This window comes from Rhinoderma darwinii (assembly GCF_050947455.1).
Source record: "Rhinoderma darwinii isolate aRhiDar2 chromosome 3 unlocalized genomic scaffold, aRhiDar2.hap1 SUPER_3_unloc_2, whole genome shotgun sequence".
NCBI classification, from domain to species: domain Eukaryota; kingdom Metazoa; phylum Chordata; class Amphibia; order Anura; family Rhinodermatidae; genus Rhinoderma; species Rhinoderma darwinii.
Window position 1 is genome coordinate 879,797 of NW_027461745.1, and position 144,179 is coordinate 1,023,975.

Consider the following 144,179-nt stretch of genomic DNA (forward strand, 5'->3'; position numbering starts at 1 on the left):
TCTGTCCAGACTTCTCCTCACCCCTCATATAATCATTATATACACAGCGACCTCTCTGTCCAGACTTCTCCTCACCCCTCATATATCATTATATACACAGCGACCTCTCTGTCCAGACTTCTCCTCACCCCTCATATATCATTATATACACAGCGACCTCTCTGTCCAGACTTCTCCTCACCCCTCATATAATCATTATATACACAGCGACCCCTCTGTCCAGACTTCTCCTCACCTCTCATATATCATTATATACACAGCGACCTCTCTGTCCAGACTTCTCCTCACCCCTCATATAATCATTATATACACAGCGACCCCTCTGTCCAGACTTCTCCTCACCCCTCATATAATCATTATATACACAGCGACCCCTCTGTCTAGGCTTCTCCTCACCTCTCATATAATCATTATATACACAGCGACCCCTCTGTCTAGCCTTCTCCTCACCTCTCATATAATCATTATATACACAGCGGCCCCTCTGTCTAGGCTTCCCTCACCCCTCATATAATCATTATATACACAGCGACCCCTCTGTCTAGACTTCTCCTCACATCTCATATAATCATTATATACACAGCAACCTCTCTGTCCAGACTTCTCCTCACCTCTCATATAATCATTATATACACAGCGACCTCTCTGTCCAGACTTCTCCTCACCTCTCATATAATCATTATATACACAGCGGCCCCTCTGTCTAGGCTTCCCTCACCCCTCATATAATCATTATATACACAGCGACCCCTCTGTCCAGACTTCTCCTCACCCCTCATATAAACATTATATACACGGCGACCCCTGTGTCCAAAACTTCTCCTCACCCCTCATATAATCATTATATACACAGCGACCTCTCTGTCCAGACTTCTCCTCACCCCTCATATAATCATTATATCCACAGCGGCACCTCTGTCCCGGCTTCTCACCCCTCATATAATCATTATATACACAGCGACCTCTCTGTCTAGGCTTCTGCTCACCTCTTCATATAATCACTGTATCCACAGTGGCCCCTCTGTCTAGGCTTCTGCTCACCTCTTCATAAAAACTGATCAGGTTAGTTTGACAACTTCTGTCCTTAGTAAAACCGTGCTGGCTGTCACTTATAATACTATTATCTGTCACATAATCCTGTATATAGTCCCTCAATAGCCCCTCAAACATTTTTCCCCACAATGGATGTTAAGCTTACTGGTCTATAATTACCCGGGGAAGACCTAGAGCCCTTTTTAAAAATAGGCACCACATTTGCCCCGCGCCAATCCCTTGGCACTATACCAGTCATGAGAGATATTATGAAGAGGGGGACAGAAATAACTGAACTAAGCTCCTTAAGAACTCTAGGGTGTAACCCATCTGGTCCCGGGGCCTTGTGCACATTTATTTTATTTAATTTAGCTTGGACCATATCTACATTCATCCAATTCAGTATATCAACGGATATATTAACAGCACTGGCACCGGCTACATCAGCTGCTCTTTCTTCAGTTGTATATACAGAGTGGAAGAACCCATTTAGTAACTCTGCCTTGTCTTGATCCCCTGTGACCAACTCCCCATTACCACTATCTAGGGGTCCTACATCTTCAGACATTGTTTTTTTTGCATTTATATACTTGAAGAATTTTTGGGGATTTGTTTTACTATCCTTGGCCACCTGCCTTTCATTTTGTATTTTTGCTGATTTTATTACCTTTTTACAGATTTTATTAAGCTCTTTATATTTTACAAAGGCTGCAGATGTACCCTCAGATTTGTATTTTTTAATTGCCCTTTTTTGTCATGTATTGCCCTTTTTACGGAAGGTGTAAGCCATGTGGGGTTTAATTTTAGTTGTTTATACTTGTTACCTATAGGAATAAATTTTGCACTATAATTACCCAAAGTAGATTTGAAAATCTCCCATTTATCATTTTTTCCGATTATTTGACATTAGTTCTTCCCAGTCCATCTCCTGAATTGCAGCCTCATCCTGGGGAAATTGGCCTTCTTAAAATTAAGTGTTTTTTCACTCCCGGCCTGTGTTTGTTTTTTACACTATATGTAAAATATAACTATATCGTGATCACTGTTACCAAGGTTTTCACGAACATTGACGTTCCCAACAAGCTCTGCATTATTAGAAATTACCAAATCCAACAGAGCTTCACCTCTAGTCGGGTCTTCCATAAACTGGCCCATAAAATTTTCCTGCAACAGGTTCAGGAAATGTCTCCCCTTTGCAGTTGAAGCCGAACCATGACACCAATTAATATCCCGGAAATTAAAGTCTCCCATTATCACTACAGTACCCGCCTGTGCAGCCCGCTCCATCTGTTTATATAGCTGAACTTCCATCTCCTCAGTTATATTGGGGGGTCTATAGATTACACCAAAAGTAATTTTTTCAGTGTTTACCTCCCTTTGTAATTCCACCAACAAGGTTTCAACCTCCTCACAATCTTCACCCTCTAATGTCTCATTCACACTCACCTTCATATCGCTTTTCACATACAGACATACACCACCGCCTTCATATCGCTTCTCACATACAGACATACACCACCGCCTTCATATCACTTCTTACATACAGACATACATCACCACCTTCATATCGCTTCTCACATACAGACATACACCACCTTCATATCACTTCTCACATACAGACATACACCACCACCTTCATATCACTTCTCACATACAGACATACACCACCACCTTCATATCACTTCTCACATACAGACATACACCACCTTTATATCACTTCTTACATACAGACATACATCACCACCTTCATATCGCTTCTCACATACAGACATACACCACCGCCTTCATATCACTTCTCACATACATACACCACCACCTTCATATCACTTCTCACATACAGACATACACCACCGCCTTCATATCACTTCTTACATACAGACATACACCACCACCTTTCCTATTTGTCCTGTCTTTCTGAAACAGTGTAAAACCCTGTAGATTTACAGCCCAGTCATGTGAAGAGTCCAGCCATGTTTCAGCAACACCAACTATATCTATATTTTCTTCCAGTATCAAGGCCTCCAGCTCCCCCATTTTGCTTGCTAGACTTCTGGCATTTGTGAACATACACTTTAACTTGCCTTTAAATGTTTCACTTTCAGTATCAGAAATGTGATTATTTGACATTTGGGCATTTTAATTTTCACTGCTGTTTTGTAACGAAAGGATCTCCATATATATATATATATATATATATATATATATATATATATATATATATATATATATATATGTGTGTGACACACACCCACACACACCCACCCACACCCACACCCACACCTTTTATTTACCTTTCTTCTGTCTACTCTAGATATCTGTCTCCTTCTCTCTGAAACACTGTGATGGAGGCTGGGAGGAGATGACGAGTGGGAAAAGTTTGTTTGCAAACAAACTTTTCAGAGATCACCATGATTGGTTAACCATGGTGTTCACATGCTTTGTAGCTGAACCAATCGGATTCACGTCCTTGCTGCCCGGGGTGTATGCGGCTAGGACATGAATCTACAGATTGTCAGCATGAAAGGGTTAATGGTGAGATTACTACGGAAGAACTAGAATTCCCGATTAAGAAGTTGAAATCAGGTCGGGGCCAGACGGGTTCACCGCTTTGTATTACCAAAACTTCTCTCAACCCTTCCTCACATACGATTTGATGACGGGCCGGCCCATGTCTACTGAATTCCTCTCTGCTATGATTACAGTTATACCAAAACCTAAGAAGGATCCGTAATGTTTTTACATAAGGGATCTGGTGGTCCGAATATGGCTAAATACTATAGAGTGGCCCAAGTGTTGCTTACCCACCTTCCACTGGAAAATGCACCGTTATGGGTCTCTCGAATTAGCCCATGTCTCGCCTAACGCCTCATGCACATGACTGTTGTGCCACTCGGGCCGTCTTTGGTGGCACCCGATAGTCTGCACCCATTCGAATCGGGTCCGTGAAAAATGATCCGAGTCTCCGATCCGAGGAAAGGTAGGACATGTTCGATCTTTCCTCGGATCGCTGACGGGACTCGGCCGGCGCACGCGGTCATGTGCATGAGGCGTTACTCTTGGGGAGCATTGATATGGATGACATCACCCCTAACCTCTTCCCTGAGGAAACCGATCTCCACGGTCACATCACTCGTTGCTCCTCCGACGTCTGGTTAGGTTCAAACAATGCCTTCAATCTCGTCGCTCCCCAGTAACTTCTGTATTTGGTAACCCACTTTTCCCACCAGGGTCGTCTAAGAAGCTTACAGAAGCTTTACTAAAAGTAAAAAAATACCCAGTTGGGCATTTAGAAAAAATTTGCATAAATCTAAAAATGTTCATAAATTTCTAAAAAATTTAAGTTTTTTCAAAAAAACAAAAACAGTGGTTATCTACATCATAGCAGCGATCAGATTAGGTAGGAGATAGGCAAGTTATAAATCGGTGACAGAGCCCCTTTAAGGAATGAGAGCTGATCGTGGTGTGATCATTAGGTAACATTTCAAGACCTATTCCCAATAACGCCAAATGCCGCAACGCCAATAACGCAACCCAGGTATCACCAACTCTGGGACGTCTAGAGGCTCTGAAAATAAGTCAGTGAAAATCTGGATGTTGTGAGATTGTCTTACACACATGAGATATTGCCTGAAGCGTCAAAAGACGAGAGAGGGAAGAAGAATTTGTTTCGAAAATGGAGAAGATATTTTGGTGATGTCGCAAGGCGTAATTATTTAAGAAATGGAGATTGATATCTGCCCGGAGCTTGTCTCTCACCCAGAGTGATCTCATCTGATCGCAGCTCTGTAATAGTGAAGAATAGATGGGGTGTTCTCGGTGAATCTTCTACATGGAGCGTATTCAGTTACACCACGCCTTCACACAATTTATCCCACGGACCCTGTCAGTTGCTTTAGGGTATGTTCACACGGGCTATTTTCAGCTGTTTTTTCGGGCCGTAAACGGCTGAAAAATCAGAAGCAGAAGGCCTATAAACATCTGCCCATTGATTTCAATGGGAAATACGGCATTCTCTTCCGACAGGACGTTTTTTACGCCTCATTTTAAAAAAACGTAGCGTAAAATGATGCCCCATAAAAAGAAGTGCATGTCGCTTCTTGAGCCTTTTTTGGAGCCGTTTTTCATTGATTCTATAGAAAAACAGCACCAAATACGTCCGTAAAAAAACGCAGCACGCGAGTTTTAGTCAGACTGTGAACATACCCTTAGAGGTTGTGCGTCTGATGGAACTATGTATCATACATGGTGGTCCTGTTCCCAAGTTACAGCTCTATGGAAAGATGTCGTTATCTTGATTTCTGACATATGTCAAAGTACCAAACCGCCCACCTGTATGTCTGTTGGGGGCCGCACCTCTACGAATGCCTAATTCTAGATTTAAAATTTCCCAATTAATATTACTAGCAACTTGCGTCTACATTGCCTCGAAGTGGCGTACCGCCGGCTTGAACCTGCTGCTGTTATGGCCAGTCAATCATGTGGCAATATACAAAATATTAGAGCTATTAGAGCTCTTTATCGTAAGGTCTTGGACCCATGGCTCTCCTCCTCCCATGGCTCCTCTCCTCCCATGGCTCCTCCGCTCCTCTCATGGCTCCTCTCCTCCTCCCATGGCTCCTCCCCTCCTCTCATGGCTCCTCTCCTCCTCCCATGGCTCCTCTCCTCTCATGGCTCCTCTCCTCCTCTCATGGCTCTCTTCCTCTTATGGCTCTCCTCCTCCTCTCATGGCTCCTCTCCTCCTCTCATGGCTCCTCTCCTCCTCTCATGGCTCTCCTCCCATGGTTCCCCTCCTCCCATGACTCTCCTCCTCCCATGCACCCGATATTCGTTATACCATTACTCTGTTCATTATGGTTTCATCTTTTGCTTCTGTATAAAACCTTCCCCTATTTTTGTATGATGATATTTTGTACTTTATCTGATTAAGTGACTGTATGTAGATTATTATTATTATTATTATCACGGCTCACTTTCTTTTTGTTATTTACTCTGTATTATTCTTCCCTATGTCCCTCCTCATCCCCGTTCCCATGTACCTTTACCCTTTTCATCGTTTCTTATTTTATCCCCCTAAGGGTATGTTCACACGGCTTAGTTTTGGCCGTTTTACGGGGTTACTGTTTTTCGATTTAACACCAAGTAGAGTCCTTTTTTTTTTTTGGTTGATCCTTTGGGTAGGATGTTGCGTTAGAGATTTCCAGTGAGGGTGGTGCCAAAGGTGTAAGGCCACTCTATAGTCTTCGACTACGTCAGAGGTGCAATTCTGGTGAAATTTATATCAATTGGAAAGGATCACTGTACGGTGGATTTCCCATGTAGTGTAGTAGGACCCAAGTCTATAAATTAAAAATGTCACCATAATGGTCTTCGAAACCAAGTGGAGAAGCCTTAAGGGGAAAACTTCAGGTGCACACTCGAATGTCTGATTGTTTGGTATTGTACAGTAGAATTGTCTACATGAGTCCGACAGCCATGAAAAGCTACCCATGTTTCATTCTACCGTCTGCTGTACATCTCACATTCCTTCACATTTATGAATGCCACAGACGGAGCTTGCTGAAAATTTTGGCCCACGTGATCAATAATGCGGTCTCTTGGATGGAAGTTAAAAAAACAAAACAAAAGCCGTTCTGCCGATTAGGTTCATAAAGAGACCCCTGCTGCAATCTTTGCTGATTTGGCTCATATTCTGTATTCACCAGAACTCTGTGGCTTGAGGGCAAATATAATCTGTACACTCTGTGGTTTGACGTTAAGTCCAGTAATATATTTGAGCCTATTGTTTAGTATAAAGTGATTAGAGCCAGGTGTACCTGCTATGGGCTCCAGAGACAGAAAGGCCTCCCCTGAATAACAATGCTCAGTGTCATGGAAAATATCATGGTGGGGAATTTCTCCTATCTATCAAGACCATGTGAGTTCTTTATACAATATACGGAAATATTATCTAGTTTGCTAAAACTATCTAAGCAACTCTTAACCCAGAGGTGAGGGACCATACCTGGCTTTGCTGTGGAGCTCGATTTGAATTCTGGAGGATGAGAAATAAAGGGCAGTCATGCTGGGGACTGAGAAGGAGAGAAGATCAAATGTTGGGGACTGAGAAGGAGAGAAGAGCAAGTGTTGGGGAAGGAGAGGAGCGCAAATGTTGGGTATATAGAAAAAGGCAGCCATGCTGGGGCCTCACGCTGGTAACTGAGAAGGAGAATAGAGCCATGATGGGACTTAAGATGCGGTCAACCACGCTGGGGAGTGAGGGGATGGAAGTCATGCTGCAGACTAAGGAAAGGAGATTTATGCTTGGGACTAAGAAAAGGGCAGCCATACTGGGGACTGAGAAGAGGGCGGTCATATGGAGAACTGAAAAACAGCACAGCACCAAGCTATGGACTAAGAAGAGAGTAACCATGTTGTTTAATCAGGAGGAGGGAGCCATGCTGGGAATTGAACTGTAGAGTGGAGCCGTGCTTGGGATTAACGTAGAGCAGGCAGGATGGAAACTGAAAAGGGCAGTGAGGCCATGCTGGAGACTAAGGAAATGTGATCCAATCTGGGAACTGAGCAGAAGAGTAGAGCCATGTTTGAGACTAAAAGGGGCAGCGATGCTGGGGAACTAAAAAGGAGAGAGGAGCCATGCTGAGGACTAAAAAGAGCACTGTCATATTGGGGACTGAATAGAAGGCAGCCGGGCTAGGGATTGATAAGAAGAAGTGAGCCATGCTGGGGACTGAGACGGAAAGGGAAGCCATGCTGGAGACAGAGAAGGAGAGCCATTCTTGAGACTAAGAAAAGGGCAGCCATTCCGGGAACTAAAAAGAAGAGTGGGGTAATGCTGGGGACCGAGGGGAGCTATGCTGGTACCTGAGAAGGATAGTGGAGCCATTCTGAGAACTAAGTAAATGCCAGCCATGCTAGGGAATGAGCAGGAGAGGTGAACTATGCTGGGGACCGAGATAGGAGAATTTTGTTGGGCACAAAGAAGTAGAGAGGAGTCATGCCGGGTACTGAGAAAGAGGAGACCGATACCAGGTAGTGAAAAGGAGAGGGAAGTAATGCTGGGGAATGAAAAGGAGGAAAGCCACTCTAGGGACTTATGAGAGTGGAGCCATGCTGGGAGTGGAGTAGAGAGCAGCCATGCTTGGGATTGAGGTGAGGGGAGTCATGCTTGAGACAAAGTCCCCAGCATGGCTGCACTTTTCTAAGAAAGAGATTGGATCCTTGCTGGGGACTGAGTAGAGGCAGTCACGCTGGGGACTGGGAGTGGAGCCATGCTCGAGACTAAGCAAAAGGGCATCCATGCTGGGGAATGAGAAGGAGTGGTGAGCAATGCTGGGGATTAAAGGAAAGAGCAGCCATGCAGGGGATTGAGGAGAGGGGAGTAATACCTTAGGACTAAGAAAAGGGCAGACATGCTGGAGGACTATGAAGGAAAGGTGAGCCATGCTAATGACTTTGAAAAAGGCAGAGTAACTAGGGACCGAAAAGAAGAGGGAAGCCATGCTGGAGACAAAGACAGAGATTGGGGCCATGATGGGGACAAAGAAGAGGGCAGCCATGCTGGGGACAGAAGGAGAAGGGAGTCATGCTGGGTACTAAGTAGGAGAGCGGACCCATGCTGGGGAGTAAGGGGAGGGTAGCCATGCTACAGATGGAGGGAAGGGAGTTATGCTTGGGACTAAGAAAAAGGTCAGCCGTGCTGGGGACGGAGCAGAGAAAAAAAAGTAATGCTGGTAACGGAGAAGAAGAGAGCAGAGCCAAGCTATGGAATAAGAAGAAAGTAAGCATGCTGTATAATGAGGAGAAGGGAGTCGTGTTGGGGACTGAGGATAATGCAGTCATGCTTGGAAGAGGGGAGCCATGCTGGGAACAGAGCAGAAGAGTGGAGCCATGCTTGGGACTAAGAAAAGGGCAGCGATGCTGGGGCCTAAAAAAAGAGAGGGGAGCTATGCTGGGGACTGAGAAGGACAAAAAGCCATGCTTGAGACTAAGAAAAGGGCAGCCATGCTAAGGACCGAGACGGAGAGGTGTGCCATATTGGAGGACTGAGAAAAAGAGAGGAGAATCATGTTGGGGTCTAAGAAGTAGAGGGGAGTCATGATAGCAACAGAAAAAAGGGCAGCCATGCTGGGGACTGAGAAGAAAAGTGGAGCCATGCTGGGAGCAGTATCTTGATGGCTTTGCTCTACTTTTCAGTTCCCAACATGGCTTTTTTTCCTTCTCAGTCCCCAGCATGGCTCCCCTCTCTCTTGCTCAGTCCCCAGCATGGCTCCCCTCTCTCTTGCTCAGTCCCCTGCTTGGCTCCCCTCTCTCTTGCTCAGTCCCCTGCTTGGCTCCCCTCTCTCTTGCTCAGTCCCCAGCTTGGCTCCCCTCTCTCTTGCTCTGTCCCCAGCTTGGCTCCCCTCTCTCTTGCTCTGTCCCCAGCTTGGCTCCCCTCTGCTTCTCAGTCCCCAGCTTGGCTCCCTACTCCTTAGTATCTTGATGGCTTTGCTCTTTTCAGAGGCGTAGGGAGCCATGCCGGGGACTGAGAAGGCGAGGGGAGCCATGCCGGGGACTGAGAAGGCGAGGGGAGCCATGCCGGGGACTGAGAAGGCGAGGGGAGCCATGCCGGGAAGTGAGAAGGCAGCAATACTGGGGACTGAGGAAAGGAAAGCCATGCTTGGTACAAAGAAAAGGACAACAATGGTGGGGACTGAGAAGGAGAGATGAGCCATGCTTTGGAGAGATAAGGATACTGATTGAGGAAAAAAAAAAACTGTACAGTACTGTATTCTCTACCGCTTTGTTCTTATACCTGTTGCTATCAAGCTGTTTTGAAGCTAAAACTCGCATCATGCATCTTGTCTGTTAGGCTAAACTGGGAATCGACCGTTTACATGTCTCATGTTGTGTGGGTAGATTTTTTTTTCTTCTCAAGGACCTTCCCTTGTCTATGTACAGTCTATATCGATCCTACATTTTTACTTGCCACCAATCGGTGACTACTCCAGGGGCCACAAACAGGAAATCCAACCTGGAAAGACCATAACCTTTTGCATTGACTCAAGGGCAAAGAACAAGGAGAAACTCAGAACCCCAGTTTAACACGTGTCAGACCAGTTGCGGTTTAAGTATCCACTTACTGGTGAGAACCTTAAGGCCCCATGCACACGACTGTAAAATCACCCATAATTACAGACCCAATCATTTCCAAATATATGGTCTATCTATGCGGGTGATGAGGAGAAGACAAACTGACTAAATGACAGTGGTTTAGGCTACTGACCCATGTCCTGGTTTTTCTCTCAGTCCCTCTGCTAAAATGATAACTCCTAAGGTCCATAAAATTTGTTATCCAACCCAATCCTTTAATTCCAAGATATTTACAGTAATCTTCCATTGTGAGTATTTTTAGCTTGACTTTTACAGGAAGTAATAATCTAGAAAATGAGTCAACATGGATTTTGACCAAATAATTTCCAATGCCGAGCTCCGACTAAAATTCTGAGCGACTACGTAAACTTCCAATTTGTTTACATCTTCTCAAAATAGCAGCACATCCTCCGAGTACAGGAAAATTTGGTCCTCTCTTCACCCTGCTCTGAAACCCACAATACCGGATTCTCCTCTGATTAGAACTGATCAAAGGAGAGTGAAGACCATGTTGTCTCAGAATCATTGTGAGCAGGGTCATATCTCAGGCTCTCTCATGTTCCTAACTACTAAATTCGTAAAGAATAGATGAACCCTCCTAGTAAGACCCCCATGCACACAGCTGTGCCTGTAATGGGAGCATAGCCCGTAAAAAGCAAGAGATAGGACATGTCCTATCCGTTTTGGTACACTTCCATGACCCAGACACGTAAATAAACGGGAAGGTGTCCGTGGACAATAGAAATAAATTGGTCCGTAACTGCGGTCCGCAATTACGGACGTTTTTTACAGTCATGTGCATGGGGCCTTAAAGGTGCTACCCATCCCAAACTTTACTACCAAGTCCCAAACTAATTCCTTTTCACCCTCCCAAACTACGTCACTGTGTCCAATGCCAGGGAGACTGACCTGCATCAACCTTCAGATAGCCAAGCAATTTCCGGAAGGACGATACACACCAGAGAGGGGTGGAGAACCCAGGAGAGGGAAGGACGATACACACCAGAGAGGGGTGGAGAACCCAGGAGAAACAGGGCACACCAGAGAGGGGTGGAGAACCCAGGAGAAACAGGGCACACCAGAGAGGGGTGGAGAACCCAGGAGAAGGAGGGCACTCCAGGAGGGGTGGAGAACCCAGCAGAAGGAGGACACTCCAGGAGGGGTGGAGAACCCAGCAGAAGGAGGACACTCCAGAGGAGGTGGAGAACCCAGCAGAAGGAGGACACTCCAGAGGAGGTGGAGGACACTCCAGAGGAGGTGGAGGACACTCCAGAGGAGGTGGAGGACACTCCAGAGGAGGTGGAGGACACTCCAGAGGAGATGGAGGACACTCCAGAGGAGATGGAGGACACTCCAGAGGAGATGGAGGACACTCCAGAGGAGATGGAGGACACTCCAGAGGAGATGGAGGACACTCCAGAGGAGATGGAGGACACTCCAGAGGAGATGGAGGACACTCCAGAGGAGATGGAGGACACTCCAGAGGAGATGGAGGACACACCAGAGGGGATGGAGGACACACCAGAGGGGATGGAGGACACACCAGAGGGGATGGAGGACACACCAGAGGGGATGGAGGACACACCAGAGGGGATGGAGGACACACCAGAGGGGATGGAGGACACACAATAAAGAGGACACACTAGAGAGGTGGAGAACATAGAAGAATGATTATATTTGAGAGTTCGATGTATGGATTTTAGAGCAATTAAAAAAAATATAGACTTTATTAATATATTGACACAAATGATCATGTTCTTCCGAAAGTCGCCATCAGTATAAATCACGTGAAGTCGTCACAACTGCTTGTACTTCATGTGGACCATTTATCATCTTTCAAAGTCCTTCATAGCCCGGCGTCCTCATCATCCATTAAGTCGTGGTTTGATTTGTATTCTCGCACGTGTGCTCATTCACCTCTCTCCATATCACTAGCAGTCTGTCGGGGCTTATTCCATGTACAACCATTGCCTCCTTGTACTTACACACCGAGTACTTCAGCCCGCTGACATAGAAACGAGAGTCATGTTTATAAGTCAAATTTGCTGCCAAAGCCAAGAAGCCAAAATACACATCGTCCAATGGGAAAACCGGGATTTTACAAGAGGCTTCAAATAAACTGGCCACAGAGAGTCCTGGGAAGATGAAGCCTCCTCCTGACACAAAGCCGGGATAGTTTGTCAATGGGTAGAGGGTCTTACTGATACTGTATTTGGTGTGGCGCATGACAGGTGGACGATGCTGGTGAAAACCATAAACCGTATCGGTAAAAGCGTACTCTTTAATGTTCTCCACCACCAGCTCTACGTTCACAAACTCATCGTCGTCACCTGCCGGGAAAACGCAAGACATTAGAAACGGGGACATCGTTGTAATAATGTCACATACAGAGGATTCCTAAAAGTTATAGGGTCATTGGGATAATATTACGGACTTCACCCTTCACTCACCCTTGTATATGTAATCCACTTCGGGGACATTGTAATGTAGCCACTCCAGAAAACATCGTTCCTTCAGAGATAAGTTGTGATGTCCTTCGATCATGTCCCACTGTAAAATGTCCTTATACACAGTGCTCTCCAAATTTACTATCTCCATTTCCCCCGACGACTCCGTCCTGCCCACCAGAAATAGTCGTCTCATCTTGAAGCCTTTAAGCTCTTGTTCCTTAGCCCAGGTATGTCGTAAGGCGGCTCTCCTGCTCCCCGCTCCTGGATGAGATTTGACGGCCATAATAAGGAGCGGTAAGTTGCTGTCATCATACGGGGCTATAGGCGGACTGTGAATCACTGAGCATAGGTACGTCTGCAGGTGCGGGAACTCAGACTCAAAACTTGTGAGGTTCAAGTAATAATCATATTTTCCATCATTAAGAGTCACTGATTGTCTCATTACTGGAATCATAGTAGTGATGATGGGTGTCTCCAGACGAATTCTAGACAGACGGGAGTCCGACTGTCCTATCCATTTAAATGTAATGAAAAGAGTGGCAGAAAACAGGCCAGAGCTGATCAAGAAGAAAGAGCGTTTCATTTCCTAAAAATAAAGTGCAAAAAGTGGGAGAATAAGCATGGAATGACCGAAAGCAAATCGCAACCTCAATGTTCTACATATTCCACCTGTATACTGTAATACTGCCCCCTATATAAAAGAATATAACTACTATAATACTGCCCCCTATATACAGGAATATAACTACTATAATACTGCTCCTATATACAAGAATATAACTACTATAATACTGCCCCTATATACAAGAATATAACTACTATAATACTGCTCCTATATACAAGAATATAACTAATATAATACTGCCCCTATATACAAGAATATAACTACTATAATACTGCCCCCTATATACAAGAATATAACTACTATAATACTGCCCCTATATACAAGAATATAACTACTATAATACTGCCCCTATATACAAGAATATAACTACTATAATACTGCCCCATATACAAGAATATAACTACTATAATACTGCCTCCTATATACAAGAATATAACGACTATAATACTGCCCCTATATACAAGAATATAACTACTATAATACTGCCCTATATACAAGAATATAACTACTATAATACTGCCCCCTATATACAAGAATATAACGACTATAATACTGCCCCCTATATACAAGAATATAACTATTATAATACTGCACACTATATACAAGAATATAACTACTATAATACTGCCCACTATATACAAGAATATAACTACTATAATACTGCCCCCTATATACAAGAATATAACTACTATAATACTGCCCCCTATATACAAGAATATAGCTACTATAATACTGCTCCCTATATACAAGAATATAACTACTATAATACTGCCCCTATATACAAGAATATAACTGCTATAATGCTGCCCTCTATATACAAGAATATAACTACTATAATACTGCTCCTATATACAAGAATATAACACTATAATACTGCCCACTATATACAAGAATATAACTACTATAATACTGCTCCCTATATACAAGAATATAACTACTATAATACTGCCCCTATATACAGAAATATAACTATTCGAATACTGCCTCCTATATACAAGAATATAACTACTATAATACTGCTCCCTATATACAAGAATATAACTACTATAATACTGCTCCCTATATACAAGAATATAACTACTATAATACTGTCTCCTATATACAAGAATATAACTACTATAATACTGCCTCCTATATACAAGAATATAACTACTATAATACTGCCCCTATATACAAGAATATAACTACTATAATACTGCCCCCTATATACAAGAATATATCTACTATAATACTGCCCCCTATATATACACAAGAATATAACTACTATAATACTGCTCCTATATACAAGAATATAACTACTATAATACTGCTCCTATATACAAGAATATAACTACTATAATACTGCCCCTATATACAAGAATATAACTACTATAATACTGCTCCTATATACAAGAATATAACTACTATAATACTGCCCCTATATACAGGAATATAACTACTATAATACTGCTCCTATATACAGGAATATAACTACTATAATGCTGCCCCCTATATACAAGAATATAACTACTATAATGCTGCCCCCTATATACAAGAATATAACTACTATAATACTGCCCCCTATATACAAGAATATAACTACTATAATACTGCCCCTATATACAAGAATATAACTACTATAATACTGCTCCTATATACAAGAATATAACTACTATAATACTGCTCCTATATACAGGAATATAACTACTATAATGCTGCCCCCTATATACAAGAATATAACTACTATAATGCTGCCCCCTATATACAAGAATATAACTACTATGATACTGCTCCTATATACAGGAATATAACTACTATAATACTGCCCCCTATATATACACACACAAGAATATAACTACTATAATACTGCTCCTATATACAAGAATATAACTACTATAACACTGCTCCTATATACAAGAATATAACTACTATAATACTGTTCCTATATACAAGAATATAACTACTATAACACTGCTCCTATATACAAGAATATAACTACTATAATACTGCTCCCTATATACAAGAATATAACTACTATAATACTGCTCCTATATACAAGAATATAACTACTATAATACTGCCCCTATATACAAGAATATAACTACTATAATACTGCCCCTATATACAAGAATATAACTACTATAATACTGCCCCCTATATACAAGAATATAACTACTATAATACTGCTTCTATATACAAGAATATAACTACTATAATACTTATAGCATCTTAGAAAGCGAAGTAAATCAGTCTGAATGACAGGATGAATCTCCTGGAAGAAACCTTAAAAGTTTAAAGCAAAGTCAGCTCAGTGCACAGAATGTGGGGTGTGGGATGTGGGGGGCACATGCAGCGGGTGTACAGCACGCCCCTCCAGCACAGACACAACATAAAGACTAACATTGCTGGAGAATCTGGAGTAGGGGGATGTGGTGAACAGCATTGAATCCTTTGGCCGCACACGATCTTGGAAAAGGAAAAATGCTGTAAAATCTCCGGCTGCGACACCCGAGAAATCTGCAGAAAATTCTCAAGGTGCTTTTTAAAACTTTCACTGGATCAAACCTGAGAATGTGACCCAAGGTCAGCAGGTGCAGCTGGTAACGAGTCTGGAGCAGGTGAGAAAACTGGAGGAGTCAACGGCAGTTTAAAGAGACAGCGCGTACACCTGAGCTGTGACTGGAGAAGAAATCCTACACTGGTCAGGAGATAAAACGAACATAAACTAATGCTGCAAATGTAAATTTACTTTATTTCTAAATCATAAAATGCAAATCCAAAAATTGTGCATCTGCTGGTGAAGAGAGGGGGAGCGAATATACAAAAACAGGAAAAAGTACAAAAACAGCCACAAAAATCTGCAGCTGTTCCTGAGCTGGAGCCTGGCACACAGGTACCACAAGTCCCAGGAGTCCTGGCATAACATCAGGACAGTGGACATATAGTCAGGTATTAGGGGGATGTGCTGACATAGCAGAACTATTAGGCTACGTTCACACAGGGTGGATACGCTGCTTAAAGGGACTCCGCGTTTCCTCCCATGCGGCCGCACGGCATTCCAGCCAAAAAAAAAACGAGTTAAATGGTGCGGTTTTTCGCCCGGAATATCCACTGCGGAAAACCTGCAGTGGAAAAAAATAATGCTCCTTTAGAGCAGACACCCTATAAATCAGGGCAGACACCCGCCTGGAGCTGCGGTTAGGGGGGTGCAAACTGGGCAAATGTCCAGGGATCCCATCCTCTTAGTGCCCTCTGCTGCTACGAGGCGCAAGGAAACCCTCGCCACCCAGGCTATAACATTTTTGCCGGGCGGCATGGGCCCCCACATGCTTGGTGGCATCACTAGCACCAGAGGGAGCCTCAGTGCTAGCACAGCCACATTCACTTGTATCTGCATCCTCAGGACAGCGTGATGACGTTACTGCATCAAGCTGGTCTGCGCATGCGTCCCGACCTGTGCCAATGCAGCTCCGTCCGTCGCGGGAACGGGAGTGCCATATAATTTTTTTTTTGGAGGGGGGCTGTGCAGCACTATATACAAGGCGGCTGTGTGGCACTATATACAAGGGAGGAGGGCTGTGTGTCACTATATACAAGGGGGTATGTGGCACTTAATACAAGGAGGGCTGTGTAGCACTATATACAAGGGTGGCTGTGTGGCACTATATACAAGGGGAGGGCTGTGTGGCACTATATACAAGGGGAGGGCTGTGTGGCACTATATACAAGGGGAGGGCTGTGTGGCACTATATACAAGGGGAGGGCTGTGTGGCACTATATACAAGGGGAGGGCTGTGTAGCACTATAGTCAAGGGGAAGGCTGTGTGGCACTATATACATGTGGGAGTATGTGGCACTATATACAAGGAGGGCTGTGTGGCACTATATACACAAGGAGGGCTGTGTGGCACTATATACAAGGGAGGCTGTGTGGCACTACATACAAGGGGGCTGTGTGGCACTATATACAAGGAGGGGTATGTGGCACTATATACAAGGAGAGGGCTGTGTGGCACTATATTCAAAGAGGGTCTATGTGGCACTATATACAAGGGGGGGGGGCTGTGTGGCAGTTTATACAAGGGGTCTGTGTGGCACTATTTACTATTTACTATTTTAGGGGGACTGTATGGCACTATTTACAAGGGGGAGGGCTGTGTGGAGAACTCCACAGGGGGGCTGTGCGGCACTGTATACGAGGGAGGGGTGCTGTGTGGCACTATATACAAGGGGGGATGTGTGCCACTATATACAAGGGAGGGGATATGTGGCACTATATACAAGGGAGGGGGATGTGTCGCACTTTATGCAAGACTGGGCTGTGTGGCACTATATACAAGGGGAGGGCTGTGTGGCACTATATACAAGGGGGCTGTGTGTCACTATATACACAAGGAGGCATATGTGGCACTACATACAAGGGGGCTGTGTGTCACTATATGCACAAGGAGGCATATGTGGCACTATATACAAGGGGGGCTGTGTGTCACTATATAAACAAGGGGGGTATGTGGCACTATATACAAGGAGGGCTGTGTAGCACTATATACAAGGGGGCTGTGTGACACTATATACAAGGGGGACTGTGTGTCACTATATACAAGGGGGCTTTGTGGCACTATATACAAAGAGGTCTGTGTCGCACTATATACAAGCGGGCTGTGCGGCACTATATACGAGGAGGGGTACGTGGCACTATATACAAGGGAAGGGCTGTGTCGCACTATATACAAGGGGAAGGCTGTGTGGCACTATATACAAGGAGGGGCTGTGTGGCACTATATACAAAGAGGGCTGTGTGGCACTATATACAAGGGGGGCTGTTGAAGGTGCTGGTCCAGCGTCGAAACGCATAGCCTATTTAACCCTTCAAAACCCAATAAATATTTTTATTACTAACTCCTTCTTTGTCTGGATTTACAATTGATGTTAGCAGCGCTGTATTTGATTCTTTTTTTCCTCTCATATATACTGTATCGTGCGGTCACCTTTGTGCCAACTATTACCTGTCTTCCTACCCTTGCACAACACCAATAGGTGAGGATAATCTGCACCACTGATCATCGTCCATAATCTCCCTTGTGACCTGCACCAAGTGGCACCGTGGTTTTTTCTCCATTTTCTTCTACTAGCTACAGGGGGGCTGTGCGCAGCACTATCTACAGGAGGCACGAAGGGGGCATTACTGCTGTGGGAGCAATAGGGGCACGGTTACTGATGGGGCACTTTTATATTGTCGAGCACTGAGGGATCATTATTACCATATGGGACACTGTAGATTACGAGTTTGTTTAGAGGATGGGGTATATGTGTGAAGGATGATGGAAAAGCGAGAAACCAACATGTCTGTGTGTCAAATTCTGCACAGACGAGTCGTGCCTGGAATAAGTCGTCAAAGTGGTCTGGACCGGATGGAGAAAAAAGGAAAAGTTAACGACTCTAAATCGGAGAAAACATCACCTGTGAGTCACTAGATATAAATGTGCTGTAATCACTTATATCGTCTGCAGAGCTTCTGTGTATAACTGGAATATTCCACAACATGATAACTATATGGGGGTCATATTGGTCTTCAGTAACAGTGTAAGGGTATTATTCAGTCACTGTGTGGTTATGGTGTGGCGGTATTATTCAGTAACAGTATGGGGGTATTATTCAGTCACTATGTGGTTATGGTATGGTGGTATTATTCAGTAACAGTATGGGGGTATTATTCAGTCACTGTGTGGTTATGGTGTGGCGGTATTATTCAGTAACAGTATGGCGGGTATTATTCAGTCACTATGTGGTTATGGGGTGGTGGTATTATTCAGTAACAGTATGGGGGTATTATTCAGTCACTGTGTGGTTATGGTGTGGCGGTATTATTCAGTAACAGTATGGCGGGTATTATTCAGTCACTATGTGGTTATGGGGTGGTGGTATTATTCAGTAACAGTATGGGGGTATTATTCAGTCACTATATGGTTATGGTGTGTTGGTATTATTCAGTAACAGTATGGGGGGTATTATTCAGTCACTGTGGTTATGGTTTAGAGATATTATTCAGTAACAGTATGGGGGTATTATTCAGTCACTATGTGGTTATGGTGTGACGGTATTATTCGGTTACAGTATAGGGGTATTATTCAGTCACTATGTGGTTATGGTGTGGAGGTATTATTCAGTAACAGTATGTGGGTATTATTCAGTTACTATGTGGTTATTGTGTGGTGGTATTATTCAGTAACAGTATGGGGGTATTATTCAGTCACTATGTGGTTATGGTGTGGTGGTATTATTTAGTAACAGTATGGGGGTATTGTTCAGTCACTATGTGGTTATGGTGTGGTGGTATTATTCAGTAACAGTATGGGGGTATTATTCATCACTATGTGGTTATGGTGTGGGGGTATTATTCAGTAATAGTATGGGGGTATTATTCAGTCACTATGTGGTTATGGTGTGGTGGTATTATTTAGTAACAGTATGGGGGTATTATTCAGTCACTATGTGGTTATGATGTGGTGGTATTATTTAGTAACAGTATGGGGGTATTATTCAGTCACTATGTGGTTATGATGTGGCAGGATAATTCAGTAACAGCATGAGGGTATTATTCAGTCACTATGTAGTTATGGTGTGGGGGTATTATTCAGTAACAGTATGGGGTTATTATTCAGTCACTATGTGGTTATGGTGTGGCAGTATTATTCAGTATCAGTATGGGGGTATTATTCAGTCACTATGTGGTTATGGTGTGGAGGTATTATTCAGTAACAGTATGGGGGTATTATTCAGTCACTATGTGGTTATGGTGTGGAGGTATTATTCAGTAACAGTATGAGGGTATTATTCAGTCACTATGTGGTTATGGTGTGGTGGTATTAGTCAGTAACAGTATGGAGGTATTATTCAGTCACTATGTGGTTATGGTGTGGTGGTATTATTCAGTAACAGTATGGGGGTATTATTCAGTCACTATGTGGTTATGGTGTGGAGGTATTATTCAGAAACAGTATGGGGGTATTACTCAGTCACTATGTGGTTATGGTGTGGTGGTATTATTCAGTAACAGTATGGGGTATTAGTCAGTCACTATGTGGTTATGGTGTGGCGGTATTATTCAGTAACAGTATGGGGGTATTATTCAGTCACTATGTGGTTATGGTGTGGTGGTATTATTCAGTAACAGTATGGGGGTATTATTCAGTCACTATGTGGTTATGGTGTGGTGGTATTATTCAGTAACAATATGGGGGTATTATTCAGTCACCATGTGGTTATGGTGTGGTGGTATTATTCAGTAACAGTATGGGGGTATTATTCAGTCACTATGTGGTTATGGTGTGGAGGTATTATTCAGTAATAGTATGGGTGTATTATTCAGTCACTATGTGGTTATGGTGTGGTGGTATTATTCAGTAACAGTATGGGGTATTATTCAGTCACTATGTGGTGTAATTCAGTTACAGTATGGGGGTATTATTCAGTCACTATGTGGTTATGGTGTGGAGGTATTATTCAGTAACAGTATGGGGGTATTATTCAGTCACTATGTGGTTATGGTGTGACGGTATTATTCAGTAATAGTATGGGGGTATTATTCAGTCACTATGTTGTTATGGTGTGGAGGTATTATTCAGTAACAGTATGGTGGTATTATTCAGTAATAGTATGGTGGTATTATTCAGTCACTATGTGGTTATGGTGTGTTGGTATTATTCAGTAATAGTATGGGGGTATTAATCAGTCACTATGTGGTTATGGTGTGGAGGTATTATTCAGTAACAGTATGGGTGTATTATTCAGTCACTATGTGGTTATGGTGTGGTGGTATTATTCAGTAACAGTATGGGGGTATTATTCAGTCACTATGTGGTGTAATTCAGTTACAGTATGGGGGTATTATTCAGTCACTATGTGGTTATGGTGTGGAGGTATTATTCAGTAACAGTATGGGGGTATTATTCAGTCACTATGTGGTTATGGTGTGACGGTATTATTCAGTAATAGTATGGGGGTATTATTCAGTCACTATGTTGTTATGGTGTGGAGGTATTATTCAGTAACAGTATGGGGGTATTATTCAGTCACTATGTGGTAATGGTGTGGCGGTATTATTCAGTAATAGTATGAGGGTATTATTCAGTCACTATGTGGTAATGGTGTGGCGGTATTATTCAGTAATAGTATGGGGGTATTATTCAGTCACTATGTGGTTATGGTGTGGTGGTATTATTCAGTAACAGTATGGGGGCATTATTCAGTCACTATGTGGTTATGGTGTGGTGGTATTATTCAGTAACATTATGGGGATATTATTCAGTCACTATGTGGTTATGGTGTGGTGGTACTATTCAGTAATTGTATGGGGGTATTATTCAGTCACTATGTGGTTATGGTGTGGGGGTATTATTCAGTAACAGTATGGGGGTATTATTCAGTCACTATGTGGTAATGGTGTGGCGGTATTATTCAGTAATAGTATGGGGGTATTATTCAGTCACTATGTGGTTATGGTGTGGTGATATTATTCAGTAATAGTATGGGGGTATTATTCAGTCACTATGTGGTTATGGTGTGGTGGTATTATTCAGTAACAGTATGGGGGTATTATTCAGTCACTATGTGGTTACGGTGTGGCGGTATTATTCAGTAACAGTATGGGGGTATTATTCATTCACTATGTGGTTATGGTGTGGCGGTATTATTCAGTAACAGTATGAGGGTATTATAAAGTCACTATGTGGTTATGGTGTGGGGGTATTATTCAGTAACAGTATGGGGGTATTATTCAGTCACTATGTAGTTATGGTGTGGTGATATTATTCAGTAACAGTATGGTGGTATTATTCAGTCACTATGTGGTTATGGTGTGGTGGTATTATTCGGTAACAGTATGGGGGTATTATTCAGTCACTATGTGGTTATGGTGTGGGGGTATTATTCAGTAACAGTATGGGGGTATTATTCAGTCACTATGTAGTTATGGTGTGGTGATATTATTTAGTAACAGTATGGTGGTATTATTCATTCACTATGTGGTTATGGTGTGGTGGTATTAGTCAGTAATAGTATGGAGGTATTATTCAGTCACTATGTGGTTATGGTGTGGTGGTATTATTCAGTAACAGTATGGGGGTATTATTCAGTCACTATGTGGTTATGGTGTGGTGATATTATTCAGTAACAGTATGGGGGTATTATTCAGTCACTATGTGGTTATGGTGTGGAGGTATTATTCAGAAACAGTATGGGGGTATTACTCAGTCACTATGTGGTTATGGTGTGGTGGTATTATTCAGTAACAGTATGGGGTATTAGTCAGTCACTATGTGGTTATGGTGTGGCGGTATTATTCAGTAACAGTATGGGGGTATTATTCAGTCACTATGTGGTTATGGTGTGGTGGTATTATTCAGTAACAGTATGGGGGTATTATTCAGTCACTATGTGGTTATGGTGTGGTGGTATTATTCAGTAACAATATGGGGGTATTATTCAGTCACCATGTGGTTATGGTGTGGTGGTATTATTCAGTAACAGTATGGGGGTATTATTCAGTCACTATGTGGTTATGGTGTGGAGGTATTATTCAGTAATAGTATGGGTGTATTATTCAGTCACTATGTGGTTATGGTGTGGTGGTATTATTCAGTAACAGTATGGGGGTATTATTCAGTCACTATGTGGTGTAATTCAGTTACAGTATGGGGGTATTATTCAGTCACTATGTGGTTATGGTGTGGAGGTATTATTCAGTAACAGTATGGGGGTATTATTCAGTCACTATGTGGTTATGGTGTGGTGGTATTATTCAGTAACAGTATGGGGGTATTATTCAGTCACTATGTGGTTATGGTGTGACGGTATTATTCAGTAATAGTATGGGGGTATTATTCAGTCACTATGTTGTTATGGTGTGGAGGTATTATTCAGTAACAGTATGGTGGTATTATTCAGTAATAGTATGGTGGTATTATTCAGTCACTATGTGGTTATGGTGTTTTTTATATTATTCAGTAATAGTATGGGGGTATTAATCAGTCACTATGTGGTTATGGTGTGGAGGTATTATTCAGTAACAGTATGGGGGTATTATTCAGTCACTATGTGGTAATGGTGTGGCGGTATTATTCAGTAATAGTATGAGGGTATTATTCAGTCACTATGTGGTAATGGTGTGGCGGTATTATTCAGTAATAGTATGGGGGTATTATTCAGTCACTATGTGGTTATGGTGTGGTGGTATTATTCAGTAACAGTATGGGGGCATTATTCAGTCACTATGTGGTTATGGTGTGGTGGTATTATTCAGTAACATTATGGGGATATTATTCAGTCACTATGTGGTTATGGTGTGGTGGTACTATTCAGTAATTGTATGGGGGTATTATTCAGTCACTATGTGGTTATGGTGTGGGGGTATTATTCAGTAACAGTATGGGGGTATTATTCAGTCACTATGTGGTAATGGTGTGGCGGTATTATTCAGTAATAGTATGGGGGTATTATTCAGTCACTATGTGGTTATGGTGTGGTGATATTATTCAGTAATAGTATGGGGGTATTATTCAGTCACTATGTGGTTATGGTGTGGTGGTATTATTCAGTAACAGTATGGGGGTATTATTCAGTCACTATGTGGTTATGGTGTGGCGGTATTATTCAGTAACAGTATGGGGGTATTATTCAGTCACTATGTGGTTACGGTGTGGCGGTGTTATTCAGTAACAGTATGAGGGTATTATTCAGTCACTATGTGGTTACGGTGTGGCGGTATTATTCAGTAACAGTATGGGGGTATTATTCATTCACTATGTGGTTATGGTGTGGCGGTATTATTCAGTAACAGTATGGGGGTATTATAATGTCACTATGTGGTTATGGTGTGGGGGTATTATTCAGTAACAGTATGAGGGTATTATAAAGTCACTATGTGGTTATGGTGTGGGGGTATTATTCAGTAACAGTATGGGGGTATTATTCAGTCACTATGTAGTTATGGTGTGGTGATATTATTCAGTAACAGTATGGGGGTATTATTCAGTCACTATGTGGTTATGGTGTGGAGGTATTATTCAGTAACAGTATGGTGGTATTATTCAGTCACTATGTGGTTATGGTGTGGTGGTATTATTCGGTAACAGTATGGGGGTATTATTCAGTCACTATGTGGTTATGGTGTGGGGGTATTATTCAGTAACAGTATGGGGGTATTATTCAGTCACTATGTAGTTATGGTGTGGTGATATTATTTAGTAACAGTATGGTGGTATTATTCATTCACTATGTGGTTATGGTGTGGAGGTATTATTCAGTAACAGTATGAGGGTATTATAAAGTCACTATGTGGTTATGGTGTGGGGGTATTATTCAGTAACAGTATGGGGGTATTATTCAGTCACTATGTAGTTATGGTGTGGTGATATTATTCAATAACAGTATGGGGGTATTATTCAGTAACAGTATGGGGTATTAGTCAGTCACTATGTGGTTATGGTGTGGCGGTATTATTCAGTAACAGTATGGGGGTATTATTCAGTCACTATGTGGTTATGGTGTGGTGGTATTATTCAGTAACAGTATGGGGGTATTATTCAGTCACTATGTGGTTATGGTGTGGTGGTATTATTCAGTAACAATATGGGGGTATTATTCAGTCACCATGTGGTTATGGTGTGGTGGTATTATTCAGTAACAGTATGGGGGTATTATTCAGTCACTATGTGGTTATGGTGTGGAGGTATTATTCAGTAATAGTATGGGTGTATTATTCAGTCACTATGTGGTTATGGTGTGGTGGTATTATTGAGTAACAGTATGGGGGTATTATTCAGTCACTATGTGGTGTAATTCAGTTACAGTATGGGGTATTATTCAGTCACTATGTGGTTATGGTGTGGAGGTATTATTCAGTAACAGTATGGGGGTATTATAAAGTCACTATGTGGTTATGGTGTGGGGGTATTATTCAGTAACAGTATGAGGGTATTATAAAGTCACTATGTGGTTATGGTGTGGGGGTATTATTCAGTAACAGTATGGGGGTATTATTCAGTCACTATGTGGTTATGGTGTGGCGGTATTATTCAGTAACAGTATGAGGGTATTATAAAGTCACTATGTGGTTATGGTGTGGGGGTATTATTCAGTAACAGTATGAGGGTATTATAAAGTCACTATGTGGTTATGGTGTGGGGGTATTATTCAGTAACAGTATGGGGGTATTATTCAGTCACTATGTGGTTATGGTGTGGGGGTATTATTCAGTAACAGTATGGGGGTATTATTCAGTCACTATGTAGTTATGGTGTGGTGATATTATTCAGTAACAGTATGGTGGTATTATTCAGTCACTATGTGGTTATGGTGTGGTGCTATTATTCGGTAACAGTATGGGGGTATTATTCAGTCACTATGTGGTTATGGTGTGGGGGTATTATTCAGTAACAGTATGGGGGTATTATTCAGTCACTATGTAGTTATGGTGTGGTGATATTATTTAGTAACAGTATGGTGGTATTATTCATTCACTATGTGGTTATGGTGTGGAGGTATTATTCAGTAACAGTATGGGGGTATTATTCAGTCACTATGTGGTCATGGTGTGGTGGTATTATTCAGTAACAGTATGGAGGTATTATTCAGTCACTATGTGGTTATGGTGTGGAGGTATTATTCAGTAACAGTATGGGGGTATTATTCAGTCACTATGTGGTTATGATGTGGTGGTATTATTCAGTAACAGTATGAGGGTATTATAAAGTCACTATGTGGTTATGGTGTGGGGGTATTAGTCAGTAATAGTATGGAGGTATTATTCAGTCACTATGTGGTTATGGTGTGGTGGTATTATTCAGTAACAGTATGGGGGTATTATTCAGTCACTATGTGGTTATGGTGTGGTGGTATTATTCAGTATCAGTATGAGGGTATTATTCAGTCACTATGTGGTTATGGTGTGGTGGTATTATTCAGTCACTATGTGGTTATTATGTGGAGGTGTTATTCAGTAATATTATGGTGGTATTATTCAGTCACTATGTGGTTATGGTGTGGAGGTATTATTCAGTATCAGTATGAGGGTATTATTCAGTCACTATGTGGTCATGGTGTGGTGGTATTATTCAGTAACAGTATGGGGGTATTATTCAGTCACTATGTGGTTATGGTGTGGTGGTATTATTCAGTATCAGTATGAGGGTATTATTCAGTCACTATGTGGTTATGGTGTAGCGGTATTATTCAGTAACAGTATGGGGGTATTATTCAGTCACTATGTGGTTATGGGGTGGTGGTATTATTCAGTAACAGTATGGGGGTATTATTCAGTCACTATGTGGTTATGGTGTGGTGGTATTATTCAGTAACAGTATGGGGGTATTATTCAGTCACTATGTGGTTATGGTGTGGAGGTATTATTCAGTAACAGTATGGGGGTATTATTCAGTCACTATGTGGTTATGGTGTGGAGGTATTATTCAGTAACAGTATGGGGGTATTATTCAGTCACTATGTGGTTATGATGTGGCAGGATAATTCAGTAACAGCATGAGGGTATTATTCAGTCACTATGTAGTTATGGTGTGGGGGTATTATTCAGTAACAGTATGGGGTTATTATTCAGTCACTATGTGGTTATGGTGTGGCAGTATTATTCAGTATCAGTATGGGGGTATTATTCAGTCACTATGTGGTTATGGTGTGGAGGTATTATTCAGTAACAGTATGGGGGTATTATTCAGTCACTATGTGGTTATGGTGTGGAGGTATTATTCAGTAACAGTATGAGGGTATTATTCAGTCACTATGTGGTTATGGTGTGGTGGTATTAGTCAGTAACAGTATGGAGGTATTATTCAGTCACTATGTGGTTATGGTGTGGTGGTATTATTCAGTAACAGTATGGGGGTATTATTCAGTCACTATGTGGTTATGGTGTGGAGGTATTATTCAGAAACAGTATGGGGGTATTACTCAGTCACTATGTGGTTATGGTGTGGTGGTATTATTCAGTAACAGTATGGGGTATTAGTCAGTCACTATGTGGTTATGGTGTGGCGGTATTATTCAGTAACAGTATGGGGGTATTATTCAGTCACTATGTGGTTATGGTGTGGTGGTATTATTCAGTAACAGTATGGGGGTATTATTCAGTCACTATGTGGTTATGGTGTGGTGGTATTATTCAGTAACAATATGGGGGTATTATTCAGTCACCATGTGGTTATGGTGTGGTGGTATTATTCAGTAACAGTATGGGGGTATTATTCAGTCACTATGTGGTTATGGTGTGGAGGTATTATTCAGTAATAGTATGGGTGTATTATTCAGTCACTATGTGGTTATGGTGTGGTGGTATTATTCAGTAACAGTATGGGGTATTATTCAGTCACTATGTGGTGTAATTCAGTTACAGTATGGGGGTATTATTCAGTCACTATGTGGTTATGGTGTGGAGGTATTATTCAGTAACAGTATGGGGGTATTATTCAGTCACTATGTGGTTATGGTGTGACGGTATTATTCAGTAATAGTATGGGGGTATTATTCAGTCACTATGTTGTTATGGTGTGGAGGTATTATTCAGTAACAGTATGGTGGTATTATTCAGTAATAGTATGGTGGTATTATTCAGTCACTATGTGGTTATGGTGTGTTGGTATTATTCAGTAATAGTATGGGGGTATTAATCAGTCACTATGTGGTTATGGTGTGGAGGTATTATTCAGTAACAGTATGGGTGTATTATTCAGTCACTATGTGGTTATGGTGTGGTGGTATTATTCAGTAACAGTATGGGGGTATTATTCAGTCACTATGTGGTGTAATTCAGTTACAGTATGGGGGTATTATTCAGTCACTATGTGGTTATGGTGTGGAGGTATTATTCAGTAACAGTATGGGGGTATTATTCAGTCACTATGTGGTTATGGTGTGACGGTATTATTCAGTAATAGTATGGGGGTATTATTCAGTCACTATGTTGTTATGGTGTGGAGGTATTATTCAGTAACAGTATGGGGGTATTATTCAGTCACTATGTGGTAATGGTGTGGCGGTATTATTCAGTAATAGTATGAGGGTATTATTCAGTCACTATGTGGTAATGGTGTGGCGGTATTATTCAGTAATAGTATGGGGGTATTATTCAGTCACTATGTGGTTATGGTGTGGTGGTATTATTCAGTAACAGTATGGGGGCATTATTCAGTCACTATGTGGTTATGGTGTGGTGGTATTATTCAGTAACATTATGGGGATATTATTCAGTCACTATGTGGTTATGGTGTGGTGGTACTATTCAGTAATTGTATGGGGGTATTATTCAGTCACTATGTGGTTATGGTGTGGGGGTATTATTCAGTAACAGTATGGGGGTATTATTCAGTCACTATGTGGTAATGGTGTGGCGGTATTATTCAGTAATAGTATGGGGGTATTATTCAGTCACTATGTGGTTATGGTGTGGTGATATTATTCAGTAATAGTATGGGGGTATTATTCAGTCACTATGTGGTTATGGTGTGGTGGTATTATTCAGTAACAGTATGGGGGTATTATTCAGTCACTATGTGGTTACGGTGTGGCGGTATTATTCAGTAACAGTATGGGGGTATTATTCATTCACTATGTGGTTATGGTGTGGCGGTATTATTCAGTATCAGTATGAGGGTATTATTCAGTCACTATGTGGTTATGGTGTGGTGGTATTATTCAGTCACTATGTGGTTATTATGTGGAGGTGTTATTCAGTAATATTATGGTGGTATTATTCAGTCACTATGTGGTTATGGTGTGGAGGTATTATTCAGTATCAGTATGAGGGTATTATTCAGTCACTATGTGGTCATGGTGTGGTGGTATTATTCAGTAACAGTATGGGGGTATTATTCAGTCACTATGTGGTTATGGTGTGGTGGTATTATTCAGTATCAGTATGAGGGTATTATTCAGTCACTATGTGGTTATGGTGTAGCGGTATTATTCAGTAACAGTATGGGGGTATTATTCAGTCACTATGTGGTTATGGGGTGGTGGTATTATTCAGTAACAGTATGGGGGTATTATTCAGTCACTATGTGGTTATGGTGTGGTGGTATTATTCAGTAACAGTATGGGGGTATTATTCAGTCACTATGTGGTTATGGTGTGGAGGTATTATTCAGTAACAGTATGGGGGTATTATTCAGTCACTATGTGGTTATGGTGTGGAGGTATTATTCAGTAACAGTATGGGGGTATTATTCAGTCACTATGTGGTTATGATGTGGCAGGATAATTCAGTAACAGCATGAGGGTATTATTCAGTCACTATGTAGTTATGGTGTGGGGGTATTATTCAGTAACAGTATGGGGTTATTATTCAGTCACTATGTGGTTATGGTGTGGCAGTATTATTCAGTATCAGTATGGGGGTATTATTCAGTCACTATGTGGTTATGGTGTGGAGGTATTATTCAGTAACAGTATGGGGGTATTATTCAGTCACTATGTGGTTATGGTGTGGAGGTATTATTCAGTAACAGTATGAGGGTATTATTCAGTCACTATGTGGTTATGGTGTGGTGGTATTAGTCAGTAACAGTATGGAGGTATTATTCAGTCACTATGTGGTTATGGTGTGGTGGTATTATTCAGTAACAGTATGGGGGTATTATTCAGTCACTATGTGGTTATGGTGTGGAGGTATTATTCAGAAACAGTATGGGGGTATTACTCAGTCACTATGTGGTTATGGTGTGGTGGTATTATTCAGTAACAGTATGGGGTATTAGTCAGTCACTATGTGGTTATGGTGTGGCGGTATTATTCAGTAACAGTATGGGGGTATTATTCAGTCACTATGTGGTTATGGTGTGGTGGTATTATTCAGTAACAGTATGGGGGTATTATTCAGTCACTATGTGGTTATGGTGTGGTGGTATTATTCAGTAACAATATGGGGGTATTATTCAGTCACCATGTGGTTATGGTGTGGTGGTATTATTCAGTAACAGTATGGGGGTATTATTCAGTCACTATGTGGTTATGGTGTGGAGGTATTATTCAGTAATAGTATGGGTGTATTATTCAGTCACTATGTGGTTATGGTGTGGTGGTATTATTCAGTAACAGTATGGGGTATTATTCAGTCACTATGTGGTGTAATTCAGTTACAGTATGGGGGTATTATTCAGTCACTATGTGGTTATGGTGTGGAGGTATTATTCAGTAACAGTATGGGGGTATTATTCAGTCACTATGTGGTCATGGTGTGGTGGTATTATTCAGTAACAGTATGGAGGTATTATTCAGTCACTATGTGGTTATGGTGTGGAGGTATTATTCAGTAACAGTATGGGGGTATTATTCAGTCACTATGTGGTTATGGTGTGGTGGTATTATTCAGTAACAGTATGGGGGTATTATTCAGTCACTATGTGGTTATGGTGTGGTGGTATTATTCAGTAACAATATGGGGGTATTATTCAGTCACCATGTGGTTATGGTGTGGTGGTATTATTCAGTAACAGTATGGGGGTATTATTCAGTCACTATGTGGTTATGGTGTGGAGGTATTATTCAGTAATAGTATGGGTGTATTATTCAGTCACTATGTGGTTATGGTGTGGTGGTATTATTCAGTAACAGTATGGGGTATTATTCAGTCACTATGTGGTGTAATTCAGTTACAGTATGGGGGTATTATTCAGTCACTATGTGGTTATGGTGTGGAGGTATTATTCAGTAACAGTATGGGGGTATTATTCAGTCACTATGTGGTTATGGTGTGACGGTATTATTCAGTAATAGTATGGGGGTATTATTCAGTCACTATGTTGTTATGGTGTGGAGGTATTATTCAGTAACAGTATGGTGGTATTATTCAGTAATAGTATGGTGGTATTATTCAGTCACTATGTGGTTATGGTGTGTTGGTATTATTCAGTAATAGTATGGGGGTATTAATCAGTCACTATGTGGTTATGGTGTGGAGGTATTATTCAGTAACAGTATGGGTGTATTATTCAGTCACTATGTGGTTATGGTGTGGTGGTATTATTCAGTAACAGTATGGGGGTATTATTCAGTCACTATGTGGTGTAATTCAGTTACAGTATGGGGGTATTATTCAGTCACTATGTGGTTATGGTGTGGAGGTATTATTCAGTAACAGTATGGGGGTATTATTCAGTCACTATGTGGTTATGGTGTGATGGTATTATTCAGTAATAGTATGGGGGTATTATTCAGTCACTATGTTGTTATGGTGTGGAGGTATTATTCAGTAACAGTATGGGGGTATTATTCAGTCACTATGTGGTAATGGTGTGGCGGTATTATTCAGTAATAGTATGAGGGTATTATTCAGTCACTATGTGGTAATGGTGTGGCGGTATTATTCAGTAATAGTATGGGGGTATTATTCAGTCACTATGTGGTTATGGTGTGGTGGTATTATTCAGTAACAGTATGGGGGTATTATTCAGTCACTATGTGGTTATGGTGTGGTGGTATTATTCAGTAACAATATGGGGGTATTATTCAGTCACCATGTGGTTATGGTGTGGTGGTATTATTCAGTAACAGTATGGGGGTATTATTCAGTCACTATGTGGTTATGGTGTGGAGGTATTATTCAGTAATAGTATGGGTGTATTATTCAGTCACTATGTGGTTATGGTGTGGTGGTATTATTCAGTAACAGTATGGGGGTATTATTCAGTCACTATGTGGTGTAATTCAGTTACAGTATGGGGGTATTATTCAGTCACTATGTGGTTATGGTGTGGAGGTATTATTCAGTAACAGTATGGGGGTATTATTCAGTCACTATGTGGTTATGGTGTGGTGGTATTATTCAGTAACAGTATGGGGGTATTATTCAGTCACTATGTGGTTATGGTGTGACGGTATTATTCAGTAATAGTATGGGGGTATTATTCAGTCACTATGTGGTTATGGTGTGGGGGTATTATTCAGTAACAGTATGGGGGTATTATTCAGTCACTATGTGGTAATGGTGTGGCGGTATTATTCAGTAATAGTATGGGGGTATTATTCAGTCACTATGTGGTTATGGTGTGGTGATATTATTCAGTAATAGTATGGGGGTATTATTCAGTCACTATGTGGTTATGGTGTGGTGGTATTATTCAGTAACAGTATGGGGGTATTATTCAGTCACTATGTGGTTATGGTGTGGCGGTATTATTCAGTAACAGTATGGGGGTATTATTCAGTCACTATGTGGTTACGGTGTGGCGGTGTTATTCAGTAACAGTATGGGGGTATTATTCAGTCACTATGTGGTTACGGTGTGGCGGTATTATTCAGTAACAGTATGGGGGTATTATTCATTCACTATGTGGTTATGGTGTGGCGGTATTATTCAGTAACAGTATGGGGGTATTATAAAGTCACTATGTGGTTATGGTGTGGGGGTATTATTCAGTAACAGTATGAGGGTATTATAAAGTCACTATGTGGTTATGGTGTGGGGGTATTATTCAGTAACAGTATGGGGGTATTATTCAGTCACTATGTAGTTATGGTGTGGTGATATTATTCAGTAACAGTATGGGGGTATTATTCAGTCACTATGTGGTTATGGTGTGGAGGTATTATTCAGTAACAGTATGGTGGTATTATTCAGTCACTATGTGGTTATCCTGTGGTGGTATTATTCGGTAACAGTATGGGGGTATTATTCAGTCACTATGTGGTTATGGTGTGGGGGTATTATTCAGTAACAGTATGGGGGTATTATTCAGTCACTATGTAGTTATGGTGTGGTGATATTATTTAGTAACAGTATGGTGGTATTATTCATTCACTATGTGGTTATGGTGTGGAGGTATTATTCAGTAACAGTATGAGGGTATTATAAAGTCACTATGTGGTTATGGTGTGGGGGTATTATTCAGTAACAGTATGGGGGTATTATTCAGTCACTATGTAGTTATGGTGTGGTGATATTATTCAATAACAGTATGGGGGTATTATTCAGTAACAGTATGGGGTATTAGTCAGTCACTATGTGGTTATGGTGTGGCGGTATTATTCAGTAACAGTATGGGGGTATTATTCAGTCACTATGTGGTTATGGTGTGGTGGTATTATTCAGTAACAGTATGGGGGTATTATTCAGTCACTATGTGGTTATGGTGTGGTGGTATTATTCAGTAACAATATGGGGGTATTATTCAGTCACCATGTGGTTATGGTGTGGTGGTATTATTCAGTAACAGTATGGGGGTATTATTCAGTCACTATGTGGTTATGGTGTGGAGGTATTATTCAGTAATAGTATGGGTGTATTATTCAGTCACTATGTGGTTATGGTGTGGTGGTATTATTCAGTAACAGTATGGGGGTATTATTCAGTCACTATGTGGTGTAATTCAGTTACAGTATGGGGTATTATTCAGTCACTATGTGGTTATGGTGTGGAGGTATTATTCAGTAACAGTATGGGGGTATTATAAAGTCACTATGTGGTTATGGTGTGGGGGTATTATTCAGTAACAGTATGGGGGTATTATTCAGTCACTATGTGGTTATGGTGTGGCGGTATTATTCAGTAACAGTATGAGGGTATTATAAAGTCACTATGTGGTTATGGTGTGGGGGTATTATTCAGTAACAGTATGAGGGTATTATAAAGTCACTATGTGGTTATGGTGTGGGGGTATTATTCAGTAACAGTATGGGGGTATTATTCAGTCACTATGTGGTTATGGTGTGGGGGTATTATTCAGTAACAGTATGGGGGTATTATTCAGTCACTATGTAGTTATGGTGTGGTGATATTATTCAGTAACAGTATGGTGGTATTATTCAGTCACTATGTGGTTATGGTGTGGTGCTATTATTCGGTAACAGTATGGGGGTATTATTCAGTCACTATGTGGTTATGGTGTGGGGGTATTATTCAGTAACAGTATGGGGGTATTATTCAGTCACTATGTAGTTATGGTGTGGTGATATTATTTAGTAACAGTATGGTGGTATTATTCATTCACTATGTGGTTATGGTGTGGAGGTATTATTCAGTAACAGTATGGGGGTATTATTCAGTCACTATGTGGTCATGGTGTGGTGGTATTATTCAGTAACAGTATGGAGGTATTATTCAGTCACTATGTGGTTATGGTGTGGAGGTATTATTCAGTAACAGTATGGGGGTATTATTCAGTCACTATGTGGTTATGATGTGGTGGTATTATTCAGTAACAGTATGAGGGTATTATAAAGTCACTATGTGGTTATGGTGTGGGGGTATTAGTCAGTAATAGTATGGAGGTATTATTCAGTCACTATGTGGTTATGGTGTGGTGGTATTATTCAGTAACAGTATGGGGGTATTATTCAGTCACTATGTGGTTATGGTGTGGTGGTATTATTCAGTATCAGTATGAGGGTATTATTCAGTCACTATGTGGTTATGGTGTGGTGGTATTATTCAGTCACTATGTGGTTATTATGTGGAGGTGTTATTCAGTAATATTATGGTGGTATTATTCAGTCACTATGTGGTTATGGTGTGGAGGTATTATTCAGTATCAGTATGAGGGTATTATTCAGTCACTATGTGGTCATGGTGTGGTGGTATTATTCAGTAACAGTATGGGGGTATTATTCAGTCACTATGTGGTTATGGTGTGGTGGTATTATTCAGTATCAGTATGAGGGTATTATTCAGTCACTATGTGGTTATGGTGTAGCGGTATTATTCAGTAACAGTATGGGGGTATTATTCAGTCACTATGTGGTTATGGTGTGGAGGTATTATTCAGTAACAGTATGGGGGTATTATTCAGTCACTATGTGGTTATGATGTGGCAGGATAATTCAGTAACAGCATGAGGGTATTATTCAGTCACTATGTAGTTATGGTGTGGGGGTATTATTCAGTAACAGTATGGGGTTATTATTCAGTCACTATGTGGTTATGGTGTGGCAGTATTATTCAGTATCAGTATGGGGGTATTATTCAGTCACTATGTGGTTATGGTGTGGAGGTATTATTCAGTAACAGTATGGGGGTATTATTCAGTCACTATGTGGTTATGGTGTGGAGGTATTATTCAGTAACAGTATGAGGGTATTATTCAGTCACTATGTGGTTATGGTGTGGTGGTATTAGTCAGTAACAGTATGGAGGTATTATTCAGTCACTATGTGGTTATGGTGTGGTGGTATTATTCAGTAACAGTATGGGGGTATTATTCAGTCACTATGTGGTTATGGTGTGGAGGTATTATTCAGAAACAGTATGGGGGTATTACTCAGTCACTATGTGGTTATGGTGTGGTGGTATTATTCAGTAACAGTATGGGGTATTAGTCAGTCACTATGTGGTTATGGTGTGGCGGTATTATTCAGTAACAGTATGGGGGTATTATTCAGTCACTATGTGGTTATGGTGTGGTGGTATTATTCAGTAACAGTATGGGGGTATTATTCAGTCACTATGTGGTTATGGTGTGGTGGTATTATTCAGTAACAATATGGGGGTATTATTCAGTCACCATGTGGTTATGGTGTGGTGGTATTATTCAGTAACAGTATGGGGGTATTATTCAGTCACTATGTGGTTATGGTGTGGAGGTATTATTCAGTAATAGTATGGGTGTATTATTCAGTCACTATGTGGTTATGGTGTGGTGGTATTATTCAGTAACAGTATGGGGTATTATTCAGTCACTATGTGGTGTAATTCAGTTACAGTATGGGGGTATTATTCAGTCACTATGTGGTTATGGTGTGGAGGTATTATTCAGTAACAGTATGGGGGTATTATTCAGTCACTATGTGGTTATGGTGTGACGGTATTATTCAGTAATAGTATGGGGGTATTATTCAGTCACTATGTTGTTATGGTGTGGAGGTATTATTCAGTAACAGTATGGTGGTATTATTCAGTAATAGTATGGTGGTATTATTCAGTCACTATGTGGTTATGGTGTGTTGGTATTATTCAGTAATAGTATGGGGGTATTAATCAGTCACTATGTGGTTATGGTGTGGAGGTATTATTCAGTAACAGTATGGGTGTATTATTCAGTCACTATGTGGTTATGGTGTGGTGGTATTATTCAGTAACAGTATGGGGGTATTATTCAGTCACTATGTGGTGTAATTCAGTTACAGTATGGGGGTATTATTCAGTCACTATGTGGTTATGGTGTGGAGGTATTATTCAGTAACAGTATGGGGGTATTATTCAGTCACTATGTGGTTATGGTGTGACGGTATTATTCAGTAATAGTATGGGGGTATTATTCAGTCACTATGTTGTTATGGTGTGGAGGTATTATTCAGTAACAGTATGGGGGTATTATTCAGTCACTATGTGGTAATGGTGTGGCGGTATTATTCAGTAATAGTATGAGGGTATTATTCAGTCACTATGTGGTAATGGTGTGGCGGTATTATTCAGTAATAGTATGGGGGTATTATTCAGTCACTATGTGGTTATGGTGTGGTGGTATTATTCAGTAACAGTATGGGGGCATTATTCAGTCACTATGTGGTTATGGTGTGGTGGTATTATTCAGTAACATTATGGGGATATTATTCAGTCACTATGTGGTTATGGTGTGGTGGTACTATTCAGTAATTGTATGGGGGTATTATTCAGTCACTATGTGGTTATGGTGTGGGGGTATTATTCAGTAACAGTATGGGGGTATTATTCAGTCACTATGTGGTAATGGTGTGGCGGTATTATTCAGTAATAGTATGGGGGTATTATTCAGTCACTATGTGGTTATGGTGTGGTGATATTATTCAGTAATAGTATGGGGGTATTATTCAGTCACTATGTGGTTATGGTGTGGTGGTATTATTCAGTAACAGTATGGGGGTATTATTCAGTCACTATGTGGTTACGGTGTGGCGGTATTATTCAGTAACAGTATGGGGGTATTATTCATTCACTATGTGGTTATGGTGTGGCGGTATTATTCAGTAACAGTATGAGGGTATTATAAAGTCACTATGTGGTTATGGTGTGGGGGTATTATTCAGTAACAGTATGGGGGTATTATTCAGTCACTATGTAGTTATGGTGTGGTGATATTATTCAGTAACAGTATGGTGGTATTATTCAGTCACTATGTGGTTATGGTGTGGTGGTATTATTCGGTAACAGTATGGGGGTATTATTCAGTCACTATGTGGTTATGGTGTGGGGGTATTATTCAGTAACAGTATGGGGGTATTATTCAGTCACTATGTAGTTATGGTGTGGTGATATTATTTAGTAACAGTATGGTGGTATTATTCATTCACTATGTGGTTATGGTGTGGTGGTATTAGTCAGTAATAGTATGGAGGTATTATTCAGTCACTATGTGGTTATGGTGTGGTGGTATTATTCAGTAACAGTATGGGGGTATTATTCAGTCACTATGTGGTTATGGTGTGGTGATATTATTCAGTAACAGTATGGGGGTATTATTCAGTCACTATGTGGTTATGGTGTGGAGGTATTATTCAGAAACAGTATGGGGGTATTACTCAGTCACTATGTGGTTATGGTGTGGTGGTATTATTCAGTAACAGTATGGGGTATTAGTCAGTCACTATGTGGTTATGGTGTGGCGGTATTATTCAGTAACAGTATGGGGTATTAGTCAGTCACTATGTGGTTATGGTGTGGCGGTATTATTCAGTAACAGTATGGGGGTATTATTCAGTCACTATGTGGTTATGGTGTGGTGGTATTATTCAGTAACAGTATGGGGGTATTATTCAGTCACTATGTGGTTATGGTGTGGTGGTATTATTCAGTAACAATATGGGGGTATTATTCAGTCACCATGTGGTTATGGTGTGGTGGTATTATTCAGTAACAGTATGGGGGTATTATTCAGTCACTATGTGGTTATGGTGTGGAGGTATTATTCAGTAATAGTATGGGTGTATTATTCAGTCACTATGTGGTTATGGTGTGGTGGTATTATTCAGTAACAGTATGGGGGTATTATTCAGTCACTATGTGGTGTAATTCAGTTACAGTATGGGGGTATTATTCAGTCACTATGTGGTTATGGTGTGGAGGTATTATTCAGTAACAGTATGGGGGTATTATTCAGTCACTATGTGGTTATGGTGTGGTGGTATTATTCAGTAACAGTATGGGGGTATTATTCAGTCACTATGTGGTTATGGTGTGACGGTATTATTCAGTAATAGTATGGGGGTATTATTCAGTCACTATGTTGTTATGGTGTGGAGGTATTATTCAGTAACAGTATGGTGGTATTATTCAGTAATAGTATGGTGGTATTATTCAGTCACTATGTGGTTATGGTGTTTTTTATATTATTCAGTAATAGTATGGGGGTATTAATCAGTCACTATGTGGTTATGGTGTGGAGGTATTATTCAGTAACAGTATGGGGGTATTATTCAGTCACTATGTGGTAATGGTGTGGCGGTATTATTCAGTAATAGTATGAGGGTATTATTCAGTCACTATGTGGTAATGGTGTGGCGGTATTATTCAGTAATAGTATGGGGGTATTATTCAGTCACTATGTGGTTATGGTGTGGTGGTATTATTCAGTAACAGTATGGGGGCATTATTCAGTCACTATGTGGTTATGGTGTGGTGGTATTATTCAGTAACATTATGGGGATATTATTCAGTCACTATGTGGTTATGGTGTGGTGGTACTATTCAGTAATTGTATGGGGGTATTATTCAGTCACTATGTGGTTATGGTGTGGGGGTATTATTCAGTAACAGTATGGGGGTATTATTCAGTCACTATGTGGTAATGGTGTGGCGGTATTATTCAGTAATAGTATGGGGGTATTATTCAGTCACTATGTGGTTATGGTGTGGTGATATTATTCAGTAATAGTATGGGGGTATTATTCAGTCACTATGTGGTTATGGTGTGGTGGTATTATTCAGTAACAGTATGGGGGTATTATTCAGTCACTATGTGGTTATGGTGTGGCGGTATTATTCAGTAACAGTATGGGGGTATTATTCAGTCACTATGTGGTTACGGTGTGGCGGTGTTATTCAGTAACAGTATGGGGGTATTATTCAGTCACTATGTGGTTACGGTGTGGCGGTATTATTCAGTAACAGTATGGGGGTATTATTCATTCACTATGTGGTTATGGTGTGGCGGTATTATTCAGTAACAGTATGGGGGTATTATAAAGTCACTATGTGGTTATGGTGTGGGGGTATTATTCAGTAACAGTATGAGGGTATTATAAAGTCACTATGTGGTTATGGTGTGGGGGTATTATTCAGTAACAGTATGGGGGTATTATTCAGTCACTATGTAGTTATGGTGTGGTGATATTATTCAGTAACAGTATGGGGGTATTATTCAGTCACTATGTGGTTATGGTGTGGAGGTATTATTCAGTAACAGTATGGTGGTATTATTCAGTCACTATGTGGTTATGGTGTGGTGGTATTATTCGGTAACAGTATGGGGGTATTATTCAGTCACTATGTGGTTATGGTGTGGGGGTATTATTCAGTAACAGTATGGGGGTATTATTCAGTCACTATGTAGTTATGGTGTGGTGATATTATTTAGTAACAGTATGGTGGTATTATTCATTCACTATGTGGTTATGGTGTGGAGGTATTATTCAGTAACAGTATGAGGGTATTATAAAGTCACTATGTGGTTATGGTGTGGGGGTATTATTCAGTAACAGTATGGGGGTATTATTCAGTAACAGTATGGGGTATTAGTCAGTCACTATGTGGTTATGGTGTGGCGGTATTATTCAGTAACAGTATGGGGGTATTATTCAGTCACTATGTGGTTATGGTGTGGTGGTATTATTCAGTAACAGTATGGGGGTATTATTCAGTCACTATGTGGTTATGGTGTGGTGGTATTATTCAGTAACAATATGGGGGTATTATTCAGTCACCATGTGGTTATGGTGTGGTGGTATTATTCAGTAACAGTATGGGGGTATTATTCAGTCACTATGTGGTTATGGTGTGGAGGTATTATTCAGTAATAGTATGGGTGTATTATTCAGTCACTATGTGGTTATGGTGTGGTGGTATTATTCAGTAACAGTATGGGGGTATTATTCAGTCACTATGTGGTGTAATTCAGTTACAGTATGGGGTATTATTCAGTCACTATGTGGTTATGGTGTGGAGGTATTATTCAGTAACAGTATGGGGGTATTATAAAGTCACTATGTGGTTATGGTGTGGGGGTATTATTCAGTAACAGTATGGGGGTATTATTCAGTCACTATGTGGTTATGGTGTGGCGGTATTATTCAGTAACAGTATGAGGGTATTATAAAGTCACTATGTGGTTATGGTGTGGGGGTATTATTCAGTAACAGTATGAGGGTATTATAAAGTCACTATGTGGTTATGGTGTGGGGGTATTATTCAGTAACAGTATGGGGGTATTATTCAGTCACTATGTGGTTATGGTGTGGGGGTATTATTCAGTAACAGTATGGGGGTATTATTCAGTCACTATGTAGTTATGGTGTGGTGATATTATTCAGTAACAGTATGGTGGTATTATTCAGTCACTATGTGGTTATGGTGTGGTGCTATTATTCGGTAACAGTATGGGGGTATTATTCAGTCACTATGTGGTCATGGTGTGGTGGTATTATTCAGTAACAGTATGGAGGTATTATTCAGTCACTATGTGGTTATGGTGTGGAGGTATTATTCAGTAACAGTATGGGGGTATTATTCAGTCACTATGTGGTTATGATGTGGTGGTATTATTCAGTAACAGTATGAGGGTATTATAAAGTCACTATGTGGTTATGGTGTGGGGGTATTAGTCAGTAATAGTATGGAGGTATTATTCAGTCACTATGTGGTTATGGTGTGGTGGTATTATTCAGTAACAGTATGGGGGTATTATTCAGTCACTATGTGGTTATGGTGTGGAGGTATTATTCAGTAATAGTATGACGGTATTATTCAGTCACTATGTGGTTATGGTGTGGTGGTATTATTCAGTATCAGTATGAGGGTATTATTCAGTCACTATGTGGTTATGGTGTGGTGGTATTATTCAGTCACTATGTGGTTATTATGTGGAGGTGTTATTCAGTAATATTATGGTGGTATTATTCAGTCACTATGTGGTTATGGTGTGGAGGTATTATTCAGTATCAGTATGAGGGTATTATTCAGTCACTATGTGGTCATGGTGTGGTGGTATTATTCAGTAACAGTATGGGGGTATTATTCAGTCACTATGTGGTTATGGTGTGGTGGTATTATTCAGTATCAGTATGAGGGTATTATTCAGTCACTATGTGGTTATGGTGTAGCGGTATTATTCAGTAACAGTATGGGGGTATTATTCAGTCACTATGTGGTTATGGGGTGGTGGTATTATTCAGTAACAGTATGGGGGTATTATTCAGTCACTATGTGGTTATGGTGTGGTGGTATTATTCAGTAACAGTATGGGGGTATTATTCAGTCACTATGTGGTTATGGTGTGGAGGTATTATTCAGTAACAGTATGGGGGTATTATTCAGTCACTATGTGGAGGTATTATTCAGTAACAGTATGGGGGTATTATTCAGTCACTATGTGGTTATGATGTGGCGGTATTATTCAGTAACAGTATGGGGGTATTATTCAGTCACTATGTGGTTATGGTGTGTAGGTATTATTCAGTAACAGTATGGGGGTATTATTCAGTCACTATGTGGCTATGGTGTGGAGGTATTATTCAGTAACAGTATGGGGGTATTATTCAGTCAATATGTGGTTATGGTGTGGCGGTATTATTCAGTAACAGTATGGGGGTATTATTCAGTCACTATGTGGTTATGGTGTGGGGGTATTATTTAGTAACAGTATGGGGGTATTAGTCAGTCACTATGTGGTTATGGTGTGGCAGTATTATTCAGTAACAGTATGGGGTATTATTCAGTCACTATGTGGTTATGGTGTGGTGGTATTATTCAGTAACAGTATGGGGGTATTATTCAGTCACTATGTGGTTATTATGTGGAGGTATTATTCAGTAACAGTATGGAGGTATTATTCAGTCACTATGTGGTTATAGTGTGGAGATATTATTCAGTAATATTATGGTGGTATTATTCAGTCACTATGTGGTTATGGTGTGGTGGTATTATTCAGTAACAGTATGGGGGTATTAGTCAGTCACTATGTGGTTATGGTGTGGTGGTATTATTCAGTATCAGTTTGAGGGTATTATTCAGTCACTATGTGGTTATGGTGTGGAGGTATTATTCAGTATCAGTATGGAGGTATTATTCAGTCACTATGTGGTTATTATGTGGCGGTATTATTCAGTAACAGTATGGAGGTATTATTCAGTCACTATGTGGTTATGGTGTCGTGGTATTATTCAGTAACAGTATGGTGGTATTATTTAGTTGACCGCGCTATTGTTTTCACCAACAAAAACAAAAACTTTACGGAATGGAGACAAACGGAAACCATTTGCAATGTTATCATTACCATTGAAATGAATGGTAATGCAATCGGAAAGCTAGGGTTTCAGTTTGGTATCCATTCATGGGTTCCCCTGACGGAAAGGTCTGACAGAAGTCATCAATGGAACCCCGACGCAGATGTGAACAGGCCGTAATTCAGCATTTGGGGCCCGACTCTTAACTTTTCCCAGGGCCACACTTTCTCTAAAACCGATCCTGCTCACAAGGATTGTCCCGATGCACAGCACAATGTTTGTAAGGATCTTCCTGCTGAGGACTTTGTGGCTGGGAGAGATGTTGTAGAGGTGGAGGCTCTGATATCTGGGTCAAGCTGAGAAGACATGAAGTCCAGCAAGAGTCGGGAAATGCAGCACAAAAACATCAGCAGTCAGAAAGTACAAGGAGGAACATGAAGGTTGTCCCAAAAGACCAGAAGCAGTCGGAGGCATCTTCTATCTCTGAGAAAAGTAAACCGAGAAGAATGAGGAAAAAAGATAAGACCTTTCACCAGACTGAGGAAGAGTATAAAAAGGGCCAAAGAGCAAGGGAAAAAGATAATACTGGAAAAGATGTCCTGGTGATACCAGATATAATGTGCTGAGTCCGATAGTGAATAGAGGACAAATGTAAAGGGGAACACCGCCTGACCGAAAGGAAACTGTGCAGTAGAAGCTCAGTTTTAATCATACATAAAAACAAGTGGTCTACAGAGGGACTCCGATTAGGACTAACAATGATGCAGTTTGTTTCTCTATAAAAATATAAAAACTCTAATACTTCCCCCTATGTATAAAAATATAACTACTTTAATACCTCCCCTATATACAAGACTATAACTACTATAATACTACCCCCTATATACAAGAATATAACTACTATAATACTGCTCCCCTATATACAAGAACATAACTACTATAATACTGCCCTCTATATACAAGAATATAACTACTATAATACTGCTCCTATATACAAGAATATAACTACTATAATACTGCTCCTATATACAAGAATATAACTACTATAATACTGCCCCTATATACAAGAATATAACTACTATAATACTGCTCCTATATACAAGAATATAACTACTATAATACTGCTCCTATATACAAGAATATAACTACTATAATACTGCTCCTATATACAAGAATATAACTACTATAATACTGCTCCTATATACAAGAATATAACTACTATAATACTGCCCCTATATACAAGAATATAACTACTATAATACTGCCCCCTATATACAAGAATATAACTACTATAATACTGCTCCTATATACAAGAATATAACTACTATAATACTGCTCCTATATACAAGAATATAACTACTATAATACTGCTCCTATATACAAGAATATAACTACTATAATACTGCTCCTATATACAAGAATATAACTACTATAATACTGCCCCTATATACAAGAATATAACTACTATAATACTGCCCCCTATATACAAGAATATAACTACTATAATACTGCCTCCTATATACAAGAATATAACTACTATAATACTGCTCCTATATACAAGAATATAACTACTATAATACTGCCTCCTATATACAAGAATATAACTACTATAATACTGCCCCCTATATAGAAGAATATAACTACTATAATACTGCCCCTATATACAAGAATATAACTACTATAATACTGTCCCCTATATACAAGAATATAACTACTATAATACTGCCCAATATATACAAGAATATAACTACTATAATACTGCTCCCTACATACAAGAAAATAACTACTATAATACTGCTCCTATATACAAGAATATAACTACTATAAGGCCTCATTTACACGAGCGTGTGCGTTTTGCGCGCGCAAAAAACGCTGCGTTTTGCGCGCGCAAAAGGCACTTGGCAGGTCCGTGTGTCATCCGTGTATGATGCGCGGCTGCGTGATTTTCGCGCAGCCGCCATCATAGAGATGAGGCTAGTCGACGCCCGTCACTGTCCAAGGTGCTGAAAGAGCTAACTGATCGGCAGTAACTCTTTCAGCACCCTCGACAGTGAATGCCGAACACAATATACACCAACCTGTGAATAAAAAAAGACTTTCATACTTACCATGAACTGCCTGCTTCCTCCAGTCCGGGCTCCCGGCCGTTGCCTTGGTGACGCGTCCCTCTCTTGTCATCCGGCCCCACCTCCCAGGATGACGCCGCAGTCCATGAGACCGCTGCAGCCTGTGATTGGCTGCAGCCTGTGCTTGGCCTGTGATTGGCTGCAGCTGTCACTTGGACTTTACTGTCATCCCGGGAGGTCGGACCGGAGTTATCGGTAAGTCAGAACGTCTTTTTTTTTTTACAGGTTCATGGATTTTCGGAGCGGAAGTCACTGTCCATGGTGCTGAACCAGTTTAACGCTTTCAGCACCGTGGACAGTGACTGTCTCCTGACGTCGCGTACCCGAACATTTTTTACCGGTTTCGGTCAAAACGAGTTTGGCCGAACCCGGTAAAGTTCGGTGCGCTCATCTCGAATTTGACACTCCGTTTGGATGTTTGTAAACAGAAAAGCACGTGGTGCTTTTCTGTTTACATTCAGGAGTTTGACAGCTCTTGCGCGAATCACGCAGTTCGCACGGAAGTGCTTCCGTGCGGCATGCGTGGTTTTCACGCACCCATTGACTTCAATGGGTGCGTGAGTGCGCGAAAAACGCACGATTATAGAACATGTCGTGAGTTTTTTTCTGCGCACACGCGCTGAGCGCAATTCACGCATCGTCTAAACTGCCCCATTGACTAATATAGGTGCGTACGACATGCGTGCAAAGCACGCGCGTCGCACGCGCGTATATTACGTTCGTGTAAATGAGGCCTAATACTGCTCCCTACATACAAGAAAATAACTACTATAATACTGTTCCTATATACAAGAATATAACTACTATAATACTGCCCACTATATACAAGAATATAACTACTATAATACTGCCCCCTATATACAAGAATATAACTACTATAATACTGCCCACTATATACAAGAATATAACTACTATAATACTGCCCCTATATACAAGAATATAACTACTATAATACTGCCCCCTATATACAAGAATATAACTACTATAATACTGCCTCCTATATACAAGAATATAACTACTATAATACTGCTCCTTATATACAAGAATATAACTACTATAATACTGCTCCTATATACAAGAATATAACTACTATAATACTGCTCCTATATACAAGAATATAAGTACTATAATACTGCCTCCTATATACAAGAATATAACTACTATAATACTGCTCCTATATACAAGAATATAACTACTATAATACTGCCCACTATATACAAGAATATAACTACTATAATACTGCCCCCTATATACAAGAATATAACTACTATAATACTGCCCACTATATACAAGAATATAACTACTATAATACTGCCCCTATATACAAGAATATAACTACTATAATACTGCCCCCTATATACAAGAATATAACTACTATAATACTGCCTCCTATATACAAGAATATAACTACTATAATACTGCTCCTTATATACAAGAATATAACTACTATAATACTGCCTCCTATATACAAGAATATATCTACTATAATACTGCCTCCTATATACAAGAATATAAGTACTATAATACTGCTCCCTATATACAAGAATATAACTGCTTTAATACTGCCCCTATATACAAGAATATAAGTACTACAATACTGCCCCTATATACAAGAATATAACTACTATAATACTGCCCCTATATACAAGAATATAACTACTATAATACTGCCCCCTATATACAAGAATATAACTACTATAATACTGCCTCTATATACAAGAATATAAGTACTATAATACTTCTCCTATATACAAGAATATAACTACTATAATACTGCCCCTATATACAAGAATATAACTACTATAATACTGCCTCCTATATACAAGAATATAACTACTATAATACTGCTCCTATATACAAGAATATAAGTACTATAATACTGCCCCTATATACAAGAATATAACTACTATAATACTGCTCCTATATACAAGAATATAACTAATATAATACTGCCCCCTATATACAAGAATATAACTACTATAATACTGCTCCTATATACAAGAATATAAGTACTATAATACTGCTCCCTATATACAAGAATATAACTACTATAATACTGCTCCTGTATACAAGAATATAACTACTATAATACTGCCCCTATATACAAGAATATAACTACTATAATACTGCTCCCTATATACAAGAATATAACTACTATAATACTGCTCGAATATACAAGAATATAACTACTATAATACTGCTCCTATATACAAGAATATAACTACTATAATACTGCCCCCTATATACAAGAATATAACCACTATAATACTGCCCCTATATACAAGAATATAACTACTATAATACTGCTCGAATATACAAGAATATAACTACTATAATACTGCTCCCTATATACAAGAATATAACGACTATAATACTGCCCCTATATACAAGAATATAACTACTATAACACTGCTCCCTATATACAAGAATATAACTACTATAATACTGCTCCTATATACAAGAATATAACTACTATAATACTGTGCCCCTATATACAAGAATATAACTACTATAATACTGCCCCCTATATACAAGAATATAACTACTATAATACTGCCCCCTATATACAAGAATATAACTACTATAATACTGCTCCTATATACAAGAATATAACTACTATAATACTGCCCCCTATATACAAGAATATAACTACTATAATACTGCCCCTATATACAAGAATATAACTACTATAATACTGCCCCCTATATACAAGAATATAACTACTATAATACTGCTCCTATATACAAGAATATAACTACTATAATACTGCTCCTATATACAAGAATATAACTACTATAATACTGCCCTCTATATACAAGAATATAACTACTATAATACTGCTCCTATATACAAGAATATAACTACTATAATACTGCTCCTATATACAAGAATATAACTACTATAATACTGCCCCCTATATACAAGAATATAACTACTATAATACTGCTCCTATATACAAGAATATAACTACTATAATACTGCCCCCTATATACAAGAATATAACTACTATAATACTGCCCCCTATATACAAGAATATAACTACTATAATACCACTCTTATATACAAGACTATAACTACTATAATACTGCCCCTATATACAAGAATATAACTACTATAATACTGCCCCCTATATACAAGAATATAACTACTATAATAGTTTTACTCCTCATCACACTTCCTAAGGAAGCGTCACTCCACAGAACACGCTGCTCCAGCGTCCAGTGGCGGCGGCTTTACCCCCTCCATCTGACGCTTGTCATTGTGCTTGGTGATGTTCGGCTGGCATGCAGCTGCCCGGCCCCTATGCCATGAAGCTCCCGGGAACAGTGTGCGGTTGTTAATACCAGAGGAGGTCTGTACTCTGCAGTTATGGAGTCAGCGGGGTGTTGGTGACTTTTCTCCACTTGCTCCTCAGCACTCGGCCCCCCGCTCTGTAACGTTACGTGGTCTGCACTTCGTGGCTGAGGTTCCTTCCACTTTACAATGATATCAGACACAGGTGATGGTGGAATATCAGGGAGGGAAGACATTTCCGGAACTGACCTGTTACACCGGTGACGTCCTATTACAGGACCGCGCTGGAGGTCACTGATCTCTTTCTAACGACCCGTCCTGTCACTAATGTCTCTAAAGTGACTGCAGGGCGCATGTCGGATGTTATACACCGGGGGGATGGAGGAAACACCGGAATACAATGATGAAGAGGGGGCACATACTTTTCTCCATATAGTGTACATTAACCTCTCGTTCCCCATACATGTAATCCTCAGAAGTCGCAGCTGAAGTCCTCATGGCCGGTGTTGTATCTTTGCAGGTGTAATAGCGCCCTCTACAGTCACTTTCTCCTTTTTTCATTTTTTTTTGTTGTTTCTTTAAACATTTCTCATTGAGATAATGGCAGCCGCCGTCCATAGGGCGATGATTGCGGGGGAGGGTTTCGGTACACGAGGTTTCAGGCACTTTGTCGCACTTTGTTCCTGAGATAATCCTATGGTGAGTGATTTGTGCAGGTTGCGGACGGCCCGGGTGCTCGGGTTTCACACTGGTCATACAGGTTATTAGCCGGGGCTGATATGATTGCGGGGTCAGGACATTCGTTACAATGTATTCTTCTTGCACCTTCTGATTTTTGGTCTTTTCTCAATGTGTTTTTTATTTTTTGCTACAATGTATCAAATCCCGAGCGGCTACAAAGATGTTACTTATCTTCAATATTCGCGGCACTCACCGTAATATGCAATTATTATCTTATTCCTCGATCATAGTCCATACGATGTGGAAATAGTCTCTCGAAGACAAAAATGTTAACACTCGGCAGTAAATTCCCATCCCCAGATCTTTACCGGTTCGGGTATATTCACACAGGGCTATTTTAAGCCGTAAACCTCCTTAAAAACGGCTGAAAAATCGGAAACAGAACGCCTCGAAACATCTGCACGTTGATTTCAATGGGAAAAACGGCGTTCGGTTCCGACGGCGCGGCCACGTTAAACAACGCCAGCGAAAAAGAAGCGCATGTCACTTCTTCAGCCATTTTTAGGAGCCTTAAATCATTGACTTTATAGAAAAACAGCTCCAAAAACGGCCGTAAAAGACGCAAGTTGCTTAAAAAAACGGATGAAAATCAGGAGCCGTTTTCCCTTCAGCGCCGTATTTTCAGTCGTATTTTCTTAAGCGTGTGAACAGAGCCTTAGAGAAATAGATTACACAATGTGATATAATAAAAATGGAAAGACGTCGAGTCGAACATGAGAATTACGGAAAATTTTTGGAAAATTTATTGCGTAAGTGGCATTCGCAAAACACGCGCCCCCAACCACGGCTGGTATCAAATATTTAATACCCCACATAAGAAATTCCCAGTAAAAAAACGAAATTACTAAAAATGTAATAAAAAATTCCAAGCAATGAAACGAATTTCGACTGATAAAAGGAAAAATACAAACAAAATCTTTTGCTTTGTGATACATTTTTGATATAAAAAGATTACTCAAAATTAAAAAAAATAATTCCAAGCAATGGTTGAAATTTCGACTGATATATAAAAGAAAAATATGAATGTTTTGTGATTCGTTTGATAAAAAAATTACTAAAAATTGAAAAAAAAAATTCAAGCAATGGATCAAATTTCGACTGATAGATAAAGGAAAAATATGAACACAATTTTTTGCTTTTTGATTAGTTTTTGATCATTTTTTTTTACAATAATAGATCATTTTTTTGGGGATCTTTTTGGCCGTAGACACACAAGGAATTCTGCCAGTAACATTGACGCAAGTGAAATTGTAATAATAAGTTCCAAAATACAAAATTCCACACCTGTCGCTTGTAAATGTCAATAAACTATATATTTATTACGATTTATAATCCCCAAATTGTTCGCAACGATGCATTCATAATGTAACACGGTATTATAAAAAATATAGCAAAAAAAAAAATTGAAATAAAAAATGTAAACACTGAATTTTATTTGATTATTTAACTTTTCAAATAAAATAAAAAATTGCTACTTAAAATTGTAAAGGCAATTTTGTCAAAAAAATTTGAATATTTTTTTTTTTAAATGAATGGACTGTACCTGCCGTGTCCTGCAGCCGCTGCTCTGTGTGAAGTTTCCCGGGATCCGTCGGGTTTTTATAAGCAGGAAGCGGCAGGGCGGCAGGAATGTGAGGTAAAATACCGGTGACGGTCCTGTCACAATATCGTTAACATTAACCTGCTTTACTGCACAACCTTCGCTGCCTTAACCCTCTCCCTGCCACACTTCCTGCTCAATGAGAACCTTTAGGGTCAGAGCTATTTTTAACTTTTTTGACTTTTCGTCTTTCATCGACCGAAACCTTTGTCATTTTTGTTCCAGTTTTATATTTTTTTTATTTCTTTTTTTTTTAATTAAAGAACAGGGTTTATTTTTTTATTTTTTAGCATGTGAACAAAAATGTCTCTACAAAAGTGAGGCCATATATTTTTGGGCGCGATTTTTGGCACGTTTTATTTTAGTTTTTTTTTTAAGCTACCTCCTTTTCGGGAATGTTCACACTGAGTTTTTTGAAGGCAGAAAATTCTGCCTCAAAATTCCGTTTGGAATTTTAAGGCAGATTTTGATCTGCCTGCACGCCGTTTGCCGCGTTTTTCGCCTGCGGCCATTGAGCACCGATGGGTAAAAACGCAGCGAAATAGGTTTTCTCTGCCTCCCATTGATGACAATGGGAGGTCAGAGACGTAAACGCCCGAAGACAGGGCGTGCCGCTTCTTTTTCTCGCAAGATGGTTTTTCCTCTTGTGGGAAAAAAACGCCTCCACTGCCCTTCGAAATCAATGGGAGGCATTTTCGGCTGTTGTTTGACGCGTTTTCCGACGCGGTTTCTGTGTAAATAAACTCAGTATAAACTGGGCCTTTAACGGACAGAGGGAACAACCGCGTGCATTTTTGCAGAAAAATGCGTAAAAATACACGTAAAAAAATTCATTTATGTCCGTCTCCCATTGATTTCAATAGGGTTTTGGAGGCGGAAAATGGCTCAAGAAAGGGCATGTCGCTACTTTTTCCCGCAAGCGTTTTTTTTGCTCACGGGAAAAAAACGCCTCCACCTCCCTTTGAAATCAATAGAAGTCGATTTCGACCGTTTTTTGCCGTATTTTTTTCCTGCGGTTTCCACAGCAAAAACCGCAGCAAAAAACTCTGTGTGAACAGGGCCTTACTGTTTTTGAATTTTTTTTTATATTTTTTTTACTATCTCTTTGTCGTCTATAAACCTCCTATATTTTTTTACTGAATTCCAAATATATTTAATCAAAGATGTCGGGGGAAAATATGTGTTATTGGGTTACTGCCCTAGGCCCCATGATCGTAGTTTTTATCCGTAATTATGGAAAATCTGCGGACCCATTTATTTCTATATTTCTGTATGTGTGTTCGGGACGGATGCACTACGGGCCATATTTGCGGACAGCGCGCCAGATATACGGATGACCTATCTGGACAGTAAATATACACTACGGTCGGGTACATGAGGCTTCCGTGATAGAAAACAGAGGGTTATTAACCCTTTCCCGCCGCATTGTCATTTTTTTTATTTTTGTTTTTTTCCTCCCCGTCTTCCAAAAGCCATAACCTTTTTGTTTTTTTTTCATCGACATAGCCGTACGGGGCTTTTTTTTTGCGGGACGAGTTGTAGTTTTTCATGTCACCGTGTAATGTAGTGGGAAACGGAAAAATAAAACTCTTTGTGAGGTCAAATGGGCAAAAAACAGCGATTGCGCCATTTTTTTTTAGTCCCCCTAGGGGACTTGAACCAGCGATCGTCAGATACTAATGTATTACAGTGTATAGTCATTTTTACAGGATTCTGCCAGGGCTTAGCAGAGGCAGACAGAAGGCAGTCATGGGGCTTTCATTAGACCCACAGGCTGCCATGACAATCATCGAGTGATGAGCGGTCAGACCCCATGTCTTTTTAAACCCCTTAGATGTTGCGGTTACGATTGACGCAGCATTTAAGGGGTTAATAGGCCAGGAACAGCGAATTACGGAGTGTATGGAGCGGTCGCAGTGCGTGAGCCCGCTGTATACATCACCCCTCGCTCTATGATGTACCTGGCACGTCTTTTTGCAGGAAAGGGTTAATGGTAAATCTTCAGAGTGGGTCACAATTACCACAGCGCTACAATTGCCCGTTTTCTTCCTATTGTTGGCATCAGATTACGGACGTTGCTCGCGGATCCGGTACCGGCAGCAGCGTGCGTCGTTTCAGCCTATTCACCTATCTGCAGAGCTGTGCCGGCGCAGCATATCCGGACCAGGTCCGCACTTCCATCCAAACCCAATAAGGTTCCATAATATGGAGCGCCATCTCTTTCCCTTTTAATCCACAGGGGGCAGTATTGGGCCCTCGTCTTTTTAATTTGATTATTAATGACCTTGTAGAGGGATTACAGAGTATCATTTCAGTATTTGCAGATGATACTAAGCTCTGTAAGGGTATGTTCACACGCAAACTCAAAAATGTCTGAAAATATGGAGCTGTTTTCAAGGAAAAACAGCTCCTGATTTTCAGTCGTTTTATTAAGCCGCTTGCGTTTTTCGCAGCGTTTTTCGCATCGTTTTTTTACGCCCATTTTTGGAGCTATTTTTCTATAGAGTCTATGAAAAACGGATCCAAAAACGGCTGAAGAAGTGACCTGCATTTCTTTTTCGCGGCTGTTTTTTTAAAAACGGCCACGTAAAAAAAATGGCCCGTCGGAACAGAATGCTGTTTTTCCCATTGAAATCAATGGGCAGATGCTTGGAGGCGTTCTGCTTCTGATTTTTCGGCCGTTTTCCGGGAGTTTACGGCCCGAAAAATTGCCGAAAATAAGCCGTGTGAACATACCCTAAGTAATCAACACAGAGGAGGAGAATATAATGCTAAAGAAGAGGAGGAGGAGGAGGAGAAGGAGAATATAATACTACAGAGGAGGAGAGTATAATACTACAGAGGGGGAGAATGTAATACTACAGAGGAGGATAATATAATACTACAGAGGAGAATAATGTAATACTACAGAGGAGGATAATATAATACTACAGAGGAGGAGGAGAATAATGTAATACTACAGAGGAGGATAATATAATACTACAGAGGAGGAGGAGAATAATGTAATACTACAGAGGAGGATAATATAATACTACAGAGGAGGAGGAGAATATAATACTACAGAGGAGGAGGAGAATATAACACTACAGAGGAGAAGAATATAATACTACAGAGGAGGAGGAGAATATAATACTACAGAGGAGGAGGAGAATATAATACTACAGAGGAGAAGAATATAATACTACAGAGGAGGAGGAGAATATAACACTACAGAGGAGAAGAATATAATACTACAGAGGAGGAGGAGAATATAATACTACAGAGGAGGAGGAGAATAATGTAATACTACAGAGGAGGATAATATAATACTACAGAGGAGGAGGAGAATATAACACTACAGAGGAGGATAATATAATACTACAGAGGAGGAGGAGAATATAATACTACAGAGGAGGATAATATAATACTACAGAGGAGGAGGAGAATAATGTAATACTACAGAGGAGGATAATATAATACTACAGAGGAGGAGGAGAATATAATATTACAGAGGAGGAGGAGAATATAACACTACAGAGGAGAAGAATATAATACTACAGAGGAGGAGGAGGAGAATATAATACTACAGAGGAGGAGGAGAATATAATACTACAGAGGAGGAGGAGAATATAATACTACAGAGGAGAAGAATATAATACTACAGAGGAGGAGGAGATGAAGGAGAATATAATACTACAGAGGAGGAGAATATAATACTACAGAGGAGGAGGAGATGAAGGAGAATATAATACTACAGAGGAGGAGAATATAATACTACAGAGGAGGAAAATATAATACTACAGAGAGGAGGATATAATACTACAGAGGAGGAAAATATAACACTACAGAGAGGAGGAGGAGAATATAATACTACAGAGAAGGAGGAGAATATAATATTACAGAGGAGGATAATATAATACTACAGAGGAGGAGAATATAATACTACAGAAGAGGAGAATATAATACTACAGAGGAGGAGGAGGAGGAGAATATAATACTACAGAGGAGGAGAATATAATACTACAGAGGAGGAGGAGGAGGAGAATATAATACTACAGAGAGGAGGAGGAGAATATAATATTACAGAGAGGAGGAGGAGAATATAATACTACAGACGAGGAGAATATAATACTACAGAGGAGGAGGAGGAGAAGGAGAATATAATACTACAGAGAAGGAGGAGAATATAATACTACAGAAGAGGAGGAGGAGGAGGAGAAGGAGAATATAATACTACAGAGGAGGAAAATATAATACTACAGAGGAGGAGAATAATGTAATACTACAGAGGAGGATAATATAATACTACTGAGAGGAGGAGGAGAATATAATATTACAGAGGAGGAGGAGGATATAATACTACAGAGGAGAAGAATATAATACTACAGAGGAGGAGGATATAATACTACAGAGGAGGAGGATATAATACTACAGAGGAGGAGGATATAATACTACAGAGGAGGAGGAGGAGAAGGAGAATATAATACTACAGAGGAGGAGAATATACTACTACAGAGGAGGAAAATATAATACTACAGAGAGGAGGAGGAGAATATAATACTACAGAGAAGGAGGAGAATATAATATTACAGAGGAGGATAATATAATACTACAGAGGAGGAGAATATAATACTACAGAGGAGGAGGAGGAGAAGGAGAATATAATACTACAGAGGAGGAGGAGAATATAATACTACAGAAGAGGAGGAGGAGGAGGAGGAGGAGAAGGAGAATATAATACTACAGAGGAGGAAAATATAATACTACAGAAGAGGAGGAAGAGGAGGAGGAGGAGGAGAAGGAGAAGATAATACTACAGAGGAGGAAAATATAATACTACAGAGAGGAGGAGGAGAATATAATACTACAGAGGAGGAAAATATAATACTACAGAGGAGGAGAGTATAATACTACAGAGGAGGAAAATATAATACTACTACAGAGAGGAAGAGGAGGAGAATATAATACTATAGAAGAGGAGGAGGAGGAGGAGGAGGAGAAGGTGAATATAATACTACAGAGGAGGAGGATATAATACTACAGAGGAGGAGAGTATAAGGGCATGGCCACACGTGGCGGATTTCCTCCGCAACTGTCCGCATCAATGCCGCACCTAATCCGGGTTGCGGATTACGGCTGCGGATCTGCCCAAAATGTGCAGAAAATTGATGCGGACTAGCTGCTGCGGACTGCGGGAAAAGTGCTTCCCTTCTCCCTATCAGTGCAGGATAGAGAGAAGGGACAGCACTTTCCCTGGTGAAAGTAAACGAATTTCATACTTACCGGCCGTTGTCTTGGTGACGCGTCCCTCTTTCGGCATCCAGCCCGACCTCCCTGGATGACGCGCCAGTCCATGTGACCGCTGCAGCCTGTGCTTGGCCTGTGATTGGCTGCAGCCGTCACTTAGACTGAAACGTCATCCTGGGAGGCCGGACTGGAGACAGAAGCAGGGAGTTCTCGGTAAGTATGAACTTATATTTTTTTCCAGGTTGCTGTATATTGGGATCGGTAGTCACTGTCCCGGGTGCAGAAACAGTTACTGCCGATCGCTTAACTCTTTCAGCACCCTGGACAGTGACTATTTACAGACGTCTCCTAGCAACGCTCCCGTCATTACGGGAGCCCCATTGACTTCCTCAGTCTGGCTGTAGACCTAGAAATACATAGGTCCAGCCAGAATGAAGAAATGTCAAGTTAAAAAAGCAAGACGCATCCGCAGCACACATAACATGTGCATGACAGCTGCGGACTTCATTGCGGAAATTAGAATCTCCATTGAAGTCAATGGAGAAATTCCGCCATGAGTCCGCCACTGCTCCGCAACAGACAGAGCATGCTGCGGACACCAAATTCCGCTCCGCAGCCTATGCTCCGCAGCGGAATTTTACGCATCGTCTAAACGAACACTGCTAAATTAAAGTGGAAGTCAATGGACAAACGGCTCCGCTGCGGATTAATTTAAGTGAAATTCCGCCACGTGTGAACCCAGCCTAATACTACAGAGGAGGAGGAGAATATAATACTACAGAGGAGGAGGATGTAATACTACAGAGGAGGAGGATATAATACTACAGAGGAGGAGAGTATAATACTACAGAGGACGAAAATATATTACTACAGAGGAAGAGGAGGAGAATATAATACTACAGAAGAGGAGGAGAATATAATACTACAGAAGAGGAGGAGAATGTAATACTACAGAGGAGGAGAATATAATACTACAGAGGAGGAGGAGAATGTAATACTACAGAGGAGTAAAATATAATACTACAGAGAGGAGGATATAATACTACAGAGAGGAGGAGAATATAATACTACAGAAGAGGAGGAGGAGGAGAAAGAGAATATAATACTACAGAGGAGGAGAATATAATACTACAGAGGAGGAAAATATAATACTACAGAGAGGAGGAGGAGAATATAATACTACAGAAGAGGAGGAGAATATAATACTACAGAGGAGGAGGAGGAGGAGGAGGAGGAGGAGGAGAAGGAGAATATAATACTACAGAGGAGGAAAATATAATACTACAGAAGAGGAGGAGGAGGAGGAGGAGAAGAAGGAGAATATAATACTACAGAGGAAGAGGAGGAGAAGGAGAATATAATACTACAGAGGAAGAGGAGGAGAAGGAGAATATAATACTACAGAGAAGGAGGAGAATATACTACTACAGAGGAGGATAATATAATACTACAGAGAGGAGGAGAATATAATACTACAGAGGAGGAAAATATAATACTACAGAAGAGGAGGAGGAGGAGGAGGAGGAGGAGAAGGATAATATAATACTACAGAGGAGGAAAATATAATACTACAGAAAGGAGGAGGAGAATATAATACTACAGAGGAGGAAAATATAATACTACAGAGAGGAGGAGGAGAATATAATACTACAGAGAGGAGGAGGAGAATATAATATCACAGAGGAGGAGGAGAATATAATACTACAGAGGAGGAAAATATAATACTACAGAGGAGGAGAATATAATACTACAGAGGAGGAGGAGAATATAATACTACAGAGGAGGAGAATATAATACTACAGAGGAGGAGGAGGAGAATATAATACTACAGAGGAGGAGAATATAATACTACAGAGAGGAGGAGGAGAGTATAATACTACAGAGGAGGAGGAGGAAAATATAATACTACAGAGAGGAGGAGGAGAATATAATACTACAGAGAGGAGGAGGAGAATATAATACTACAGAGAGGAGGAGGAGAATATAATACTACAGAGGAGGAGGAGGAGGAGGATATAATACTGCAGGGGAGGAGGAGAATAATATAATACTACAGAGGAGGAGGAGGAGAATATAATACTACAGAGAGGAGGAGGAGAATATAATACTACAGAGGAGGAGAATATAATACTACAGAGGAGGAGAATATAATACTACAGAGGAGGAAAATATAATACTACAGAGAGGAGGAGGAGAATATAATACTACAGAGAGGAGGAGGAGAATATAATACTACAGAGGAGGAGAATATAATACTACAGAGGAGGAGAATATAATACTACAGAGGAGGAGGAGGAGGAGGAGGAGAATATAATACTACAGAGGAGGAAAATATAATACTACAGAGAGGAGGAGGAGAATATAATACTACAGAGGAGGAGGAGGAAAATATAATACTACAGAGAGGAGGAGGAAAATATAATACTACAGAGGAGGAGAATATAATACTACAGAGGAGGAGGATATAATACTACAGAGGAGGAGAGTATAATACTACAGAGGAGGAAAATATAATACTACAGAGGAGGAGGATATAATACTACAGAGGAGGAGAGTATAATACTACAGAGGAGGAGGAGGAAAATATAATACTACAGAGAGGAGGAGGAAAATATAATACTACAGAGGAGGAGAATATAATACTACAGAGGAGGAGGATATAATACTACAGAGGAGGGGAGTATAATACTACAGAGGAGGAAAATATAAAACTACAGAGAGGAGGAGGAGAGTATAATACTACAGAGGAGGTGGAGGAAAATATAATACTACAGAGAGGAGGAGGAGAATATAATACTACAGAGAGGAGGAGGAGAATATAATACTACAGAGAGGAGGAGGAGAATATAATACTACAGAGGAGGAGGAGGAGGAGGATATAATACTGCAGAGGAGGAGGAGGAGAATAATATAATACTACAGAGGAGGAGGAGAATATAATACTACAGAGGAGGAAAATATAATACTACAGAGAGGAGGAGGAGAATATAATACTACAGAGAGGAGGAGGAGAATATAATACTACAGAGGAGGAGGAGAATATAATACTACAGAGGAGGAAAATATAATACTACAGAGAGGAGGAGGAGAATATAATATTACAGAGAGGAGGAGAATATAATACTACAGAGGAGGAGAATATAATACTACAGAGGAGGAGGAAAATATAATACTACAGAGGAGGAGAATATAATACTACAGAGGAGGAGGATGAGAATATAATACTACAGAGAGGAGGAAGAGAATATAATACTACAGAGAGGAGGAGGAGGAGAATATAATACTACAGAGGAGGAGAATATAATACTCAAACAGAAAAAATGGGACATAAATATCAAAACCACAAAAAAGGCCATACTCACTAGGTAGGTGGGTGGGTGAAAACCCGTTCCCATCAGGACGCAGACGGGTCAAAGAATGCTGCAGAAGGAGTGTGCATTAAATAGTGATAGCCCCTCCCACTAGTCTTGAGGGGAGTGGCGGACTAAGTGCTCAAAGGTGTGCGATAAATGTGTGTCAGTGTAGTGCTAGGGTGTGAATGGATGGTAAAAAATAAATATGTATGTATGAAAGTGTCAGAACTGTGTAATAATGTAATAAAAATAAATAAAATAAATGTGATGAATAGGGGTCAGTGCTGTGAATAGTACATGGGGTGTTAGTACTATGTGTAATACGTGGAGGGATAATGTGCTGGTCGTCAGGCATGGCGTATCTTGCCGAATAACAGCCTATTAACAACTAATACCCCATGTTTCATGGATATTTCTTACTACGTATACTACACTTTTTTTCAGGACGCAGCCGGGTCTTATATGCTGGGAGGGCATGATGTGCTGGCGTTTGGTTTGGAATGCAGAGCAGCCCGCTTTAGCTAACACTAGCGGCGTTACAAATAGGCTGTTATTCGGCAAGATACGCCATGCCTGACGACCAGCACATTATCCCTCCACGTATTACACATAGTACTAACACTCCATGTACTATTCACAGCACTGACCCCTATTCATCACATTTATTTTATTTATTTTTATTACATTATTACACAGTTCTGACACTTTCATACATACATATTTATTTTTTACCATCCATTCACACCTTAGCACCACACTGACACACATTTATCGCACACCTTTGAGCACTTAGTCCGCCACTCCCCTCAAGACTAGTGGGAGGGGCTATCACTATTTAATGCACACTCCTTCTGCAGCATTCTTTGACCCGTCTGCGTCCTGATGGGAACGGGTTTTCACCCACCCACCTACCTAGTGAGTATGGCCTTTTTTGTGGTTGAGAATATAATACTACAGAGGAGGAGGAGGAGAAGAAGGAGAAGTAGAATATAATACTACAGAGGAAGAGGAGAATATAATACTACAGAGGAGGAGGAGAATATAATACTACAGAGGAGGATATTATAATACTACAGAGGAGGAGGAGAATATAATACTCTAGAGGAGGAGGATATAATACTACAGAGGAGGAGGAGAATATAATACTACAGAGGAGGAGAATATAATACTACAGAGGAGGAGGAGAATATAATACTACAGAGAGGAGGAGGAGAATATAATACTACAGAGGAGGAGGAGGAGGATATAATACTACAGAGGAAGAGGAAGAGGAGAATATAATACTACAGAGGAGGAGGAGAATATAATACTACAGAGGAGGAGGAGAATATAATACTACAGACGAGGAGAATATAATACTACAGAGGAGGAGAATGTAATACTACAGAAGAGGAGAATATAATACTACAGAGGAGGAGGAGGAGAATATAATACTACAGAGGAGGAGGAGAATATAATACTACAGAGGAGGAGGAGAATATAATACTACAGAGGAGAATAATGTAATACTACAGAGGAGGAGACTATAATACTACAGAGGAGGAGAATATAATACTACAGAGGAGGATAATATAATACTACAGAGGAGGAGGAGAATATAATACTACAGAGGAGGAGAATATAATACTACAGAGGAGGAGGAGAATGTAATAGCACAGAGGAGGAGAAGAAGAATATAATACTACAGAGGAAGAGGAGAATATAATACTACAGAGGAGGATATTATAATACTACAGAGGAGGAGGAGAATATAATACTATAGAGGAGGAGGATATAATACTACAGAGGAGGAGGAGAATATAATACTACAGAGGAGGAGAATATAATACTACAGAGGAGGAGGAGAATATAATACTACAGAGAGGAGGAGGAGAATATAATACTACAGAGGAGGAGGAGGAGAATATAATACTACAGAGAGGAGGAGGAGAATATAATACTACAGAGAGGAGGAGGAGAATATAATACTACAGAGGAGGAGGAGAATATATTACTACAGAGGAGGAGGAGAATATAATACTACAGAGGAGGAGAATATAATACTACAGAGGAGGAGGAGGAGAATATAATACTACAGAAGAGGAGAATATAATACTACAGAGGAGGAGGAGGAGGAGGAGAATATAATACTACAGAGGAGGAGGAGAATATAATACTACAGAGGAGGAGGAGAATATAATACTACAGAGGAGAATAATGTAATACTACAGAGGAGGAGACTATAATACTACAGAGGAGGATAATATAATACTACAGAGGAGGATAATATAATACTACAGAGGAGGATAATATAATACTATAGAGGAGGATAATGTAATACTACAGAGGAGGAGAATATAATACTACAGAGGAGGAGACTATAATACTACAGAGGAGGATAATATAATACTACAGAGGAGGAGAATATAATACTACAGAGGAGGAGACTATAATACTACAGAGGAGGAGACTATAATACTACAGAGGAGGATAATAAAATACTACTGAGGGGGAGAATATAATACTACAGAGGAGGATATAATACTACAGAGGAGGAGAATATAATACTACAGAGGAGGAGGAGAATATAATACTACAGAGGAGGAAAATATAATACTACAGAGAGGAGGAGGAGAATATAATACTACAGAGAGGAGGAAGAGAATATAATACTACAGAGGAGGAGGAGAATATAATACTACAGAGGAGGAAAATATAATACTACAGAGAGGAGGAGGAGAATATAATATTACAGAGAGGAGGAGAATATAATACTACAGAGGAGGAAAATATAATACTACAGAGGAGGAGAATATAATACTACAGAGGAGGAGGAGGAGGAGGAGAAGAAGGAGAAGTAGAATATAATACTACAGAGGAAGAGGAGAATATAATACTACAGAGGAGGAGGAGAATATAATACTACAGAGGAGGATATTATAATACTACAGAGGAGGAGGAGAATATAATACTCTAGAGGAGGAGGATATAATACTACAGAGGAGGAGGAGAATATAATACTACAGAGGAGGAGAATATAATACTACAGAGGAGGAGGAGAATATAATACTACAGAGAGGAGGAGGAGAATATAATACTACAGAGGAGGAGGAGGAGGATATAATACTACAGAGGAAGAGGAAGAGGAGAATATAATACTACAGAGGAGGAGGAGAATATAATACTACAGAGGAGGAGAATATAATACTACAGAGGAGGAGAATGTAATACTACAGAAGAGGAGAATATAATACTACAGAGGAGGAGGAGGAGAATATAATACTACAGAGGAGGAGGAGAATATAATACTACAGAGGAGAATAATGTAATACTACAGAGGAGGAGACTATAATACTACAGAGGAGGAGAATATAATACTACAGAGGAGGATAATATAATACTACAGAGGAGGAGGAGAATATAATACTACAGAGGAGGAGAATATAATACTACAGAGGAGGAGGAGAATGTAATAGCACAGAGGAGGAGAAGAAGAATATAATACTACAGAGGAAGAGGAGAATATAATACTACAGAGGAGGATATTATAATACTACAGAGGAGGAGGAGAATATAATACTATAGAGGAGGAGGATATAATACTAAAGAGGAGGAGGAGAATATAATACTACAGAGGAGGAGAATATAATACTACAGAGGAGGAGGAGAATATAATACTACAGAGAGGAGGAGGAGAATATAATACTACAGAGGAGGAGGAGGAGAATATAATACTACAGAGAGGAGGAGGAGAATATAATACTACAGAGAGGAGGAGGAGAATATAATACTACAGAGGAGGAGGAGAATATATTACTACAGAGGAGGAGGAGAATATAATACTACAGAGGAGGAGAATATAATACTACAGAGGAGGAGGAGGAGAATATAATACTACAGAAGAGGAGAATATAATACTACAGAGGAGGAGGAGGAGGAGGAGAATATAATACTACAGAGGAGGAGGAGAATATAATACTACAGAGGAGGAGGAGAATATAATACTACAGAGGAGAATAATGTAATACTACAGAGGAGGAGACTATAATACTACAGAGGAGGATAATATAATACTACAGAGGAGGATAATATAATACTACAGAGGAGGAGAATATAATACTACAGAGGAGGAGACTATAATACTACAGAGGAGGATAATATAATACTACAGAGGAGGAGAATATAATACTACAGAGGAGGAGACTATAATACTACAGAGGAGGAGACTATAATACTACAGAGGAGGATAATAAAATACTACTGAGGGGGAGAATATAATACTACAGAGGAGGATATAATACTACAGAGGAGGAGAATATAATACTACAGAGGAGGAGGAGAATATAATACTACAGAGGAGGAAAATATAATACTACAGAGAGGAGGAGGAGAATATAATACTACAGAGGAGGAGGATATAATACTACAGAGGAGGAGGATATAATACTACAGAGGAGGAGAGTATAATACTACAGAGGAGGAAAATATAATACTACAGAGGAAGAGGAGGAGAATATAATACTACAGAAGAGGAGGAGAATATAATACTACAGAAGAGGAGGAGAATGTAATACTACAGAGGAGGAGAATATAATACTACAGAGGAGGAGAGTATAATACTACAGAGGAGTAAAATATAATACTACAGAGAGGAGGATATAATACTACAGAGAGGAGGAGAATATAATACTACAGAAGAGGAGGAGGAGGAGAAAGAGAATATAATACTACAGAGGAGGAGAATATAATACTACAGAGGAGGAAAATATAATACTACAGAGAGGAGGAGGAGAATATAATACTACAGAAGAGGAGGAGAATATAATACTACAGAGGAGGAGGAGGAGGAGGAGGAGGAGAAGGAGAATATAATACTACAGAGGAGGAAAATATAATACTACAGAAGAGGAGGAGGAGGAGGAGGAGGAGGAGAAGAAGGAGAATATAATACTACAGAGGAAGAGGAGGAGAAGGAGAATATAATACTACAGAGAAGGAGGAGAATATACTACTACAGAGGAGGATAATATAATACTACAGAGAGGAGGAGAATATAATACTACAGAGGAGGAAAATATAATACTACAGAAGAGGAGGAGGAGGAGGAGGAGGAGGAGAAGGAGAATATAATACTACAGAGGAGGAAAATATAATACTACAGAAAGGGGGAGGAGAATATAATACTACAGAGGAGGAAAATATAATACTACAGAGAGGAGGAGGAGAATATAATACTACAGAGAGGAGGAGGAGAATATAATATCACAGAGGAGGAGGAGAATATAATACTACAGAGGAGGAAAATATACTACTACAGAGAGGAGGAGGAGAATATAATATTACAGAGAGGAGGAGAATATAATACTACAGAGGAGGAAAATATAATACTACAGAGGAGGAGAATATAATACTACAGAGGAGGAGGAGAATATAATACTACAGAGGAGGAGAATATAATACTACAGAGGAGGAGGAGGAGGAGAATATAATACTACAGAGGAGGAGAATATAATACTACAGAGAGGAGGAGGAGAGTATAATACTACAGAGGAGGAGGAGGAAAATATAATACTACAGAGAGGAGGAGGAGAATATAATACTACAGAGAGGAGGAGGAGAATATAATACTACAGAGAGGAGGAGGAGAATATAATACTACAGAGGAGGAGGAGGAGGATATAATACTGCAGGGGAGGAGGAGAATAATATAATACTACAGAGGAGGAGGAGAATATAATACTACAGAGGAGGAAAATATAATACTACAGAGAGGAGGAGGAGAATATAATACTACAGAGGAGGAGGAGGAAAATATAATACTACAGAGAGGAGGAGGAAAATATAATACTACAGAGGAGGAGAATATAATACTACAGAGGAGGAGGATATAATACTACAGAGGATGAGAGTATAATACTACAGAGGAGGAAAATATAATACTACAGAGGAGGAGGATATAATACTACAGAGGAGGAGAGTATAATACTACAGAGGAGGAAAATATAATACTACAGAGGAGGAGGATATAATACTACAGAGGAGGAGAGTATAATACTACAGAGGAGGAAAATATAAAACTACAGAGAGGAGGAGGAGAGTATAATACTACAGAGGAGGTGGAGGAAAATATAATACTACAGAGAGGAGGAGGAGAATATAATACTACAGAGAGGAGGAGGAGAATATAATACTACAGAGAGGAGGAGGAGAATATAATACTACAGAGGAGGAGGAGGAGGAGGATATAATACTGCAGAGGAGGAGGAGGAGAATAATATAATACTACAGAGGAGGAGGAGAATATAATACTACAGAGGAGGAAAATATAATACTACAGAGAGGAGGAGGAGAATATAATACTACAGAGAGGAGGAGGAGAATATAATACTACAGAGGAGGAGGAGAATATAATACTACAGAGGAGGAGAATATAATACTACAGAGGAGGAGGATATAATACTACAGAGGAGGAGAGTATAATACTACAGAGGAGGAAAATATAAAACTACAGAGAGGAGGAGGAGAGTATAATACTACAGAGGAGGTGGAGGAAAATATAATACTACAGAGAGGAGGAGGAGAATATAATACTACAGAGAGGAGGAGGAGAATATAATACTACAGAGAGGAGGAGGAGAATATAATACTACAGAGGAGGAGAATATAATACTACAGAGGAGGAGGATATAATACTACAGAGGAGGAGAGTATAATACTACAGAGGAGGAAAATATAAAACTACAGAGAGGAGGAGGAGAGTATAATACTACAGAGGAGGTGGAGGAAAATATAATACTACAGAGAGGAGGAGGAGAATATAATACTACAGAGAGGAGGAGGAGAATATAATACTACAGAGAGGAGGAGGAGAATATAATACTACAGAGGAGGAGGAGGAGGAGGAGGATATAATACTGCAGAGGAGGAGGAGGAGAATAATATAATACTACAGAGGAGGAGGAGAATATAATACTACAGAGGAGGAAAATATAATACTACAGAGAGGAGGAGGAGAATATAATATTACAGAGAGGAGGAGAATATAATACTACAGAGGAGGAAAATATAATACTACAGAGGAGGAGAATATAATACTACAGAGGATGAGGATGAGAATATAATACTACAGAGAGGAGGAAGAGAATATAATACTACAGAGAGGAGGAGGAGGAGAATATAATACTACAGAGGAGGAGAATATAATACTACAGAGGAGGAGGAGGAGGAGGAGAAGAAGGAGAAGTAGAATATAATACTACAGAGGAAGAGGAGAATATAATACTACAGAGGAGGAGGAGGAATATAATACTACAGAGGAGGATATTATAATACTACAGAGGAGGAGGAGAATATAATACTCTAGAGGAGGAGGATATAATACTACAGAGGAGGAGGAGAATATAATACTACAGAGGAGGAGAATATAATACTACAGAGGAGGAGGAGAATATAATACTACAGAGAGGAGGAGGAGAATATAATACTACAGAGGAGGAGGAGGAGGATATAATACTACAGAGGAAGAGGAAGAGGAGAATATAATACTACAGAGGAGGAGGAGAATATAATACTACAGAGGAGGAGGAGAATATAATACTACAGAGGAGGAGAATATAATACTACAGAGGAGGAGAATGTAATACTACAGAAGAGGAGAATATAATACTACAGAGGAGGAGGAGGAGAATATAATACTACAGAGGAGGAGGAGAATATAATACTACAGAGGAGGAGGAGAATATAATACTACAGAGGAGAATAATGTAATACTACAGAGGAGGAGACTATAATACTACAGAGGAGGAGAATATAATACTACAGAGGAGGATAATATAATACTACAGAGGAGGAGGAGAATATAATACTACAGAGGAGGAGAATATAATACTACAGAGGAGGAGGAGAATGTAATAGCACAGAGGAGGAGAAGAAGAATATAATACTACAGAGGAAGAGGAGAATATAATACTACAGAGGAGGATATTATAATACTACAGAGGAGGAGGAGAATATAATACTATAGAGGAGGAGGATATAATACTACAGAGGAGGAGGAGAATATAATACTACAGAGGAGGAGAATATAATACTACAGAGGAGGAGGAGAATATAATACTACAGAGAGGAGGAGGAGAATATAATACTACAGAGGAGGAGGAGGAGAATATAATACTACAGAGAGGAGGAGGAGAATATAATACTACAGAGAGGAGGAGGAGAATATAATACTACAGAGGAGGAGGAGAATATAATACTACAGAGGAGGAGGAGAATATAATACTACAGAGGAGGAGAATATAATACTACAGAGGAGGAGGAGGAGAATATAATACTACAGAAGAGGAGAATATAATACTACAGAGGAGGAGGAGGAGGAGAATATAATACTACAGAGGAGGAGGAGAATATAATACTACAGAGGAGGAGGAGAATATAATACTACAGAGGAGAATAATGTAATACTACAGAGGAGGAGACTATAATACTACAGAGGAGGATAATATAATACTACAGAGGAGGATAATATAATACTACAGAGGAGGAGAATATAATACTATAGAGGAGGAAATGTAATACTACAGAGGAGGAGAATATAATACTACAGAGGAGGAGACTATAATACTACAGAGGAGGATAATATAATACTACAGAGGAGGAGAATATAATACTACAGAGGAGGAGACTATAATACTACAGAGGAGGAGACTATAATACTACAGAGGAGGATAATAATATACTACTGAGGGGGAGAATATAATACTACAGAGGAGGATATAATACTACAGAGGAGGAGAATATAATACTACAGAGGAAGAGGAGAAAATAATACTACAGAGGAGGAGACTATAATACTACAGAGGAGGAGGAGACTATAATACTACAGAGGAGGAGGAGAATATAATACTACAGAGGAGGATAATATAATACTACAGAGGGGAGAATATAAAACTACAGAGGAGGAGAATATAATACTACAGAGGAGGAGAATATAATACTACAGAGGAGGAGAATATAACACTACAGAGGAGGAGAATACAATACTACAGAGGAGGAGGAGAATATAATACTACAGAGGAGGAGAATATAATACTATAGAGGAGAATATAATACTACAGAGGGGGAGAATATAATACTACAGAGGAGGAGAATATAATACTACAGAGGAGAACAATATAATACTACAGAGGAGGAGAATATAATACTACAGAGGAGAACAATATAATACTACAGAGGAGAACAATACAATACTACAGGGGAGGAGAATATAATACTATAGAGGAGGATATAATACTACAGAGGAGGAGAATATAATACTACAGAGGAGAACAATATAATACTACAGAGGAGGAGAATATAATACTACAGAGAAGGAGAATATAATACTACAGAGAAGGAGAATATAATACTACAGAGGAGAACAATATAATACTACAGAGTAGGAGAATATAATACTACAGAGGAGGAGAATATAATACTACAGAGGAGGAGAATATAATACTACAGAGGAGAACAATATAATACTACAGAGGAGAACAATATAATACTACAGGGGAGGAGAATATAATACTACAGAGGAGGAAAATATAATACTACAGAGGAGGAGGAGAATATAATACTACAGAGGAGAACAATATAATACTACAGAGGAGAACAATATAATACTACAGGGGAGGAGAATATAATACTACAGGGGAGGAGAATATAATACTACAGAGGAGGAGAATGTAATACTACAGAAGAGGAGAATATAATACTACAGAGGAGGAGGAGAATATAATACTACAGAGGAGGAGGAGAATATAATACTACAGAGGAGGAGGAGAATATAATACTACAGAGGAGAATAATGTAATACTACAGAGGAGGAGACTATAATACTACAGAGGAGGAAAATATAATACTACAGAGGAGGATAATATAATACTACAGAGGAGGAGGAGAATATAATACTACAGAGCAGGAGAATATAATACTACAGAGGAGAACAATATAATACTACAGAGGAGGAGAATATAATACTACAGAGAAGGAGAATATAATACTACAGAGGAGAACAATATAATACTACAGAGTAGGAGAATATAATACTACAGAGGAGGAGAATATAATACTACAGAGGAGGAGAATATAATACTACAGAGGAGAACAATATAATACTACAGAGGAGAACAATATAATACTACAGGGGAGGAGAATATAATACTACAGAGGAGGAAAATATAATACTACAGAGGAGGAGGAGAATATAATACTACAGAGGAGAACAATATAAAACTACAGAGGAGAACAATATAATACTACAGGGGAGGAGAATATAAAACTACAGGGGAGGAGAATATAATACTACAGAGGAGGAGAATGTAATACTACAGAAGAGGAGAATATAATACTACAGAGGAGGAGGAGGAGGAGAATATAATACTACAGAGGAGGAGGAGAATATAATACTACAGAGGAGGAGGAGAATATAATACTACAGAGGAGAATAATGTAATACTACAGAGGAGGAGACTATAATACTACAGAGGAGGAAAATATAATACTACAGAGGAGGATAATATAATACTACAGAGGAGGAGGAGAATATAATACTACAGAGCAGGAGAATATAATACTACAGAGGAGGAGGAGAATGTAATACCACAGAGGAGGAGAAGAAAAATATAATACTACAGAGGAAGAGGAGAATATAATACTACAGAGGAGGATATTATAATACTACAGAGGAGGAGGAGAATATAATACTACAGAGGAGGAGAATATAATACTACAGAAGAGGAGGAGAATATAATACTGCAGAGAGGAGGAGGAGAATATAATACTACACAGGAGGAGGAGGAGAATATAATACTACAGAGAGGAGGAGGAGAATATAATACTACAGAGGAAGAGGAGGAGGAGAATATAATACTACAGAGGATGAGGAGAATATAATACTACATAGGAGGAGAATATAATACTACAGAGGAGGAGGAGGAGAATATAATGCTACAGAAGAGGAGAATATAATACTACAGAGGAGGAGGAGGAGGAAATATAATACTACAGAGGAGGAGGAGAATATAATACTACAGAGGAGGAGGAGAATATAATACTACAGAGGAGAATAATGTAATACTACAGAGGAGGAGACTATAATACTACAGAGGAGGATAATATAATACTACAGAGGAGGATAATATAATACTACAGAGGAGGAGAATATAATACTATAGAGGAGGAAATGTAATACTACAGAGGAGGAGAATATAATACTACAGAGGAGGAGAATATAATACTACAGAGGAGGAGACTATAATACTACAGAGGAGGAGACTATAATACTACAGAGGAGGATAATAATATACTACTGAGGGGGATAATATAATACTACAGAGGAGGATATAATACTACAGAGGAGGAGAATATAATACTACAGAGGAGGAGGAGAATATAATACTACAGAGGAAGAGGAGAAAATAATACTACAGAGGAGAACAATATAATACTACAGAGGAGAACAATATAATACTACAGGGGAGGAGAATATAATACTACAGAGGAGGAGGAGGATGAGAATATAATACTACAGAGGAGGAGGAGAATATAATACTACAGAGGAGGAGGAGAATATAATACTACAGAGGAGAATAATGTAATACTACAGAGGAGGAGACTATAATACTACAGAGGAGGAGGAAAATATAATACTACAGAGGAGGATAATATAATACTACAGAGGAGGAGGAGAATATAATACTACAGAGCAGGAGAATATAATACTACAGAGGAGGAGGAGAATGTAATACCACAGAGGAGGAGAAGAAAAATATAATACTACAGAGGAAGAGGAGAATATAATACTACAGAGGAGGATATTATAATACTACAGAGGAGGAGGAGAATATAATACTACAGAGGAGGAGAATATAATACTACAGAGGAGGAGGAGAATATAATACTACAGAGAGGAGGAGGAGAATATAATACTACACAGGAGGAGGAGGAGAATATAATACTACAGAAAGGAGGAGGAGAATATAATACTACAGAGGAAGAGGAGGAGGAGAATATAATACTACAGAGGAGGAGGAGAATATAATACTACAGAGGAGGAGAATATAATACTACAGAGGAGGAGGAGGAGAATATAATACTACAGAAGAGGAGAATATAATACTACAGAGGAGGAGGAGGAGGAGAATATAATACTACAGAGGAGGAGGAGAATATAATACTACAGAGGAGGAGGAGAATATAATACTACAGAGGAGAATAATGTAATACTACAGAGGATGAGACTATAATACTACAGAGGAGGATAATATAATACTACAGAGGAGGACAATATAATACTACAGAGGAGGAGAATATAATACTATAGAGGAGGAAATGTAATACTACAGAGGAGGAGAATATAATACTACAGAGGAGGAGAATATAATACTACAGAGGAGGAGACTATAATACTACAGAGGAGGAGACTATAATACTACAGAGGAGGAGACTATAATACTACAGAGGAGGATAATAATATACTATTGAGGGGGATAATATAATACTACAGAGGAGGATATAATACTACAGAGGAGGAGAATATAATACTACAGAGGAGGAGGAGAATATAATACTACAGAGGAAGAGGAGAAAATAATACTACAGAGGAGAACAATATAATACTACAGAGGAGAACAATATAATACTACAGGGGAGGAGAATATAATACTACAGAGGAGGAAAATATAATACTACAGAGGAGGAGGAGAATATAATACTACAGAGGAGAACAATATAATACTACAGAGGAGAACAATATAATACTACAGGGGAGGAGAATATAATACTACAGGGGAGGAGAATATAATACTACAGAGGAGGAGAATGTAATACTACAGAAGAGGAGAATATAATACTACAGAGGAGGAGGAGGAGGAGAATATAATACTACAGAGGAGGAGGAGAATATAATACTACAGAGGAGGAGGAGAATATAATACTACAGAGGAGGAAAATATAATACTACAGAGGAGGATAATATAATACTACAGAGGAGGAGGAGAATATAATACTACAGAGCAGGAGAATATAATACTACAGAGGAGGAGGAGAATGTAATACCACAGAGGAGGAGAAGAAGAATATAATACTACAGAGGAAGAGGAGAATATAATACTACAGAGGAGGATATTATAATACTACAGAGGAGGAGGAGAATATAATACTACAGAGGAGGAGAATATAATACTACAGAGGAGGAGGAGAATATAATACTACAGAGAGGAGGAGGAGGAGAATATAATACTACACAGGAGGAGGAGGAGAATATAATACTACAGAGAGGAGGTGGAGAATATAATACTACAGAGGAAGAGGAGGAGGAGAATATAATACTACAGAGGAGGAGGAGAATATAATACTACAGAGGAGGAGAATATAATACTACAGAGGAGGAGGAGGAGAATATAATACTACAGAAGAGGAGAATATAATACTACAGAGGAGGAGGAGGAGGAGAATATAATACTACAGAGGAGGAGGAGAATATAATACTACAGAGGAGGAGGAGAATATAATACTACAGAGGAGGATAATAATATACTACTGAGGGGGAGAATATAATACTACAGAGGAGGATATAATACTACAGAGGAGGAGAATATAATACTACAGAGGAGGAGGAGAATATAATACTACAGAGGAAGAGGAGAAAATAATACTACAGAGGAGGAGACTATAATACTACAGAGGAGGAGACTATAATACTACAGAGGAGGAGGAGAATATAATACTACAGAGGAGGATAATATAATACTACAGAGGGGAGAATATAAAACTACAGAGGAGGAGAATATAATACTACAGAGGAGGAGAATATAATACTACAGAGGAGGAGAATATAACACTACAGAGGAGGAGAATACAATACTACAGAGGAGGAGGAGAATATAATACTACAGAGGAGGAGAATATAATACTATAGAGGAGAATATATTACTACAGAGGGGGAGAATATAATACTACAGAGGAGGAGAATATAATACTACAGAGGAGAACAATATAATACTACAGAGGAGGAGAATATAATACTACAGAGGAGAACAATATAATACTACAGAGGAGGAGAATATAATACTACAGAGAAGGAGAATATAATACTACAGAGGAGAACAATATAATACTACAGAGTAGGAGAATATAATACTACAGAGGAGGAGAATATAATACTACAGAGGAGGAGAATATAATACTACAGAGGAGAACAATATAATACTACAGAGGAGAACAATATAATACTACAGGGGAGGAGAATATAATACTACAGAGGAGGAAAATATAATACTACAGAGGAGGAGGAGAATATAATACTACAGAGGAGAACAATATAATACTACAGAGGAGAACAATATAATACTACAGGGGAGGAGAATATAATACTACAGGGGAGGAGAATATAATACTACAGAGGAGGAGAATATAATACTATAGAGGAGGAGAATATAATACTACAGAGGAGAACAATATAATACTACAGAGGAGAACAATATAATACTACAGAGGAGGAGAATATAATACTACAGAGGAGAACAATATAATACTACAGGGGAGGAGAATATAATGCTATAGAGGAGGATAATGTAATACTACAGAGGAGGAGAATATAATACTACAGAGGAGTCTATAATACTACAGAGGAGGATAATATAATACTACAGAGGAGGAGAATATAATACTACAGAGGAGGAGGATATAATACTACAGAGGAGGAGAATATAATACTACAGAGGAGGAGGAGGAGAAGGAGAATATAATACTACAGAGGAGGATATAATACTACAGAGGAGGAGAATATAATACTACAGAGGAGGAGACTATAATACTACAGAGGAGGAGACTATAATACTACAGAGGAGGATAATATAATACTACACAGGGGGAGAATATAATACTACAGAGGAGGATAATATAATACTACAGAGGAGGAGAATATAATACTACAGAGGAGGAGGATATAATACTACAGAGGAGGAGAATATAATACTACAGAGGAGGAGGAGAATATAACACTACAGAGGAGGAGAATACAATACTACAGAGGAGGAGAATATAATACTATAGAGGAGAATATAATACTACAGAGGGGGAGAATATAATACTACAGAGGAGGAGAATATAATACTACAGAGGAGAACAATATAATACTACAGAGGAGGAGAATATAATACTACGGAGGAGGAGAATATAATACTACAGAGGAGTACAATATAATACTACAGAGGACAACAATACAATACTACAGGGGAGGAGAATATAATACTACAGAGGAGAACAATATAATACCACAGAGGAGGAGAATATAATACTACAGAGGAGAATAATATAATACTACAGGGGAGGAGAATATAATACTACAGAGGAGGAGAATATAATACTACAGAAGAGGAGAATATAATACTACAGAGGAGGAAAATATAATACTACAGAGGAGGAGAATATAATACTACAGAGGAGGAGAATATAATACTACAGAGGAGGAGAATATAATACTACAGAGGAGAACAATATAATACTACAGGGGAGGAGAATATAATACTACAGTGGAGGAGAATATAATACTACAGAGGAGGAGAATATAATACTATAGAGGAGGAGAATATAATACTACAGAGGAGAACAATATAATACTACAGAGGAGAACAATATAATACTACAGAGGAGGAGAATATAATACTACAGAGGAGAACAATATAATACTACAGGGGAGGAGAATATAATGCTATAGAGGAGGATAATGTAATACTACAGAGGAGGAGAATATAATACTACAGAGGAGTCTATAATACTACAGAGGAGGATAATATAATACTACAGAGGAGGAGAATATAATACTACAGAGGAGGAGGATATAATACTACAGAGGAGGAGAATATAATACTACAGAGGAGGAGGAGGAGAAGGAGAATATAATACTACAGAGGAGGATATAATACTACAGAGGAGGAGAATATAATACTACAGAGGAGGAGACTATAATACTACAGAGGAGGAGACTATAATACTACAGAGGAGGATAATATAATACTACACAGGGGGAGAATATAATACTACAGAGGAGGATAATATAATACTACAGAGGAGGAGAATATAATACTACAGAGGAGGAGGATATAATACTACAGAGGAGGAGAATATAATACTACAGAGGAGGAGGAGAATATAACACTACAGAGGAGGAGAATACAATACTACAGAGGAGGAGAATATAATACTATAGAGGAGAATATAATACTACAGAGGGGGAGAATATAATACTACAGAGGAGGAGAATATAATACTACAGAGGAGAACAATATAATACTACAGAGGAGGAGAATATAATACTACGGAGGAGGAGAATATAATACTACAGAGGAGTACAATATAATACTACAGAGGACAACAATACAATACTACAGGGGAGGAGAATATAATACTACAGAGGAGAACAATATAATACCACAGAGGAGGAGAATATAATACTACAGAGGAGAATAATATAATACTACAGGGGAGGAGAATATAATACTACAGAGGAGGAGAATATAATACTACAGAAGAGGAGAATATAATACTACAGAGGGGAGAATATAAAACTACAGAGGAGGAGAATATAATACTACAGGGGAGGAGAATATAATACTACAGGGGAGGAGAATATAATACTACAGAGGAGGAAAATATAATACTACAGAGGAGGAGAATATAATACTACAGAGGAGGAGAATATAATACTACAGAGGAGGAGAATATAATACTACAGAGGAGGAGAATATAATACTACAGAGGAGGAGGAGAATATAATACTACAGAGGAGGAGAATATAATACTACAGAGGTGGAGGAGGATATAATACTACAGAGGAGGAGAATATAATACTACAGAGGAGGAGAATATAATACTACAGAGGAGGAGGAGAATATAATACTACAGAGGAGAACAATATAATACTACAGAGGAGGAGAATATAATACTACAGAGGAGAACAATATAATACTACAGAGGAGGAGAATATAATACTACAGAGGAGAACAATATAATACTACAGAGGAGGAGAATATAATACAAGTGAGAAAGGCTCCTGTGTTGAGCTGAAACGTCGTGTGTATATGGACCAATAAAGCACCTTTTTCTACCTTGCTTATACCTTGGAGTGCTGCCTGATTTTTGGATTCTACTACAGCAGGTCTGTTAGCCCTGAGCTGAGCAGGTCGGCACCCACCTACGATTTACAAGGCTGTGCGGCTGACATTGTATTTGGACTTTTCTCTTTTATATATATATATATATATATATATATATATATATATATATATATATATAGCAAACATAGAATGGTGACAGCACCCTGCGACACTAATGCCACCTAAACCACTAAATATAAATAAATATGCACTAAAGCTAAATCTACTTACAAATAGGGAGGTTCTTAGTGCACATTTTGATCAAAAAGTGTTAGCCCACCTGCCACGACAAGGCGACCTCTGTAAGGTGGGAACCTACGCTGCACATACACCCAGAACTGGGACTATATATATAAAAAGGAACTTTGCAGCACTCCAATATGAAAAAAGTGGTGGTTTATTCACTCCAGATACAACAGCAACGTTTCAATCCTACAATAGGATCTTTATCAAGCCTAGTGACACATCTAATACTGCAACCATATATAGGGTTGAGACTACTTTGCATAATTGGTCTCATTACAATATAATAAAGTGTTAAGTGCTTAAAAACTTGATTAATATATGGTTTAAGGTATCATTGTACATAATAAACATGATACAGAAGGTGCATATACAATAGCGTGAACAGCAATATACAATACAACAAACGTTAAAAACAACTGATTAAATCATAATCATTTATGCCTCAGTGGTGTTGAGATACATCATCATGAACCCACTCACCAATCAGAACTTCAGATGCATCAGGTAGATCATTAGTATGCAAAGCCCTAGGCATACATAGTAGCAGTCAGCTGCACAACTCATGGTAATTAGGATGTGATACATCCGTGTAATCCCCAGAGGCGGAAATGTATCGTTGCTCAGCAGCAGGACGCATCGAGCGCATCAAAATGATGTAATGGGTGTCAATGCGTTCCACTGGTCTGATCATGAGTATAACGGCATCACAAGTTGCCAGGCAACTGATGCAGATATACCACGGATAGCAGATAGCACGGCTATGTCAGTCAAAAGGTCTAAATTGCAGAAAAAGCAAAATACATTAATACATGCTCCTCATGGTAAGTAATGGAGATATCGAAAAGTAGCGTTACTGTAAGGGCAGGGGGGTAGGGAAACAGACAGTGAGCCCTAATCTACCCACCACTCAGTCCCTGCCTACTTGCAACGACCCGCCCTAGGCGACGGGGTACAACTGGGCGACGGTCCCTACGCTCAGTAGGTGCACGACAGACAAACAGACAAGGGGACACAAGCAAAGGGAAATGGGGCAGTTGCCCACGGCAACACCGTGAGCAACAAGAGAGGTGAACGAGCGGAGTCAAACCAGGAATGTACGAGGTACCAAACGCAGAACAGGAGAGTAGTCAGTAAGCGGGGGTCAGTATGAAGCAAGGTCAAATAGCTAGGAGCTGCAGCAAGTCCAGGAAACCACACGAGAAGAATCACAAGCAAAGGAGGAACAGGAAAGGCAGGTATAAATAGACAGAGGACGGGAGCTAGCTCCGTCTGGCCAGGCTGCGATAGGCTCTCCCGCTCCTAAGCCTGCCATCCTGAGTGGTGGAAGATGGAGTCAGTCTCAGAGACATAGAACCAGGTGCAGACTGATTACCCATGGGCGTATACACAGAAGTTGTGCCTGGCAGATCCTTTACAGTACCCCCCCTTTTATGAGGGGCCACCAAACCCTTTCTATGTGGACCTGATTTATTGGGGAAACGAAGGTGGAACTTCCTGACCAATACCCCAGCGTGAACATCCCGGGCGGGTACCCAAGTCCTCTCCTCAGGCCCGTATACTCTCCAATGGACCAGGAAATGGAGGGAGCCTTGGACCATCTTGCTGTCCACAATCTTGGCCACCTCGAATTCCACCCCCTCAGGGGTGAGAACGGGAACAGGAGGTTTCCTCGAGGGAGCCCAGGACGGGGAGCAGCGTTTAAGGAGGGAGGCATGAAACACGTCGTGCATACGAAAAGATGGGGGCAACTCTAGTCGGAAGGAGACAAGATTGAGGACTTCAATGACCTTATATGGCCCTATAAACCGGGGAGCAAACTTCTTGGACGGGACCTTAAGGCGCAAGTTCTTAGACGATAACCACACCAGATCCCCGACCATAAACAAGGGGTTAGCAGAACGTCTTCTATCAGCCTGAGTTTTTTGTATACTCTGGGACGCCTCCAGGTTCTTCTGAACCTGGGCCCAGACTGTGCACAGTTCCCGATGAACGACCTCTACCTCGGGATTGTTGGAACTACCAGGTGAAATGGAGGAGAACCGTGGATTAAACCCAAAATTACAGAAAAAGGGGGAGACCCCTGACGAGTTACTGACCCAGTTATTAAGGGAAAATTCGGCGAGGGGAATGAATGAGACCCAATCATATTGACAGTCAGAGATAAAACACCTTAAATATTGTTCTAGAGACTGATTAGTCCTCTCAGTTTGGCCATTAGTTTCAGGATGGAAGGCAGAGGAGAAGGACAGATCAATCTCCAACTTTTTACAGAAGGCTCTCCAAAACAATGAAACAAATTGTACCCCTCTGTCCGAAACAATATTGACAGGGACCCCATGGAGACGCAGGATGTGTTTGACAAACAAGGTAGCTAACGTCTTAGCATTGGGTAGTTTCTTGAGGGGCACAAAGTGGCACATCTTACTGAAGCGGTCTACTACCACCCACACCACTGACTTGCCTTGAGATGGAGGCAAATCGGTGATAAAATCCATGGAGATATGGGTCCAAGGTCTCTGGGGAATGGGCAAAGAACGTAGTAAGCCCGCTGGTCGGGACCTGGGAGTCTTGGACCTGGCACAAACCTCACAAGCGGCGACGTAGGCCTTAACGTCTTTAGGCAACCCAGGCCACCAATAGTTTCTGGCAATGAGGTGTTTGGTACCCAGGATGCCTGGATGACCAGATAGTGCGGAGTCATGATTTTCCCTAAGTACCCTTAGCCGGAGTTGCAGGGGAACAAACAGCTTGTTCTCAGGAAGGTTCCCGGGAGCTGAACCTTGATCAGCCGCAATTTCAGAGACTAAATCAGAATCAATAGAAGAAACGACTATACCAGGAGGCAAAATACAAGCAGGATCTTCCTCCGAAGGAGGGCTGGCCATGAAGCTACGCGACAGTGCATCGGCCTTAATATTTTTAGACCCAGCCCTATAGGTAACCAAAAAGTTGAATCTGGTAAAAAATAGCGCCCATCGAGCTTGTCTCGGGTTTAGCCTCCGGGCAGATTCTAGGAAAACCAGATTCTTGTGGTCGGTAAGGACCGTTACCTGGTGCCTAGCCCCCTCCAGGAAGTGGCATCACTCTTCAAATGCCCATTTAATGGCTAAGAGTTTGCGGTTGCCAATATCATAGTTACTCTCAGTGGGCGAAAAATTCCTGGAGAAGTAGGCACAGGGACGGAGATGGGTGAGGGACCTGGTACCCTGGGACAAGACAGCCCCCACTCCCACCTCGGATGCGTCAACCTCCACGATAAATGGCTCCATTTGGTTGGGCTGGACCAGCACCGGAGCCGAGATAAAGCACTTCTTAAGGACCTCAAAAGCCTGGACAGCCTCAGGACGCCAGTGGAGGAGATCAGCACCTTTGCGAGTGAGGTCCGTAAGAGGCTTAGCGATGACGAGAAGTTAGCAATAAATCTCCTGTAATAATTAGCGAACCCCAAGAAACACTGTAACGCCTTCAGGGAGGCAGGTTGGACCCATTCCGCCACAGCCTGGACCTTGGCGGGGTCCATGCGGAATTCATGAGGAGTGAGGATTTGACCCAAAAATGGTATCTCTTGCACACCAAACACACATTTTTCGGTCTTAGCAAACAGTTTGTTTTCCCGAAGGACCTGGAGCACCTTCCTGACATGCTCAATGTGGGAGGACAAGTCCTTGGAAAACACGAGTATGTCATCAAGGTACACTACAAGAAATACCCCCAGGTAATCCCTTAAAATCTCATTTATGAAATTCTGGAAGACCGCGGGGGCATTACACAACCCAAAGGGCATGACGAGGTATTCGAAATGACCTCCGGGCGTGTTAAATGCAGTCTTCCACTCATCCCCCTCTTTGATGCGGATAAGGTTATACGCCCCCCGTAGATCAAACTTAGAGAACCATTGGGCCCCCTGGACTTGATTAAAGAGATCAGGAATCAAAGGAAGGGGATACTGGTTCCTTACAGTGACCTTATTCAAGTTACGGTAGTCAATGCATGGCCTAAGACCACCATCCTTCTTCCCTACGAATAAGAAGCCAGCACCTACCGGAGAAGTAGAGGGGCGAATGTAACCCTTGGCCAGGCATTCCTGGATATACTCTCTCATGGCTTCACGTTCGGGACAAGAAAGGTTAAATATCCTACCCTTAGGGAGCTTAGCTCCTGGTACCAAATCGATAGCGCAATCGTATTCTCTATGAGGAGGTAACACTTCGGAGGCCTCCTTAGAGAAAACATTGGCAAAGTCCTGAACAACTCAGGTAGCGTGTTCACCTCCTCAGGGGGAGAAATAGAATTAACAGAAAAACATGACGTCAAGCATTCATTACCCCACTTGGTAAGGTCCCCAGTATTCCAGTCAAACGTGGGATTATGCAACTGCAACCAGGGAAGGCCTAAAACCAAATCGGACGATAATCCCTGCATCACCAGTACAGAGCACTGCTCCAAATGCATGGAGCCAACAAGGAGTTCAAAAACAGGGGTATGCTGCGTAAAATAACCATTATAAAGAGGAGTGGAGTCGATACCCACTACCGGGACAGGTTTAAGCAAATCAATCAAAGGCATAGCTAGAGACATAGCAAATTCCACAGACATGATATTAGCAGAAGACCCTGAATCCATGAAGGCACTGCCGGTAGCAGACCTACCACCAAAAGAGACCTGAAAGGGAAGCAAGATTTTATTACGTTTCATATTTACGGGAAATACCTGTGCGCCCAAGTGACCTCCGCGATGATCACTTAGGCGCGGAAGTTTTCCGTCTGCTTATTCTTATGCCTAGGACAGGTGTTCACTTGATGTTTGTCATCCCCACAATAGAAGCAGAGAACATTCTTCCTGCGGAACTCTCTACATTGTTGGGGGGACACGGAGGCCCCGAGTTGCATAGGTACCTCAGAGTCTTCCGTGGAAGAGCGAAGCAACGGGACCTCGGGAGGCATCATGGGGGAGTCAGAGGGGAAAACACAAAAACTTTCAAGTTGTCGTTCCCTGAGACGTCGGTCAAGTCGTACCGCTAAAGCCATAACCTGGTCTAAGGAGTCAGAACAGGGATAGCTAACTAGCAGGTCTTTCAGGGCGTTCGACAGACCCAACCTAAACTGGCACCTTAAGGCAGGGTCATTCCACTGAGAAGCTACACACCACTTCCTAAAGTCAGAGCAATACTCCTCCACAGGTCTCTTACCCTGACGTAAGGTCACCAGCTGACTCTCGGCAAAGGCAGTCCTGTCAGTCTCGTCATAAATGAGTCCGAGAGCAGAAAAGAAACGGTCAACGGTGGAAAGTTCAGGGGCGTCAGGAGCCAGGGAGAAGGCCCATTCTTGGGGCCCTTCCTGGAGCCGGGACATAATTATACCCACCCGCTGGCTCTCAGAACCTGAGGAGTGGGGCTTTAAGCGAAAGTAGAGCTTACAACTCTCCCGAAAGGAGAGAAAAGTACTCCGGTCCCCTGAGAACCGGTCAGGCAACTTGAGGTGGGGTTCAAGAGGTGAGGTGAGGGGTACTACCATGGCAGCGTCAGGCTGGTTGACCCTCTGAGCCAGGGCCTGGACCTGTAGGGAGAGACCCTTCATTTGCTGAGCCAGGGTCTCAAGGGGGTCCATAATAGAGTGAGGGACCAGGGTAGCCTAGGTATATGTGCTTGTGATTATGTAAGGGCAGGGGGGTAGGGAAACAGACAGTGAGCCCTAATCTACCCACCACTCAGTCCCTGCCTACTTGCAACGACCCGCCCTAGGCGACGGGGTACAACTGGGCGACGGTCCCTACGCTCAGTAGGTGCACGACAGACAAACAGACAAGGGGACACAAGCAAAGGGAAATGGGGCAGTTGCCCACGGCAACACCGTGAGCAACAAGAGAGGTGAACGAGCCGAGTCAAACCAGGAATGTACGAGGTACCAAACGCAGAGCAGGAGAGTAGTCAGTAAGCCGGGGTCAGTATGAAGCAAGGTCAAATAGCTAGGAGCTGCAGCAAGTCCAGGAAACCACACGAGAAGAATCACAAGCAAAGGAGGAACAGGAAAGGCAGGTATAAATAGACAGAGGGCGGGAGCTAGCTCCGTCTGGCCAGGCTGCGATAGGCTCTCCCACTCCTAAGCCTGCCATCCTGAGTGGTGGAAGATGGAGTCAGTCTCAGAGACATAGAACCCGGTGCAGACTGATTACCCATGGGCGTATACATAGAAGTTGTGCCTGGCAGATCCTTTACAGTTACAGTATTATATTATTATATCGGCTTATTGTAGATGATCCACACGTGGGTACACAGATCTCTGTCCACTGTCACGTGTCCAGAACGACCTTATTCCCAGAGTTTCCAGAACCACATAGCAGCGTCTTCATGTGCACAGGATGTCCCGTCAACCTCACCCGCTTCTGTATTCTTTTAGATCTGAATACCACTCCCAACAGAATTTCGGAATCTCCTCTATTATTTTCAATAATAAAGTTACTGTGTAATTGATACTTGGCATGGCTATGTTATGTTCTTTTGGTCCTATTATATCAATAAAATATGTATATTATTTAATTAAGTTTTTTCTAGTCTCCTATTCTTGGTTTTAAGTGATGTAGAGATATTATAATATTAAAAAATATATATTCTTCATTGGGATACGATGTCGCTGATGTGACACTTTTGGTCCGTTACACGGGTGAGGTTGACGGGACATCCTGTGCACGTGAAGACGCTGCTATGTGGTTCTGGAAACTCTGGGAATAAGGTCGTTCTGGACACGTGACAGTGGACAGAGATCTGTGTACCCACGTGTGGATCATCTACAATAAGCCGATATAATAATATAATACTGTAACGCTACTTTTCGATATCTCCATTACTTACCATGAGGAGCATGTATTAATGTATTTTGCTTTTTCTGCAATTTAGACCTTTTGACTGACATAGCCGTGCTATCTGCTATCCGTGGTATATCTGCATCAGTTGCCTGGCAACTTGTGATGCCGTTATACTCATGATCAGACCAGTGGAACGCATTGACACCCATTACATCATTTTGATGCGCTCGATGCGTCCTGCTGCTGAGCAACGATACATTTCCGCCTCTGGGGATTACACGGATGTATCACATCCTAATTACCATGAGTTGTGCAGCTGACTGCTACTATGTATGCCTAGGGCTTTGCATACTAATGATCTACCTGATGCATCTGAAGTTCTGATTGGTGAGTGGGTTCATGATGATGTATCGCAACACCACTGAGGCATAAATGATTATGATTTAATCAGTTGTTTTTAACGTTTGTTGTATTGTATATTGCTGTTCACGCTATTGTATATGCACCTTCTGTATCATGTTTATTATGTACAATGATACCTTAAACCATATATTAATCAAGTTTTTAAGCACTTAACACTTTATTATATTGTAATGAGACCAATTATGCAAAGTAGTCTCAACCCTATATATGGTTGCAGTATTAGATGTGTCACTAGGCTTGATAAAGATCCTATTGTAGGATTGAAACGTTGCTGTTGTATCTGGAGTGAATAAACCACCACTTTTTTCATATTGGAGTGCTGCAAAGTTTCTTTTTCTATACATTACATTACGTCCGAGGACCGGGACGTTTTGCTGGGCACCTGATCAACAATTTCTGTGTGAGTGCTGCTGCTGGACAGTACAGAGATCTTTCTAATGATCTTTTTACACCTAAGCCTGTAATAAGGACAAGGGGGCATCCCCTACATCTATGTCTGTAATAAGGACAAGGGGGCATCCCCTACATCTAGGTCTGTAATAAGGACAAGGGGGCATCCCCTACATCTAGGTCTGTAATAAGGACAAGGGGGCATCCCCTTCATCTATGTCTGTAATAAGGACAAGGGGGCATCCCCTACATCTAGGTCTGTAATAAGGACAAGGGGGCATCCCCTACATCTATGTCTGTAATAAGGACAAGGGGGCATCCCCTTCATCTAGGTCTGTAATAAGGACAAGGGGGCATCCCCTTCATCTATGTCTGTAATAAGGACAAGGGGGCATCCCCTACATCTAGGTCTGTAATAAGGACAAGGGGGCATCCCCTTCATCTATGTCTGTAATAAGGACAAGGGGGCATCCCCTTCATCTATGTCTGTAATAAGGACAAGGGGGCATCCCCTTCATCTAGGTCTGTAATAAGGACAAGGGGGCATCCCCTTCATCTAGGTCTGTAATAAGGACAAGGGGGCGTCCCCTTCATCTAGGTCTGTAATAAGGACAAGGGGGCATCCCCTTCATCTAGGTCTGTAATAAGGACAAGGGGGCGTCCCCTTCATCTAGGTCTGTAATAAGGACAAGGGGGCATCCCCTTCATCTAGGTCTGTAATAAGGACAAGGGGGCATCCCCTTCATCTAGGTCTGTAATAAGGACAAGGGGGCGTCCTCTACATCTTGGTCTGTAATGTCGCTGCTGAATTTAGTATGTACGTTAACGTTGGACATTATCTGCATTTGTCTATGAGCTCCAAATTAGTGAATGCTCTCAATGGTGGATCTGAGAGAGGCCGGCCGGAGAGAGACCATGACACGCAGCTTCAGTGTTCAAACAGTCTCTGCCCTAGGGGGCGGATCCATCTTTATTTATAGGAAAATGAGAGTAGGTGGTGACCTCATACTTGCAAACATAAACGTTCTATATATGGTAATATCCCAAAACTCCACATATGGTATAATGACAGGAAAGGTGTCGGCTTTGGTTTCAGCCAATCATCTACAATATGATAATGACTCTGATTCAGCCAATAAGAATTATTTCAATGTATTATAATAATTCTTCACCCTCCAAGCCCCAGGTGGCCTGAACCTTGTCCCATGGGAAGGACACACATCTCAGATACACAAGTTAATTTGTCTCTACTTCTTATCTCACTAGAGAATGGAGACTGCAGAGAAGTTTAAATTAATTAAACAGAGGCCTGAATCCAAGGCTGACATATGGTAAACAGTCATTGTCCATTCGGCCAAGGCTATTTGATCTGCTCCTTAAAAGAGTAATAAAACATTCAATTCAAGAACACATAACATAGAATTGCTTCAGGACATCTGCTGATATTTACTTTTTACTTATTAACCTCAAGATGGCTCCTTCAGGCCAAAAGATAGATTCCAATGATCCAAAATGGATGCCTACCATACAAGATGGAGTCCATGCAAAATGTTATCTTTTAAACATATTCTAATCACCTTCACAAAAGCAATATATGTTCACACATATAAAGATAATTAAAATATTTTTGACAGTAATAAGGACAAGGGAGCGTCCTCTACATCTAGACCTCTAATAATGACAAGGGAGCGTCCTCTACATCTAGGTCTGTAACAAGGACAAGGGGGCGTCCTCTACATCTAGGCCTGTAACAAGGACAAGGGGGCGTCCTCTACATCTAGGTCTGTAACAAGGACAAGGGAGCGTCCTCTACATCTAGACCTCTAATAATGACAAGGGGGCATCCTCTACATCTAGGTCTGTAACAAGGACAAGGGGGCGTCCTCTACATCTAGGCCTGTAACAAGGACAAGGGGGCGTCCTCTACATCTAGGTCTGTAACAAGGACAAGGGGGCGTCCTCTACATCTAGGTCTGTAACAAGGACAAGGGGGCGTCCTCTACATCTAGGTCTGTAACAAGGACAAGGGGGCGTCCTCTACATCTAGGTCTGTAACAAGGACAAGGGGGCGTCCTCTACATCTAGGTCTGTAATAAGGACAAGGGAGCGTCCTCTACATCTAGACCTCTAATAATGACAAGGGGGCATCCTCTACATCTAGGTCTGTAACAAGGACAAGGGGGCGTCCTCTACATCTAGGCCTGTAACAAGGACAAGGGGGCGTCCTCTACATCTAGGTCTGTAACAAGGACAAGGGGGCGTCCTCTACATCTAGGTCTGTAACAAGGACAAGGGGGTGTCCTCTACATCTAGGTCTGTAATAAGGACAAGGGAGCGTCCTCTACATCTAGACCTCTAATAATGACAAGGGGGCATCCTCTACATCTAGGTCTGTAACAAGGACAAGGGGGCGTCCTCTACATCTAGGCCTCTAATAATGACAAGGGGGCGTCCTCTACATCTAGACCTCTAATAATGACAAGGGGGCATCCTCTACATCTAGGCCTGTAACGAGGACAATGGGGCGTGCTCTACATCTAGGTCTGTAACATGGGCCAAGGGGCGTTCCCTACATCTAGGCATGTAACAAGGAGAAGGGGGCATCCTTTACACCTAGGCCTGTATCAAGGACAAGTGGGCGTCCTCTACATCTAGGCCTGTAAAAAGGACAAGGGGGCATCCACTACAGCTAGGCCTGTAACAATGACAATGGGGCGTCCTCTACATCTAGGCCTATAACAAGGACAAGGGGGCGTCCTCTACATCTAGGCCTGTAACAAGGACAATGCGGCATCCTCTACATCTAGGTCTGTAACAAGGAGAAGGAGGCATCCTCTACATCTTGGACTGTAACAAGGACAAGGGGGCGTCCTCTATATCTATGTCTGTAACAAGGACAAGGGTGCGGCCTCTATATCTAGGCCTGTAACTGGGACAAGGGGGCGTCCATTAAATCTAGGCCCGTAACAAAGAAAAGGGGGCATCCGTTATATCTAGGTCTGTAACAAGGACAAGGGTGCGTCCTCTACATCTAGGCCTGCAAAAAGGACAAGGGGGCGTCCGCTACAGCTAGGCCTGTAACAAGGACAAGGGCGAGTCCTCTATATCTAGGCCTGTAACAAGGACAAGGGGGCATCCGTTACATCTAGGTCTGTAATAAGGACAAGGGGGAGTCCTCTACATCTAGGCCTGTAACAAGGACAAGGGGGCGTTTTCTATATCTAGGCCTGTAACAGGGACAAAGGGCAACCCCTACATCTAGGCCTGTAACAAGGACAAGGGGACGTCCGTTACATCTAGGCCTGTTAATAGGACAAGGGGACGCCCGCTACAGCTAGGCCTGTAACAAGGACAAGGGGGCGTCCTCTACATCTAGGCCTGTAACAAGGACAAAAGGACGTCCTTTACATCTAGGCATGAAATAAGGACAAGGGGGCATCCTCTACATCTAGGCCTGTAACAAGGAAAGGGGGCGTCCGTTACATCAACAAGGACAAGGGAGCGTCTTCTACATCTAGGCCCGTAACAAGGACAAGGGGGGGGGGGCCACTATATCCAGGCCTGTAACAAGGACAAGGGGGCATCCTCTACATCTAGGTCTGTAACAAGGACAAGGCGGCGTCCTCTACATCTAGGCCTCTAACAAAGACAAGGGGGCGTCCTCTACATGTAGGCCTGTAACAAGGACAAGGGGGCATCCATTATATCTAGGCCTTTAAAATGGACAAGGGGGCGTCCTCTACATCTAGGCCTGTAACAAAGACAAGGGGGCGTCGCCTACATCTATGCCTGTAACAAGGACAAGGGGGCGTCCGTTACATCTAGGCCTGTAACAAGGACAAGTGGACGTCGATACATCTAGGCATGAAATAAGGACAGGGGAGCTTTCTCTACATCTAGGCCTGTAACAAGGACAAGGGGGCGTCCATTACATCAACAAGAACAAGGGGGCGTCCTCTACATTTAGGCCTGTAACAAGGACAAGTGGGCGTCCTCTACATCTAGGCCTGTAACATGGACAACGGGGCGTCCTCTATATCTAGGCCTGTAGCACGGAAAAGGGGGCGTCCTCTACAACTAGGCCTGTAACAAGGACAAGGGGGCGTCCATTACATCAACAAGGACAAGGGGGCGTTCTCTATATCTAGGCCTGTAACAAGGACAAGGGTGCGTCCATTACATCTAGGCCTGTAACAAGGACAAGGGGGCCTCCGTTACATCTAGGCCTGTAACAAGGACAAGGGTGCGTCGTCTACATCTAGGCCTATAACAAGGACAAGGGGGTGTCCTCTATATCTAGGCCTGTAACAAGGACAAGGGGGTGTCCTATACATCTAGGCCTGTAACAAGGACAAGGCAGCGTCCTCTACATCTAGACCTGTAACAAGGACAAGGGGGCATCCATCACATCTAGGCCTTTAAAACGGACAAGGGGGCGTCCTCTACATCTAGGCGTGTAACAAGGACAAGGGGGCGTCCATTACATCAACAAGAACAAGGGGGCGTTCTTAATATCTAGGCCTCTAACAAGGACAAGGGTGCGTCCATTACATCTAGGCCTGCAACAAGGACAAGGGGGCGTCCTCTACATCTAGGCCTGTAACAATGACAAGGGGCGTCCTCTATATCTAGGCCTGTAACAAGGACAAGCGGGCGTCCTCTACATCTAGGCCTGTAATAAGGACAAGGGGGCATCCGTTACGTCAACAAGGACTTGGGAGCGTCCTCTACATCTAGGCCTGTAACAAGGACAAGGGGGCGTCCTCTACATTTAGGCCTGTAACAAGGACAAGGGGGCATCCTCTACATCTTGGTCTGTAACAAGGACAAGGGGGCGTCCTCTACATCTAGGCCTCTAACAAGGACAAGGGGAGTCCTCCATATCTAGGCCTGTAACAAGGACAAAGGGGCAGCCTCTATATCTAGGCCTGTAACAAGGACAAGGGGGCGTCCCCTACTTCTAGGTCTGTAAAAAGGAAAAGGGGGCATCCTCTACATCTAGGTCTGTAACAAGGACAGGGGGGCGTCCTCTACAGCTAGGCCTGTAACAAGGACAAGGGGGCATCCATTATATCTAGGCCTTTAAAACGGACAAGGGGGTGTCCTCTACATCTAGGCCTGTAACAAGGACAAGGGGGCGTCCTCTACATCTAGGCCTATAACAATGATAAGGGGGCGTCCTCTACATCTAGAGATTAGTAGAGGAGACCTCCACTTATTGATTGTTAAATTAAAATGAATTAGGTTTTCCCTCCATGCTCAGGTGTACACCACCTATTGAATTGTAGAAATGATGGGAAAGGGGAGAGAAGGAAAAGGAGCGTGGAGGGTTAAAAGTCGCCTTCAATTTTAATATATTGATACCGACTGGAATAAGAGCAGAAAGATTATATTGTGCAATGTCCCCTTTTGTTGTTGCCACGTTGTAAAGTAATAATAAATTGTTACAATGTGTAGTTGCGACTTATATCTGATTCAACAAAGTAGAAAATCTATTCGCCCCCGGAAGAAGCTGACTTAGTTCAGTGAAACGCGCGTCGGGATAATACCGACCCTGGAAATAGGGAAAGATTATCGACTTTAGAGGGCAAGATTAGCACTAGAAAATTTAAAAATCCAATCTTACCGCAATCAGTTCGTCCATTGCAAACCCGGAACGAACGGAGGTAGTGGTAACATCACTACAGGGTGTTAAGCTGTCAGTTCGCTCTGCACAAAGGGGAACGAACAAACGTGGTGGTAATATCATCACAGGCTACTGAGCTGCCGTGGCTCTGACAGCTCACATCCTGATTATTTGCTGGAGCAAACAACCAGCAAATCTTATAATTGAATTTATGAAGTAATGCTCACAATTTAAACCAAGCCTGTCTACCTGTGCACACTGCCGCCTGAATGAAGGCAGTTCATTACGATAGATACTTTTTACTCACAATGCTGACTAAGGTGCATATCCAACGAGGATTGAAACAGTAGCGTTGTATATAAAACGCACTAGCAAACCAACTGCTTACCGGCATAATTTGCAGTCCGAATTGCACCATAGTATAACGAATTAACCAATTGGAATAAGACCAAAAACGCATTCAGGCAATACGCAGTTGCTCATAGAATCTGAATACAACCTCTTGCGGAGTGCCTATGCAAGGTATTTTACACATACCTATTATCCTTGCAGCACTACCTCTTCTAGTCTCACCAAAGTAGTGAAAGCAACTAATAGATTTTCTACTTTGTTGAATCAGATATAAGTCGCAACTACACATTGTAACAATTTATTATTACTTTACAACGTGGCAACAACAAAAGGGGACATTGCACAATATAATCTTTCTGCTCTTATTCCAGTCGGTATCAATATATTAAAATTGAAGGCGACTTTTAACCCTCCACGCTCCTTTTCCTTCTCTCCCCTTTCCCATCATTTCTACCTTTCTCCTCTACATCTAGGCCTGTAACAAGGACAAGGGGGTGTTTGTTACATCTAGGCCTGTACAAAGGACAAGGAGGCGTCTGCTACATCTAGGTCTGTAACAAGGACAAGTGGGCGTCGATACATCTAGGCATTAAATAAGGACAAGGGGGCATCCTCTACATCTAGACCTGTAATAATGACAAGGGGGTGTCCTCTACATCTTGGCCTGTAACAAGGACAAGGGGGCGTAGCCTACATCTAGGCCTGTAACAAGGATAAGGGGGCGTCCTCTACATCTAAGCCTCTAACAAGCACAAGGGGCCGTCCTCTACATCTAGGCCTGCAACAAGGATAAGGGGGCGTCCGTTACATCTAGGCCTGCAAAAGGACAAGGAGGCGTCCGCTACAGCTAGGCCTGTAACAAGGACAAGTGGGCGTCGTTGCATCTAGGCATGAAATAAGGACAAGGGGGCATCCTCTACATCTAGACCTGTAATAATGACAAGGGGGTGTCCTCTACATCTTGGCCTGTAACAAGGACAAGGGGGCGTAGCCTACATCTAGGCCTGTAACAAGGATAAGGGGGCGTCCTCTACATCTAAGCCTCTAACAAGCACAAGGGGCCGTCCTCTACATCTAGGCCTGCAACAAGGATAAGGGGGCGTCCGTTACATCTAGGCCTGCAAAAGGACAAGGAGGCGTCCGCTACAGCTAGGCCTGTAACAAGGACAAGTGGGCGTCGTTGCATCTAGGCATGAAATAAGGACAATGGTGCGTCCTTTACATCTAGGCCTGTTACAATGACAAAAGGGCGTCCTCTACATCTTGGCCTGTAACAAGGACAAGGGGGCGTCCTCTACATCTAGGCCTGTAACAAGGACAATTGGGGGGTGTCCGTTATATCTAGGCCTTTATTAAGGACAAGGGTGCGTTTTCTACATCTAGGTCTGTAACAAGGATGTAACAAGGACAAGGGGGCGTCCTCTACGTCTAGACCTGTAACAAGGATAAGGGGGCATCCATTACATCTAGGCCTGTAATACGGACAAGGGGGTGTTCTCTATATCTAGGCCTGTAACAATTACAAGGGTGCGTCCATTACATCTAGGCCTGTAACAGGGACAAGGGGGCGTATGTTACATCTAGGCCTGTAACAAAGACAAGGGGTGTCCTCTATATCTAGGCCTGTAACAGGGACAAGGGGGCGTTGCCTACATCTAGGCCTGTAACAAGGACAAGGGGGCGTCCTCTTTATCTAGGTCTGTAACAAGGACAAGTAGGGGGTGTCCGTTACATCTAGGCCTGTAATAAGGACAAAGGGGCGTCCTCTACATCTAGACCTGTAATAATAACAAGGGGGCTTCCTCTACATCTTGGCCTGTAACAATGACAAGGGGGCGTCTAGTACATCAACAAGGACAAGGGGGCGTCCTCGACATCTAGGCCTGTAACAACGACAAGTGGGCATCCTCTACATCTAGGCCTGTAACATGGACAAGGGGGCGTCCTCTATATCTAGGCCTGTAGCACGGAAAAGGGGGCGTCCTCTACAACTAGGCCTTTAATACGGACAAGGGGCCGTCCTCTATATCTAGGCCTGTAACAAGGACAAGGGGGCCTCCATTACATCTAGGCCTGTAACAAGAACAAGGGTGCGTCCTCTACATCTAGGCCTGTAACAAGGACAAGGGGGCGTCCTCTATATCTAGGCCTGTAACAAGGACAAGGGGGTGTCCTCTACATCTATTCCTGTAACAAGGACAAGGCAGCGTCCTCTACATCTAGGCCTGTAACAAGGACAAGGGGCATCCATTACATCTAGGCCTTTAAAACGGACAAGGGAGCGTTCTCTACATCTAGGCCTGTAACAAGGACAAGGGGGCGTCCATTACATCAACAAGAACAAGGGGGCATCCTCTACATTTAGGCCTGTAACAAGGACAAGGGGGCATCCGTTACATCTAGGCATGAAATAAGGACAAGGGAGCGTTCTCTACATCTAGGCCTGTAACAAGGACAAGGGGGCGTCCATTACATCAACAAGAACAAGGGGGCATCCTCTACATCTAGGCCTGTAACATGGACAAGGGGGCGTCCTCTATATCTAGGCCTGTAGCACGGAAAAAGGCGCGTCCTCTACAACTAGGCCTTTAACAAGGACAAGGGGGCGTCCATTACATCAACAAGAACTAGGGGGCGTTCTCTATATCTAGGCCTGTAACAAGGACAAGGGTGCGTCCATTACATCTAGGCCTGCAACAAGGCAAGGGGGCGTCCTCTACATCTAGGCCTGTAACAATGACCAGGGGCGTCCTCTATATCTAGGCCTGTAACAAGGACAACGGGGCGTCCCTTATATCTAGGTCTGTAACAAGGACAAGGGGTCGTCCTCTACATCTAGGCCTGCAACAAAGACAAGGAGTCGTCCTCTACATCTAGGTCTGTAACAAGGACAATGGGGCGTCCGTTCCATTTAGGCCTGTTAATAAGACAAGGGGGCGTCCGCTACAGCTAGGCCTGTAACAAGGACAAGGGGGCGTTCGTTCCATTTAGGCCTGTAACAAAGACAAGGGGGCGTCCTTGACATCTAGGCATGAAATAAGGACAAGGGGGCGTCCTATACATCTAGGCCTGTAACAAGGTCAAGGGGGCGTCCTCTACATCTAGGCCTGTAACAAGGACAAGGGGGCGTCCTTTACATCAACAAGGACTTGGGAGCGTCCTCTACATCTAGGCCTGTAACAAGGATAAGGGGGCGTCCTCTACATCTAGGCCTGTAAGAAGGACAAGGGGGCGGCCTCTATATCTAGGCCTGTAACAAGGACAAGGGGGCGTCCTCAAATTCTAGGTCTGTAACAAGGAAAAGGGGGCATCCTCTACATCTAGGTCTGTAACAAGGACAAGGGGGCGTCCTCTACATCTTGGTCTGTAACAAGGACAAGGGGGCCTCCGTTACATCTACGCCTCTAACAAGGACAAGGGGGCATCCTCTACATCTAGGCCTGTAATAAGGACAAAAGGTTGTCCTCTACATCTAGGCCTGTAACAAGGACAGGGGGGCGTCCTCTACAGCTAGGCCTGTAACAAGGACAAGGGGGCTTCCATTATATCTAGGCCTTTAAAACGGACAAGGGGGTGTCCTCTACATCTAGGCCTGTAACAAGGACAAGGGGGCGTCCTCTACATCTAGGCCTATAATAATGATAAGGGGGCGTCCTCTACATCTAGGCCTGTAACAAGGACAAGGGGGTGTTTGTTACATCTAGGCCTGTACAAAGGACAAGGAGGCGTCTGCTACAGCTAGGCCTGTAACAAGGACAAGTGGGCGTCGATACATCTAGGCATTAAATAAGGACAAGGGGGCATCCTCTACATCTAGACCTGTAATAATGACAAGGGGGTGTCCTCTACATTTTGGCCTGTTACAAATACAAGGGGGCGTCCATTACATCAACAAGGACAAGGGGGCGTCCTCTACATCTAGGCCTGTAACAAGGACAAGGGGGCGTCCTCTACATCTAGGCATGTAACAAGGACAAGGGGGCGTAGCCTACATCTAGGCCTGTAACAAGGGTAAGGGGGCGTCCTCTACATCTAAGCCTCTAACAAGCACAAGGTGGAGTCCTCTATATCTAGGCCTGTTACAAGGATAAGGGGGCGTCCGTTACATCTAGGCCTGCAAAAAGACAAGGAGATGTCCGCTTCAGCTAGGCCTGTAACAAGGACAAGGGGGCGTCGTTACATCTAGGCATGAAATAAGGACAAGGGTGCGTCCTTTACATCTAGGCCTGTAACAAGGACAAGGGGGCGTCCTCTACATCTAGGCCTGTAACAAGGACAAGGGGGCGTCCTCTACATCTAGGCCTGTAACAAGGATAAGGGGGCATCCATTCCATCTTGGCCTGTAATACGGACAAGGGGGTGTTCTCTATATCTAGGCCTGTAACAATTACAAGGGTGCGTCCATTACATCTAGGCCTGTAACAGGGACAAGGGGGCGTATGTTACATCTAGGCCTGTAACAAAGACAAGGGGCGTCCTCTATATCTAGGCCTGTAACAGGGACAAGGGGGCATTGCCTACATCTAGGCCTGTAACAAGGACAAGGGGGCGTCCTCTACATCTAGGCCTGTAACAAGGATAAGGGGGCATCCATTCCATCTTGGCCTGTAATACGGACAAGGGGGTGTTCTCTATATCTAGGCCTGTAACAATTACAAGGGTGCGTCCATTACATCTAGGCCTGTAACAGGGACAAGGGGGCGTATGTTACATCTAGGCCTGTAACAAAGACAAGGGGCGTCCTCTATATCTAGGCCTGTAACAGGGACAAGGGGGCATTGCCTACATCTAGGTCTGTAACAAGGACAAGTGGGGGTTGTCCGTTACATCTAGGCCTGTATTAAGGACAAGGGGGCGTCCTCTATATCTAGGTCTGTAACAAGGACAAGGGGTGTCCACTATATCTAGGCCTGTAACGAGGAGAAGGGGTGTCCTCTATATCTAGGCCTGTAACGAGGACAAGGGGGCGTCCTCTACATCTAGGCCTGTAACAAGGACAAGGGGGCGTCCGTTACATCTAGGCGTGCAAAAGGACAAGGAGGCGTCCGCTACAGCTAGGCCTGTAACAAGGACAAGTGGGCGCCGTTACATGTAGGCATGAAATAAGGACAAGGGTGCGTCCTTTACATCTAGGTCTGTTATAATGACAAGGGGGCGTCCTCTACATCTTGGCCTGTAACAAGGACAAGGGGGTGTCCTCTACGTCTAGGCCTGTAACAAGGATAAGGGGGCATCCATTACATCTAGGCCTGTAATACAGACAACGGGGTGTTCTCTATATCTAGGCCTGTAACAATTACAAGGGTGCGTCCATTACATCTAGGCCTGTAACAGGGACAAGGGGGCGTATGTTATATCTAGGCCTGTAACAAAGACAAGGGGTGTCCTCTACATCTAGGCCTGTAACAAGGACAAGGGGGCGTCCTCTACATCTAGGCCTGTAACAAGGACAAGGGGGCGGCCTCTATATCTAGGCCTGTAACAAGGACAAGGGGGCGTCCTCTACTTCTAGGTCTGTAACAAGGAAAAGGGGGCATCCTCTACATCTAGGTCTGTAACAAGGACAAGTGGGCGTCGATACATCTAGGCATTAAATAAGGACAAGGGGGCATCCTCTACATCTAGGCCTGTAACAAGGATAAGGGGGCGTCCTCTACATCTAGGCCTGTAAGAAGGACAAGGGGGCGGCCTCTATATCTAGGCCTGTAACAAGGACAAGGGGGCGTCCTCAAATTGTAGGTCTGTAACAAGGAAAAGGGGGCATCCTCTACATCTAGGTCTGTAACAAGGACAAGGGGGCGTCCTCTACATCTTGGTCTGTAACAAGGACAAGGGGGCCTCCGTTACATCTACGCCTCTAACAAGGACAAGGGGGCATCCTCTACATCTAGGCCTGTAATAAGGACAAAAGGTTGTCCTCTACATCTAGGCCTGTAACAAGGACTGGGGGGCGTCCTCTACAGCTAGGCCTGTAACAAGGACAAGGGGGCTTCCATTATATCTAGGCCTTTAAAACGGACAAGGGGGTGTCCTCTACATCTAGGCCTGTAACAAGGACAAGGGGGCGTCCTCTACATCTAGGCCTATAATAATGATAAGGGGGCGTCCTCTACATCTAGGCCTGTAACAAGGACAAGGGGGTGTTTGTTACATCTAGGCCTGTACAAAGGACAAGGAGGCGTCTGTTACAGCTAGGCCTGTAACAAGGACAAGTGGGCGTCGATACATCTAGGCATTAAATAAGGACAAGGGGGCATCCTCTACATCTAGACCTGTAATAATGACAAGGGGGTGTCCTCTACATTTTGGCCTGTTACAAATACAAGGGGGCGTCCATTACATCAACAAGGACAAGGGGGCGTCCTCTACATCTAGGCCTGTAACAAGGACAAGGGGGCGTCCTCTACATCTAGGCATGTAACAAGGACAAGGGGGCGTAGCCTACATCTAGGCCTGTAACAAGGGTAAGGGGGCGTCCTCTACATCTAAGCCTCTAACAAGCACAAGGTGGAGTCCTCTATATCTAGGCCTGTTACAAGGATAAGGGGGCGTCCGTTACATCTAGGCCTGCAAAAGGACAAGGAGGTGTCCGCTTCAGCTAGGCCTGTAACAAGGACAAGGGGGCGTCGTTACATCTAGGCATGAAATAAGGAAAAGGGTGCGTCCTTTACATCTAGGCCTGTAACAAGGACAAGGGGGCGTCCTCTACATCTAGGCCTGTAACAAGGACAAGGGGGCGTCCTCTACATCTAGGCCTGTAACAAGGATAAGGGGGCATCCATTCCATCTTGGCCTGTAATACGGACAAGGGGGTGTTCTCTATATCTAGGCCTGTAACAATTACAAGGGTGCGTCCATTACATCTAGGCCTGTAACAGGGACAAGGGGGCGTATGTTACATCTAGGCCTGTAACAAAGACAAGGGGCGTCCTCTATATCTAGGCCTGTAACAGGGACAAGGGGGCATTGCCTACATCTAGGCCTGTAACAAGGACAAGGGGGCGTCCTCTACATCTAGGCCTGTAACAAGGATAAGGGGGCATCCATTCCATCTTGGCCTGTAATACGGACAAGGGGGTGTTCTCTATATCTAGGCCTGTAACAATTACAAGGGTGCGTCCATTACATCTAGGCCTGTAACAGGGACAAGGGGGCGTATGTTACATCTAGGCCTGTAACAAAGACAAGGGGCGTCCTCTATATCTAGGCCTGTAACAGGGACAAGGGGGCATTGCCTACATCTAGGTCTGTAACAAGGACAAGTGGGGGTTGTCCGTTACATCTAGGCCTGTATTAAGGACAAGGGGGCGTCCTCTATATCTAGGTCTGTAACAAGGACAAGGGGTGTCCACTATATCTAGGCCTGTAACGAGGAGAAGGGGTGTCCTCTATATCTAGGCCTGTAACGAGGACAAGGGGGCGTCCTCTACATCTAGGCCTGTAACAAGGACAAGGGGGCGTCCGTTACATCTAGGCCTGCAAAAGGACAAGGAGGCGTCCGCTACAGCTAGGCCTGTAACAAGGACAAGTGGGCGCCGTTACATGTAGGCATGAAATAAGGACAAGGGTGCGTCCTTTACATCTAGGTCTGTTATAATGACAAGGGGGCGTCCTCTACATCTTGGCCTGTAACAAGGACAAGGGGGTGTCCTCTACGTCTAGGCCTGTAACAAGGATAAGGGGGCATCCATTACATCTAGGCCTGTAATACAGACAAGGGGGTGTTCTCTATATCTAGGCCTGTAACAATTACAAGGGTGCGTCCATTACATCTAGGCCTGTAACAGGGACAAGGGGGCGTATGTTATATCTAGGCCTGTAACAAAGACAAGGGGTGTCCTCTACATCTAGGCCTGTAACAAGGACAAGGGGGCGTCCTCTACATCTAGGCCTGTAACAAGGACAAGGGGGCGGCCTCTATATCTAGGCCTGTAACAAGGACAAGGGGGCGTCCTCTACTTCTAGGTCTGTAACAAGGAAAAGGGGGCATCCTCTACATCTAGGTCTGTAACAAGGACAAGTGGGCGTCGATACATCTAGGCATTAAATAAGGACAAGGGGGCATCCTCTACATCTAGGCCTGTAACAAGGATAAGGGGGCGTCCTCTACATCTAGGCCTGTAAGAAGGACAAGGGGGCAGCCTCTATATCTAGGCCTGTAACAAGGACAAGGGGGCGTCCTCAAATTCTAGGTCTGTAACAAGGAAAAGGGGGCATCCTCTACATCTAGGTCTGTAACAAGGACAAGGGGGCGTCCTCTACATCTTGGTCTGTAACAAGGACAAGGGGGCCTCCGTTACATCTACGCCTCTAACAAGGACAAGGGGGCATCCTCTACATCTAGGCCTGTAATAAGGACAAAAGGTTGTCCTCTACATCTAGGCCTGTAACAAGGACAAGGGGGCATCCTCTACATCTAGGCCTGTAATAAGGACAAAAGGTTGTCCTCTACATCTAGGCCTGTAACAAGGACAAGGGGGCGTCCTCTACTTCTAGGTCTGTAACAAGGAAAAGGGGGCATCCTCTACATCTAGGTCTGTAACAAGGACAAGTGGGCGTCGATACATCTAGGCATTAAATAAGGACAAGGGGGCATCCTCTACATCTAGGCCTGTAACAAGGACAAGGGGGCGTCCTCTACTTCTAGGTCTGTAACAAGGAAAAGGGGGCATCCTCTACATCTAGGTCTGTAACAAGGACAAGTGGGCGTCGATACATCTAGGCATTAAATAAGGACAAGGGGGTGTCCTCTACACCTAGGCCTGTAACAAGGACAAGGGGGCATCCTCTACATCTAGGCATGTAACAAGGACAAGGGGCATCCTCTACATCTAGGCCTGTAACAAGGACAAGGGCGTGTCCTTTACACCTAGGCCTGTAACAAGGACAAGGGGGCTTCCTCTACATCTAGGCCTGTAACGATGACAAGGGGGCGTCCTCTACATCTAGGCCTGTAACAAGGACAAGAGGGCGTCCTCTGTATCTTGGTCTGTAACTAGGACAAGGGGGCGTCCTCTGTATCTTGGTCTGTAACTAGGACAAGGGGGCGTCCTCTACATCTAGGCCTGCAACAAGTACAAGGGGGCGTCCTCTACATCTAGGCTTTTAACAAGGACAAGGGGGCGGCCTCTATAGCTAGGCCTGTAGCAAGGACAAGTGGCCGTCCTCTATATCTAGGTCTGTAACAAGGACAAGGGGGCGTCCTCTACATCTAGGTCTGTAACAAGGACAAGGGGGCGTCCTCTACATCTAGGCCTGTAACAAGGACAAGGGGGCGTCCTTTACATCTAGGCCTATAACAAGGACAAGGGGGCATCCTTTACATCTATGTCTGTAACAAGGACAAAGGGACATCCATTACATCTAGGCCTATAACAAGGACAAGGGGGCATCCTTTACATCTAGGCCTGTGACAAGGACAAAATGGGGGTCCTCTATATCTAGGCCTGTAACAAGGACAAGGGGGCGTCCTCTATATCTAGCCCTGTAACAAGGACAAGGGGGCGTCCTCTATATCTAGCCCTGTAACAAGGACAAGGGGGCGTCCTCTACATCTAGACCTGTAACAAGTATAAGGGGGCGGCCTCTACATCTAGGGCTGCCACAAGGACAAGGGGGTGGCCTCTATATCTAGAGGTAAAAAAGTTTTACTTGTCACACTATGGAACCTCTACTGTAAGATCAGTCGCACTATGGAGCCTCTACTGTAAGAGCAGTCACACTATGGAACCTCTACTGTAAGAGCAGTCACACTATGGAGCCTCTACTGTAAGATCAGTCACACTATGGAGCCTCTACTGTAAGAGCAGTCACACTATGGAACCTCTACTGTAAGATCAGTCACACTATGGTACCTCTACTGTAAGAGCAGTCACACTATGGAACCTCTACTGTAAGAGCAGTCACACTATGGAACCTCTACTGTAAGAGCAGTCACACTATGGAGCCCTCTACTGTAAGATCAGTCACACTATGGAACCTCTACTGTAAGAGCAGTCACACTATGGAGCCTCTACTGTAAGAGCTGTCACACTATGGAACCTCTACTGTAAGAGCAGTCACACTATGAAACAGTGGCGGATTATAATATGGGCGCACATCATTTTAAATCGCTTAAGGTCGGACTCACTAATGGCCGTTCACAAGAAGCGCCGCTAATGGCCGTTGAGAGGGAGGGGCGGGCGGACTGCAGCAGACGGCAGCGCAGTGCTGATGAGGAGGAGGGGGATGGATATCAATTGCTGGATAGGACTAGCAGACGTGCGTCTGCTAGTCGCGGTAGAACACGCCCCTCTGACGCTTCACGTACCGCCAGTGAGGAACAGACGAGAAGGGCGGTGGTCGAGCAACGAGGAGGTTAGTGTTCATGTTCGTCTCCATCTTAATTTACATCTAAGTGACTCCAGAGGACTCCATGAAGGGGGGAATAACCCCCCATCCCATCCCCCATAGAGCTCTCAGTATTTCAGTATTTATTATACAGCAGGGGGGGTTTGAGCGTGTAACTCACTGCAGAGGACTCTATGGGGGGGACAATAATTTCCCTCCATAGACACTCAGCAGTGAGTTACAGGCTCAACCCCCCCTGCTGTATAATAAATACTGAAATACTGAGAGCTCTATGGGGGATGGGATGGGGGGTTATTCCCCCCTTCATGGAGTCCTCTGGAGTCACTTAGATGGTTAGAACCCCCCTCCCCCATTCAGTATAATCCCCCCTTCCCATAGAGCCCTCACTAGTTACTAATATATTACAAGGGTAAGTCAAATTGTCTGACTTCTGAGGGCTGTATAGGGGGGTCTGAGCGACGGGCTCTATGGGGGGGGGGCTACCCCCCCCCCACAGAGATGTCAGAATCAGACACTCAGACCTCCCTATAGAGCCCCCAGAAGTCAGACAAACTCACCTCCCCTTGCAATATAATCCCCCCATACAGCCCTCAGTTTTCCCATAAGAAAAATGTATGACATATCCACCATCCGTAAGTCCCATAAAACTGAATGATGGTTACGGAAGCAGTGTCTCTCGCCGACTCCCTCCGATCACTAAAACTAAGCGTCGGAAGCACTCGTGTGAGCGCTGAGCCACTTGGTTTCTGTTTCCGGAAAGCTGAGCAGCTTATGTACGGGCTCATAGAAAGTCAATGAGCCCGTACACCGCTACTTTGGCTTTCCGGAAAAAGCCAAACAGAAATGAAGTGGCTCTTCGCTCACATGAGCGCTTCTGCCGCTTAGTCTCCGCACCCGGACCCCCACCCATCAAAAGTTCTGACATGTCACTATGACATGTTAGAAGTTTGTTAAAAATTGACTTACCCTTTAGGCCTCATTTACACGAGCGTGTGCGTTTTGCTCACGCAAAAACTGCGGCGTTTTCCGTGCGCAAAAGGCACTTAACGGCTCCATGTGTCATCAGTGTATGATGCGCGGCTGCGAGATTTTCGCGCAGCCGCCATCATTATGACTAGAGATGAGCGAACTTATGAAAAGTTCGGTTCGGCTAGTTCGCCGAATTTCACGAAAAAGTTCGATTCGGACCGAACCTGTAATTTCTGTGCGCCGAGCATGGTACTGTCCAGGGTGCTGATAGAGTTAATGGGCTGCACTAACTCTTCCAGCAACCTTGACAGTACATGCTCGGCGCACGGAAAATACAATTTTAATGTAATAAAAAAAAAAAATAATAAATTCATACTTACTTTCCTCCTGTCCGGCCTCCAGCGATGACGTTTAATCCATGTCGCCGCTGCAGCCAATCACAGGCTGTAGTGGCGGTCACGCACGTCAGGATGACGTCAGAAGGCCGGCCTCCAGGGATGACGCTTCATCCTACGTGACCGCCTCTGCAGCCAATCACAGGCTGCAGCGGCCTCTGCAGCCAACCACAGGCTGCACCGGCCTCTGCAGCCAATCACACGCTCCTCTACTGAAATACTCTGTGCTGCCTTAAACTCTGTGGACAGGTCAGGATCCTGTTTCTTTTAAATGCTGCTGGAGAACCCGCTCGATCCATTATATAAGGCTGCGCTACAGTGCAGCATTTTAAAAAAAAAAACAGGATCCTGACCTGTCCACAGAGTTTAAGGCAGCACAGAGTATTTCAGGAGATGAGCGTGCAGATTCAGTGCTGCTGTAAACTCTGCTCTTACCATTACGTAGCTCAGTCTGTTACCTCTCCTCCACTCCTGTCCTCAATAACACCTTCAAATAATTGGCAAGTCACCACGTAATGGTAAGAGCAGAGTTCACAGCAGCACAGAGTATTTCAGGAGAGGAGCGTGCAGATTCTGTGCTGCTGTGAACTCTGTGTGAGGGGGGCCCAAGTTGTATCAACAGCCCAGGGCCCATGGTACACTTAATCCGCCACTGCTATGAAACCTCTACTGTAAGAACAGTCACACTATAGACCCTCTACTGTAAGAGCAGTCACACTATGGAACCTCTACTGTAAGAGCGGTCACACTATGGAACCTCTACTGTAAGAGCAGTCACACTATGGAACCTCTACTGTAAGATCATTCACACTATGGAACCTATACTGTAAGATCAGTCACACTATGGAGCCCTCTACTGTAAGATCAGTCACACTATGGAACCTCTACTGTAAGAGCGGTCACACTATGGAACCTCTACTGTAAGAGCGGTCACACTATGGAATCTCTACTGTAATAGCAGTCACACTATGGAACCTCTACTGTAAGATCAGTCACACTATGGAGCCTCTACTGTAAGAGCAGTCACACTATGGAACCTCTACTGTAAGAGCAGTCACACTATGGAACCTCTACTGTAAGATCAGTCACACTATGGAACCTCTACTGTAAGATCAGTCACACTATAGACCCTCTACTGTAAGATCAGTCACACTATGGAACCTCTACTGTAAGAGTAGTCACACTATGGAACCTCTACTGTAAGAGCGGTCACACTATGGAACCTCTACTGTAAGAGCAGTCACACTATAGACCCTCTACTGTAAGATCAGTCACACTATGGAACCTCTACTGTAAGAGTAGTCACACTATGGAACCTCTACTGTAAGAGCGGTCACACTATGGAACCTCTACTGTAAGAGCGGTCACACTATGGAACCTCTACTGTAATAGCAGTCACACTATGGAACCCTCTACTGTAAGAGCAGTCACACTATGGAACCTCTACTGTAAGAGCAGTCACACTATGGAACCTCTACTGTAAGATCAGTCACACTATGGAACCCTCTACTGTAAGAGCAGTCACACTATGGAACCTCTACTGTAAGAGCAGTCACACTATGGAACCTCTACTGTAAGATCAGTCACACTATGGAGCCTCTACTGTAAGAGCAGTCACACTATGGAACCTCTACTGTAAGAGCAGTCACACTATGGAGCCTCTACTGTAAGATCAGTCACACTATGGAACCTCTACTGTAAGAGCGGTCACACTATGGAACCTCTACTGTAAGATCAGTCACACTATGGAGCCTCTACTGTAAGAGCGGTCACACTATGGAACCTCTACTGTAAGAGCAGTCACACTATGGAGCCTCTACTGTAAGAGCGGTCACACTATGGAGCCTCTACTGTAAGAGCGGTCACACTATGGAGCCTTTACTGTAAGAGCAGTCACACTATGGAGCCTCTACTGTAAGATCAGTCACACTATGGAACCTCTACTGTAAGAGCAGTCACACTATGGAACCTCTACTGTAAGAGCAGTCACACTGTGAAACCTCTACTGTAAGAGCAGTCACACTATGGAACCTCTACTGTAAGAGCAGTCACACTATGGAACCTCTACTGTAAGATCAGTCACACTATGGAACCCTCTACTGTACGAGCAGTCACACTATGGAACCTCTACTGTAAGAGCAGTCACACTATGGAGCCTCTACTGTAAGAGCGGTCACACTATGGAGCCTCTACTGTAAGAGCAGTCACACTATGGAACCTCTACTGTAAGATCAGTCACACTATGGAACCTCTACTGTAAGAGCAGTCACACTATGGAACCTCTACTGTAAGAGCAGTCACACTATGGAGCCTCTACTGTAAGATCAGTCACACTATGGAACATCTACTGTAAGAGCAGTCACACTATGGAACCTCTACTGTAAGAGCAGTCACACTATGGAGCCTCTACTGTAAGATCAGTCACACTATGGAACCTCTACTGTAAGATCAGTCACACTATGGAACCTCTACTGTAAGAGCAGTCACACTATGGAACCTCTACTGTAAGATCAGTCACACTATGGAACCTCTACTGTAAGAGCAGTCACACTATGGAACCTCTACTGTAAGATCAGTCACACTATAGAACCTCTACTGTAAGAGCAGTCACACTATGGAACCTCTACTGTAAGAGCAGTCACACTGTGGAACCTCTACTGTAAGAGCAGTCACACTATGGAACCTCTACTGTAAGAGCAGTCACACTATGGACCCTCTACTGTAAGATCAGTCACACTATGGAACCTCTACTGTAAGATCAGTCACACTATGGAACCTCTACTGTAAGAGTAGTCACACTATGGAACCTCTACTGTAAGATCAGTCACACTATAGAACCTCTACTGTAAGAGCAGTCACACTATGGAACCTCTACTGTAAGAGCAGTCACACTGTGGAACCTCTACTGTAAGAGCAGTCACACTATGGAACCTCTACTGTAAGAGCAGTCACACTATGGAACCTCTACTGTAAGAGCAGTCACACTATAGAACCTCTACTGTAAGAGCAGTCACACTATGGAACCTCTACTGTAAGAGCAGTCACACTGTGGAACCTCTACTGCAAGAGCAGTCACACTATGGAACCTCTACTGTAAGAGCAGTCACACTATGGAACCTCTACTGTAAGAGCAGTCACACTGTGGAACCTCTACTGTAAGAGCAGTCACACTATGGAACCTCTACTGTAAGAGCAGTTACACTATGGAACCTCTACTGTAAGATCAGTCACACTATGGAACCTCTACTGTAAGAGCAGTCACACTATGGAACCTCTACTGTAAGAGCAGTCACACTATGGAACCTCTACTGTAAGATCAGTCACACTATGGAGCCTCTACTGTAAGAGCAGTCACACTATGGAACCTCTACTGTAAGATCAGTCACACTATGGAACCTCTACTGTAAGAGCAGTTACACTATGGAACCTCTACTGTAAGATCAGTCACACTATGGAACCTCTACTGTAAGAGCAGTCACACTATGGAACCTCTACTGTAAGAGCAGTCACACTGTGGAACCTCTACTGTAAGAGCAGTCACACTATGGAACCTCTACTGTAAGAGCAGTTACACTATGGAACCTCTACTGTAACAGCAGTCACACTATGGAACCTCTACTGTAAGAGCAGTCACACTATGGAACCTCTACTGTAAGACCAGTCACACTATGGAACCTCTACTGTAAGATCAGTCACACTATGGAACCTCTACTGTAAGAGCAGTCACACTATGGAACCTCTACTGTAAGAGCAGTCACACTATGGAACCTCTACTGTAAGATCAGTCACACTATGGAGCCTCTACTGTAAGAGCAGTCACACTGTGGAACCTCTACTGTAAGAGCAGTCACACTATGGAACCTCTACTGTAAGAGCATTCACACTATGGAACCTCTACTGTAAGAGCAGTCACACTATGGAGCCTCTACTGTAAGAGCAGTCACACTATGGAACCTCTACTGTAAGAGCAGTCACACTGTGGAACCTCTACTGTAAGAGCAGTCACACTGTGGAACCTCTACTGTAAGAGCAGTCACACTATGGAGCCTCTACTGTAAGATCAATCACACTATGGAGTCTCTACTGTAAGATCAATCACACTATGGAACCTCTACTGTAATAGCAGTCACACTATGGAACCTCTACTGTAAGAACAGTCACACTATGGAGCCCTCTACTATAAGATCAGTCACACTATGGAACCTCTACTGTAAGAGCATTCACACTATGGAACATCTACTGTAAGATAAATCACACTATGGAGCCTCTACTGTAAGAGCAGTCACACTATGGAACCTCTACTGTAAGAACAGTCACACTATGGAGCCTCTACTGTAAGAGCAGTCACACTATGGAACCTCTACTGTAAGATCAGTCACACTATGGAACCTCTACTGTAAGAGCAGTCACACTCTGGAACCTCTACTGTAAGATCAGTCACACTATGGAGCCTCTACTGTAAGAGCAATCACACTATGGAACCTCTACTGTAAGAGCAGTCACACTATGGAACCTCTACTGTAAGAGCAGTCACACTATGGAGCCTCTACTGTAAGAGCAGTCACACTATGGAACCTCTACTGTAAGAGCAGTCACACTATGGAACCTCTACTGTAAGAGCAGTCACACTATGGAACCTCTACTGTAAGAGCAGTCACACTATGGAACCTCTTCTGTAAGAGCAGTCACACTATGGAACCTCTACTGTAAGAGCAGTCACACTATGGAGCCTCTACTGTAAGAGCAGTCACACTATGGAACCTCTACTGTAAGAGCGGTCACACTATGGAGCCTCTACTGTAAGAGCAGTCACACTATGGAACCTCTACTGTAAGAGCAGTCACACTGTGGAACCTCTACTGTAAGAGCAGTCACACTATGGAACCTCTACTGTAAGAGCAGTCACACTATAGAGCCTCTACTGTAAGATCAGTCACACTATGGAGCCTCTACTGTAAGAGCAATCACACTATGGAACCTCTACTGTAAGAGCGGTCACACTATGGAACCTCTACTGTAAGAGCAGTCACACTATGGAACCTCTACTGTAAGAGCAGTCACACTATGGAACCTCTACTGTAAGAGCAGTCACACTATGGAACCACTACTGTAAGAGCAGTCACACTATGGAACCTCTACTGTAAGAGCAGTCACACTATGGAACCACTACTGTAAGAGCAGTCACACTATATACCCTCTACTGTAAGAGCAGTCACACTATGGAACCTCTGCTGTAAGAGCAGTCACACTAGGGAACCTCCGCTGTAAGAGCAGTCACGCTATGGAACCTCTGCTGTAAGAGCAGTCACACTATGGAACCTGTACTGTAAGAGCAGTCACACTATGGAACCTCCGCTGTAAGAGCAGTCACACTATGGAACCCTCTACTGTAAGAGCGGTCACACTATGGAACCTCTACTGTAAGAGCAGTCACACTATGGAACCTCTACTGTAAGAGCAGTCACACTATGGAACCTCTACTGTAAGAGCAGTCACACTATGGAACCTTTACTGTAATAGCAGTCACACTATAGAACCTCTACTGTAAGAGCAGTCACACTATAGAACCTCTACTGTAAGATCAGTCACACTATGGAACCTCTACTGTAAGAGCAGTCACACTGTGGAACCTCTACTGTAAGATCAGTCACACTATGGAGCCCTCTACTGTAAGATCAGTCACACTATGGAGCCTCTACTGTAAGATCAGTCACACTATGGACCCTCTACTGTAAGAGCAGTCACACTATGGAACCTCTACTGTAAGAGCAGTCACACTATGGAGCCGCTACTGTAAGATCAGTCACACTATGGAGCCTCTACTGTAAGATCAGTCACACTATGGAACCTCTACTGTAAGAGCAGTCACACTATGGAACCTCTTCTGTAAGAGCAGTCACACTATGGAACCTCTACTGTAAGAGCAGTCACACTATGGAGCCTCTACTGTAAGAGCAGTCACACTATGGAACCTCTACTGTAAGAGCGGTCACACTATGGAGCCTCTACTGTAAGAGCAGTCACACTATGGAACCTCTACTGTAAGAGCAGTCACACTGTGGAACCTCTACTGTAAGAGCAGTCACACTATGGAACCTCTACTGTAAGAGCATTCACACTCTGGAACCTCTACTGTAAGATCAGTCACACTATGGAGCCTCTACTGTAAGATCAGTCACACTATGGAACCTCTACTGTAAGATCAGTCACACTATGGAGCCTCTACTGTAAGATCAGTCACACTATGGAACCTCTACTGTAAGAGCAGTCACACTATGGAACCTCTACTGTAAGAGCAGTCACACTATGGAGCCTCTACTGTAAGATCAGTCACACTATGGAGCCTCTACTGTAAGATCAATCACACTATGGAACCTCTGCTGTAAGAGCAGTCACACTATGGAGCCTCTACTGTAAGATCAGTCACACTGTGGAACCTCTACTGTAAGAGCAGTCACACTATGGAACCTCTACTGTAAGAGCAGTCACACTATGGAACCTCTACTGTAAGAGCAGTCACACTATGGAACCACTACTGTAAGAGCAGTCACACTATGGAACCTCTACTGTAAGATAAGTCACACTATGGAGCCTCTACTGTAAGATCAATCACACTATGGAACCTCTACTGTAAGAGCAGTCACACTATGGAGCCTCTACTGTAAGATCAGTCACACTGTGGAACCTCTACTGTAAGAGCAGTCACACTATGGAACCTCTACTGTAAGAGCAGTCACACTATGGAACCTTTACTGTAAGAGCAGTCACACTATGGAAACACTACTGTAAGAGCAGTCACACTATATACCCTCTACTGTAAGAGCAGTCACACTATGGAACCTCTGCTGTAAGAGCAGTCACACTAGGGAACCTCCGCTGTAAGAGCAGTCACGCTATGGAACCTCTGCTGTAAGAGCAGTCACACTATGGAACCTGTACTGTAAGAGCAGTCACACTATGGAACCTCCGCTGTAAGAGCAGTCACACTATGGAACCCTCTACTGTAAGAGCGGTCACACTATGGAACCTCTACTGTAAGATCAGTCACACTATGGAACCTCTACTGTAAGAGCAGTCACACTATGGAACCTCTACTGTAAGAGCAGTCACACTATGGAACCTCTACTGTAAGAGCAGTCACACTATGGAACCTTTACTGTAAGAGCAGTCACACTATGGAACCTCTACTGTAAGAGCAGTCACACTATGGAACCTTTACTGTAAGAGCAGTCACACTATAGAACCTCTACTGTAAGAGCAGTCACACTATGGAACCTCTACTGTAAGAGCAGTCACACTATGGAACCTCTACTGTAAGAGCAGTCACACTATGGAACCTCTACTGTAAGAGCAGTCACACTATGGAACCTTTACTGTAAGAGCAGTCACACTATAGAACCTCTACTGTAAGAGCAGTCACACTATGGAACCTCTACTGTAAGAGCAGTCACACTATGGAACCTCTACTGTAAGATCAGTCACACTATGGAGCCTCTACTGTAAGATCAGTCACACTATGGAGCCTCTACTGTAAGATCAGTCACACTATAGAACCTCTACTGTAAGATCAGTCACACTATGGAACCTCTACTGTAAGAGCAGTCACACTGTGGAACCTCTACTGTAAGATCAGTCACACTATGGAGCCTCTACTGTAAGATCAGTCACACTATGGACCCTCTACTGTAAGAGCAGTCACACTATGGAACCTCTACTGTAAGAGCAGTCACACTATGGAGCCGCTACTGTAAGATCAGTCACACTATGGAGCCTCTACTGTAAGATCAGTCACACTATGGAACCTCTACTGTAAGAGCAGTCACACTATGGAACCTCTACTGTAAGAGCAGTCACACTATGGAGCCTCTACTGTAAGAGCTGTCACACTATGGAACCTCTACTGTAAGATCAGTCACACTATGGAGCCTCTACTGTAAGAGCAGTCACACTATGAAACCTCTACTGTAAGATCAGTCACACTATGGAACCTCTACTGTAAGAGCAGTCACACTATGGAACCTCTTCTGTAAGAGCAGTCACACTATGGAACCTCTACTGTAAGATCAGTCACACTATGGAGCAGCTACTGTAAGATCAGTCACACTATGGAGCCTCTACTGTAAGATCAGTCACACTATGGAACCTCTACTGTAAGATCAGTCACACTATGGAACCTCTACTGTAAGAGCAGTTACACTATGGAGCCTCTACTGTAAGATCAGTCACACTATGGAACCTCTACTGTAAGATCAGTCACACTGTGGAACCTCTACTGTAAGAGCAGTCACACTATGGAGCCTCTACTGTAAGATCAGTCACACTATGGAACCTCTACTGTAAGAGCAGTCACACTATGGAACCTCTACTGTAAGATCAGTCACACTATGGAACCTCTACTGTAAGATCAGTCACACTATGGAACCTCTACTGTAAGAGCAGTCACACTATGGAACCTCTACTGTAAGAGCAGTCACACTATGGAGCCTCTACTGTAAGATCAGTCACACTATGGAACCTCTACTGTAAGAGCAGTCACACTATGGAACCTCTACTGTAAGAGCAGTCACACTATGGAACCTCTACTGTAAGATCAGTCACACTATGGTACCTCTACTGTAAGATCAGTCACACTATGGAGCCTCTACTGTAAGATCAGTCACACTATGGAACCTCTACTGTAAGAGCAGTCACACTCTGGAGCCTCTACTGTAAGAGCAGTCACACTATGGAACCTCTACTGTAAGAGCAGTCACACTATGGAATCTCTACTGTAAGAACAGTCACACTATGGACCCTCTACTGTAAGAGCAGTCACACTATGGAACCTCTACTGTAAGAGCAGTCACACTGTGGAACCTCCACTGTAAGAGCAGTCACACTATGGAACCTCTACTGTAAGATCAGTCACACTATGGAGCCTCTACTGTAAGAGCAGTCACACTATGGAACCTCCACTGTAAGAGCAGTCACACTATGGAGCCCTCTACTGTAAGATCAGTCACACTATGGAACCTCTACTGTAAGAGCAGTCACACTATGGAACCTCTTCTGTAAGAGCAGTCACACTATGGAACCTCTACTGTAAGATCAGTCACACTATGGAACCTCTACTGTAAGAGCAGTTACACTATGGAACCTCTACTGTAAGAGCAGTCACACTATGGAGCAGCTACTGTAAGATCAGTCACACTATGGAGCCTCTACTGTAAGATCAGTCACACTATGGAACCTCTACTGTAAGATCAGTCACACTATGGAACCTCTACTGTAAGAGCAGTCACACTATGGAGCCTCTACTGTAAGATCAGTCACACTATGGAACCTCTACTGTAAGATCAGTCACACTGTGGAACCTCTACTGTAAGAGCAGTCACACTATGGAGCCTCTACTGTAAGATCAGTCACACTATGGAACCTCTACTGTAAGAGCAGTCACACTATGGAACCTCTACTGTAAGATCAGTCACACTATGGAACCTCTACTGTAAGATCAGTCACACTATGGAACCTCTACTGTAAGAGCAGTCACACTCTGGAGCCTCTACTGTAAGAGCAGTCACACTATGGAACCTCTACTGTAAGAGCAGTCACACTATGGAATCTCTACTGTAAGAACAGTCACACTATGGACCCTCTACTGTAAGAGCAGTCACACTATGGAACCTCTACTGTAAGAGCAGTCACACTGTGGAACCTCCACTGTAAGAGCAGTCACACTATGGAGCCCTCTACTGTAAGATCAGTCACACTATGGAGCCTCTACTGTAAGAGCAGTCACACTATGGAACCTCCACTGTAAGAGCAGTCACACTATGGAGCCCTCTACTGTAAGAGCAGTCACACTATGGAACCTCTACTGTAAGAGCAGTCACACTATGGAACCTCTACTGTAAGAGCAGTCACACTATGGAGCCTCTACTGTAAGATCAGTCACACTATGGAACCTCTACTGTAAGAGCAGTCACACTATGGAGCCTCTACTGTAAGAGCAGTCACACTCTGGAGCCTCTACTGTAAGAGCAGTCACACTATAGAACCTCTACTGTAAGAGCAGTCACACTATGGAACCTCTACTGTAAGAACAGTCACACTATGGACCCTCTACTGTAAGAGCAGTCACACTATGGAACCTCTACTGTAAGAGCAGTCACACTGTGGAACCTCTACTGTAAGATCAGTCACACTATGGAGCCTCTACTGTAAGAGCAGTCACACTATGGAACCTCTACTGTAAGATCAGTCACACTATGGAACCTCTACTGTAAGAGCAGTCACACTATGGAACCTCTACTGTAAGAGCAGTCACACTATGGACCCTCTACTGTAAGATCAGTCACACTATGGAGCCCTCTACTGTAAGAGCAGTCACACTATGGAGCCCTCTACTGTAAGATCAGTCACACTATGGAGCCTCTACTGTAAGATCAGTCACACTATGGAGCCTCTACTGTAAGAGCAGTCACACTATGCAGCCTCTACTGTAAGATCAGTGACACTATGGTACCTCTACTGTAAGAGCAGTCACACTATGGAACCTCTACTGTAAGATCAGTCACACTATGGAACCTCTACTGTAAGATCAGTCACACTATGGAACCTCTACTGTAAGATCAGTCACACTATGGAACCTCTACTGTAAGAGCAGTCACACTATGGAACCTCTACTGTAAGAGCAGTCACACTATGGAACCTCTACTGTAGGAGCGGTCACACTATGGAGCCTCTACTGTAAGAGCAGTCACACTATGGAGCCCTCTACTGTAAGATCAGTCACACTATGGAGCCTCTACTGTAAGAGCAGTCACACTATGGAACCTCTACTGTAAGAGCAGTCACACTATGGAGCCTCTACTGTAAGAGCAGTCACACTATGGAACCTCTACTGTAAGAGCAGTCACACTATGGAGCCTCTACTGTAAGAGAAGTCACACTATGGAGCCTCTACTGTAAGATCAGTCACACTATGGAACCTCTACTGTAAGAGCAGTCACACTATGGACCCTCTACTGTAAGATCAGTCACACTATGGAGCCTCTACTGTAAGAGCAGTTACACTATGGAACCTCTACTGTAAGATCAGTCACACTATGGAGCCTCTACTGTAAGAGCAGTCACACTATGGAACCTCTACTGTAAGAGCAGTCACACTATGGAACCTCTACTGTAAGAGCAGTCACACTATGGAGCCCTCTACTGTAAGATCAGTCACACTATGGAACCTCTACTGTAAGATCAGTCACACTATGGAACCTCTACTGTAAGATCAGTCACACTATGGAACCTCTACTGTAAGAGCAGTCACACTATGGAACCTCTACTGTAAGAGCAGTCACACTATGGAACCTCCACTGTAAGATCAGTCACACTATGGAACCTCTACTGTAAGAGCAGTCACACTATGGAACCTCTACTGTAAGAGCAGTCACACTATGGAACCTCTACTGTAAGAGCAGTCACACTATGGAACCTCTACTGTAAGATCAGTCACACTATGGAGCCTCTACTGTAAGATCAGTCACACTATGGAACCTCTACTGTAAGATCAGTCACGCTATGGAGCCTCTACTGTAGGAGCAGTCACACTATGGAGCCTCTACTGTAAGATCAGTCACACTATGGAGCCTCTACTGTAAGAGCAGTCACACTATGGAGCCTCTACTGTAAGAGCAGTCACACTATGGAGCCCTCTACTGTAAGAGCAGTCACACTATGGAACCTCTTCTGTAAGAGCAGTCACACTATGGAACCTCTACTGTAAGAGCAGTCACACTATGGAGCCTCTACTGTAAGAGCAGTCACACTATGGAGCCTCTACTGTAAGAGCAGTCACACTATGGAACCTCTACTGTAAGAGCAGTCACACTATGGAGCCTCTACTGTAAGAGCAGTCACAGTATGGAACCTCTACTGTAAGAGCAGTCACACTATGGAACCTCTACTGTAAGAGCAGTCACACTATGGAACCTCTACTGTAAGAGCGGTCACACTATGGAACCTCTACTGTAAGAGCGGTCACACTATGGAACCTCTACTGTAAGAGCAGTCACACTATAGAACCTCTACTGTAAGAGCGGTTACACTATGGAACCTCTACTGTAAGAGCAGTCACACTATGGAGCCTCTACTGTAAGAGCAGTCACACTATGGAACCTCTACTGTAAGAGCAGTCACACTATGGAACCTCTACTGTAAGAGCGGTCACACTATGGAACCTCTACTGTAAGATCAGTCACACTGTGGAGCCTCTACTGTAAGAGCAGTCACACTATGGACCCTCTACTGTAAGATCAGTCACACTATGGACCCTCTACTGTAAGAGCAGTCACACTATGGAACCTCTACTGTAAGAGCGGTCACACTATGGAACCTCTACTGTAAGAGCTGTGACACTATGGAAATCTATTCTACAGGATGTTTCTGATGTTTGACTGTTTGAACAAGTTCTGGAGGGGCCTTGATGCCTTTCTTGAAAAATTCAATATTGCAGCAAGTTACTAGTCCTAGATTCTGGAGTTGATCCCGCAAATTATTCTGATTACCAGATTTGCAGTCGAGGAGGAATTTCCCCCCTCCTATGGCATTTGACATCAATCTCACAGGGGTTTTGCCTTCTTCTGGATTAACACATCAGGATTATAGGTTGGACCGTTGTCTTTTATTAACCTTATCAACTATGTTACTATATATATATAAATATATATGCGGATGTTCAGATAGTCCACTAGAATTGCTTCGCGTCCAGTTGAAATAGATCCCATGTATCTCCTGACTTCTTCCGGAATTAGGCGAGGGACACGGACATACCTTTCTCGCTCGGGGACTATCACCCCTCTGCTCTATTACATAGCAGAGTTTGACCCACTTGGAGTCAAGGATCTGATTGACCTCAAGCTCGGAAGAGGAAACAGAATTCGGTGATCTGGAAGTCTTGAAATATTTGGAAAACCTGTTTAACCGGTTCCACGCCTGCAGGTTGTGTATTAACGGCGCGGGTTTTAGCGGGCAGCGGAATGTCAGGACCCTGAGTAGAAGAGAGGCTTTCGCTGCTTCTATGTTCTCTGATCTCTTCTACCCAGCGATCAATGAGCGCCGGCTGCCGTCAGTGGCAAGCTGCTGCTGGGTCTTACTAGACCGGGCACAGCCCTATTATTGACAATAGTGACTATGAGAGGGCTGATTTCCCCCGTAACTACAGTGGAAAAACTGGTGTAAAAGAAGAAAGATAAAAAAATAAAGTCCCCTATGGTCTTTTCTGAACTTTGAGGGACAGACCATAATAATAAAAACATAAAAGTGAACTAAAGTTCAAAAAAATTAATAATAATAAATACCCATAAAATACCCACCACCCCCGAAAAAACGTCCCCCTCAATTATTGTCGTAACGCTAGCCCTGACCCAATTACCCTAAAATAGACATGTAATATATTAAAATTGACGGTGGACAATGACGATCCCAAATAAAAGGTCTATTTTAGGGTAAAACTGTTATTACCAGAAAAAAAGAGCTAAAAAGTCAAGAAGCTTATGTTTTTACTATCATTTTCAAACTTTAAGCTTAAAAATTCTAAAATAGCAAAAAGGATGTGATAAAAACAAGAAACCTGCGTCGTCTACGGAAAAAACAACGCAAAAATCACGTCGCTAGCCCAACAAATAAAAAAGTAATGGCTGTTTAACTAACTGAACTGGTTAATAACCAGAGGTCGTAGCAAAAAGATATAAACGTTTTTGGAATGCGGAGATTGGAAGGAAGAGGAAGACTATAGATCTCTGGGATGATGCGTCTCAGGTGACAACCTGCAGGTAAATACTTTAAGCCTGATATTCTTGTTTGACAACCGAACCTTATCTCCAAGAGAAATGACAGGAACATGCTGACGATTCCTTTCATTCCAGCTTTCAGCCCTGGGCCACCAGAAAATCAGAGATAAAGTACCTGTGTGGCACTACCTACAGGGGGCTGTGTGGCACTACGTACATGGGGCTGTGTGGGACTACCTACATGGGGGCTGTGTGGGACTACCTACATGGGGGCTGTGTGGCACTACCTATATGGGGGCTGTGTGTGTGGCACTACCTACAGGGGGCTGTGTGACACTAACTACTGGGGGGCTGTGTGGCACTACCTATATGGGGGCTGTGTGTGGCACTACCTACAGGGGGCTGTGTGGCACTACCTACAGGGGGGCTGTGTGGCACTACCTATATGGGGGCTGTGTGTGTGGCACTACCTACAGGGGGCTGTGTGACACTAACTACTGGGGGGCTGTGTGGTACTACCTACTGGGGGCCGTGTGGCACTATCTACAGGGGGCTGTGTGGCACTATCTACAGGGGGCTGTGTGGCACTACCTACATGGGGGCTGTGTGGCACTACCTACAAGTGGGAGGTGGGGGGCTGTGTGGCACTACCTACATGGGGGCTGTGCGGCACTAACTACAAGTGGGAGGTGGGGGGCTGTGTGGCACTACCTACAGGGGGGCTGTGTGGCACTACCTACAAGGGGTCTGTGTGGCACTATCTACAGGGGGCTGTGTGGCACTATCTACAGGGGGTTGTGTGGCACTACCTATATGGGGTCTGTGTGGCACTAATTACATGGGGGCTGTATGGCTCTATATACAGGGGGCTGTGTGTGGCACTACCTACATGGGGGCTGTGTGGCACTACCTACAAGAGGAAGGTGGGGGGTTGTGTGGCACTACCTACATGGGGGCTGTGTGACTCTATATACAGGGGGCTGTGTGGCACTACCTACAAGGGGGCTGTGTGGCACTACCTACAGGGGGCTGTGTGGCACTGCCTACAGGGGGGCTGTGTGGCACTACCTACAGGGGGGCTGTGTGGCACTATCTACAGGGGGCTGTGTGGCACTACCTACAGGGGGGGCTGAGTGGCACTACCTACCGGGGGGCTGTGTGGCACTACCTACCGGGGAGCTGTGTGGTACTATCTACAGGGGGCTGTGTGGAACTACCTACAGGGGGGGCTGTGTGGCACTGCCTACAGGGTGGCTGTGTTGCACTACCTACAGGGGGGCTGTGTGGCACTATCTGTGTGGCATTACCTACAAGGGGGCTGTGTGGCACTACCTTCAAGGGGGCTGTGTGGCATTACCTACAAGGGGGCTGTGTGGCACTACCTACAGGGGGCTGTGTGGCACGGTCTACAAGGAGGAGATGGGGGATTATGGCACTGTATACAGAGAGGCTGTATGGCACAATCTAAGGGGGGGCTCTATCTACAATTGGGGGGCTGTGTGTGGCAGCCATTACACTGTGTGGAGGCCACTAAGCGGACATCATACTGTGTAGAGGTACAACAGGGGGCAATATAGTGTGTGCCACTTAGGGGGCATAATATTGTGTGGGCACAATAAGAGGAGAAATTACTTTGTCCTTGAATTGGTTATAATATATTATTAATTATTATTATTATACTGTATGGGGGGCACTAAAGGGGCATTATATTTTGTGGGGCACTATATAGGGCATTATACTGTGGGGGGCATTATACTTTTCTATAGGCCATTTTTTATGATGGGAATGGGGCAATGAAAGATAATGTCGCACGGGGCGCCATCTACCCTAAGGCCGGCCCTGGACGCCTCCACGTGTGAGAGAGAAGAAGTTGCGAATGAATTTCCGGTAGTAGTTAGCAAATCGTGGAAAGTGTTGTCGTGAAATGATCGGGTAGAGGCAGCCACGTTTTTTTTGCATCGGATTGTGGATTTATGGCTGGATAAACGGTCTTTGATGTGTTTTGGGTTGTTTCACCCACGTACACTAAACCACAGGGACATTTGATAAGATAAATGACAACGTTAGAATCGCATGGATCATGGATCGGATCACGCACCAGTCACTTTGTCCGTACGAATGTTGACTGGTATTGGAGACCCTGTTTTTTGACACATTTTTGAAACATTTTTTTACGCGGAAACCGCGTGGGAAAACGCGCCAAAAAATGGACAAAAATGGCTCCCATTGATTTCAATGGGAGGCAGAGGCAGTTTTTTTTTTTACCGCGAGCGATTAAAAAAAACTTTTGCGGTGCAAAGAAGCGACATGCCCTATCATGAGGTGTTTTCCTCCTCAGAAACCCCCATTGAAATCAATGGGAGACGGAAATAAACGCGTTTTTTTAGGCGTTTTTTGCCGTGATTTTTTACGCGTTTTTTTCCGTGATTTGTGATGCGTTTTTCGGCATAAACGCTCGCGGTTACTCCTTCTTTGGCTGGGTTCACACAGTTTTTTGCAGGAGGAAAATCTGCCTCAGATGCCGTTTGGAAGTTTGAGTCAGATTTTGCTCTGCCTGCACGTCAATTTTCGTGGCGTTTTTTACTGCGTTTTTCGCCCACGGCCATTGAGCGCCGCGGGCATAAAACGCAGCGAAATACGCTTTCTCTGCCTCCCCTTGAAGTCAATGGGAGGTCAGAGGCGTAAATCCCCGAAGATAGGGCATGTCCCTTCTTTTTTCCATGAGCCGGTTCTTCCGCCCATGGGAAAAAAACACCTCCGACTCCCATTGAAATCAATTGGAGGCATTTTCAGCCGTTTTTTGGCGCATCTTGCGATGCGGTTTCCGCATCAAAAAACTCGCCAAAAAGCTCTGTGTGAACTGGCCACTTTCTGTTGAAGGGATTGCTTAAAACAAAAACGCGTCAAAAATCGAGGCACAAAACGCGTGTGGTGCAAAACCACTTAAAAAAACCGGAGCTGATTTTTCCAGGCAGAATTTTCTGCCTGCAAAAAACTTTGTGTGAACAGACCCTTATAGCTGATATTACGTTCCCTCTTCTCTTGTATTTCGTCTTTAGAGAGATTTCACAAGAAATCGAAACTTATTTCGGTACTAAAAGAGTTGTCTGATCTTCGAGATCAGATACAAGATATCCCCAATGTACATTCTGCTAAGTTCCCCCAAGTTTTAAAGTTTAACCCCTTTACGAACGGCGTATAGTGTTTTAACGTCAGCCGTTCGGGGTAGTTCTTCTGAAGCGACGCGTTTTCACGTCGGCACTTCAGAAGAACTTTCCCCGCATCGTGCGGGGATCTCCTGAAGCCCGGGCTAACAGCCTTGGGCTTCAGGGCAATGATTGGAAACCGGTAGGAAAAGTAGGAAAGCATAAAAAAATCAATATAAATTTGGTATTGCCGCAATCATAACGACCCGCTGAATAAAGTTATTGTTATTTAGACCACACGGTAAACGGCGTAAAATTAAGACGCAAAATAAAATGGCGTTTTTTTTTCCAGTACCCCACTAAAAAAGTTATTAAAAAGTTAATCAATAAATGATTACTATAAAACCTTTAAAAAAACCTTGCTCCTTAATTTGACCTCTCTACGTAACTCTATTCTTCAAGGAGAGATACTTCCGAAACAAGCTCTTGAAGCACATATTACTATCACAGTTAAAGAGCAGTGGCGTAACTACTGCAGTAGCATCCGTAGCGGCACGGTCCCCCCCCCATGGCCGGATGCTCTGCTAGCAGCCGCTATGGCTGCCACAGCGCGACCCAACTGAAGGGGTTGTTCCTACAAAAGACATGCATCCCCTCTATCTGCAGGGGGGCTGTATGGCGTTATCTACAGGGGGGGGCTGTATGGCGTTATCCACAGGGGGGGGCTGTATGGCGTTATCTACAGGGGGGGCTGTATGGCCTTATCTACAGGGGGAGGCCTGTTTGGCGTTATTTACAGGGGGGGCTGTATGGCCTTATCTACAGGGGGCTGTAAGGCGTTATCTACAGGGGGGACTCTGTATGGTGTTATTTACAGGGGGGCTGTAAGGCGTTACCTACAGGGGCTGTGTATGGCGCTATTTACAGGGTGACTGTATGGCGCTATCTATAGGGGGGCGCTGTGTGGCAGAATCTACAGGGAGGCACTATCTAGAAGGGGGAGGCAGTTGTGTGACACCCATGGGAGGGGGGGCCCCATTAAAAAGTTTGCTATGGGGCCCAGTCTTTCCTAGTTACGCCCCTGCTAAAGAGGGTAAAGATTCTTCATTGTGCGATAGTTATCGGCCGATTTCTCTATTAAATACTGACTTAAAATGGTGGGCGAAGGTGTTGGCTGTCAGATTGGGACCCCTGCTAGCTAAGTTGATAGGTGAGGAACAAACAGGTTTTGTCCTGGGTAGACAGGGTAAAGATAACACTTGCCGGGTTATCCGTATAATGGAATATGCTACTTCACGCAAAATCCCAATAAGTCCTTCTTGGCACCGATGCCGATAAGGCATTGGATAGAGCCAGTTGGGATGACTTAAAAGCTACTTTACAGAGGTTCGGCATACTGCAGCTATTCATCCAGCTATCTTTTCTTTATATAGTCACCCTAGTGCCATGATTAAGGTGAATAATTATTTTTCCAAATCCTATAATATATGTAACGGTACCCCACCAAGGATGCCCCTTGTCCCCTACTTTGTTCATCTTAGTTATGGAGACTCTAATTCAACGCATTAGACAGGACCCCCCCCCCCCTCATTCAAGGTATAAAAATTGGTTCCCATGTACACACCACTGCCGCTTATTATTACTGTTAAGGGTCAACAATTTAGGCAGGTCGTCAACTGGACCTCCATGTCTCTTATCTGGTTTCAAGTATGTGAGAGAGCTTGACGTTGCATCGGATAGAAACTACGCGCTTCGCACATATTGTAAGCGCAATCAGATTCTCTAGTTTATTAGCAAACAATACAGAGATTATATATCATTAAAAAGGGGTGTTGGCCATGTCTCCCCCTCCAATCACATAAGAGGGGCCATGGCCTTGTGTCTATCCAATCAATATTGACCATGTCTCCTCCTCCTCTAAATCACGAGGGATTTTATTTTGGAAAAGAACACATATACATTATTTCACATTGTATCACATTGCATCATTTTATATCACATTGTATCACATTGTATCATTTTATATCACATGTTTTGTTATATTTGTAATCAGCATATTTTAGCTACGTGCTCGGAGTCATTATATATTTTTTTAGCTATGCAGCAGATTCATAGTCTGACTAAGAAAGAGGAAATATTTTAGCTCGCAGTGAGACATCTAAAAGGAAGAACAAAGGTTAAAGTGTTATATGACTGAATCGGTAGTTTTATAATATATAAAATGGATAATAAAGTCCAGGCATCCTTCTCATTACTCACTACCAATCCCTTGACCTCGGTCCCGTACTTGGTTGATCTATCCGATTCCTTCGGCCTACTCTCAAACTTCAAGGTTAACTTTGAGAATTCGGAGATGATGGGTTAGCTATGCCAGCAGATTCATAGTCTGTCTAAGGCTGGATTCACTCGAGCGTGGCGTTTTTGCGGACGCAAAAACCACTTGACAGCTCACGCTGAGGAAAAATCACGGACATGTCAGCACGGCCCCATAGACACATATAGGTCCGTGCAACGCGCGTGCAAATCACGCGCGTTGCACGGATGTTTTTCCCGTTCGTCTGAATAAAGCCTAAGGAAGGGGAAATATAATTTTAGCTCGTGGTGAGAAGAAGAATAAAAAGAAGAACAAAGGTTAAAGTGTTATATGACTGAATCGGTAGTTTTAAAACTTGAGAATAATATATAAAATGGATAATAAAGTCCAGGCTTCCAACTCAGACCCGCCTTTTTCTCATTCTTAAAACCTATTCACTGATCCCCAAGATACTATCCTCCTCCGCTAGACCGGATGAGGGGGACTTCATTACTGTTTCTGCCAATCCACCGAGGGCTCAGTGACAGGCGGTGTTCTCATAGGATAAATAGTCTGTAGCCTCAACTAGTTTAGGGGGGCTTCTGACCTAAAGTAGCATCAATTCCCACACACTGAGTATCGATGGAACTGGTTTCGTTGCACTCCGTATAATTCATTAATGAGAAGGGTTCTCCTTTAGATTTAATCTGAATGCAGCTGCAGGATGAGAAGCCGGGATAACAGGCAAGGTCCACTCCAGCAGAAGCCAAAGGCGTCTGTGCACATTTGGGGGGTGGGCCGCTTCTGTTAAACAACATCCAAGGCTCTTCCATCCATGCCGCTACGTGCAATGGCCCATCTTTATTCTTGTTTTTCCCTGTTAGTGTGGTAATTACAGTATTATTATATAGTTCCCTTATTTCATCTAAAGTAACAGGGATAGCGAGGTAGAGCATGCTTCTGGCATGATACAAAACCTGGTGATGTTTGATAATCTTATTTTCCTAATCGTCCTCGAGTACATCATTGAGAGTGCCCGCCAGTGGTAACATCATTGAGGGTGCCCGCCAGTGGTAACATCATTGAGGTTGCCCGCCAGTGGTAACATCATTGAGGGTGCCCGCCAGTGGTAACATCATTGAGGATGCTCGCCAGTGGTAACATCATTGAGGATGTCCGCCAGTGGTAACATCATTGAGGGTGTCTGCCAGTGGTAACATCATTGAGGGTGCCCGCCAGTGGTAACATCATTGAGGATGCCCGCCAGTGGTAACATTATTGAGGATGCCCGCCAGTGGTAACATCATTGAGGGTGTCTGCTAGTGGTAATATCATTGAGGGTGCCCGCCAGTGGTAACATCATTGAGGGTGGCCGCCGGTGGTAACATCATTGAGGATGCCCACCAGTGGTAACATCATTGAGGATGCCCGCCAGTGGTAACATCATTGAGGGTGTCTGCCAGTGGTAACATCATTGAGGGTGCCCGCCAGTGGTAACATCATTGAGGGTGGCCGCCGGTGGTAACATCATTGAGGATGCCCACCAGTGGTAACATCATTGAGGATGCCCGCCAGTGGTAACATCATTGAGGGTGTCTGCCAGTGGTAACATCATTGAAGGTGCCCACCAGTGGTAACATCATTGTGGGTGCCCGCCAGTGGTAACATCATTGAGGGTGCCCACCAGTGGTAACATCATTGTGGGTGCCCACCAGTGGTAACATCATTGAGGATGCCCGCCAGTGGTAACATCATTGAGGGTGTCTGCCAGTGGTAACATCATTGAGGGTGCCCGCCAGTGGTAACATCATTGAGGATGCCCGCCAGTGGTAACATTATTGAGGATGCCCGCCAGTGGTAACATCATTGAGGGTGTCTGCTAGTGGTAATATCATTGAGGGTGCCCGCCAGTGGTAACATCATTGAGGGTGGCCGCCGGTGGTAACATCATTGAGGATGCCCACCAGTGGTAACATCATTGAGGATGCCCGCCAGTGGTAACATCATTGAGGGTGTCTGCCAGTGGTAACATCATTGAAGGTGCCCACCAGTGGTAACATCATTGTGGGTGCCCGCCAGTGGTAACATCATTGAGGGTGCCCACCAGTGGTAACATCATTGTGGGTGCCCACCAGTGGTAACATCATTGAGGGTTCCCCGCCAGTGGCAAAATCATCAAGTAGCGACATCTTTGACTTCCGGGTTTAGAATCTTTTTGCAGTGGCCGGTGTGGATCCAGGTGTCTTTGCCTTCGAGCTTGACTGAAGTTGCAGTGACCAGTTGCACTAGGTACGCTTGGGTATATCTGGGCTCCAAAGCCTTCCTTATGTGTCTTTTCAGGATAACCCAATCACCGGGCAACAGTTGATGGTCACCTTCTAAGGAATTGGGGTCTGGAATAGAAGAATACACTTGATACCGAGGCTCGTAACTTTATGTCCTTCACTTCTCCTGTGGAGGGGATTCCTCTGTCCCTCTCAATTATTTCAGGGACCACATATCGGCACACTACTTCACTGAGTATTTTCCTAGCAGTGCTTTTTATCTGTCGCTTTAGTTACTGGCCATACCTCATGCCAGTTTGAAAAGAAGTCAATACATACGAGGACATAATTATACACACGAGGATATATTCATATACACGAGGACATATTCATATACACGAGGACATATTCATATACACGAGGACATATTCATATACCTGGGGACATATTCATATACACGAGGACATATTCATATACACGGGGACATATTCATATACACTGGGACATATTCATATACACTGGGATATATTCATATACACGGGGAAGTATTCATACACACGAGGACAGATTCATATACACGAGGACATATTCATACACACGAGGACATATTCATATACACGGGGACATATTCATATACACGAGGACATATTCATATACACGAGGACATATTCATATACAGGAGGACATATTCATATACCCGGGGACATATTCATATACACGAGGACATATTCATATACCCGGGGACAAAAAAGAAATGGAGACAGCACTACCGAATTTTCAAAGTGAAGATCCTTTTATTCCACGATGCAACGTTTCAGCTCGATACGAGCCTTTCTCAAGCATAATAATGTGACACATAAAGCGCATATATATGCAATACAGGGTCATAAGGCCAATTACATACATATAATAAACTTGTGCAATAATGCTACAATAGGTATACAAAATTTTTATATCGATACCCCTCCTCTGTGCATAGAAGGAGTCACCAAATAAGAAGTAATTTTCTGTGAGGACAATTTCCAAGAGACACATAAGAAGGTTAATACATTTGTGGGTGTATAGCCCTCTTTCAATATGGCGACTAGCGCCTCTAGTAGACAATGCGCATGCGTATAATGACGTATCATGCAATGACTCATACACACAGGTGCTAGGATTACGCAATGCCTAGTTTTCATGTAGTAGGAAAGTGCACAACGCTATCAGCCGATCCAGCGAGGGTAAGATGTTTTTAACTTTATTCTATACACCTGTCTTCTTACACTATCACATGTCATTATACACGTGTAGCCCATCTGATTGATTGGCCTTATTACAGTGAATGCACTATTTATACTATTTATATATAATGTTGTTTATTCATTTTTCTATTCATGTATTAGCACATCCATAGGGGATCCTATCGATATAAAAATTTTGTATACCTATTGTAGCATTATTGCACAAGTTTATTATATGTATGTAATTGGCCTTATGACCCTGTATTGCATATATATGCGCTTTATGTGTCACATTATTATGCTTGAGAAAGGCTCGTATCGAGCTTAAACGTTGCATCGTGGAATAAAAGGATCTTCACTTTGAAAATTCGGTAGTGCTGTCTCCATTTCTTTTTTGTCTTGATTGAGGGGTCACTTGGACTGTGACCCAGGAGACGTGCACCCTCTTGAAAAATTTATCCTGTGCTGCTGATCTATACATATCATATACACTGGGACATATTCATATACACTGGGACATATTCATATACACGGGGAAGTATTCATACACACGAGGACAGATTCATACACACGAGGACATATTCATACACACGAGGACATATTCATATACACAGGGACATATTCATACACACGAGGACATATTCATATACACGAGGACATGTTCATACACACGAGGACATATTCATACACACGAGGACATATTCATATACACGGGGACATATTCATATACACGAGGACATATTCATATACACGAGGACATGTTCATATACACGAGGACATATTCATACACACGAGGACATATTCATATACACGAGGACATATTCATATACAGCAGGACATATTCATATACAGGAGAACATATTCATATACACGGGGACATATTCATATACACGAGGACATATTCATATACACGAGGACATATTCATATACACGGGGACATATTCATATACAGGAGGACATATTCATATACACGAGGACATATTCATAAACACGAGGACATATTCATATACACAGGGACATATTCATATACACGAGGACATATTCATATACACGGGGACATATTCATATACACGGGGACATAGTCATATACACGGGGACATATTCATATACACGAGGACATATTCATACACACGGGGACATATTCATATACACGAGGACATATTCATACACACGAGGACATATTCATATACACGAGGACATATTCATATACAGAGGGACATATTCATATACACGAGAACATATTCATATACACGAGGACATATTCATAAACACGAGGACATATTCATATACACAGGGACATATTCATATACACGAGGACATATTCATATACACGGGGACATAGTCATATACACGGGGACATATTCATATACACGAGGACATATTCATATACACGGGGACATGTTCATACACACGAGGACATATTCATATACACGAGGACATAATCATATACAAGAGGACATATTCATATACACGAGGACATATTCATATACACGAGGACATATTCATATACACGAGGACATGTTCATATACACGAGGACATATTCATATACACGAGGACATATTCATATACACGAGGACATGTTCATATACACGAGGACATATTCATATACACGGGGACATATTCATATACACGAGGACATATTCATATACACGAGGATATATTCATATACACGAGGACATATTCATACACACGAGGATATATTCATATACACGGGGACATGCTCATATACAGGAGGACATATTCATATACACGAGGACATATTCATATACACGAGGACATATACATATACATGAGGACATATTAATATGCATGAGGACATCTTCATGCACACGAGGACATATTCATATACACGAGGACATATTCATATACAGGAGGACATATTCATATACACGAGGACATGTTCATATACACGAGGACATGTTCATATACACGAGGACATATTCATATACACGAGAACATATTCATATACACGAGGACATATTCATATACACGAGGAGATATTCATACACACGAGGATATATTCATATACACGGGGACATGCTCATATACAGGAGGACATATTCATATACACGAGGACATATTCATATACACGAGGACATATACATATACATGAGGACATATTAATATGCATGAGGACATCTTCATGCACACGAGGACATATTCATATACACGAGGACATATTCATATACAGGAGGACATATTCATATACACGAGGACATATTCATATACAGCAGGACATATTCATATACGCGAGGACATATTCATACACACGAGGACATATTCATATACATGAGGACATATTCATATACACGAGGACATATTCATATACACGAGGACATATTCATATACACGGGGACATATTCATATACACGAGGACATATTCATACACACGAGGACATATTCATATACACGGGGACATATTCATATACACGAGGACATATTCATATACACGAGGACATATTCATATACAAGAGGACATATTCATATACACGGGGACATATTCATATACACGAGGACATATTCATATACAAGAGGACATATTCATATACACGAGGACATATTCATATACACGAGGACATATTCATATACACGAGGACATGTTCATATACACGAGGACATATTCATATACACGAGGACATGTTCATATACACGAGGACATATTCATATACACGAGGACATATTCATATACACGAGGACATATTCATACACACGAGGATATATTCATATACACGGGGACATGCTCATATACAGGAGGACATATTCATATACACGAGGACATATTCATATACACGAGGACATATACATATACATGAGGACATATTAATATGCATGAGGACATCTTCATGCACACGAGGACATATTCATATACACGAGGACATATTCATATACAGGAGGACATATTCATATACACGAGGACATATTCATATACAGCAGGACATATTCATATACGCGAGGACATATTCATACACACGAGGACATATTCATATACATGAGGACATATTCATATACACGAGGACATATTCATATACACGGGGACATATTCATATACACGAGGACATATTCATATACATGAGGACATATTCATATACAAGAGGACATATTCATATACACGAGGACATATTCATATACACGAGGACATGTTCATATACACGAGGACATATTCATATACACGAGGACATATTCATATACACGGGGACATATTCATATACACGAGGACAGATTCATATACACGAGGACATATTCATATACGCGAGGACATATTCATATACACGAGGACATGTTCATATACACGAGGACATGTTCATATACACGAGGACATATTCATATACACGAGGACATATTCATATACACGAGGACATATTCATATACACGGGGACATATTCATATACACGAGGACATATTCATATACACGAGGACATATTCATATACACGAGGACATATTCATACACACGAGGATATATTCATATACACGGGGACATGCTCATATACAGGAGGACATATTCATATACACGAGGACATATTCATATACACGAGGACATATACATATACATGAGGACATATTAATATGCATGAGGACATCTTCATGCACACGAGGACATATTCATATACACGAGGACATATTCATATACAGGAGGACATATTCATATACACGAGGACATGTTCATATACACGAGGACATGTTCATATACACGAGGACATATTCATATACACGAGGACATATTCATATACACGAGGACATATTCATATACACGGGGACATATTCATATACACGAGGACATATTCATATACACGAGGACATATTCATACACACGAGGATATATTCATATACACGGGGACATGCTCATATACAGGAGGACATATTCATATACACGAGGACATATTCATATACACGAGGACATATACATATACATGAGGACATATTAATATGCATGAGGACATCTTCATGCACACGAGGACATATTCATATACACGAGGACATATTCATATACACGAGGACATATTCATATACACGAGGACATATTCATATACAGCAGGACATATTCATATACGCGAGGACATATTCATACACACGAGGACATATTCATATACATGAGGACATATTCATATACACGAGGACATGTTCATATACACGAGGACATATTCATATACAGCAGGACATATTCATATACACGAGGACATATTCATGCACACGAGGACATATTCATATACACGGGGACATATTCATATACACGAGGACATATTCATATACATGAGGACATATTCATATACAAGAGGACATATTCATATACACGAGGACATATTCATATACACGAGGACATGTTCATATACACGAGGACATATTCATATACACGAGGACATATTCATATACACGGGGACATATTCATATACACGAGGACAGATTCATATACACGAGGACATATTCATATACGCGAGGACATATTCATATACACGAGTGCATGTTCATATACACGAGGACATATTCATATACACGAGGACATATTCATATACACGAGGACATATTCATATACACGGGGACATATTCATATACACGAGGACATATTCATATACACGAGGACATATTCATATACACGAGGACATATTCATAAACACGAGGACATATTCATATACACTGGGACATATTCATATACATGAGGACATATTCATATACACGAGGACATATTCATACACACGAGGACATATTCATATACACGAGGACATATTCATAAACACGAGGACATATTCATATACACGAGGACATATTCATAAACACGAGGACATATTCATATACACTGGGACATATTCATATACACGAGGACACGTTCATATACACGAGGACATATTCATATACATGAGGACATATTCATATACACGAGGACATATTTATATATGCGAGGACATATTCATATACACGAGGACACGTTCATATACACGAGGACATATTCATATACATGAGGACATATTCATATACCGGAGGACATATTCATATACAGGAGTACATATTCATATACACGAGGACAGATTCACATACACTGGGACATATTCATATACACTGGGACATATTCATATACACGGGGACATATTCATATACATGAGGACATATTCATATACACGAGGACATATTCATATACACGAGGACATATTCATACACACGAGGACATATTCATATACATGAGGACATATTCATATACACTGGGACATATTCATATACACTAGGACATATTAATACACACGAGGACATATTCATATACATGAGGACATATTCATATACAGGAGGACATATTCATGCACACGAGGACATATTCATATACATGAGGACATATTCATATACAGGAGGACATATTCATATACACGAGGACATGTTCATATACACTAGGACATATTTATACACACGAGGACATATTCATATACACGAGGACATATTCATATACATGAGGACATATTCATGCACACGAGGACATATTCATATACATGAGGACATATTCATATACAGGAGGACATATTCATATACACTAGGACATATTCATATACACTAGGACATATTTATACACACGAGGACATATTCATATACACGAGGACATATTCATATACATGAGGACATATTCATGCACACGAGGACATATTCATATACATGAGGACATATTCATATACAGGAGGACATATTCATATACACTAGGACATATTCATATACACTAGGACATATTTATACACACGAGGACATATTCATATACATGAGGACATATTCATATACACGAGGACATATTCATATACACGAGGACATATTCATATACGCGAGGACATATTCATATACGCGAGGACATATTCATACACACGAGGACATATTCATATACACGGGGACATATTCATATACACGAGGACATATTCATACACACGAGGACATATTCATGCACACGAGGACATATTCATATACAGGAGGACATATTCATATACACGAGGACATTTTCATATACAGGAGGACATATTCATATACGCGAGGACATATTCATATACGCGAGGACATATTCATACACACGAGGACATATTCATATACATGGGGACATATTCATATACACGGGGACATATTCATATACACGTGGATATATTCATATACAGGAGGACTTATTCATATACACGAGGACATATTCATATACACGAGGACATATTCATACACACGAGGACATATTCATATACACAAGGACATATTCATACACACGAGAACATATTCATATACACGAGGACATATTCATATACACGAGGACATATTCATATACACGAGGACATATTCATATACCCGGGGACATATTCATATACACGAGGACATATTCATATACACTGGGACATATTCATATACACTGGGATATATTCATATACACGGGGAAGTATTCATACACACGAGGACAGATTCATATACACGAGGACATATTCATACACACGAGGACATATTCATATACACGGGGACATATTCATATACCCGGGGACATATTCATATACACGAGGACATATTCATATACACTGGGACATATTCATATACACTGGGACATATTCATATACACGGGGAAGTATTCATACACACGAGGACAGATTCATATACACGAGGACATATTCATACACACGAGGACATATTCATATACACGGGGACATATTCATATACACTGGGACATATTCATATACACGGGGACATATTCATATAAACGAGGACATATTCATATACACGAGGACATATTCATATACAGAGGGACATATTCATATACACGAGGACATATTCATATACACGAGGACATATTCATATACAGGAGGACATATTCATATACAGGAGGACATATTCATATACACGAGGACATATTCCTATACACGAGGACATATTCATAAACACGAGGACATATTCATATACACAGGGACATATTCATATACACGAGGACATATTCATATACACGGGGACATAGTCATATACACGGGGACATATTCATATACACGAGGACATATTCATACACACGGGGACATATTCATATACACGAGGACATATTCATACACACGAGGACATATTCATATACACGAGGACATATTCATATACAGAGGGACATATTCATATACACGAGAACATATTCATATACACGAGGACATATTCATAAACACGAGGACATATTCATATACACAGGGACATATTCATATACACGAGGACATATTCATATACACGGGGACATAGTCATATACACGGGGACATATTCATATACACGAGGACATATTCATATACACGGGGACATATTCATATACACGAGGACATATTCATACACACGAGGACATATTCATATACACGGGGACATATTCATATACACGAGGACATATTCATATACAAGAGGACATATTCATATACACGAGGACATATTCATATACACGAGGACATATTCATATACACGAGGACATGTTCATATACACGAGGACATATTCATATACACGAGGACATATTCATATACACGAGGACAGATTCATATACACGAGGACATATTCATATACGCGAGGACATATTCATATACACGAGGACATGTTCATATACACGAGGACATGTTCATATACACGAGGACATATTCATATACACGAGGACATATTCATATACACGAGGACATATTCATATACACGGGGACATATTCATATACACGAGGACATATTCATATACACGAGGACATATTCATATACACGGGGACATATTCATATACACGAGGACATATTCATATACACGAGGACATATTCATATACACGAGGACATATTCATACACACGAGGATATATTCATATACACGGGGACATGCTCATATACAGGAGGACATATTCATATACACGAGGACATATTCATATACACGAGGACATATACATATACATGAGGACATATTAATATGCATGAGGACATCTTCATGCACACGAGGACATATTCATATACACGAGGACATATTCATATACAGGAGGACATATTCATATACACGAGGACATGTTCATATACACGAGGACATGTTCATATGCACGAGGACATATTCATATACACGAGAACATATTCATATACACGAGGACATATTCATATACACGAGGACATATTCATACACACGAGGATATATTCATATACACGGGGACATGCTCATATACAGGAGGACATATTCATATACACGAGGACATATTCATATACACGAGGACATATACATATACATGAGGACATATTAATATGCATGAGGACATCTTCATGCACACGAGGACATATTCATATACACGAGGACATATTCATATACAGGAGGACATATTCATATACACGAGGACATATTCATATACAGCAGGACATATTCATATACGCGAGGACATATTCATACACACGAGGACATATTCATATACATGAGGACATATTCATATACACGAGGACATATTCATATACACGAGGACATATTCATATACACGGGGACATATTCATATACACGAGGACATATTCATACACACGAGGACATATTCATATACACGGGGACATATTCATATACACGAGGACATATTCATATACACGAGGACATATTCATACACACGAGGATATATTCATATACACGGGGACATGCTCATATACAGGAGGACATATTCATATACACGAGGACATATTCATATACACGAGGACATATTCATATACAGGAGGACATATTCATATACACGAGGACATATTCATATACAGCAGGACATATTCATATACGCGAGGACATATTCATACACACGAGGACATATTCATATACATGAGGACATATTCATATACACGAGGACATATTCATATACACGAGGACATATTCATATACACGGGGACATATTCATATACACGAGGACATATTCATACACACGAGGACATATTCATATACACGGGGACATATTCATATACACGAGGACATATTCATATACACGAGGACATATTCATATACAAGAGGACATATTCATATACACGGGGACATATTCATATACACGAGGACATATTCATATACAAGAGGACATATTCATATACACGAGGACATATTCATATACACGAGGACATATTCATATACACGAGGACATGTTCATATACACGAGGACATATTCATATACACGAGGACATGTTCATATACACGAGGACATATTCATATACACGAGGACATATTCATATACACGAGGACATATTCATACACACGAGGATATATTCATATACACGGGGACATGCTCATATACAGGAGGACATATTCATATACACGAGGACATATTCATATACACGAGGACATATACATATACATGAGGACATATTAATATGCATGAGGACATCTTCATGCACACGAGGACATATTCATATACACGAGGACATATTCATATACAGGAGGACATATTCATATACACGAGGACATATTCATATACAGCAGGACATATTCATATACGCGAGGACATATTCATACACACGAGGACATATTCATATACATGAGGACATATTCATATACACGAGGACATATTCATATACACGAGGACATATTCATATACACGGGGACATATTCATATACACGAGGACATATTCATATACATGAGGACATATTCATATACAAGAGGACATATTCATATACACGAGGACATATTCATATACACGAGGACATGTTCATATACACGAGGACATATTCATATACACGAGGACATATTCATATACACGGGGACATATTCATATACACGAGGACAGATTCATATACACGAGGACATATTCATATACGCGAGGACATATTCATATACACGAGGACATGTTCATATACACGAGGACATGTTCATATACACGAGGACATATTCATATACACGAGGACATATTCATATACACGAGGACATATTCATATACACGGGGACATATTCATATACACGAGGACATATTCATATACACGAGGACATATTCATATACACGAGGACATATTCATATACACGGGGACATATTCATATACACGAGGACATATTCATATACACGAGGACATATTCATATACACGGGGACATATTCATATACACGAGGACATATTCATATACACGAGGACATATTCATATACACGAGGACATATTCATACACACGAGGATATATTCATATACACGGGGACATGCTCATATACAGGAGGACATATTCATATACACGAGGACATATTCATATACACGAGGACATATACATATACATGAGGACATATTAATATGCATGAGGACATCTTCATGCACACGAGGACATATTCATATACACGAGGACATATTCATATACAGGAGGACATATTCATATACACGAGGACATGTTCATATACACGAGGACATGTTCATATGCACGAGGACATATTCATATACACGAGAACATATTCATATACACGAGGACATATTCATATACACGAGGACATATTCATACACACGAGGATATATTCATATACACGGGGACATGCTCATATACAGGAGGACATATTCATATACACGAGGACATATTCATATACACGAGGACATATACATATACATGAGGACATATTAATATGCATGAGGACATCTTCATGCACACGAGGACATATTCATATACACGAGGACATATTCATATACAGGAGGACATATTCATATACACGAGGACATATTCATATACAGCAGGACATATTCATATACGCGAGGACATATTCATACACACGAGGACATATTCATATACATGAGGACATATTCATATACACGAGGACATATTCATATACACGAGGACATATTCATATACACGGGGACATATTCATATACACGAGGACATATTCATACACACGAGGACATATTCATATACACGGGGACATATTCATATACACGAGGACATATTCATATACACGAGGACATATTCATACACACGAGGATATATTCATATACACGGGGACATGCTCATATACAGGAGGACATATTCATATACACGAGGACATATTCATATACACGAGGACATATTCATATACAGGAGGACATATTCATATACACGAGGACATATTCATATACAGCAGGACATATTCATATACGCGAGGACATATTCATACACACGAGGACATATTCATATACATGAGGACATATTCATATACACGAGGACATATTCATATACACGAGGACATATTCATATACACGGGGACATATTCATATACACGAGGACATATTCATACACACGAGGACATATTCATATACACGGGGACATATTCATATACACGAGGACATATTCATATACACGAGGACATATTCATATACAAGAGGACATATTCATATACACGGGGACATATTCATATACACGAGGACATATTCATATACAAGAGGACATATTCATATACACGAGGACATATTCATATACACGAGGACATATTCATATACACGAGGACATGTTCATATACACGAGGACATATTCATATACACGAGGACATGTTCATATACACGAGGACATATTCATATACACGAGGACATATTCATATACACGAGGACATATTCATACACACGAGGATATATTCATATACACGGGGACATGCTCATATACAGGAGGACATATTCATATACACGAGGACATATTCATATACACGAGGACATATACATATACATGAGGACATATTAATATGCATGAGGACATCTTCATGCACACGAGGACATATTCATATACACGAGGACATATTCATATACAGGAGGACATATTCATATACACGAGGACATATTCATATACAGCAGGACATATTCATATACGCGAGGACATATTCATACACACGAGGACATATTCATATACATGAGGACATATTCATATACACGAGGACATATTCATATACACGAGGACATATTCATATACACGGGGACATATTCATATACACGAGGACATATTCATATACATGAGGACATATTCATATACAAGAGGACATATTCATATACACGAGGACATATTCATATACACGAGGACATGTTCATATACACGAGGACATATTCATATACACGAGGACATATTCATATACACGGGGACATATTCATATACACGAGGACAGATTCATATACACGAGGACATATTCATATACGCGAGGACATATTCATATACACGAGGACATGTTCATATACACGAGGACATGTTCATATACACGAGGACATATTCATATACACGAGGACATATTCATATACACGAGGACATATTCATATACACGGGGACATATTCATATACACGAGGACATATTCATATACACGAGGACATATTCATATACACGAGGACATATTCATACACACGAGGATATATTCATATATACGGGGACATGCTCATATACAGGAGGACATATTCATATACACGAGGACATATTCATATACACGAGGACATATACATATACATGAGGACATATTAATATGCATGAGGACATCTTCATGCACACGAGGACATATTCATATACACGAGGACATATTCATATACAGGAGGACATATTCATATACACGAGGACATGTTCATATACACGAGGACATGTTCATATACACGAGGACATATTCATATACACGAGGACATATTCATATACACGAGGACATATTCATATACACGGGGACATATTCATATACACGAGGACATATTCATATACACGAGGACATATTCATACACACGAGGATATATTCATATACACGGGGACATGCTCATATACAGGAGGACATATTCATATACACGAGGACATATTCATATACACGAGGACATATACATATACATGAGGACATATTAATATGCATGAGGACATCTTCATGCACACGAGGACATATTCATATACACGAGGACATATTCATATACACGAGGACATATTCATATACACGAGGACATATTCATATACAGCAGGACATATTCATATACGCGAGGACATATTCATACACACGAGGACATATTCATATACATGAGGACATATTCATATACACGAGGACATGTTCATATACACGAGGACATATTCATATACAGCAGGACATATTCATATACACGAGGACATATTCATGCACACGAGGACATATTCATATACACGGGGACATATTCATATACACGAGGACATATTCATATACATGAGGACATATTCATATACAAGAGGACATATTCATATACACGAGGACATATTCATATACACGAGGACATGTTCATATACACGAGGACATATTCATATACACGAGGACATATTCATATACACGGGGACATATTCATATACACGAGGACAGATTCATATACACGAGGACATATTCATATACGCGAGGACATATTCATATACACGAGTGCATGTTCATATACACGAGGACATATTCATATACACGAGGACATATTCATATACACGAGGACATATTCATATACACGGGGACATATTCATATACACGAGGACATATTCATATACACGAGGACATATTCATATACACGAGGACATATTCATAAACACGAGGACATATTCATATACACTGGGACATATTCATATACATGAGGACATATTCATATACACGAGGACATATTCATACACACGAGGACATATTCATATACACGAGGACATATTCATAAACACGAGGACATATTCATATACACGAGGACATATTCATAAACACGAGGACATATTCATATACACTGGGACATATTCATATACACGAGGACACGTTCATATACACGAGGACATATTCATATACATGAGGACATATTCATATACACGAGGACATATTTATATATGCGAGGACATATTCATATACACGAGGACACGTTCATATACACGAGGACATATTCATATACATGAGGACATATTCATATACCGGAGGACATATTCATATACAGGAGTACATATTCATATACACGAGGACAGATTCACATACACTGGGACATATTCATATACACTGGGACATATTCATATACACGGGGACATATTCATATACATGAGGACATATTCATATACACGAGGACATATTCATATACACGAGGACATATTCATACACACGAGGACATATTCATATACATGAGGACATATTCATATACACTGGGACATATTCATATACACTAGGACATATTAATACACACGAGGACATATTCATATACATGAGGACATATTCATATACAGGAGGACATATTCATGCACACGAGGACATATTCATATACATGAGGACATATTCATATACAGGAGGACATATTCATATACACGAGGACATGTTCATATACACTAGGACATATTTATACACACGAGGACATATTCATATACACGAGGACATATTCATATACATGAGGACATATTCATGCACACGAGGACATATTCATATACATGAGGACATATTCATATACAGGAGGACATATTCATATACACTAGGACATATTCATATACACTAGGACATATTTATACACACGAGGACATATTCATATACACGAGGACATATTCATATACATGAGGACATATTCATGCACACGAGGACATATTCATATACATGAGGACATATTCATATACAGGAGGACATATTCATATACACTAGGACATATTCATATACACTAGGACATATTTATACACACGAGGACATATTCATATACATGAGGACATATTCATATACACGAGGACATATTCATATACACGAGGACATATTCATATACGCGAGGACATATTCATATACGCGAGGACATATTCATACACACGAGGACATATTCATATACACGGGGACATATTCATATACACGAGGACATATTCATACACACGAGGACATATTCATGCACACGAGGACATATTCATATACAGGAGGACATATTCATATACACGAGGACATTTTCATATACAGGAGGACATATTCATATACGCGAGGACATATTCATATACGCGAGGACATATTCATACACACGAGGACATATTCATATACATGGGGACATATTCATATACACGGGGACATATTCATATACACGTGGATATATTCATATACAGGAGGACTTATTCATATACACGAGGACATATTCATATACACGAGGACATATTCATACACACGAGGACATATTCATATACACAAGGACATATTCATACACACGAGAACATATTCATATACACGAGGACATATTCATATACACGAGGACATATTCATATACACGAGGACATATTCATATACCCGGGGACATATTCATATACACGAGGACATATTCATATACACTGGGACATATTCATATACACTGGGATATATTCATATACACGGGGAAGTATTCATACACACGAGGACAGATTCATATACACGAGGACATATTCATACACACGAGGACATATTCATATACACGGGGACATATTCATATACCCGGGGACATATTCATATACACGAGGACATATTCATATACACTGGGACATATTCATATACACTGGGACATATTCATATACACGGGGAAGTATTCATACACACGAGGACAGATTCATATACACGAGGACATATTCATACACACGAGGACATATTCATATACACGGGGACATATTCATATACACTGGGACATATTCATATACACGGGGACATATTCATATAAACGAGGACATATTCATATACACGAGGACATATTCATATACAGAGGGACATATTCATATACACGAGGACATATTCATATACACGAGGACATATTCATATACAGGAGGACATATTCATATACAGGAGGACATATTCATATACACGAGGACATATTCCTATACACGAGGACATATTCATAAACACGAGGACATATTCATATACACAGGGACATATTCATATACACGAGGACATATTCATATACACGGGGACATAGTCATATACACGGGGACATATTCATATACACGAGGACATATTCATACACACGGGGACATATTCATATACACGAGGACATATTCATACACACGAGGACATATTCATATACACGAGGACATATTCATATACAGAGGGACATATTCATATACACGAGAACATATTCATATACACGAGGACATATTCATAAACACGAGGACATATTCATATACACAGGGACATATTCATATACACGAGGACATATTCATATACACGGGGACATAGTCATATACACGGGGACATATTCATATACACGAGGACATATTCATATACACGGGGACATATTCATATACACGAGGACATATTCATACACACGAGGACATATTCATATACACGGGGACATATTCATATACACGAGGACATATTCATATACAAGAGGACATATTCATATACACGAGGACATATTCATATACACGAGGACATATTCATATACACGAGGACATGTTCATATACACGAGGACATATTCATATACACGAGGACATATTCATATACACGGGGACATATTCATATACACGAGGACAGATTCATATACACGAGGACATATTCATATACGCGAGGACATATTCATATACACGAGGACATGTTCATATACACGAGGACATGTTCATATACACGAGGACATATTCATATACACGAGGACATATTCATATACACGAGGACATATTCATATACACGGGGACATATTCATATACACGAGGACATATTCATATACACGAGGACATATTCATATACACGGGGACATATTCATATACACGAGGACATATTCATATACACGAGGACATATTCATATACACGAGGACATATTCATACACACGAGGATATATTCATATACACGGGGACATGCTCATATACAGGAGGACATATTCATATACACGAGGACATATTCATATACACGAGGACATATACATATACATGAGGACATATTAATATGCATGAGGACATCTTCATGCACACGAGGACATATTCATATACACGAGGACATATTCATATACAGGAGGACATATTCATATACACGAGGACATGTTCATATACACGAGGACATGTTCATATGCACGAGGACATATTCATATACACGAGAACATATTCATATACACGAGGACATATTCATATACACGAGGACATATTCATACACACGAGGATATATTCATATACACGGGGACATGCTCATATACAGGAGGACATATTCATATACACGAGGACATATTCATATACACGAGGACATATACATATACATGAGGACATATTAATATGCATGAGGACATCTTCATGCACACGAGGACATATTCATATACACGAGGACATATTCATATACAGGAGGACATATTCATATACACGAGGACATATTCATATACAGCAGGACATATTCATATACGCGAGGACATATTCATACACACGAGGACATATTCATATACATGAGGACATATTCATATACACGAGGACATATTCATATACACGAGGACATATTCATATACACGGGGACATATTCATATACACGAGGACATATTCATACACACGAGGACATATTCATATACACGGGGACATATTCATATACACGAGGACATATTCATATACACGAGGACATATTCATACACACGAGGATATATTCATATACACGGGGACATGCTCATATACAGGAGGACATATTCATATACACGAGGACATATTCATATACACGAGGACATATACATATACATGAGGACATATTAATATGCATGAGGACATCTTCATGCACACGAGGACATATTCATATACACGAGGACATATTCATATACAGGAGGACATATTCATATACACGAGGACATGTTCATATACACGAGGACATGTTCATATGCACGAGGACATATTCATATACACGAGAACATATTCATATACACGAGGACATATTCATATACACGAGGACATATTCATACACACGAGGATATATTCATATACACGGGGACATGCTCATATACAGGAGGACATATTCATATACACGAGGACATATTCATATACACGAGGACATATACATATACATGAGGACATATTAATATGCATGAGGACATCTTCATGCACACGAGGACATATTCATATACACGAGGACATATTCATATACAGGAGGACATATTCATATACACGAGGACATATTCATATACAGCAGGACATATTCATATACGCGAGGACATATTCATACACACGAGGACATATTCATATACATGAGGACATATTCATATACACGAGGACATATTCATATACACGAGGACATATTCATATACACGGGGACATATTCATATACACGAGGACATATTCATACACACGAGGACATATTCATATACACGGGGACATATTCATATACACGAGGACATATTCATATACATGAGGACATATTCATATACAAGAGGACATATTCATATACACGAGGACATATTCATATACACGAGGACATATTCATATACACGGGGACATATTCATATACACGAGGACATATTCATATACAAGAGGACATATTCATATACACGAGGACATATTCATATACACGAGGACATATTCATATACACGAGGACATGTTCATATACACGAGGACATATTCATATACACGAGGACATATTTATATACACGAGGACATATTCATATACACGGGGACATATTCATATACACGAGGACATATTCATATACACGAGGACATATTCATATACACGGGGACATGTTCATATACATGAGGACATATTCATATACACGAGGACATATTCATATACACGGGGACATGCTCATATACAGGAGGACATATTCATATACACGAGGACATATTCATATACACGAGGACATATACATATACATGAGGACATATTAATATGCATGAGGACATCTTCATGCACACGAGGACATATTCATATACACGAGGACATGTTCATATACACGGGGACATATTCATATACACGAGGACATATTCATATACACGAGGACATATTCATATACACGGGGACATGTTCATATACATGAGGACATATTCATATACACGAGGACATATTCATATACACGAGGACATATTCATATACACGAGGATATATTCATATACACGGGGACATGCTCATATACAGGAGGACATATGCATATACACGAGGACATATTCATATACACGAGGACATATACATATACATGAGGACATATTAATATGCATGAGGACATCTTCATGCACACGAGGACATATTCATATACAGGAGGACATATTCATATACAGGAGGACATGTTCATATACACGAGGACATATTCATATACAGGAGGACATATTCATATACACGAGGACATGTTCATATACACGAGGACATGTTCATATACACGAGGACATATTCATATACACGAGAACATATTCATATACACGAGGACATATTCATATACACGAGGACATATTCATACACACGAGGATATATTCATATACACGGGGACATGCTCATATACAGGAGGACATATTCATATACACGAGGACATATTCATATACACGAGGACATATACATATACATGAGGACATATTAATATGCATGAGGACATCTTCATGCACACGAGGACATATTCATATACACGAGGACATATTCATATACAGGAGGACATATTCATATACACGAGGACATATTCATATACAGCAGGACATATTCATATACGCGAGGACATATTCATACACACGAGGACATATTCATATACATGAGGACATACTCATATACACGAGGACATATTCATATACACGAGGACATATTCATATACACGGGGACATATTCATATACACGAGGACATATTCATACACACGAGGACATATTCATATACGCGAGGACATATTCATATACACGAGGACATGTTCATATACACGAGGACATGTTCATATACACGAGGACATATTCATATACACGAGAACATATTCATATACACGAGGACATATTCATATACACGAGGACATATTCATACACACGAGGATATATTCATATACACGGGGACATGCTCATATACAGGAGGACATATTCATATACACGAGGACATATTCATATACACGAGGACATATACATATACATGAG

General features: G+C 41.7%; 1 protein-coding gene across 3 annotated transcripts; it reads right to left on the reverse strand.

The window, feature by feature from the left end:
* Nucleotides 1-11,869: 11,869 nt before the first annotated feature.
* On the reverse strand, nucleotides 11,870-76,985 carry LOC142683473 (beta-1,3-galactosyltransferase 5-like). 3 transcript variants are annotated; one of them, XM_075847327.1, is made up of 3 exons: nucleotides 76,871-76,985; nucleotides 12,612-13,197; nucleotides 11,870-12,491 (listed from the first exon to the last, which is right to left on the reverse strand). In XM_075847327.1, exons 2-3 carry the CDS (start codon nucleotides 13,192-13,194, stop codon nucleotides 12,034-12,036), a joined length of 1,041 nt encoding a protein of 346 aa, XP_075703442.1. In that variant the 5' UTR covers nucleotides 13,195-13,197; nucleotides 76,871-76,985; the 3' UTR covers nucleotides 11,870-12,033. The 3 variants fall into 3 exon arrangements, with proteins under 3 accessions (XP_075703442.1, XP_075703441.1, XP_075703440.1); XM_075847326.1 differs by lacking the exon at nucleotides 76,871-76,985 and adding an exon at nucleotides 48,297-48,494; XM_075847325.1 differs by lacking the exon at nucleotides 76,871-76,985 and adding an exon at nucleotides 48,098-48,287.
* Between the last annotated feature and the right edge of the window lie 67,194 nt (nucleotides 76,986-144,179).

Bases quoted from the DNA above. Each gene is read 5' to 3' on its own strand.
- LOC142683473 (XM_075847325.1), bottom strand. From the start codon at position 48,283: ATGTCTTCCCTCCCTGATATTCCACCATCACCTGTGTCTGATATCATT. The intron at 13,198-48,097 runs GTATTAACAACC...CTTTATTTTTAG, and splicing joins CAGAGTACAGACCTCCTCTG to GAAATGAAACGCTCTTTCTT. The intron at 12,492-12,611 runs GTGAGTGAAGGG...TTTTCCCGGCAG, and splicing joins AGTGGATTACATATACAAGG to GTGACGACGATGAGTTTGTG.